The sequence below is a fragment of the Pygocentrus nattereri genome, chromosome 6, assembly GCF_015220715.1.
Source record: "Pygocentrus nattereri isolate fPygNat1 chromosome 6, fPygNat1.pri, whole genome shotgun sequence".
In the NCBI taxonomy this organism is placed as follows: domain Eukaryota; kingdom Metazoa; phylum Chordata; class Actinopteri; order Characiformes; family Serrasalmidae; genus Pygocentrus; species Pygocentrus nattereri.
In genome coordinates, this window is record NC_051216.1 from 32,764,321 (window position 1) to 32,886,216 (window position 121,896).

The 121,896-nt window shown below is 39.9% G+C and overlaps 2 protein-coding genes across 5 annotated transcripts; one reads left to right on the forward strand and one right to left on the reverse strand.

The window, feature by feature from the left end:
• Positions 1–44,414: 44,414 nt before the first annotated feature.
• Positions 44,415–112,059, forward strand: klf12b (Kruppel-like factor 12b). 4 transcript variants are annotated; one of them, XM_017695188.2, is made up of 6 exons: positions 44,415–44,740; positions 66,928–67,010; positions 78,980–79,481; positions 89,010–89,145; positions 102,460–102,617; positions 106,092–112,059. In XM_017695188.2, the coding sequence occupies exons 2-6, from the start codon at positions 66,945–66,947 to the stop codon at positions 106,271–106,273; spliced, it is 1,044 nt and encodes a 347-aa protein (XP_017550677.1). In that variant the 5' UTR covers positions 44,415–44,740; positions 66,928–66,944; the 3' UTR covers positions 106,274–112,059. The 4 variants fall into 4 exon arrangements, with proteins under 4 accessions (XP_017550677.1, XP_037395213.1, XP_017550676.1 ...); XM_037539316.1 differs by having other exon boundaries at positions 44,415–44,558; XM_017695187.2 differs by lacking the exon at positions 44,415–44,740 and adding an exon at positions 49,187–49,377 and having other exon boundaries at positions 106,092–112,058.
• Positions 112,060–115,466: 3,407 nt separating this feature from the next.
• Positions 115,467–121,464, reverse strand: klf5b (Kruppel-like factor 5b). The gene is made up of 4 exons (XM_017695151.2): positions 121,157–121,464; positions 118,653–119,436; positions 117,273–117,332; positions 115,467–116,936 (listed from the first exon to the last, which is right to left on the reverse strand). The coding sequence occupies exons 1-4, from the start codon at positions 121,184–121,186 to the stop codon at positions 116,758–116,760; spliced, it is 1,053 nt and encodes a 350-aa protein (XP_017550640.1). The 5' UTR covers positions 121,187–121,464; the 3' UTR covers positions 115,467–116,757.
• Positions 121,465–121,896: the final 432 nt, after the last annotated feature.

Here is a 121,896-nt window from a genome sequence, read left to right on the forward strand (position 1 = left end):
ACTACTACAAAGAACTCCAGGACAGATTAGTACTTCTTTTTTTGTTGTTACTGACAACAAAGAACAATCTATGTGGGAATTAAAGTAAGTTTTAAACTGTAATTAACAGCTCTGTAATGACTGAGATCTGACTGTTCTTTTGCAACTTTTTTTGACATCCATCTCATGAACCTCCCAAAATGATCTCCACCCCAGACCTACCTGAATTTGCGCCAGCATCTGGATCACAAATGCCACTCCAGTTTATCCTAAATGCATTCAATGATGCTCCATCCCTCTAGAAAACACAGTTCCACTGCTCCTCAACCCAGACATGGGAGACTTTATGTCTGCCTTGTCAATACTTGGAATTGTGCATGCTGATAAATACAGCTGTTTATAAATACAGCTATCTATAGTACACTTATGTTGGTAACAGGTGCACCTCAAAGTAGCTGAATTCACTAATTAGAAGGAGTGCTTTTGGAAATACAGTGTATTATGCTCTTAGGTAAATAATTGGATGCCAATAATTGGATTTTATCTGTTGTAATTATCCATTGTAATTTCAATATTGGACCTATAATAATGATTCATTTCTCCCATTTATCAGCTAGCAATATACCATGTACCCCTCTGCAGTCACCTGATGTCTATGTCCTCATGTTATGTTTAGTTGTTGAAGTTTTGTCTTGTGTTAATCCTTTGCCAAGGCACCAAATTTCAAGACAAATGAATGTAGCCCCTGCTCCCCACAGGGACAAAAGAACAGCTTGTTTTGCTGAGTTAGTAGGTGGGTTTGACATGCTTGTGCGAGAGGGAATAGTTTATCGGCTCGCAGACGTGCACGAGCGCTCGAGCCACTCCAGGGTCTTGTTATCCTCCCCCTCTGCCCGCGCTCACTTTTTTGGGTTTTTAATGAACACTTGGGCAGTCGCCGGGGCTCCAATCACACGCGCTGCTCTGCCACTTTCTATGAGAGGAGCATGATGGGGGTGCTGAAACGCTCGGCCACTGAATAATTGATGCCTCGACAATTGCAGAGTCAATTTATCCAGTGGCATACTTTGGGTTTAATTGTGTGCATGATCAGTAGCAGCAGGGCCTGCCCGCTGAATCACAGCCTCCATACTGGGGTTTAACTTTTGAGTTGATGGCTGCTCTCTCTCTCTCTCTCTCTCTCTCTCAGGCATGACATCCATCCTTTTTAGAAACCCTGCTGCAGTTTTTTCTCCCTCAACATCTCTTTCTGTATGTGTCACAGCTTAAATGTTATTATAACCCCCATTTTGCGGACACCAAGTTCTTGGTTACTCTACCAGTCTTGGTTACTCTACCAGTAACCAGTCTTGGTTACTCTAGTTTCCATTTTTATTGCTCTGATGTCCAGAGCATCAATATGCAATGTAAGTCTGCTATAAGATATAATTAAATACATATAGGTCATATATACTGACCAGCCACTTCATTAGGTACATCTCCTGGTTTCCACACCCACTGACGCTGTGGTGTTAGTGTACATTGCGGTAATAATCTAATGCTAATAGAAGTCTAATGTGACAGCTGCTCATTGTCCACTCTGTTTGTACACTACTAAACTACTAGACATGCCTACATTGTTGGCCCACCTTGTTGATGTAAAGTCAGTGACAGTAGGTCATCTGTTGCTGCACATTTTGTGTCCCACACAAGAGAGCTGCCCACAGGACGCTGTTGGCTAGACATTTTTGGTTGGTGAATTTTTCTGAGTCTCTAGCAATGATACTGAGGTGTTTCAAAAACTCCAGCAGCACTGCTGTGTCAGATCCACAGATGGACTACAGTCTGTAATTGTAGAACTACAAAGTGCACTTATATGATAAGTGGAGCTGATAAAATGGACAGTAAGTGCAGATCCAGGAAAGTGTACTAATGAAGTAGCTGGTTATATATATATATATATATATATATATATATATATATATATATATATATATATATATATATATATATATATATGTATATATATATATATATATATATATATATATATATATATATATATATAAAAACCAGCCACTTCATTAGTATATATACACTGAACAAAAATATAAACACAACATGTTTATATTTATAAACATGTTTTGTTTTTGCTCTCATTTTTCATGAGCTGAACTCAAAGATCTAAGACTTTTTCTATGTACACAAAAGACCTTTTTTCTCAAATATTGTTCACAAATGTGTCTAAATCTGTATTAGTGAGCACTTCTCCTTTGCCAAGATAATCTATCCACCTCACAGGTGTGGCATATCAAGATACTGATTAGACAGCATAAACCAACTGGGTCAGAAAACCAGTCAGTATCTGGTGTGACCACCATTTGCCTCACACAGTGCAACACATCTCCTTTGCATAGAGTTGATCAGGTTGTTGATTGTGGCCTGTGGAATGTTGGTCCACTCCTTTTCAATGGCTGTGCATAGTTGCTGGATATTGGCAGGAACTATAACACACTGTCGTATACGCCGATCCAGAGCATCCTAAATATGCTTAGTGGGTGACATGTCCAGCAAGTATGCTGGCCATGCAAGAACTGGGATGTTTTCAGCTTTCAGGAATTGGGTACAGATACTTGCAACATGGGGCTGTGCATTATCATGCTGCAACATGAGGTGATGGTCGTGGATGAATGGCACAACAATGGGCCTCAGGATCTCGTCACAGTATCTCTGTGCATTCAAAATGCCATCAATAAAATGTACCTGTGTTCATTGTCCATGTAATATGCCTGCCCATACCATAACCCCACTACCACCATGGGCCACTTGATTCACAAAGTTGACATCAGCAAACCACTCACCCACATGACGCCATACACGCAGTCTGACATCTGCCTTGTACAGTGAAAACCAGGATTCATCCGTGAAGAGAACACCTCTCCAATGTGCCAGATGCCATAGAATGTGAGCATTTGCTCATTCAAGTCGGTTGCAACGATGAACTGCAGTCAGGTGGAGACCCCGATGAGGACGATGAGCATGCAGATGAGCTTCCCTGAGATGGTTTCTGATAGTTTGTGTAGAAATTCTTTAGTTATGCAAACCGATTGTTGCAGCAGCTGTCTCGGATGATCTTGGAGGTGAAGATGCTGGATGTGGAGGTCCTGGGCTGGTGTGGTTATACGCGGTCTGCAGTTGTGAGGCCGGTTGGATGTAGTGTCAAATTCTCTGAAACACCTTTGGAGACAACTTATGGTAGAGAAATGAACATTCAATTCACGGGCAAGAGCTCTGGTGGACATTCCTGCAGTCAACATGCCCTCCCTCAAAACTTGCGACATCTGTGGCATTGTGCTGTTTGGTAAAACTGCACATTTTAGAGTGGCCTTTTATTGTGGCCAGCCTAAGGCACACCTGTGCAATAATCAAGCTGTCTAATCAGCATCTTGATATGCCATACCTGTGAGGTGGATAGATTATCTCGGCGAAGGAGAAGTGCTCACTAATACAGATTTAGACACATTTGTGAACAATATTTGAGAGAAAAAGGCCTTTTATGTACATAGAAAAAGTCTTAGATCTTTGAGTTCAGCTCATGGAAAATGGGAGCAAAAACAAAATATATATATCCATCCATCCATCCATCTTCTAAGCCGCTTCTCCGTCAGGGTCGCGGGGGGTGCTGGAGCCTATCCCATCAGACTTCGGGCGGAAGGCAGGATACACCCTGGACAGGTCGCCAGTCCATCGCAGGGCAGACAGACAGACACAGACAGTCACTCACACACTCACACCTAGGGGCAATTTAGCATGTCCAATTGGCCTGACTGCATGTCTGTGGACTGTGGGAGGAAACCAGAGAACCTGGAGGAAACCCACGCAGACACAGGGAGAACATGCAAACTCCACACAGAGAGGACCCTGGTCACCCGGCCGGGGAATCAAACCCAAACTAAAAATGACAGAGCAGAAGGCCTTCAGTGTTCCTCACTGTAGTGTTTTTTAAATATTCAGTAACTACTATGGATTATTCACTAACTACTCTGAAACTAACATGTAAGTTAGGTAGTTATGAGAATGAGGAAATGCCTGGGCCCACACTGCAAAAGGAAAAATATATCAATGAATTCATCTGGCTTTAGATAAGCTGATAAAAAGCCTTTTACAAAAACAATTGCCCAAATGCCGAATGTCCCTTCATGGCTGCAGCATTTTGCTGTATTATGATGGGTTATAATGAATCATTTTCAGATCTGATTACAGCCTTGGTGGAATAATAATGGCATCCACTATGTCCCCTAATGCAATGATTTGTGAGCTGTAAACATCTGTCCGATGGCCCAGGGGTATTGTGCATGTATGAAACACGCAGTGAGGGGTGGACAGGAATGGGCCTGAAGCCAGAACAATTGCTATGAGCTCATGGGTGTTGCTCTTATGTGGTGTGCCAATAAACATGAGGCAACAGTAAGATAGATCCCTGCCCATTCATTTATCCACCGCAGTGGACCGTATTGTAAACCTTTTCAGTGTTATGCAAATCTCATGGACAAGTGAGAGTACTGTGTTTTAACTGGTGAATGTATGTTTAAGTAATATTAATGCAGCCTAAATTAGCCTTTTAATAACCAAAAGTCAATTCAAAATGAAGACTTGGACATTAAAAATACAATGTGACCATGATAGAACAAACTCTTCTGTTTAGTAAATGTACTTATCTCTTATACTATGTACACATACTATGTAGTGTTTATATATAGGTATTATCAGCAAAAAGAATTATTTCTTCTCATATTGGTCATCTATGAATACCCTATTCAGATCAATACATGTAGACTGAGCTCTTGCTACTGCTCATTTGCAGAAGGAAATATCATTTCCAGGGAATCTATATATTCTTCACAGCATTGTAATCAATATCCAACCAGGCTGCACTGAACACAAACAGACCATTTTTTTTCTAAAGCTGTACTCATAATTCATGCCAGTATCCATTAAGATTTGACAAATTGGCACACATATAGCAGATAAACCTTTCCAGATACTTTACCAAAATCTCACTTACAGTCCAGAAATGTATTTTCTGAACCATGGCTTTTCCCCCTCCATTAGTGTCCATGGTGGTTCTGCAGAGCAGGGGGAGGAGGACCTCTTTGAAAATAGCGCACACTCCACTAGCTTTGGTGTTGTCATTACGAGGATGCATGCACTGTCCATTGGTATGTGCAACTGAGCATGGACTGCAGCAGGAAGCTACGCAATGAATTGATTGTTCCAGGAAATCATATTTTGAGACCAAGATGTGATTTAAAGGAACAGTCATCAAATAAATAAATAAATACATAATTACATTTTCTAAAATAAAAAGCATGCCTTTACAGGAACATCCAGTGCAAAATATACAATCCGTGGGCTTCCATGGGGCACAGAACAGATCCAGTTTGTGTTCAATAATGTTCTTGTGCAACCACAACCTAAATACACACACATCTTCTAAACCGCTTATACTCCTGGGTCACAGGGGCAGCTGGACCCTACCCCAGCAGTCATTGGATGGAAGGCATAATACATTAAAATAAAAATAAAAAACTAATAAAAAATAGCCTCAGTTATTTGTTTCTCTGCCTGAAAGGAAGGAGGTTGAAAGCAATGATGCAAACATATCACTGTTCACAATAGTTAAACCTGTTTGGAGCAATAAAATAGTCCCAGGTGTGTTTTAGAAGATTGCATGCATTTTTGATCTGCACACTATGCACCTCAGCATCTGCTGACCCCGCTCTCTCATTTTACATGGTCTACCACTTCACAGCTGAGTTTCAGTTGTTCCCAATCGCTTCCACTTTGTTATAATAAACTGACAGTTGTCTGTGGAATATTTAGTAGTGAGGAAATTTCATGACTGGACTTGTTGCACAGGTGGCATCCTATCATGGTACTAAGCTAGAAATCACTGAGCCCCTGAGAGCGACCCATTCTTTCACAAATGTTTGTAGAAGCAGTCTGCATGCCTAGGTGCTTGATTTTATACACCTGTGGCCATGGAAGTGATTGGAACACCTGAATTCAATGATGTGGATGGGTGAGTGTATACTTTTAATTACTTTTAATTAATATAGTGTATACAACAATCCACATGCGTAAGGAAGGGGAAAGGCCAAGGAAAAGAAACAAGATTTTCCAAAACTAAAGACTTGGTAGACCACCAAAACTGTCCCCGTCAGATAAATGGTACCAGCTTTTATCTTTGAGAGAGAGAAAAGCTCCACTTTTTCTTCAGAACTGAAAAAATCCATAGGTGTTTCTGTCCTTCCTTCCACTGTGAGAAGAAACCTGGGTCTGAAAGGATGTGTAGCTGTCAAGGAGCGATTACTGAGAAAAGGAAATAGACACAAAAGAATAAAGTTTGCTGCTAGTGTTTTCAGAACAATGGACTGTCCACTCCGTACCCAGATCCCCAATATCATAAAATGTGTTTGGATTGCGAGAAGAAGAAAAAGCAACCACCCTCTAAGGCAAAACTTTGGAAGCTGGGAAAAAATTTCAACAGATTTCTATAAAAAACTCAAAGCAAGACTCCTGATAAGAATGGCACCTATAATAAAAGTAAAGTGTGGACATACCTAATACTGAAACCTTTAAAAGAATATTTAGCTATTGAGGCTTTGGAACAATTTTCTGTTCAATATATGTTTGCTGCCATTTTTCTGTTAGTAAAAGATGAATAACTTGTACTTTTTGACTGCAAATTGAATAAAGGAATGATGAGAGTTCTCTTCTGCACAGTATTATATTTCTTCAGCAATAAAGAATTTGAAAGCAAATTGCCAGACATGAGCGAATAATGAGCAGACATATACAATATAACAAGGAACATATCTATCTGTCTGCAGGATCAGTGTTTCAGAACGAAATGTTTTTATGCAGACACTTTGGCAGATAGAGGCCAATGCTTGAGCAAGAGACAAACATTAGTGGGTAACACTTTACATTAAGGGTACATGACCTGTCAGTAATTAAGACACTTACTAATGAATAACTAATCAGAAAATAATGAGACATTTATCAGAACAAATGAATAAGTCATATATTAACAACCACAAGACTAAATTATTAACACATGAACTAATGAATGAAGATGAAAGTAATAAAGGCTTTATTCAGCACCTGAATTTATTGGGGATTCATGTGTTAATTAAGCATACAAAAATAGCGTTAGTACATGTTGGCAAACTGCTAGAAGTTCTGTTAGTTTCATTCTATTCATGCACTTTATGATTACCTACGTCGTACTGCAATGTCATACTGTTACAACATAAACTGTTGTATGTTTAATAAACTGTAAAGTTTATTAAGTATGTAGTTTATTAAATTAGATTTGATTTATTTAAAACTGTGAATTATCTTAATATATGCCACAGTTATTCTGAAAAATACCACCTTCAGACAAATGAAAATGTGTTTCTCATTATACATCTGTTATTTTTTTTTTTAATTGCTATATCTAAATATTTTATTAATGCAAACATGTAACACTTCAGCTGTTTCCACAGCTGGAAATTACAGCTATTTTTCTTCGTAAATGGTAGTAATTGAGATAAATGCTATATGTCGATTGGCCATTGAGTGAATATCTCTCCTAAACCGTTTAAGAGAAGAGAATGAAAATAATTGAAATAATTAAAAAATTATTTATCTAAAATTTAATACTTCTCTTTTTGCATTTTTGCAATATTTTGCTTTTTTTTACTTAAAAAGTACTCACCTAAAGGTGAGTTAAGCATTACTGTATTATATACATAATTGACATGCAGATATAATCTTTACATATTTGGTATTGTTTTCTGAATGCTGTAAGTGCTAGTATGTACAAAACAGATTTGCAGATGCTATTATTTCTAAACCCATTGTAAAGTATCTTAAATATTTGTGGTGCTTACTTATTTGCAGTAAACCTTTTTGGTTTTAAGAGTGGTAAGGTGTTTGTGTTTCTCACGAGCATCGTGTGATTGTAGTAGCAATATGTGGCGTGTATTCTGTCTGGTTAAAATCACATGTTGATTTTATGCTGCTTGGTTAATTTACTATTCCTCCTTTGACAGGGAGGAATTGTTTTGAAGGGTCACAGACTCGATCTTCAACTTGTGTGAGTTATTTGTAGGCACCGCTCACTGCAATATAAACATGTGTGTGAGTTTAATTAGCTCGCAGTTCTGTCCGCTTTACAGATGTTTATGGAACAGAACCAGTATGTATTGGTTCCTCTTCATTTTCCGTGTAACGTTACTACAGTGACATATTCACCTGCTCTAGTTCTCTCTAGTGCACACAATTAAGGATTCCTATGACCCCTGCACTTTCCCTATCAATAATTAACTAATTTCTGGGTTCAGTGGTAACTGTATGATAAACCATTCCCTCATGAGGCTCTGTGTATCAACATAAGAGTTGGAATGTCATATTATTACCACGAAAAATGAATTCAAATGGGCAACTGTCACAAATGAGTACTAGTTGCAAAACTGTGTACGTGTAAGCATTTAATTTTATTAAACAGTCACTCAGTGGGTTGAAACAGACGAGGTAACATAAGAAATCAAAAAACAATAAACTCAAGACCTGACACACAGAAACAGTCAAAAACGAGGGCTGCTTACACAGCATGATGAAGAAGAAGAAGGACAAGATAATGAGAGGATGAAGCTACAGAAAAGACACAGTTGACTTTGATAGGCATAATATTCCAGAGCACTGTGTCTCAGGGGGATCTTGTGACAGCAAACATTAATTAACACATGAATTTCTTATAAATTCAGATGCTGAATAAAGCCTTTATTACCTTCATCTTCATTCATTAATACACGTGTTAGTAATTTAGTCTTGTGGTCATTAATGTATGACATTAACTTGTTCCTGATTAAAGACTCATTACTTTATGATTAGTTATTCAAAAGTAAATGCCTTAAATCATGTACCCTTAATGTAAAGTGTTACCCATTAGTGTATATTACAGTGGAGAATGTCCTACTTCAAAAAGTTCTTGTTTCTAGAGCTCCTTATGTAAAGTCTAATAAGAAAACAAATCTAGTTACAGCTAAAAGCCATTTGATGTGTATGAGCAATTAAACAAATGGCGAGAGTTAACCAAAGTTGGGAGTAGTAACTGACTGATTTAGTTTGCTTTACCCGAGCAACAAATAGGAAAACTAGCTGTAATTAATAAGTACATGCATGCAGTTTTAATTTCAGCATGATGACTGCCAAGGAGCCTTTATGATCCATTTTCCGCATCGTCTTATCCATTCTGAATGCGTTCCATGAGAGAGGGTGCTGTGAGGAGAAAACCGCCTTGCCAAAATATGATTCATTGAAAGCTAGCCTACATCGCATTCAGCTGCTATCTATCCTGCTTAACAATGCGAGGCCTGCCGTGGAAGTGAGTCTGAATGTGAAGTGTTGCTATTTCTCCTCAGGCGGTGGACTGTGGCAGATGCCATGCACCTTCGCCCACTCTCCTCCCACACTAGAGCAGCAGTACACTCAGGGCAGATTCAATGCACAAGCTGCACGCTGACAGATAAAGCAAATCACATTGACACACAGGGGGAGCAGAGACTAGCTTCTCTTAGCAACTTAGCCATGAACATTAGCGCGCTAGGTTAAATAAACCTGCTCTGTTCGCCGGGCATGGCAACCAGTCACAATTTTATACCCATATTAATCATGGATTCTAGGCTTTTTTTTCTCCCTCCTTTTGCCATGTACATGGTTTCATAGCTATTTTACATTGGTGTAGACGTTTGCTGAGCTGAGAGCCATTTATAGAAAGATGCTATGGAGGGATATTGAAACATGAAGTTCAGCATTGGGCTTTGTGTGGCATCCTGTAGCTATACACTGCCTCATTACACATCTGTGTCCCACTGCTTACTACTGTTCCACACTGTTCTGCTTGAACTGTTTATTTCAGTGCAAGGAAAGGGACTTATTAACTTACATAGGATGAGAGAATGGGTGTATGCTTGCTTTGCTTCACCAACGCCCAGCGTAAGTCAAATGCCATTAACATTCCACAGCAGTATCTCTTACAGTCTGTTTACCTCAAGACAGTCCAGGAGCTTTTGTCTTGTCTGAATCACTGACCAAGTATTCCATCACAGCACTCTATTATCTAGATTAGTAACCATGTACTGAACAAGGGCGTGCCCTGCACTCGCAAACCCCTAGCCTCATGTTCCAGCTGATATAATATTTCCTGGACTCATATATCCGATGCTGTAAAATCAGCCCTCCTTCTTGAGGGAAGTTTGCCATTTTCTAAAGATTACAAATGACAAATTTTCAAAAATAAAAAGAGTAAACTTTTTCTGGGTAACCTATTTCACCTTACATCACCATTATCTCAAAACTATCATAAAACAATGTCTCGTATAGGCATTGTATGTCATTTATAAACTTTCTATGAGGTGGCTTTTAGGGCAGTGGTCACCAACCCTCCACCTGGACCCTGGAGAACTGCAGGACTTTTTTCCAAAAAACATCTAACATGATTGCCACCCTTACCTTACACTGATCCAACCAATCGAGGACTTCAATAGAAGTTTATTAGCTGGAGTAGGCGTGGCACATCGTGGTCACAACTAGGCTCTACAGGAAGGTAGAGTCACATTCGTCACATTTGGAAATTGGTAACTATAAACAAAGGCTTTAAATCTTTTTTATCATGTCGATCTCATGAATCCAGCATACCTCTAAAAGAACAACTCAAAATTGATAATCTTTAATAGAGTTAAAGCAGGCACAGTATAAACGGCCAAACGGCATTGTGATGGACGGAGAGGGAGGGCCCAGTGTGGAGACAGCTGTGTACCCCGCTGGTGAGGTGGTCCATCAGTTGATCTGTTATTCAGCTACTGCAATGCCTATAAGTATAACAACAGTTTATTGGTCATTTTATAAAAGTCCTTATTTCGTTGAGTGTTAGTAGCAAATACTGGCTAGCTAGTTAGCTTTTTGTCTTAAACTGACATACTCCAGTGACATCCACTTGTTTTAAGGCTGGATATCTTATCTGTTATCCCAACTCTCCACTGCCCAGAAGTTCCCCCTTAAATACATATATTGAAAAATGTAATATGTAATGTTGATACCTTGCTAACTGCTGCGGTCTGAGCTGGGCTTGCCCAAACGTTCTCTTGATATTCATTCCTGGTATTACTGTAACGATGTCCATGATTACTTCAGGGAAGTATGTCTGCTCACAAGCTGCCTGTGTAACTAATTTGCAAAACAGCATATGCACTTTCTCAGTAGATTCAAATGTTTTTCAATCCACTTCATCTGTGACATTTATTTAAGCAATGTGGACAAAAATGAGGATGATTTCAGCCAATGGAACAGCATCTATGATGCTAGGAGGACCAGCTTGGCACACCGGAGCCCACCCAGAGAGAGCGAGGTCAGTTATGCTCATTTGAAATGGCCACAGATGATTGTGGGATCGCCGGGATTGAACTTGTGATCACCCAGGACTACAGGAGATTGTTTGAGGCAAAGACTCTGATTGGTCGCATAGAGGTAGAGATGGCACAGAGTACAATCTAATTGAAATCTGCTGTCACCAGAAGTCCTTGCAGGACTCTGGTACCAAGACTACTCCTATCTTAATACCCTCTCTGTCTCTCTCTCTCTCTTTTGCTCTTTCTCTGTCTCCCTTTCACTCACTCTCTCTGGTAAATGAACTTGAGTGGTAGGCAGGCCAGGGGCTCAATGTAGGCAGGTGGCCAGGGCAACCTGAGTCTCTAAACATCAGAGGTGGACAGGTAAACTCTTCTCTAATGGTGTAGCCAGCACTGTACTGCAGCAGAACATTAGACAGAGAGACACTCTGCATTATTAACCAGAGAGAGATGAGGAGAGAGAGAGAGAAAGAGAGAGAGAGAGAGAAAGAGAGAGAGAGAGAGAGAGAGAGAGAGAGAGTAAGCCGGCCTCGTTTCTGGCTGTAATGCGACACTGCATCCAGCAGACATGCACAGCAGAGCCAAACACACCCGCAGACTTTTCCTTCTCCTTTGTTTTCTAATTCAGTCCGTGACAAAAAAAAAGGAGAGCAACAATCATGGCCATTCCGTCCTGCCAAAACCACGGGGGGATCAATGCGAAACATCTGGGGCTTGGAGTGGACAGGGCAGCTTTTGTTTGCACAAAGTGAATTTCGTGAAACGTAGCCCCGGCAGATCTCCCAGCTATGGTGTGGGTTACCAGGGACAAAAGGGAAAGGTGTTTGCTTTGCTGAGGGGCAAAGGCTGGCCTGGAGCTGCTGAAGTAGAGCAGACTGATAGAGGATGGCCTTGGTAATCAGTGACAGAGCAAATCATCTCCAAACCTGGTCTGTTCCCTCCATAGAGACACAAGATTGTTATTGTGTAGGTTCTCAGGATTCAGAGTTTTAAGAACCTGAGAACAATTAGAGTAGCAGTAATGTCAATGTAAACAGGGGTGGGGCTTAGCATAGGGCCATCATGGGACAAAAAGGGTGACAAATATAAATGTAAATATCACAGGGAAATGCAGATTAAGCAAAATCTACTTTAGGACATCTTTGTTAAAATGATGTGTTGATCATTAATGACCCTATCCCATGTAATCATCACTGAACATTCATTAAAATAAAAATAAAAAAAATACAATAAAGTATTGTAACTTGTCTGTCTGCTGTGAAAATAAGAGACCAATCATGAACTTTTATGGCCAATTTCAATTTCTTTGCCAAATTGCGCAATGGCCGATATTTTTGACAGATTTTTGTGAGCTTTTTAAAAACCCGAAGCTCACATGGTGTGGCCTAAATGAACACAAGAATCACTCTGGCACATTTTCAGTACTTTCTGCTTGCTATAAATAACATTATTTGCATTTTAATGTGCCGTAACTGGCATTTTAAGTCTTAAACAAAACTCAGTTGCCTATTCAAATAACACAGGTCTAGTTAAGTATGACATTGAATGCAAGTTATACATTGAATCTGGCTAGTTATAACAATTATTCATGCCCAAATATGCAATAGTGTTTTGGTACATTATAGTAACAGCATTCAAATACAGCAAATGCAAGCACTTTGCCTTTAAAAGAGTGTAATGAGGAGTAATGCAGGGTAAATATTGTCCCAGGTTGCTCTCCATCTCTTGTCACTTCACCTGCTTGCCTGCAGCTTTGTAGCTCCATGATCTCCCGTCAATCTGTTTTGGCCGTCGGCACATTGTGGTCCCAAGATGCATCAGTGCCACTCTGTTAGAGGGCCCCTCTGTGAGGGTGCAGCTGACAGTATTTACAGCAGAGGACATCAAGTACTCCGCTTCAAGGACAATGGAAAGGTTTGAGGGTCTTTTAGCTTGCATTAAGCCACCCTAATGCATGTACCAGTACCCTACTAGCCATACTAGCATTAGCATGCAAATGGATACGCTAATTTCTCCCAAAAAAAATGCATAACTTACCATTTAGCATTTTTAGCGAAGAGGACTTTAATTGGAAAGTTTTGGATTTGCCTACTGGACCTATCTTCTGCCTGGATCCATTAGTTCAAACTTTTGAACACTGGACATTCGCATTTAGGTTAGGTCTCTTAGCGTGTGCTCTCGAGAGGGATTTCTAATGGGGATGAATCATGGCAACAGAGGTGACTGTGTTTTTCAGTGGTTGAAGCCAGACATAGCGAACCATGTTAAACACAAGTATGTGACTCATTCACCCTGCTGAACTAGCCCACTCCTGCTGTTCTAGCTTACAAATATGCTAGTCCACCAAAAACAGTCCGACAACAGTCTCTCGACCTCAGTGGAGTTGTTGCTGTCATGAGTCTGCAGCCATGCGTTTACTGTACAGTGCAAGTCTTCGGTGAACTGCTGAGGGAGGACATTAGGCTCAGGGAGAGTGGGTTGCATATGGAGGACCAAAGCAATGGGGTAATGAGCCCTTTGACTGGCTCTGCACCACTGTTGTGAGGAGACTAATTGGGAGAGACCTGCTAATTTGAGCACTCTGCTGGATAAATGTAGTGCAACCGACTACGAAGGGTAAATCGATGTACTACCTCGCCACAACCCTCTCGAGCTCTAACAAGACTTATATCGACTGCAACAGCTCTAGCTGAAATATTTGCAAGCACTCTTAAAGAAATGGTTCCTAAAAGTTCTTAATGGGGTTGCAGGGTTGTGGGTACAGATGGATTAATGGAAAAAAGCTTTTGGCCCTGTGAAAGGTTCTTTATGGAAACACCAATCTGTCACTGTGAGATGTTATGCACAACCACAACCAGGTTGCATGTTCAATGATCCTTTCCACTGCAAAGAATGTAAACCATGCGTGTGCCTCACTCAGGTGTTTTGGTACTATTTGAAAATGGCATTATGTAGGGCGTTGTTTAAATCTCATGTATTATATCTAGATTTCAAATGTAGTTATTCTATTTGGCTGGAGGAAGTCCAACGGAAAAACACTATTGCTGCAGGCAGTACTAAATTAAAGGAATTTGTGAATGTTTAACAATGTTTTGTTATATGTTATGATGTTTTATACAACAGTCAGTCCCAATGACACAGTCAGTTTGAAGCATGTTACATGTTACTTGTGCTGTTATTTGTGGTAACAGCTTGTTATTTTCCCAATTTGAACATTTATTATTATCAGCCGTGGCCATAGAACAAATAAACATACTGGAATAAGCCAGAAATAAACCAAATACAATTTAGCAAACAAGATGAGGGGTCGACTGTTTTACAGTCTGGCTAGAACAAAACAACATTCAGGTTAATCTGGCAAATCCTGAAATTAGAGCTGTTAGAAATGTTAAAGCTCATTTGATACAATGTTCAGGGGGCTTCTTTGCATTATATTGTTTGACAAATGAAGCATGGTGTTTGATGATCTATAGTGCAAGCTTTTGGCTCATGTCTGTGACCAAATGGTAGTCATGCAGGCCTTTCACAAACAAGCTCAAATGTGAATTAAATTTCATTTGATTTACTGTATATTACAATCACTCTTGTGATTGTGACACAGTGTAATCATGTTTCAGAGAAATGCAAATGTAGTGTCAAGAGCTTTTTCAAAGGCTGCCAAAAACATTATTGTTACTGTCTTTGCAGAGAATTGAATCCCAGTCACCAGTGCAACACCACAACAGTGTTATACTACTTAATCTACTACTGCTACTACTTTAGCTATAAACACCTCTTATTGCCGACTGTTATTAAAAATAACCATGTTATGGAATGTGACACTTTTTATAAGACATTATAGGCATTTCACTGACAGCAAGTGGTTACTGAGGATAACCTCAGGTGGTCAGTACTGTACCAGAGGGTGCACCCTAGACACCCTATATCTTGTAGAACCCAATTCCTGCACAAGGCTGAGACTCACTTTGCTGAAACTGATCTTGAAGAAGGGCGAGGCAATATAAAATACAATTATTATATACACCAAACAAGAGGGCACTTGTACCATCAGAGGGAGAAAGGGCAGGGCTCAAGCCCTCCAGGGTCTATCTGTGCACATAGCTGGTATGTTTGTGATAGCACACTCCCTCATATAACACTCCACACATAACACACTAACACACTGTTGCTTAAATGTATGAATCAGCGAGCTTTACTTGTCATGGTTGACCGGAGATCTTAGTCTACCTAAGCTTATCAAGACTAGATAGATACGGACTCATGGAGTTTTTGCAACATCCTGCAGGAGTTACTGCAGTGCTGTACATGTGACGGCAGCTTAATGACACCAACACAAACATGCGTGACAAAATATGGCTCTGACTGGGGGAATGATGCAATACTGCTAATGTCAAACATTTTGTGCATGTAAATGGGAATTTAAATGGACAAGATTTGTATACATCCCAAAACTGCCTTGGTTTGATTCAGCTTCTTAGAGTCAGTATAAGTTTAGCTGGGCTATTTATGCATGTTAGGCAGTATGTTTTTGCCAGTACAAACACCATATAACATTAGAATAAAAGCAAATTAACAGAAGATTTTTTTTGCTTTAAAAAAGTTATTCAGATCTTATTATATTATACATTCACTGGCCACTTTATTAGTTATACCTTGCTAGTAAAAGGTTGGACCCCCTTTTGCCTTCAGAACTGCCATAATTCTTTGTGGCATACTTTCAACAAGGTGTTGGAAACATTCCTCAGAGATTTTGGTCCGTATTGACATGACAGCATCACGCAGTTGTTGCAGATTTGTCAGCTGCACATCTATGATGTGAATCTCCCGTTCCACCACATCCCAAAGGTGCTCTACTGGATTGAGAGCTGGTGATCGTGGAGACCATTGGAGTACAGTGAACTCATTGTCATGTTCAAGAGACCAGTTTGAGATTATATGAGCTTTGTGACATGGTGCATTATCCTGCTGGAAGCAGCCATCAGAAGATGAGTACACTGTGGTCATAAAGGTTTGGACAAGGTCAGCAACAATACTCAGGTAGGCTGCAGCATTTAAACGATGCCCAATTGCTACTAAGGGGCCCAAACTGTGCCAAGAAAATATCCCCCACACCATTACACCACCACCACCAGCCTGAACCATTGATACAATGCAGGATGGATCCCTGTTTTAATGTTGCTTATGCCAAATTCTGATCCTACCATCTGAATGTCACAGATGAAATCGAGACTCTTCAGACCAGGCAACATTTTTCCAATCTTCTATTGTCCAATTTCGGTGAGCCCATGTGAATTGTACTCTCAGTTTCCTGTTCTTAGCTGACAAGAGTGGCACCAGGTGTGGTCTTCTGCTGCCGTAGCCCATCTTCTTCAAGGTTCAACGTGTTGTGCATTCAGAGATGATATTCTGCATTCCTTGGTTATAACAAGTGGTTATTTGAGTTCCTGTTGACCTTCTATCATCTCGAACCAGTCTGCCCATTCTTCTCTGACCTCTCAAATCTACAAGATATTTTCGTCCACACAACTGCCGCTCACTGGATATTTTCTCTTTTTTCTCTATAAACCCTAGAGATGGTTTTGTGTGAAAATCCCAGTAGATCAGCAGTTTCTGAAATACTCAGACCAGACCCGTCTGGCACCAACAACCATGCCATGTTCAAAATCACTTAAATCACCTTTCTTCTCCATTCTGATGCTCAGTTTGTACTTCAGCAAGTTGTCTTGACAACCTCTACATGCCTAAATGCATTGAGTTGCAGCCATGTGATTGGCTGATTAGCTATTTGTGTTAATAACCAATTGAGCAGGTGTACCTAATAAAGTAGCTGGTGAGTGTATACAGTTAGAAGCAAACACTTTTGGTTCCTAATTTCAAGCTGCATTCCAGTCACTACATGGGTTTGTTCAATTCCATCAGTAGCATCTAATTTAATTTCATTAAGGACTGATTAGCAAAAGTAGATTTTGGGTAGTAACTGTAAATATTGGCTCTCCTTGAGCTGAACTCTATAAATGGACAAGTGAATACATTTTTTTTTTTACAAATAAATGCTTTCTGCCCTGATAAATAGCTGCACAGTACTATATGTTACTAAGCTTTGATAAGGAGACACAACATAATTCCCTCAGGGTATATAGAACAGTCAGTTAGAGCCATTCTTTACAGAAAAGGAAATGTGGTACCAAAAAATAACTGCCTCTGTAGAACAAACTGAACAACCCTCATTTAGGTTATATTTGAGGCTTTTTCTGTTAGGAATGTGGAGTACACTGAAGAGTTAATGAAGGTAAAGAACGCAGAGGGTACAGTGGTGATTGTTAAAAAACCCCCAGAGAACAATTTGTTTGCGAGATTAGATACCTGACAATTAAAGAAGTTGAAAAAATCAGGGGATGAGAGGAATTCTTTCCCCAGTTATTAAAGCCTATTACTGGGTGGTATTGTGCCCCACTGGGCTAACGGTGTGTTTTGTGGGACAGCTGGATGGCACTGCACTGAGAGGAAACTGAACTCATCCTCCCCCAACTGGGAGCCCATGGGTGGCGGAGCATAGAAGCATAGAGTCAGAGGAAAGGGTCTTAATAAGACTTATCCCTCCCTAGAGAAGACAATTTCTCTCTCTCTCTCTCTCTCTCTCTCTCTCTCTAACTGAAACCCATATTCAATAATTTCTTTAAAATGAGTAGTTGAATAGTTTTATATTGAATAGTAGACATGTATTTTGCTGCTTTAGTCAGAACTCCAGTGGAGAGACTAACATTGATAACAAACACTAGAACTTAATCAACCCACACAAACCTCATCCAGGTCTTCATTAAGGTTGTGCAGATGTGTAGATGAGCACAGCATGACTCACTGTGAACTTTAAAAATGAACAAAGCTGCGGGCAGACACTTTTGACAGCAACCTGTGTTCACAAACCACCTCCGGTGTAGGAGTGCTGATCTAGAATTGGTGTTTGTGACAAATATCATCATAAATACAGATCATCCAAGATCAGATCAGCATTGTGAATACTGTCTCTGCCGTTGTCTGTAATTGCTATCTATAAAAAACAGCAGTGAGGTTCTATAAATTTTTATAGTTCACAGTAAGTAATACTGCGCTGTAAATGACTTTATCAAGTCTGTGTGACCTTAATGAAGACCTGGATGCAGTTTGAATGGGCTGAGACACGTTTTGGGGATGTAAAATTATGAACCTTAAAAATCAGTAGCGTGATCCTTGCAGAACAATGACTAAAATGTAACTGAGTAAAAAGGAGATTCCTTTGCTCATTAAATTACGCTTGGGTAGATGTCTCAAAATACATTTACATTTACAGCATTTAGCAGACGCTCTTATCCAGAGCGACTTACAAGAAGTGCTTTGTCAATCTAGAGAAAGTATCTTTGCTAGTTACCAATAGCTTAGAGAAAAAGACAGACCTGAGCTCAGATACTGCTAGAAACAAATGTCACTGCAGACACCAAGAGAAAAAGAACCAGAGTTGAACGCAGAACTCTGTGCCATTCAATGCAATACAATAACAATAAGATACAATACAATGAATAAAATAAGTGCAGCTTATAGTTCAATGCTCATTCAAGTGCTGTGTAAAAAGATGAGTCTTCAGTCTGCGTTTGAAGACAGCAAGAGACTCTGCTGTTCGGACAGCCAGTGGGAGTTCATTCCACCACCTGGGTGCCAGTACAGAGAACATTCTCGACGCTCGTCTTCCGTGCACCTTGAAGGATGGCGGGTCAAGCCGAGCGGTACTTGAAGCTCGAAGGTCTCGTGGTACAGTTCGAGATTTTACCATTGCCATCAAGTAGGTAGGGGCTGGTCCATTTTTGGTACCCATCCATCAAAATTTTATTTCAGTATATGTTACTACCTATATATATGGTGGCTGAGAAGATCCAACAAACGAGGAGGAGCTGCAAACAAAGAAAACACTGTCATCAAAATGATGACACAGAAAACACATACAACTTCAGAAATACTGCAAAACCAGTCACAACACAAAGGAAATGTGCCCAGAGGACACTCACAGGGGGCTGAGCCATTCAAGCTTTTAAATTCCATGAAGCATAAACATTCACTGTTAAAAGTTAGTTAACTTTCATTTGAGCAGATACATAACTACCATCGCTGTATCATGATGGGAATTATCCATCCATCCATCCATTTTCTAAGCCGCTTCTCCGTCATGGTTGCGGGGGGGTGCTGGAGCCTATCCCAGCAGTCTTCGGGCGGAAGGCAGGATATACCCTGGACAGGTCGCCAGTCCATCACAGGGCAGACAGACAGATACAGACAGTCACTCACACACTCACACCTAGGGACAATTTAGCATGTCCAATTGGCCTGACTGCATGTCTTTGCACTGTAGGAGGAAACCGGACAACCCAGAGGAAACCCACGCAGACACGGGGAGAACATGCAAACTCCACACAGATAGGACCCTGGTCGCCCGGCCGGGGAATCAAACCCGGATGATGGGAATTAGCTGTGCTGTAATGTTCAAATAGCAATACCAGCTATTACTGATAACTACTGGAATACACCCCCTTACACATCAGACCATGAATTAACTGGAATGTGAGTCTACATGCTCTTATTAACTTCTGCCAGCAACTTTCCATCAAAGACATTTCACCCCCTTTCAGAGTCTTCAGAAAACACTTCCATTGTGTTGTGACTCACTTCTGTTGTGTTGTGACTCACTTCTGTTGTGCTGTGACTGGCTTTGCAGTGTTTATGAAGTGTGTTTTCTGTATTTGCAGTGAAATATAGTTCAGGTGTAACCATGTCAATGAAAGTCTTTTCTGAGTTTGCAACACGTTTTAATTGTACTGTGCATGGGGTCTTGTTGGCCACCATACAAGTCAGCTGCAAACAACAATTTAAAGTAACTGCGGTGAGGAGGAACAAAGCCTCTGTCAGTTATTGAGGGGTAACTGGTTTTGATCACTGGGCAAGCAGAGTGTGAGAAGGGATCTCTCTCTCTCCTTCGCTCTCTCTCACTTTCTCTCTCCCTCTTTGCCATCTGTCTCTCAGGCCATGCTCCGCCTGGGGTGTCCCCCTGGGACATGTGCTGTGGATAAGTTATTCAATTAGAGGTGCATTATTGGGCCAGCTACCTCGGCATGCTGAGCTGATGATGTTGTGATTGCCCTGCTCTGCATTCCGCTACGTCCCCAGACCACAGCACAGCCTGACTGCGTCTCTGTGTGTGTGTTGGTGGGTGTGTGAGAAAGAGAGGAGGAAGGAGGGTAAGGGAGTAGGGGAATGAGCAAGAGATAGAGTGAAGGGGGAGTGGAAATGGGGGTCTATCAGAAATGCTCGACTGGTTTCAAATGAAGCTCCTAAGCACCTCAGGCCTTCCCACATTAGCCCTCTCTGAGTAACGCCAGAGGCAGCAGCAGCAGCCCACCACCTCTTTATCAGCACCACGCCTGCAACGCTCCACCATTATTGTATCTGTCATTTGCTTGTTTCTCCTTTACAGGTGTGCCTCCATTGTTTTAATAATGAAGTCATATGCATAACCTTCTTTCTAATGATAACCACGGTTAATTACATTTCTGAGGAAGATGCAAAGCATCACAGCATCTCTGAATGCATTGATACACTATCACGTGTTGTGATACCCATGTTGTGATACACGTTCAGGCTAAAGTCAAGTTGAAATCAAAATTGACTTCTTAGACTTTTTTGTTTTGTTGTCTCTGGTCATATTAGTTACAACTTATCATGTTGTATCATTAAGAAGACAAAAAAGTCATAGTTAATCTGCCATGAACAAAATATAATGATTTCTGCTCACCACTGAAGCATCTTCTGAGTTTTGAGTACATCACTGTGCACCAGTGGGAGGGGATTGATAATATAAACTGACACTATTATGATGATGTGTCATGATTTCCTATTTATAGTCAATTTAATGTATCAAAAACTGATAAGCAAGAGACGGTGAAAGATTGCCAAAAAGACAGAGGAATTTTCTCCTGAATTTATGTTGAATATCACACTGATGAGAAAATGCATGCTCATAAAAAAGGTACTGGGCCAGTACTCCTGTTACTCGGGTGGTACGCCCAAGGTTACATCTTCAGTACCCTTAGTTAGGGAACAGGTAAGGTATTAAAAAAGGTATTAAAAAAACCCATTAAAACCATTGTTGTATTTTTAAGGGTGCATTTATATTACCAAGCCATTGTCCAACCAGCAGGCCCAAAGTTTTATTACACGCTTCTTTAACCTAAGAAAAACGCCATTAGTTTGCATTGAAGTCCCTGTTCTTTATGAATAATAAGCTTAGAAAGATGAGGGGCTAATTTAAAAAATATAGTGGCATGGTACCTTTTTCTGGCAACATGGGTCTACAATGATATGTAGCTGTCAAGAAGCCATAACTGAGAAGAGGAAATAGACAAAAAAAAAAGAAAATGAAAAGCAAACAAAGAAACTGCTGGTGTTCTCAGAATAATGGACTATCCAGACCTCAACACAATTGAATGTTTTTGGGATTACTTGGATCGTGAGAAGCAGAAAATGCAAACAATTTCTAAGACTTAGGTGTGGAAAAATATCCCTGCAGATTTCTTCTAAAGCAAGTATCCAAAAAAATGGAAGCTGTAATAAAGGTAAAGGGTAGAAACACTAAATACTGAAAAAATGATTTTATATTTAATTGTTGAGGCTTCTTTGCATTTTCTGTTAAATGTTTTCTGCTTTTTTCCTGATGCTGACAAATATAGCTTGTACTTAATGGCCTTTTAGCTAGAAGTTAAATAAATGAAGGGTGGTCTCTGACTTCTCTGACTTTTGCACAGTACTCTGGATAGATACAAAAGAACAGATGATATTGCACCAGGTAAGCTCTATGAATGCTGGTTCTTTTTCACTTTAGATACATGATATGTGTAATTGCACTCTGATACTGTCATGTGTATCAGGATGCAATTGTGTATGAGTGCCATGGCCATTTATGTCACAGTGCACCCCCTGACTGATGTTCCACTCACCTCAGATGGCTGACAGTGTCACTGTGTGTATGTGTGTTTGTGCGTGAGTAGGAGTTGCAGAGGACCGTGTACTCCTCCTGCCAGGCAGGACTGGCTCAAACACCCATAGCCAGCCCCCAGATGCCCAGAGCGGCAAGGGCTGGGTGCCTCATCTGCTGTGCAGAGAATACAAATAGGTCAGTGTTGTAGAGGAGGGGCGGCCCTGGTCAGAAAGCCCTGCCAGATGAATTCCTCCATCAGACTTGATGGTGAGGGCCATCTGCTGCAAATGTGGGGGAAGTCAAGCACGAGGCTTTGCTGAGCCTCTTCCAAACCCTCCACACACATACAGAAATGCACCTGAAAATGTCACAGCCACATCTCGCACTCGCCACTCAAACTAGCCAAACTCCCCTTCACCTTTCACATTTACTGATGCACTGTATGTCACAGAAGCATGTAGACCCTCCTTCTAATTATTGAATTCGGCTACTTTAAGGTGTACCTATTTTTGACAGACTGGGATGCTCTGAAGTAGTCACACTTGAGCCTAAGGTTACCATGCCCAATGCCAAGCATCAGCTAAAGGGGTATAAAGCCCCAGCATTGGGCTGTGGACCAGTGGAACTGCATTCTTAAAAGTGATGGAGCTCCAGCCAATACCTTTGGAATGAGTTGGAGTGGTTTGTGATCCAGAACTAATCATCAATTTACACTCTTCAAACAATGTAAGACAGTTTGTGGGTTACTTGAATCTAAGCTTTAAATCATGTCACTCTTTCTTCTTAAATAGACCCTTCACTATGCCCTGCTGCCCTTTGTTACTGTTGCTGCATCTAACAAGCCTCTAAAGTCAACATGTCAATAAGTGAGACAACATAGTTTTTTAAGGCAATGATAAATAATGAAATTCTCAGAGATTTTAGGTGCAATTTATCTGAGAAGGAGTGGACAAAAAGGTCTCCTGCACTGTTCATTTTGTGTACATTTTTTGTTCATCAAGGTACAAACAGTGGCTTTAAGGTCCAATTGTGCACCTAAAATAAGTTTTTTTTCCAAGGAGAAAATTACATAATTGTACCTTTCCATAACGTAGTTTTAAAACAGAACAACAAAATAAAAAGCTTGGAGACAAGATGGGGTGGGTGGAGTCAATAAAATTTAGAAAATATATTTTCAGTGGATGGTACAATTATGTTCCCTGTCTAAAGGTACCAAGATGTACCCTTGAGGGGGCCACTCCAGGGACAAGATGGCTACTGCCCCATTGACATTTTCATACCTTTTTTTGAGAGTATGTGTACATTTAAAGCCTACATATACTGTATGGGACACCATGATCTCCTGGAAGAAAGTCACAGGAATCAATGACACTGCAACAGAATATTTTAAGATTCTGAAGAAGATTAGTTAAAGTAAACCAAATTATGCCAACAAATCCAGAAAACAGCTCAATGGCTGGTAGATATCACACTCCAGTAAAAATGTGCTTAAGATCCTTCAACACAGACTACAAGCTTAAATTGATGTACAAGCAGGATTCAGGAAAAGCAGATAGACAAGAGATATCAGATATATGCAGATGTTCACTGGATCATTGAAAAAGCCAAGGAGATCAAGAAGGAGGTCAACACATTTCACTTACTACAGCAAGGCCTTCAACTGTGTTGACCATATTATAAGGAAGGTTAAGAGCAGAGTGACAAGATGGGACTTCAGCTCAATATGAAGAAGACTACGGTTATGATGAGTACTAACTTTGCTATTGATGGAGAAGATGTGGAAATGGTGGACAGCTTTTGCCTATTCTTTATCTATTAGTAATAACAAAGGATCCAGTATTTAAGAAATACGACACACATTGGCTTAAAAAAGATCTTCAAATGCAATTATTTGTATTTATAAACAAAAAACAGAACCCCCAGGCTATGGTCTTCTCTGTGGTTCTTGATAGATGGAAAGCTCAACAATAAACAAGGGAGACAATAAACAAGGGAAAAATGTTTATGCTTTTGAACTTTGGTGTTTGCGAAGCCTATTGAAAGTTCCTCAAACCTCTCTCTCAAAGCCCAGATAACCAAACTAAACCTCTCTTATGTTGGACATATTCTGAAAAGAACCAGTTCACAGGAAGAGACCATTATATTTGCAACAGCTGAATGTAAAAGAGGAAGAGGGTGACCAGGAACAAGATGGATACGGTCAGAGGAATCATTAACCAGCCATTCAGATGCCTAAAGGCCCAGACAGAAGACAGAATATTCTGTAGGAAACACTATCCATATGGTTGCCAGGAGTTGGAATTTTATTATTATTTTTATTATTATTATTATTATTATTATTATTATTATTATTATTATTATTATTATTAATAATAATAATAATAATAATAATAATAATAATAGAGAGCATTGGTAGGCTTGCCACTTACTTTTAAAGGCCACATTAACTGTAGCACTTGTTCTAAGGTGAAGGTTTGTGAAGGTTTTTCCATCATAAAAGGCTTGTTATTTGAAGATATTTTGTTGATACTTTGTTTAACTTTCCTGTCACTCTGAAGATTTTGCACTTCCCTTTTCCAAAAAAAATAGTTATATATTGTACTTGGTATTTACTGCAGATAGTTTACATACTAACCTGCTGAAAAAAAAACTATATGAACTTCAGTAAAACTGAAAATCAGACAGGTTAAGTTTTATTCATGTCCGAATCAAGTTGTGATTTTCTTAAGTGTGTATTGAATTGCGAGTGAGCTACACACATCTGCCAAGATCAAGCCAGATCAACATGTGACTCATGTGTGACTCGAGTCACTATCTCTGTGAAACAATCAGTGTTCTCCATTTCGTTTTACCCTTTTTTACTTACTCATCCATGATACTGAATACTAACAAACTTCATTAACTAAGAGTTGCTAGTTATCTAACTTAGCCATGTACCCTGAAACAGATCTATGCATTGCTCCTGCAAGCATCCTACATGGCAGAGGGAGCCTTTACTCACAGTTGGTTGGCTAGAAAACATGATGTATATCATGATGCATATCAAGCAAGATGATGTATATCAAGCAATGTAGACAGAGAGCTTGTAGCCAGTTACCTGCAGCCAGGAAAACCTGCATCTCCAAATTTTAGGTCACCCAACATAACCCAGTATAGTCAGTGCAGTCTCTCAGTCACTAGTTTGCCATTATATTGGGCATGGAAAAGAAGATGAGGAGAAGAAGACCAAAGTGTGTTGCACGCTTTGCATTTTCCAGGCCACCTGTGACCACATCTGTGGTGCTTCCAGCTGGACTCTTAGATTACAGAAATGACCACCGTATTAGGTGCACTATATGCAGACTTCTGGGCAAATCCTGATAATAATACAGAGGACATGGAGTTATGCGGCTGCTACATATTCACCAAAATGCAGAGTGTTTTTAATGTACAGGTTATCTTTATGACGCGGGGACCTTATCTGTCTATTTCCATTTACATTTTTATGTGAATAATCAATGAATGAGTAATTTTGATTCAAATAATAAATCAGCATGCATTTTAAACCTAGAACTAGGTGAGCTAAAAGCTGGCAAAGTGCATATAAAGCACTCCTGCGCTGATATGCAGCATGGCTCTTAGTAGAGGACAGCACTCTTCTAAGTTTATATTTTAGGGAAATATCACTCCTTTATCAGGCTGCTAAAGAGAAAAGATTCTACTCAAGCAGTAAAAGTCCTCATTTATGCCTAAATGTTAAAATCAATTACTTAGGCCTAAATTCTGTATATTTTTTCAACTGTTTCATCTTAAACAATATTCAGTTTAAGTGAAGTGCCTGTGTACTGTGGAAAAGTCATTGTTAATTTTAAACAGAATTTTGGAAAACAATAGGCCTCATTCACTAATATCTTCCTGAGTATTTTATAAAATTTGTTCTTGAGAATGGTCCTAAGAAAAAGTCTGTCTCAGATTCATAATATGTAAGAATGAATCCCAAATTAGAGAACAGTGGTGAAAGCCAAAGTCTTTGTAAAAACTGGAAAAGTCCGTTTTAAGTATAAATTTCTTCTTAGGAATGGTTGGTGAATGAGGTCCTTTGCTCTGAAACACATCACTAATAAATTCTTGATTAACTCTGGAGTCAAGAGACTGGAAGCTCATAGAAAACTTTACACTATGCCTGTTGTTGCCTTCTGGATACCTATTGATTTTGAAGTGTGCTCAATCTTACACATGTAAGTAAAAGTTTGCTTTAGCATCTTACTTTTTCAGGAAGATTATAATGGTTATTCTAGAGGCAGCAGTATGTTCAGTAAAAATAGGTCCTGTGAATTGAATATTCATGAGTGGTATATTGGTTGTTAATAGTGATCGTTATTTCAGCCTTTGCAAAACTGAAATTCCTTTAGTTGGTGCTTTGATGATGATGGTGGAAAGTGCTGTCTTACACATCAGAGCAGAATCTCCTATAAGTGTTTAATTTAGTTGATATCTGGTGGTTATGAAGGCCATAACACATGATTTATATCATTTTCATACTAATCAAACCATTCAGTGACCCCTGATGCCCTATGTATAGGGGCAGTGTCATCCTAGAAGAGATCACCTCCATCAGTACTAAAATGTGTCATCATAGGATAGAGGTGAACTTTGTATTGATTCGCAGTGTAGGCTATCATGACAAGTGCACCCAAATCATGCCAGCAAAATGACCCCGCACAGCATAACTGATATACTGGGATGCTACACATTCAAAACTGTATTTTCTTGGTGTACACCACATTTACACTCATCCACTTGTGGAGAATGTGCTGAAGATGTGTGTGACTCATCTGATCATATCACTTTTTTCCATATCTCACTAGAACCGTGTCTATGGTTTTTACACTACTGAACGCTCAAATGTGCCTTTTTTATAATTATGCAATCCTACCATAATATCCATCTCTATGTAGTTGTGGTTGGTCTGTTCTCTTTGAAACAATTTAATATTGTCCTGCATTGACATTCTCAGTCACCTGAGAAATATAAGTCATATTAATGATTTTGAAGTGAAAAAGACATAATTAAAACCTCTGCAGTTACTTTAAGTTCTATTGAAAATAGAAAGAAATAGCAATTGTTACAAATCTCACAATGTAATAAGCTCATTAGGCATTAATTGACTGGTCAGAACTGGTTAAGCAGCCCAGGAATTGTCATTAGGAATTGTTAGCTGATGACAGTTCCAGATGGTAATAAATTATTTGACTCTTCAAACCTTGTGCTAACACTCAACAACCTTGTGCTCCTCTAAGCAGCTGGCAGAGGATCTGAAAACACCTACAAACATAGTACAATAATAAAAACATATCAAATAAATGTCCAAAGTGTCCAAATAAGAAATTATACTTATGGGGAACTGTGCAAGTCAAGGCAAGACAAGAAGACAAGAAACCACTCAGACAGAACTGCTTGTATGCTGACCAGAAAGGCAAAGTGAAGCAAAGGACCTTCAGGCTTAGCTGACACACGAGTAGTGCTGCTTTCTTTTTACTGTGCAGCGTTGCTTACATAAAGACAAGTAACCTTGTCACAAAAGTCAATGTGTAAAGTATGCAAAAGAACATCTAGAGAAGCCAAAGACATTTTGGAAACAAGGGCTGCGACTGATGAAGTGAAAATGAAACTCTTTGGCTACAGTCACCAAAGATATATTTGGAGAAAATAGGAGCAGCATCTGATGAAAGGAACACCTTGCCAACTGTGTAGCAGCCAGTGGCACGGGAAAGACTGCATTTCAAAGCAAATCAAATCAAATTTATTTGTATAGGGCTTTTTACAACGGATGTTGTCACAAAGCAGCTTTACAAAGCAACTTACAGAATTTCGAATCTTAATAGAGTTTAAATCTTTTCATTTAAGAAATTATTAAAATATGTAATCAGCTATGGATACTTAGAACACTGTCACTTGTTTTTCCTTGGCGATGAAACAGAGGCTTTGCTTAAAGCAGCATTATAAATTTGTTCTAAGAAAAAAGGTGAGTTAGTTTTATTTAAAAATTAAAGTGGTATAGCAAGTTAGTCTTTATCTTTTAGGGTGCTTTAAATGATAACATCAGGTTTTAGCACCTGTGATAAGTGTCTGATGCTGTCACGGTTGGCTCCTCCCACTACTCAATGTGCTCCTTTGTTTTGATCTTCCATGTGTTTGTTTTGGTTTTCAAGTCCTGCCCCTTGTTTGGTTACTCTGCCCCTGATTGTTTTCACCTGTCCCTCGTCTTCCCGGTGTGTATTTAAGCCCTGTGTTTGCCCTTTGTTTTCGCTGGTCTTTGTATTGGTCTATGTTTGCTTTGTTTGAATCCCTGTTGTTGGTTGTTTCTGGTTTATGTCATGTCTGCCCCACAATCTCTCTGTATTGGCTCATTGACCCTGGACCGTTATGACCCTGATTTTGGATTTGCCCTGCTACCTCGCTCCGCATTACAGATGCCTATACTACTATAGAAGTGTGCAGGAGCAGTATCATAAAACCTTATCAGTGCATAAGTGAAGTTGGAAGCTGGTCATTTTCATTTTGATTCTACATGACACTTATGAGTCGTTTCTTATACAGTGGACCCATTAATAAGTTAAGATAATTTTCTAGAGAGTCTATCTGGCCTAATCACTCATCGCTTTTGTACCAAAGAGTCAGCTCATTAATAACCAAGAACAGAACTATGCAGTTTGTCTCAGCATGATTAGTTTAACTTATCACAAAAATAACATTTTTGTAGAAGTTCATGAGCTTGAGCTAGCAAGGAATTCAGTTTTTCCTCTTTTGGACTTCCTTTGAAAATTCCTAAGATGAATAAAAACTTTGTTTAAGCTGAATGTAAAAATAGACATTGTTGAGTAATGATGTAATGTAATCTAATATTTCTAATATTTTGCTAAGAGCTCTCCTCAGTGCTGGCCATAGGGCTCCTTTGTAAGCAGTGATGATTTACTTTGGCAGTGAATCAAAGTCCGCTACTAATTAAGGCTCACTTACTTTCTGTAGATCGACATAAAATAAGTAGCTTGAAATGACTTGCCCTGGTCAGTCCCATCAAGCCTGAGCAGTCCTCGCATTCCTGTGTTTTAGGACGCTATCAGCTTCCATGTCTTCCACCAGTGCTGGGTTAAAAACACATAAGGCTGATGAAAATACAGGAAATAGATGGAGTCAGTTTCTAGGTTTTTGCGGCTTATGGAACTCTCAAGGCTGCCAGTTATGTAAATGTGCGAGAGCTGGATTACTGTTTTTGGCACGTACTGTATGCCAGAAATCCCAAAACTCTTGATGGAAATCGGAATGTGGGCGACTCCCTGTAAGCACCTAATATTGCTATTGAATATTCAATAGCTCATATCCAATAAGTTGCAATAATCATGCAAGCCATGTAGCAAACAGCACTCGTATTCAGAGGTTCCAGGTTTATGTTAATTGATGTAACTCACTGGCAAAACCTTTAAAACGAGTACTCCAATATGCTACATTCAGTATTAATAATTACCTCTGTGTCTTGTCGGATTTAAACGGATGTTAATCATTTCTTCACAGTGCACTTTCAGCTTGCATTTTTGATTACGGTGAACTCAAAAGAATGCCTTTCAATTTCTCTTTCAGATGCGCGTTTGGGGAAAAAAGAAAAGAAAAAAGAGAGAATCTTATAACAGTTGCGAGCTGTCTGTGTTTAATACGGTCATTTCTACTTCTTCTATCTCGCAGTTGCTTTGCAACACATCCGTCTCCATGATTATTTCAACTGGTGCCAGCAAATGACTGTGACCCCTTTAATTTAGCCTGTGATGAGGGCCCCTCCAATTCTCCACAGTCCCTTTTAAAGCAGAAAAAAAAGTAGCAAGTGAAAGCAATGTTGTTGCCATGGCTACCTGCTGGCAGCCTCCTCAGTGTACCGAAAGCCCCCACAATGAACAGCACTGGCTGTTCCCAACCTCCAGCCTGGGTGGGAGGGGTGGAGCTGCTTGGAAACAAGGAGAGGTCTCTCTTCCACCGAACCAAGGCTGCTGGCTGGGGAAAGAGCAACAAAAGGCACAGCATAAATACAATGTTGTCTCCTGTGGCCGGGTGCTGGGCGCGCTCTGTATGACCTGACCGCTGCCAGGGACTGTCATGTGTTTGTACGTTTGCTCGACAGGTCGATAACAGGGTTGGCTACTAATTCGTAGGCAAACGCCAACAGATCTGAAATAAAGTGGGGTTTGGTAGGTGAACATATTTGTCCACCATCTCACTCTAGTCCACGGCTGAACATGTGAGAAGAAGAAAAGCAAGGCTTGGAGACCATTATGTGCTTTGCCGTTTAATTTGAAATTGGAATTGTCATTCATATCTGATGAATTATTAAGAAGTAAAATGACCATGTTACTGGCACACTTGCAATAATGAGGGATTCATCTGGTTGAATCTGGTGCTGCATAAAGGGGGAGAAATTTTTAGTGGATATTTACATCAAGTCATTCCATGAGATCAAAGTCAAATGGACATGCTAATTTGACAATAACTTTTTTTGTCCTGAATAGGTTCAATTCTATATTGCTCTTAAAATCAACATATTCATTTTCTATGCTGAATAACACTAAGAAATCCATCCTCATCATACTGAAGTTGTGATGAAGGGTAAAGTATTGGGGGGAATATTTCATGCAAAATTGGCTGCTGCGCTCCCATTATCAAGGTTAGACGTCCTAATGTCAGTATCTTAATAGCAAATGACATTACCTTTCTGTGAAGACTGCAATTTTGCAAAACAGACCCTGCCAAGAGTGCAAAAAGAACAAATTATCAATGTTGAAAAAAACACACATTTTCTCAGCTTTTGAACTTCACTCTTCTAAAGGCTCAGTTGACACTCACTCCTCATCATGGCACTTACTATGACAGTACATTTATGGCCTTTGGGGGGATCTTACCCAGGTGAGGTGATCACACCCCAGTCTTAAGCATGTGTTTTTTGACAGGTTGGAAAGCAAAAGATACAGAAAAAGTATTACATTTTTCTTCAAATTAATGTTTATTTGTTTAAAATTTCATATGGAATTTTCTACACAATATAAAGGGCAACTGCTGTGTTCAAATGATGTATAAAGATACAAATCTACAAAAATGGAGATACATTATTTTTTGAATGACAGTAACAATATTTTCTCCCCGTACATTGCAGCAGGTGTTTTGGAGTCAAATAACACTGTTTTCATAGAATGAAATCGATATAGATCAATGGATCTTATAACAGCCTCAAACTAGCAACTACACAGGAGATTGAAACACATTCTTAAAGTTTAATGCTTGTTAAGGTACTGATATTTTTGGATCATTTCTATTGGTCCATTAGTCATTAAATGTTCACAGAATGTAAATATTTTGTGTCTGGCCTTATGTAATGAGGTAAAAAAATACACATAGAGAAGAAAAAAAAGGAAAAAATGGAGTTACAAGATTTTCCTGTTGTAACATTTTTATATTATATTATTACTATACCATATTACCAATATATCAGATGGTAGTTTAATAGGTATCTATATATATTGGCCATTTTCTCAGGTACCCTTACTATACAGTATAGCAGCAGTTTATAGACTTACAATTACTGCAGTCCTTTTCCACTGATGGACAGAGTAGATGGGGGCTGATAAAGGGGCCTAAAAATTGCACTGGAATGCATACCTAAATATAAGAGTCAAGAGTCCTGCAGAGAGTGTTACGTAGGTATGAAAGACCACTTAATAGTGGTAAGTATGACATATACAAGGTGACAAAAGTGAAAGCTCCCAATAGTCCAAGAGTGTTTCTTGTCAGCTGTCAGCAGATTCTAATAATCAATATCAAGAGCTTGGCCAATCACTCGACCTTGCCACTGAAAAGCAAAATGTAGGACCTTAACGCAGGATTACTTATTGCTCCTTTATGCTTCAGAGTTGAATTAGCTTTATTCACACTGACCCAGCTGTTCTCAGATGACTCATGGGTTTGAGGGGGGTTAGATGTCAGTGCTGACTGCAGTGAGTGTGGCCCTCAAAGGGAAGATGATCCAGGTAATGGATCTGCACTCAGAACACGTAATACCTGTACTGCTCCACATTGCTCTCTCCGTTACTTTCACAACCACCCGTTTACACGCTGGGTAACAAGTACAGTCTGTTAACCCCTTAAACTGCAGGCTTACTTTTCAGTAAACTATTATGAATTCATATGTAAGCTATGTACAGTATTTATGAACTAAAGTACAGGCCTGCTAATGCATCCTTAGTTTATCCTTTTTTCATTTTGTTCCCTAATGCTACATCTATGACCAAGTGGGAACTGGGAACTTACCTACTTCCAATTGGAAAAAATCCATTTTAATTATTCGCAAACTTGTGATTCCCACTTGGAAATTTCTTAAGAGTTCCCACTTCTCCCATCCTAATTCATGATTAGCAACATGAAGGGACACATACAACAATAAGAAATAGAGAGTTTCTAACAGGCTTTTAAGTTTCTGTGTATGTATGTTATCGCAACATACAGAGGGATACTTGGAAAATTGCATAGTTAAGCTGTTTTGTGCAGGAATTTTGATCAAATCACACTCTTTCATGTCTTTATTGTCACTTTGTTAATGATGAATTACCATAGCTTTTTAAAATTAACGATGGACTTAACTAAACGGGTCTTTAATTCACATACACTTTTGAAGCTTTTTACATGCACACGTCGGCCAAACAAGTGCGCCGTAATTTTACTTTGTATGATGCAGGTTTAGAATTCACATAGAGCTGCCACTGTTTTCCATTTGTAACATTTAATGGAAATGATTTTTCCTCTCACAAAGTTGGTGTCATACATTTAAAACAAAATAGGACTGGTTGATACAAACATATTGGTGGTTGTTTAATCTGATAAGGTAGACCTTTATCCCAGCTCCTAAATTACTAACCAATGAGAGACCTCGAATGTCTGCATCGAGAAACTATGGAGAAAAACAATCTGGATTGGAAATTTTTCTGGGGGGTCTGAAGAATTTCAAATGTTTTATTTGAAATAAAAATTTAACAATGAAATAGGAGTGTTACTCCAGTACTTGCAGAGTTTAAATTCAATTCAAGTATGATGATTATATTTAAATAATAATAACATAATGTTAAATTTAAGTACTTACTAAAGTACTTATGTACTTATTAAAATAATTAAGTACTTATTATCTATATATCTATCTAACTATCTATCTAGCTTTCTATCTATCTAATAATTATATTATAAGAGCACTTGTTTGCCAAATGCTTCTGAGCTTTATGAGTGAATGCTTTTGCTTCTAAATTCAAATCTCTCCCTTCTTTTCTTCTTCCATCTGTGTTTTTCTGAGTGTGTCTCTGAGTGTGTTTCGTGGGGCTTCTCTGTATGCACTTGTCTGTGTGTGTGTGGATGCAGTCCTCCGCAGTGTGTGTTTCAGAGCCCCCGCAGCTGCAGATGCGGTCGCTATTGGACACAGAGGTGGTGGTGGTGTGTATGTGTGTGTGTGTGTGGAAGAGTCGGCTGACCCCTTGCTGCCCCCTCCTCTGCCCCGCGGTAACACACTGACCTTGGCCCCAGCATAGAGAAGTACCGCCTGCAGCCCCAGCAGCCTGAGCCCTCCCTGTGCGGCAGGTGGACACACACACACACACTTATTCATGCATGTACGCACAAGCACGCACACGCAAGTTTGTATTCCTGTCTTTTGTGGGTATTTACATTGTCATCTGTATAACTGTAGTTAAACGCTACTGTGCTTCATCATTGTGGGTATTTACATTGTCATCTGTATAACTGTAGTTAAACGCTACTGTGCTTCATCATTGTGGGTATTTACATTGTCATCTGTATAACTGTAGTTAAACGCTACTGTGCTTCATCATTGTGGGTATTTACATTGTCATCTGTATAACTGTAGTTAAACGCTACTGTGCTTCATCATTGTGGGTATTTACATTGTCATCTGTATAACTGTAGTTAAACGCTACTGTGCTGCATCAAACTCAACTGGAACCAACTGTAAGCCTCAGGAACCGAAGGGAAGTCTTTACACTTCTTTCAGGGTTTTTGAGTAAAATATTTTATTATTATTAAGCATGAAGTGACTAAGGGTTGTCACTGTTATCATGTTAATGAAATGATAATAACACATTAATAACATGCAATAACATACTGATGAAAAAAATTATTAAAACCACTCATTTTAAAATGCTGTTCTGATATTTTCCTAGTTTCACCCTTTGAGTCATCTGTAGCTGTGCAGGCTGAAGCCTAGCTGTTCACATGCTGTATTTTGCTATGATAGAATTCATGATTATCCTCTTGTTCAAATACAGTTTTAAATGCCTTCTACAATAATACCTTCAGCACCTTTAGCAGATTACACTGTACAGTACTAATTAGTGACCAATGGACAAATCAACAAGAAGCTAACAAACAAAAGCAACAGCAAAGTTAAAAGTTACGTGCCCCCAAAAGCCTCTACTGCAACAAGAACCCACAAACTACATAAACAAAAACAATAGTAAGAGGCTACAATCATGGTAGTAATCACTGGTGGTAAATATTATATATGGACCATTCTACGGAATTAGTTCAAAATACAGCCCCCCTTAAAAAAAATTAAATAACTTTACATCTTAAATATTTACAAGGACTATGTTATGATTTATTTAAACCAAATGCACACAGCAATAAGCTAAATATATACAAAAACATAATTTATAGGGTTCTTTCTTTTGGGTGATGACTGTCTCAAACCCTAAACCCTAAATTTCAACTTGTAAAAATAACACTTACATTTTCTTCAAGTTTTCATGATTTAAAGATCTGTTGGCATTCGTTTTAAAAGTTAAAATGGTCTCAAGGCCACATGGTCAGCAATCAGATCCCATTGTTTTAAAGCAAGTCTGAAAGTCTGAAAAAGAGTGTCTAACATGTTAACCATGTTAGTTAATATCTCAAATGTGGTTTCAACTTTGATTTGGAACCAGTTTGGGAGAATGATCCATATACATTTATTGGTTGGAACAGCCACTGTTGCCTGCACTGAATGGCAGTGATGAAAACTGTAAATTGCATTCCTCTTACGGAAATCATGTGACTTTCTTGTTCATATTCATGATCATCCTGCTTTCAAATGATAAAAGCTTTCAAAACATTATTAAGTTACTGAAAGCTTATTTTGTCCACTTTATATATATATATATATATATATATATCCTGCCTTCCACCTGATGACTGCTGGGATAGGCTCCAGCAACCCCCCTACCCCCGCCGTGACCCTGAGGGAGAAGCGGCTTAGAAAATGGATGGATGGATGGATGGATATATAGCTGTAATAACGTGTTTTTTTTACAGTAAAAGCATATTTCTTTAGAACCAAATTTGGACAAATAATAGTAAACTGATCAAATAATAATAAACTGATCATGATTAACTACACAAATTAATTTGGTCAGGTGTATTATTTCACTGCCTTAGAAAAAAACATTGTTTTCCTTACTGGGCCAAATGTTCTCACCATATTGCACAATTTTATGTTTTCCATCACTATAATGGCCTTTGGTCTCCACAAAGAGCTAAATGCATGGCCACACATAGACACACGCGCACACATGCATACTGCCTGCTGGAGAGATTGCCCCCCTTAAGCAAGCACAGGTCATGTGTCTCTGGACTGAAGCACATGCAGTGGAACGGTGGACTTGCTGGCAAGAGAAGAGCAGCTGATTCTGTTAGGCTTTAGCACAGGGTCACTTTCCTAAACTGTTCAGCAGTGAAATACATGAAGAACTCATTTGCATTTAAATGTATTTAAGCTGTTACATGAGTTGTTTTTGTATTTTTCTGAGCTGGTCTAAAGTCACAGTGGTGATGGATGTAGAAACACATACTGATGCTCCAGTTAGGACTGGTGCAGTGAGCAGAGCAGAACAAAGACTACTCCAGTGTACATGGTTTCTATGTAAAATGCTCATTTAGAAACGTATGGCCTTTTTTCTCCTTTCCGCAGTACAGCACAGCACAGTATGGTACAGTTACAGATCTGAACCCAGATCTATTCGCACCCTGTTCGAGTACCTTAGTCTGTTACCCATCACACAGCAGAAATGTGAAAGTAGGCGGAGCTCTCTGTAGGTATGTGTGATCACAAGATTTCTCTGTTAATCTGCCCTTAACAGAAAACATGAAAAACAGCAATGAAGGAGCTTCAAAGGGCTCTTTTAATTTGCATTTGGTTTTATGTGAGAGTCACAGACAAGCATTCTTGCTTGGTAGTTTTTTTTTTTAATAATGGCTCCAGGGACATCGCATGACAATTCTGTGATGATTGCATTTGACCAAGCAATGATCTGCACTATGTCTAGCCCCACCCATACGTATCTGTACTGTACATCACTGCCTGGTGGAAGAACATCATTAGAGCTCGGAAGCCTTTTTTTTTTTTATATATAGCAAAACACAAGTTATCCATTTGTAATCCACTTGCAATTAATGACACACACACACACACACACACACACACACACACACACACACACACACACACACACATATATATGTATATGTAAACCACTTATCTCTCTGGGTCACATGTTCTGGAGGAGCCTATCCCAGCGGCCATTGAGATGAAGGCAAGATGAGCTGCCTGCACAATGATTGATAATTGAGATGAACTGCTGATGCATAATGTATGTATTTATCTAATAATAAAAGGTGGTGTCAAAAGGACCATACCATACATTTGTCTTTCATATTGTTCTCTCTGTTGAGGTCCACTTATAAATTTGTGTGGTTTTATATACCAACAATGGTCATAATTCATTTTTACGTGACCATTTTCTAACCTCTCTTTATCCTTTTAAATTAAACAGTGTCTTTAAAGCTGAAATTAGTTAAGTGAGTTCTGTTCTGTATTGTGCCTCACTCAAAAAGCACCCAGAGCTGAAACACTGCTTAGAACTTCCATGTAAATGGGTGGGGCTAAACTGTTGCAGGCTGAATAGATGGATATATGAAAATAAGTTGGTTTTTGTGACATCACAGATACAATGAATTCAAAACTGGCTGTTTATCCAGTTCCATATATAAAATGGATGTGCTGGATAGCAGAATGCACATGTTTTAAATTTAAGAGTATTTACACATTACTTTAAATGTCTTTACATTAAAAAAGAGAGTTTTCCAGTCTAACAGGTAAAGAAAGAAAATGTATGAAAGTGATATTTTCAATTGATTTTGGGAAAAAAACCTTTATTATTCCAGGTTATAATTCTAAAAAACAGCCACCATTGGCCATATTTAGCACATTTAGCACATCTGATACATTGCATGCTTCTGCAAGAGAAATTCTGAGTACTGTACATCATGAGTCCTGGTGGAATTGGACCTTCATTTGGATTGGGTAGAAGTGCTGCTACAGGGAATTGGAAAAATCTGCGCAACACACATGCCAGACTGTCCCTAAGCAGAGGGGTCTCAGTGGACATCTTACAGATGAAGTGATGGGACAACATGCAAAAACAGCCAGTGACAAGTGACCTGTCTCACCCAATTGCAACTGCTCATCTTTCATTTTCCCAGCTCTAGTCAAAACAGCATGATGTCATTCGCACTCACAATACTCCTTATTGTTTTAACGACCACACCTCAGATTTTTCTTGAAAAAAAAAAAAAAAATTTACAACAAAGAGGCGACTTCAGAAGAGCTCTGATGTTTTACCACTTAAAATATGACTGTGTTTGAAATGTAATCTTGCTTTACACGTAATCCTTTGACTTTTTCCCCAGACAAACACTGAGGTCAATTTAGTTGGACATAATTTAGCCTGAAAATTTTTTTTCCTATGTCCAACAAGAAACCATAATGATTGTTCTGCGTAGCTCTGACAAATAGATTTTTCAGTGTGAAACGTGACACACCTTTTTAAATGTAAGGCTTACATGACAATGGAGTGCTCCACAATAATAATTCTACAGGGATTTGTTCTTCAGCCGAAGCAGCTGAGAAAATATCAGTAATGCAGCAGTGTCACAATTCTGAGCAATTTGGCATAGAAAACGGTGGGAAATTATGGATCTTTGTAAAATGCTTTTGCAGCATTGTGAGAGCAGAGTGCAGGAAGGCAGCGGGAAGTGGCTCAGCAGGAGATGAAATTATGGCACTGTGACCAGGACCCTCGAGCTGGGAGGGGGTGGGCAAATGCTAAAGGCTGGTACTCCTGCACTCTTCTGTACTGCTCAGTAATTTTCTTATTGACTGTGGTCTCTGTCTCCTAGATCGCTTTTGTCTTTTCTATTTGTGTTCTGAAACAAAGTCGGGCCAAAGAACATTAATCTTTTGGGCAGATGAGTAACCACTTTATTTTTCTGCTTTGCTTTGGCATGATTGCTGTCACAGCCATACATCTATTAAAATGTGAAATAATAGTGCAGAATCAATCAGTGCCAATACATTGTGTGTAATTAAATAAGCCCAACAATTAAAATGTTCATCCCTTCTCTCAGAAGATCCACATTTTAATTCATCACTCTCATAACTATACTTTATATATTGCATCATTTAGATAAGCAAAAAGATTGATAACTGAATCATAAGCCTAGAGTTTAAAGAGCTAATTGGTTAACTGGTAGTAAAATGGATTGTAGATCATATGCAGTCAAAATCATTGTTCAATACATGTAATTAATTTTTTCTGGAGATACTTCAGAGGATATTAGATATAAGACCATCCACTTGTTAAGAAAGTAATAGGAGAAAATGTATCTTTTAAGACTGAACTAGAGGTGTTTTCTGCTTTGTTCCTGACACTGAAAAATGAACAACTTGTACTTAAAGGGAATTCCAAGATTTTCATAATTCAGTTTTTGAAAAAGTGGTTTAATGTGAAACCAAGAGGTGTGATGTTAAATGGTTCTTTGTTCAGAAATGGTACATTTTTTACAGTGGTGGTGATAGGAACCAGGTGTCACCTGGTCTGCAACATAAATACAGTCATTATATTCAACTTCCAAAACCACCACTGAACCTATACAAGTCATTTGAGTTTTATATGAAATGCTGATGACTTGGCAAAATATTTTCTTATGGACTTTTTTGCCTCATAACATCCTGTATGCACCTGTCTGCCATGAATGTGTAAAAATGTTTTTACGCCAAAAGTGTGATGCAAAACTATCATAAAACAATGTCTCAGACATCACTGTATTCATAACCATGTCATGTCCACTTTCTCTGAGGAATAATTAAACTCTTCAGAAGTCTGGTTCCTATCACCACCACTGTGAAGCCATTTCACATCAAAAATAAACTCTAAATGAATTTGTTTACATCTTAACCATTTAATTACTGCAGTAATGTCCTGATGTGACAACACTACGTTTCGGCTTCCCTGCCATATAAATGGTGTGTAAAAAAAGACAGCACCCATCCTACACGGAACTCACATATAAAAATATAGTGTACTAAACAAAATAGTTTGAAAGTATGATGAAAGGAGTTTATTGACGATTATGAATGTGTAGTTTGGTCTGATGCACTAACTTGCTGTTTAAGTGATATTCACAATGATGTAAACCATGTAGTACTCCTATGAGTGTCACTGTAAACCGTATGAATAATAACCTAGAAAAACGATAGTGGCCTAGAGGATCACAGATTTTGAATCACATCACGGCTGCTATTCACGTTGTTTTCATATTTTAGTTTATATTATTGTAAATTCATTTATTTTAGCTGTGCATGCCATTGCTTTTGGAACAAAACCTCTTATCTCTATTTTTGTTGCTTCATTTTTTATATGTATATACAACATAAAAACAGCTACCTGCAGCCCTTTATGCTGTATTCAAATTTCACAGATGTCACAAGAACCAAAATGGTGCAATAGAAATGTTTAAAAATTACTTGGAAAAAAATGTGTTGCATTAACTCCTATTCAAAGTTCTTCTCGTACCGTTATCACTAGGGCTGTCAAACATTTAAAATAATAGCATTCTTACATGCCTTATTTGCTCATGGCGTTTTCCATTTAAAAAGCAGGGCAATATTTTATAACTATATATGTGAAGAAAAATGTATTTATTAGTTTCAATAATTCACTGGTATTATTCATTTCATAACATTAATGCAGTTCACACAAACCTAACCTTACAAAACCATGTCGTTTCCAAAGAGTGAACACAATTTCAAATTTTCATCAAAGGCATTCAGTGAGAGCAACAATGGCTGCATCTTTTAAGTCCCCTGAAACTGATGCCTCTGCCTCTTATACCACTATATTACGTCTTGCTTTGGCTTTCCATTTTGTCATCGCTTTTTGATAGTTTGCTGTTAGTTGACCAATTGATGGTTCTCCTGTCCAAGTCCAACATAGCCTGCATACTCCAGTGTTTACATTACCAATATTGTCAATATTACCAGCACAATTGGTTACATCTGCCTAAATCTTAACACATTGTTGCCTCAGTGGGAAAGAAGATGTAAAAAACATTTTAAAGGCAAATGCTCTTTTATTAAACAAGCAGGAAGGGAAAACCCCTCCTAAGCGCTGCTGAAATGGCCAAGAGAGCAAGCAACACCATAACACCAGTCCATGGTGACCCACTGCAACTATTCTGCAGCCCAACGCAACAAAGCACCAAAAACACATCATGCTAACATTGACAACATATTCACACATTAAGTCTTTCCTTACCAGGAGCACAGCACCTCCAAGGAGCATCTGCACATGGCTTCTCTGCATGGTCACACCTCCTGTGCTCCCATGGACGCATGAGCCAATAGCAGTATGTTACACTACTTTGGTGATAAAGAATTTGACAGTATTGCAGTAGCTTGAAATGACGAATGTGAAGGCTACAATCACAAAGTTATGACAACAGCACGTGAGTAGCTGGGCTTCAGGGTGGATCTATGGATGGTTCAAAGGGTCAAGCAAGAGAAATGTATTAACAACATTAAAAAATTAGTACTGTTCATAATCTATTGTGTTAACACATCTGATTAACACTGTTAACTTTGACACTGTAGTTGAAATATTTTTACATGTTGTGTTACATAATGTTGGAGCTACATACTAAGGCCACTCAGACAGCTGTGGGTGCACAATAGAGGATAAATGAGCTGCACGTTAGAAATACAGGGCTGCAGGATAAAACCTCTACAAATACAGTATTACCTGTATCACCTGTATAATATCACCTGTATTTAGAAATACAGTGAGTGATGTACTTTTATAAAGTAGTATAAGCACAGAATAACACAGTATATATACAGTAAGTAATGCAGTATCCAGTAGTTACTGGAAGAACTACTGTCAGTAAATTACTGTAATTTATATATAAAAATATAGACACTATATTTTTAAGGTGAAATGTTGATATGAGATACAACTAATTATTAAATGTAGCCTATAATTGTAACACTACAAATGGCAAATTCTTTAGACTGTGTTGGCCTATATAAGCTTGTATAATCTTATCACCTCAAACCAACTGTTTCCAATTTGTGTGGTCACCGTGTTTGTCTGTGGACACTGGAGCCCACCTAATCGCTTTGGGTCCACTCTGCCACTTAGCCACAGCTGTAATCAGAGGTGGGTTGTTAGCTCAGAGCCCCCACCACCACTCTCTCTCTAGCTCTCTCTTTGCTGGGGAGGCAGGAAGAGGCCAGGTTTCTGGCAATGTCCCATACATGCTCCCATTCCTCCCATCCGGAGAGCCTGATTCCAGTTCAGCCCTTTACAAGACATGCCAGGACCCTTTGTGTGCCAGCCCAGGGGCAGGCTGGGCGAGCAGCCTCCTCAAGATGTCATTATTCCAGGGGAAATTGCTGCTCTCACTCGCGGCTGCAGCTGCCTGATACAGTGTCTCAGAGAGAGAAGTGTCGGGAACAATCAGCAAGAAAAGGGTCCTCAGAGTGAACTTGAAAAGCCATTTCGAAAGACATGAGCATATCAGTTTCTTCTTTATTTTGAGTAATAGGCCATTTTGTAATGAAACATCTTCATGGATGTACATGCAATTCATCCTCTTTTGTAGACAGGCTTTTTTCTCCTTTGTTTTCCATAAATTACAGCTCTTTCTTACACCTTGAAGTGGCCAATACTAAATTAGGCAAAAATAAATATATAACTAGAACAGCATTCCTGACATTTCAAAACCCAGTACTTCCATTCATGGATTTTCAATGATTCCGAAATTACTTTGAATTGCAACGTTAACTCACAATACATTTTAAGAATTTTTTTTTTTCTCCTGTAAAGTTTCCATTTTGGAAATACGTGGCTTGGTTAAGATAGCAACAATATCTTAAATGAGATAAACACTAATTGTTATACTTTATTATAACTACATCTTTAGAAATGAAAAGTGTTAGTCCTGAATCCTAGATGCTGCACAGAAAAAGTTTCAGCCTGAGCCCTGTTTTTTCTGAGAAAATAAAATGATGTGGAATGGTGGGCAATGAAAGTGACAGCATCTGACTGTACATTATCATGAATATTCAGAGGGGATCAGATGGGGAGAGAAACAGTAGGAGGAACAGTGGGTTATCAGTGATGCAAATTAGCTCAGAGTCCTATACATTAATTAAGATCCCCAGGGGAGCAAATGTGTGTTATGAATATCACGTTCCACAGTAAATTCTTCAAAAGACCATCCACTATACTGCTCTACATAGCCACAACTTGGCAGTGTAAATAAAATATGACATGTTTCTTGAGGCATTTTCTTGCTTCTGTTGAGAAGAATCAGGTTACCTGTGTATGATGGTGTAGGAGTTTAATGAGGGAAAGGCTAAATTCTGCAGAGCTGCGGCTTGGAAGGAACCCAGTTTGACACCTCTGGTCTAGGAGCAACAATAGGGTGGCTGTCAAACAGTAGGCCACACAAACTCACAGAGCAACGCTGTGCTTATACAAAGTCCTAAACTGCATCTAGAAAAAATGTTAGCAGAAGAACTGTTTGTTGGATAGATTAGGTTTTGATGGAGGTCACGGTGGCCAAGCAGCCACGTGCAAGTGCATCAGCCGTAGTGGCGTAAAGCCCAAAGCCAGTGGTCTCTGGAGCAGCAGAAATACATTCTCTAGAATGATCAATTACATTTCACCATCTGAAAGTCTAATGGATGAGTATGGGCTTGGTGGATGCCAGGAGAAAGTTACGTGCACAAATACTTAGTGCCACCTATTTTGGCTGAGGAGAAATAATGGTCTGGGGATGTTTTTCATGGTTTGGGGACCTTTACTGGTGTTAATTCTACAGTATACAATGACAGCTTTCAGCTTCAGGACAGCCAACTGCGAGCCAGGTCTTCCTAATCGACAGTGCCCGACCTCATTAATGCTGTTATGGCTGAATGGAAACAAATATCTGCAGCCATGCTCCAAAATCTAGTGGAAAGCCTTTCCAGAAAAGGAGGACCACCTCTAAAATTAATTAATGATCATGATTTTGAAATATGATGCTGGATGTGAAATTTGAGTGTAATAATAACATATTAATGTTTACTTTTTAATGATAATATAGTGCAGAAGTTGAAGAGAATTTGTGCAGCATTTAGAATTGAGGACTAAACTGCATTGATGTTTGTGATATATTTATCCAAACTGTAATGTATTGAGTTTTGATCTGTATTCTGTTTTTCTATGCTTCTATTTTGTATGTGAAAAAGGATAAAAGTCATCTGACTTTAATGAAAAATGTCAGAAAAAGAGTGATATTGTAAGCCTACAAAACAGAATAAAGGCTTCTCTTTACTGCTCCTATTTGAACATTCTCCCCATCAAACTTCTGCTTTTGTCATATTCTTTGACGTTACACACAGCAAGTTAAGCTTTCTTCCACTGTCAGTAGGAAGAAAGCCTCCCTCTCTCTCTCTCTCTCTCTCTCTCTCTCTCTCTCTCTCTCTCTCTCTCTCTGCCCTCCCCTTTAAGCGGGGAGGTACTCTACCATGCCTCGGCTGCCGTGGCTCACACAGAGGCGGGAGGGAGCGGAGCAGACATGTCGGAAACCTCCCACGAGGGGCCCCGTGTAATTCGATGCACGCTGTTAAAGCTTAGAGTATATTGTCTTCTCTTGCTTATGAAGCCTCCACCCACTGGCCCACCCTACATTTAGCGGATCATGTGACCGTGGTAAGTCATTTGCAAGTACAACAGTTCTCTGTGAGCCCCCATTCATTTCCTGAGAACTACCCAGAGCAGCTGAGAGGAGCCGAGAGGGGAGGGAGTCTCAGAGAGAGAGAGAGAGAGAGACAGACAGAGAGAGCGGACTGTATAAGGAAGACACTTTCTGCCGCTCTGCAGCTCCCGATCAGGTCTGTATCTGTCTTTTCACTCCTATTTTTTCTTATGTGTTCCTGTTCTGTTCTTTCCTTGTTTTGGTTGCTTTGTCAGTGTCACTGTGCATCTTGTTCAGCTGTCATTGTAGTGTCATGTCAGATGACAAATCAGATTACTTCTTCTTCACTATTGCCTTACGTTTTTGTATAAGCATTACATGCGACACTGTGCAAGGGGTATATTAGGAATAAAGTAAGAAATATCCTTTCATTTCCACTGTAGTTATATTTAAAGCGTTTGTTTGGAAGAGTATAACTGAGCAGCATCTCGGCAGTTCTGGCAGAGTTGTTTTTTTCTCTCCTATCGCTCACATTGTAGGTAAATGTTTGGACTTTTTTTTTGCTGTCACACTGATGCAGAGTGTTGGAGAGAACTTGCAGATCTTGTGTTGAGACAGACAGTGCTTTTCTGGGTTAAATATTGACACACTGTCAGAAAGGTGCGCGTGAGTGTGTGTGTGTATGATGAAGAAGGAGGAGGATGCTTACGAGTAGCCAGCGCTCTTTCTCTACACTGGCTTAGAAAAGTTTGATCGTTGTCATGAATTTGTGTTTATGCATATGCAGGTTTATGAGGGTGAAGAAAGGGCATGATGGGCTTGCTCGCTTGGTAACCGTGGTGACCAATGGGTTAAGGATTGGAAGGCTCGGGTGGCGGTGGAAGGACACCAGGGGGGTGGGAGGTGTATGTGTGTGGGGTGGAGGCTGACGGGGCGGGTGTTGCATGGGTGGCGTCTTGGATGTCATCTGCTCCTCTGGCACTTGTAGAGGAACAGTCATTGGTATTGATGGCTGGCTGTCAGCGGCCCGGTGCAGTGTGGCTGTGGGCTGGCCCGTGGCTGTTCTTTTCAATTACAGCAAACCTGGCCAGAGCTGACAGCAAAGGCATTTGTACTCAGGGAGCAGTGTGGGGGTATGGTATAGGGTAGCAGTTTGTGTGTGTGTGTGTTCTGACCTGTGGGACTTTACCCTGTGTTAATGCTTGCCTGTAACTATGAGGCAAGCTGGGCTTCAGCTGCCCCCCTGCTGCTAAAGGCTATTGAGTCTGAGAGATTAGGTCCTATTTAACTTGCACTCTCTCTATTTATGAAGCCCACACTCCAAGAAACTGAATAGTCTGAATGCGTGTGCCTGTCATGGCCAACGTGAACTGTACAAGTTATGATATTACATTGAAGAAACTCTTATTTTTCAACGTATCTGCCATATCTGTAGTCTTTGAAAGCCAGAGGTAATCGTAGGATTTCTGAACCAATCCAATGCCTCATGAAGGTGGAGCTCAAAGTAAGGGGCGATGGTGCGCTTGTCAACATTGTCTGACAGACAACAAGCGTGTCATTATCACATGGATGTAACACAAGTTATCACAGATAAAAAGCCCCCCCTCCAAAAGAAACCCCGAGCAAATAGGCATGCAGACGTGTTGTTATCAACTGATTTGGGGGTCAGGTTTTTAGGAGGGGCATACCTGTACATTTCGCCACAATTCAGCACCCAATATTTAACTAGATAGCCTTGTGATATTACTTATTATAATTATGTTCTCAGTCAATGTTTTTTCTGTTAAGAAATAGACTTTTTGTGGTAATCAACTGTATGCTACATATGTACCTGGCAGAGATTATGTTGAAAATGCTGGAGTATTCCTTTAATTCCATTTTAATACAGTAATAGCTAATCCATTTGAGATATTCCATATATGTAGAAAGCTAAACATGTTTCACAGATCACTTCTGACCTATACCAATCAACCATTCATTTGATTCGTTTCATTGTTTGGATTGCCCTTGCCCACTATGTGGCTTTTATCTGGAATATACTGGAGGATTTTGTCCCTTGGTTGAAGGTTGCGATCAGCCAGGTAAAGGGCTCAATAATAGCACCCAATCATCATAGGAAAGTCTGCTTATCTTCTTATCACCAAGGTTAGCCCCAGTTTACTCAGCTGTGCTGCAGGATTCCATTAAAAGTCCAGTGTGGGCTCCAGTGGAGGAGTGAATGAGGGAACGCTCAAGGTTAGCACACCTCTGTGTTGCCTGGAGGACCATACACATGGGCTAAGGGAGGGGGTGAATTATTGATGGGCGCTGTCGGCTGCAGGACACCTCGCTGGAGGGATCAGCTGGCAGAATCCCTGAAAAGCTCCATGCATCGTCCTAGCAAGCAGGCTCTAGGGCCAGGATATAGGCAGCGAGAGAGCCCTGGACCGGGCCCATCTGTGTCCAGCCGGGCCTTGAGGTTTTGGGAAGGCCCAAACATCTCCTGACCTATCAGTTAAGCTCGGAAACCGACCTTAACGACAAATACCAAAGGGTGCAGCAGCACACTGAAGGAAAGTGATGAATCTGGGGTTGTCATGCCGACTGTACAGCTGAGGAAATAAAGCCATTCAGACCAGCCCCCTTTAGAGAATGGAAGGTTCAGAAATGTATTTTCAATTGACATGCTAAACTGAGTGACTGGTGTGGTGCACAGAGAGGCTAAGGAGAAAAAAAAGGGTCAGAGAAAAACATGAATACATTGCATCATGTCATGCTATATCCTTTCATAATAAAGTTCATTTCATGGTAGTTATCTGGCATAGGTTACAGCATATGAGAAGCTGAGAATGTTTTACTCACTAACAACATTGACTCAATTGACTCAGTCATGCTTGGCACACATACAGCAACTGACGAAATGATGTCACCTTTTTACTCTATGAAAAGCCCAGACCTCGTTTTGAAGCAAAACACAGAAGTAACCAAATGTAATACTAATAAAATAGTAATTATAATACTAGTAAAAATAATATTCTTATTAAATAAGATGAGTATGTTGGTAAAGCAATGTTTCATTAATATTAATGATATTAATTAATTATTAATTACCACAACATGATAGGTAGGAGCACTTTTTTGTAAGAGATTTTTTAAGGGCTCATATCCAACACCCAAAGGTCGATGTGTTTGCACTTATATGGTTTTATAAACTAATAACAAATTTATTTTTACACTACAACCTCTCTATCACTTAAAATCAATCAGGCTTTTTTGTTACTGTGTTTTTAAGACTGACATATGTAAATGAGCTCTGTTTTAATTGGCTGCCCTGTATTGCCTCATTCATGAAGCAGTTCAGACTGAAAAACTCTTAACTTCACTGTGAATGGGTGAAGCTAAACTGCTGTATACTTGATATAGAGTGAATGCTGTGTTTTAAAACTTTCCCTTTCATTAGAAAATGAGAAAAACATCAGTTGTCCATGATAAAATAAAACTGTTATTTAGCTATTAGCTTTACAGCTAGCATGCTGGCCATGTAAAAGTGTAAAATGATGGTAACTAGCTACATAACCCAATGACCAACTTACCTACAACATTCAAAACTGTATAAAGCAGCAAAACAGTCCCATGTGAGTTATGAGATTATCTGGCATGTTCAGTTCTTTATTGTTTTTTACCAAAAGACGAAAATCAATACTGTGTTGCTGCGTTAGCAGCATTTTAGTTTCTTACAGCAGTTTTGTTGTCTAGGGCAGTTTTTGAGCAAAAACTTTAACTAAAGTATTAAATTAGGATAATTTTTTTTTTTTTTTGCCTGTCTTGTCTGGCAGATTTGCAATCAGAATTATGGTCAGACTGCTTTACTGTGCCAAACAAATTTACTTTTCCAAAATGAGCACTATAGATTATAGGCTCATCTTGTCAGTGTTTCTTTCTTTCTTTATTTATTTTTTAATTATTTAATTTCATTTTGTTTATACATTTGATATTTTAATGAAATGTGTTAACATCATGCCAGACTTGACAGGCCAGGGGAATCTGTAAAGAAGGGAGAGGAGGGATAAGGGGGGTGGAGGGGGGGGACACAGCGCAAATGCCACGGCGATGGTTCACCAACTGCTGCTCCTGAGAAAAGAGAAGAAAGTGTACCTGAGACGTACAGCACCTGGAAATACTGCACAAATGACTGTGATGTATGTGTATGTGGGTGAGGGTGTGGGTATGTGTGTTTGTGAGTGCAGTACAGTATAAATTTGTCACAAGAAAATTAGGATAATTTGAACTGAAGAAATGAATTCAGCACTATGGTGAGTTCAAAATAGTTATTCTGCCAAGAAAGTCCCACCTCCAAGCTAGCGGGAGAGCAGAGCAGAGCTGCATCTCGATGGCCTTCAGCATGTTTGTGCTGCCGCGGTCCTCCGCACGCTGGGCAGAGGAGGAGAGGGCGAAGGGCAGTAATGAGGAGGAAGGAGGCCAGTGTGGAGGAACCGCAGTCCTGTTCTCTCCAGCTCCTCCTCATTTCGACATTTCGCTAAGTTGACAAAAATGTTCTTGTGCGCGTCCTCTGGTGTATTCAACCCTTGACCTGTGTGTCCAGCGCTGGCTTGTTTACTGAACGCGGTGCAGAGGGAAGAGGGACCGGCTAAACTCTGACACAGTCAGCAAGACGCGGAGGGGCTGCGCTGCTCACTACAAATAATTTACCGGTTATAGACCGTTCGGCGGCGAGGGCGGCTAGAAATCCACACGGAATAAGGATCAGCCGGAGCCTAATGAACACAGTCAGTAGTTCGAAATAGACGATGATGAGTTGCCCGGAGATGAAGCCCAGCATGAATCTCTCTGACAGTAAGAGGAATCGCAGTCTGCGCTGCTTTAGAAACGCAGCCTGTCTGCCACTTTCAGCTCGTCGTCATGGCAACGCGGCCAGCGCAACGCTACTAGCTGTCCGTTTAACCTGAGAGAACTTTCTGGAAGTTTACAGACCGAGCTGTGCTAACCAAACCTAGCTCACTGGCTAATGTTATGACGGGTTTGGGTCAAACTGGAACCCCAGCCGTGCGGTCCAGTTTCGAGGAAAAGGAGGGAGAAAAACTTCAGGAGGCTTCTTTCGTAGCTGTTATGCTGCGTGTGAACCCTGTTAACAGCTGTAGGTCAAGCGTTTTGGGGAGAAATTAAGCAAACAACATGTGCTATCAATTTGGAGCTAGCAGCGTTGCGCGGTGAGGGGCCCCAAGTCACGTTAAAGGGGAACGCCACCGATTTTTCAAAATTTCTGCATAATTAAATGGTTAAGATGTAAACAAACTCTTTCAGAGTGGCCTGAAACCACTGGGGGTTTTGGATAGTAAATAGAAAGGATATATTTGTGTTGTAGACATGGCAGTCTCTGGTTCCTATCACACAGAAAAGAAAACATGAGCCAATAAGGTTCTCAAAGAGACATTTCAATCAAACTAGCTCACGTGAATTTGTTTTACATTAATGTTTAGCTTTAATTCATGACCTTGTTTAACAACACAGCTTCTCTCACTTTAACGTGCCTCAAGTCTGGCACTTATTGTAAGACAGCATATTAGGTGAAAATAAGACAAGCTAGGTTATATTGAAAGCGGAGGCCAGCACATGTGAAGCACGAATGTAAACACAGCTGCTAATAGATTATATTAAGTGGGCTATGAGTACCGGACTGGGTCTAATTTCAGTTTAAAAATACTCTCACAAGGACTTCCTGTGTTACTTAACGTATCAGTGGACTAAACCTTGTTCTTTTCGCGTTTTTTTCTCGTTTCAGTAGCTGTTTGGCCAAATACCTCGTGAGGGTAGTATAAATATGAGTGTTTGCGTGTGGAAGCAGTGTAAGGATGTAAGGAGGTTGAAGTCACGTTTATGTTCTCTAGAGAGTGTTATTGTATTGTACGCTGCATTGCTCAATCAGTTTGTGCATTGCTCAATCGGTTTGTGTGGGTGGGTTTGTGAGAGGATGTGTACTGGGCATGCACAAGTATGTGTGCTGGAAAAAATCTGGATAAATACACATTTGTGTTTACCTGCATTTCAGAGGAGATAAGATGGTGCGTGTGCTCTTTAGAGGCAGTTTTTAACATACACTCTTAATAATGCTGCGTGTGGAAGCAGATGTCTGTACATAGTGTATGTATGCTCATGCTCACAGTAGGAGGTCGCAGGCCGTGGATACAGTAAGTGAATGAGAGGTTGTTTGCATGTGCATGTGTCTGTGGTTTGCGTGTGAGCGTGTTTGTACTTAATTGTGTGTTCTTGTGTGTCTGAGCACACAGACCTGGGTGTGTTTGTAAGCAGGGCCAGCTCAAGGGCTGACAGTAGACGGCAAGAAGGCAAGAATTTACGTTGGACCACAGGGTGAACCTGACCAAGTCATCTTAGTATTTGTTTACTATCATTGGTTACATATATCTTTTGATGTTTTTACATAGTGTGCAGCAAAGAATGTGAGGACCCAAAAAATTGATAGTGTATATTTGATAACTCATATTTAAATTACTTGTGCCTAAAACACACAGATAAACCGCGAAACCAGACAGTCATTTCTTATTGTAACTACATGCAATAATCAAATACTTAACTTCTTGTTTTTTTATAACACCAAGCACCTAATTGACCTGGCCCATTACTCACTCACACACGTTAATCAGACTGAAGTTTCTACACAAGGGGGAGCTCTTAGGTTAGGGTCAAGTAGGTTTTGTGTGGATCATTGAAAGAGAGAAAACTCATGAACTTACGTTTGCAGTTATGAATCGTAATACTGCAACGTACAAAATAAAAGGTATGTTGCTTGAATACATTAGTGAGACACAGTGTGCCCTATAAAATAGTGTATTTCTTTTTGAAATATACAAAGTGGTAAAGTGGTCTATATATCATTTTGTAGCTCCTCATAAATATTCCCACTCGGTATTCCCTTTTTGTCAATGCAGAGCAATTCTGCAGAGGCCTCTGTGAATGTGGAAGCCCTAGTCCAGGGGTATTCAACTAAAACTTGCAGTGGTTCAGTTCCTTCAAATTTCTAGCTCGTGAAGGCCCAGATAAATGAACCAGCATAAGTGAAAATCGACCAAAGTTTACCTTTAAATACTCAACAATTAAAAATAAGTCCAGCTAACTAAAAAAAAAAACATATAAAATATATTTTGATCAACTCCTCTATTTTGAATATACTTTATAATCTAATGAGCATTTTTCAAAATCTTTATAACATCTTGACACAGTTCTGAACTTGAAACAGAGCCATGTTGTTACTTCATAACTCAGAACAGAAATAATAAGTTAAATTATAAACCTGCAACATTTGATACGTTTATTTATGCCTTGACTTGATATATCACCCTGTAGTCTCTGTCCCAGTGAGCTACTTCTGGCTAAGTCATTTACAAATGCATATTGGATAAACTGGATTGGATAAACTGCACCCCTTTGTGCTATAGAAGTTGCACTGTTCATGTTCATGTACGTCACTGAAATAGCACCTTTTGTACATACAAACACTGATTGGCTTTGCTACCGACTTTTTTTTTTTAAGTGGTAGTTGACAACCTAGGCAATTGCCTGTTCCCCTATTGCTGGTGGTCCTGTTTTTATGTGTGTGTGTGTGTGTGTGTGTGTGTGTACTTATTTCTGTGCTTTTGTGTGTTTGAGTACACATATGTGTGTGTGTATGTGTTTGTTTGGGGGAGGGAGACCCTCTCTGAGGCAGCAAGAGAGGCTATAATGAGACTGAGGCAGGGTGCTTAAAGAATCACTATTAGGGCTTAAGGATGCAGTCACCCCCAAGAGATAGAGGAGTATGTTATTGTACTGATGATAATGCACCTCCCCTTATCCACACTGACCCTTCACTCTCCTCCCAGCTATGGCACACACTCTCCAACACCATATATGGAAACCTTTACTGATGTACAGAAAAATGCTGCATTCATTTTCACAGCTCTTAATAGAACTTGCCACCTATGACTCTTTCCTGTATGAATAGTCACAGAGGTTTAGGCAGAAGGTGCCAGTTACGGCTCTCTCTTTCCTTACATTGAAGGTTATGGCGAAGAGGTCGGCCCCAGTAAAAACAACATCACATATGTATTAGAGAGTTTGTTAAATAAACACAAATAAATATGTATAAGGTGTAAGCAGCATAGTTCATTCAGAGCTCATTGACCTATAATGTGGGCACTGTTTAGATATCACAATTTTCTAAGACCTTTTCAACTCAATCCATTTAAAGCTGCTTTTTTGTGTTCATGAGACAATCGTACAAGAGTGTACAGTACATGTAATACCTGTTGAGGCTTGTTTTCTTTAGTTTTCTGTTTTAACTATTTTTGTGCTGTTTCATAAGTAATTACTTAAAAACATCTTGCGATTGCACAGCTTGAGCATGTAACATTATTTTTGTTTGCAACATCTGTGCTTTGGGCTATGTTTTCTTTGGATGGAAGCAGTACCTTTCTAACAAAAAAGAGTCCCCTGCAGTCTACAGCTGGTCCTGGCATACAGATGGCTTCTAAAAGTTAGCTTTGGCCACCTTTAAATGGATTTAGTTGAAAGCCTGAGACAGCTGTGATATCCAAACAGTGCCTCTAGAGCTGGCGTAGCTTTAAGAACCAGCACTTTCTTCTCAGTTGTCAATCACAGAATGGACCATTGAGGTTGGATAACTAATAGGATGTGCACTAGGAACAGAGATAATTGCGCTCAGTGCAGCTGATCTATGATCGTTTTGTTCGTGTACAATATAAATCTTAGTAAATGTGATGCTTATAATGGTCAGAGGGTATCAGCAAGACTCCTCGGAGGCGATGTTTTACAGTCGCGCCTGTGTGACATTCCTGACAGCGAAGCCTGTCAAATCTGTAGGCTTATGTCAGTGATGTGACTAATTATACAAGGCTGAGTTCATTAAAGAGGGATTAATGACATGTGAATGAATGTGACATTAAGAACCTGCTTCGTTAATCACAGCGACCTGTCACGAGCCCCCCCCCCCCACCAAAAACTCTGTTATATATGAATATGGGTTTAAATGAAGCTTGTCATTGCAGTGCAAAGTAGACTCCACTCTGGAGGGTCACTGTCGTGGCATAGAACAGCACTCCGTTGAGAGAGAGAGAGACAGAGAGAGAGAGAGAGAGAGAGGGGGAGTGGTAGGGTTGCCCTGGCAGTTCATTAGAGTTCTGCTCTGCATTACAGATCAGGCCGGCTGGACTTCGCGCTCACTGTGGGCTTGAGGTCAGTAAATAAGGAGCAGGGGGAGCATGTCAACAGCTACATATTCTTTATTGATTTGGCCTGGATCTTCCCTTTCACTGGCAATTTCACCTATTGTGGTTTTTCCATAGTAATCAGTCCTGTATGGTACATTGTATAGGAGTAAATAGAGGTATAACGATATGTAGAGTTGGCACTGATCCAATAACATTCAGTAGTATATTGTATACAGTAGTATATTGGCTCAATATAAAAACATGCTGCACTGAATATCATAGGGAAAAAAAGGCATGAATATGATCTGATCCAGTTATCTGTCCTGACATACAGTATCACACACTCACCTTCAGTGTAGTAGAGTGTTTGAGCAAGTCTACTTTTAGATGCTCATCTTAAGTTCTTTCAATTAAAAATATCAAGTTTTAAAGCTTAGTAGTGTGTGAGGAAAGTTATTTTATCGTTATCGGCCAACACTTGTTTTAATTTTGGTATCTATATCAGACAGTGGCATTGTCCCATCTCTAAATATACGTGATCGTTAATATAATAAATTGCCACATAGTTTGGTTTTTAAAACACTAAACAACTGCATATGCACTACATGGCCAAAGGTTTTTGAACTTCACATCAATACATAACTGCCTCCACTCTTATGTTCAGTCAGCTGGTGTTGTTGCTAGTCATTTCCACAATAACAGTGACTACAGTTGACTAGGGCAGCTCAAACAGGGCAGTAATTTAATGAATAGACAGGTGGCATCCTAACAAAGCCATGCTGACAGAACCAGCTTTTCAGTATGACCCTCTCTAATGCCAGTGTTTGTCTATGGAGATTGTATGGCTGTATGCTTGATTTTATGCAGCTGTTAGCAAAGGGTGTTGCTGAAATATTCGAACACTGATTTGAAGGAGTGTCCACAAAAATAACAAAATTAGCCCCATTATACAGAGCCTGCAAACTACAACAAGCAGTGTACAGTAACTGCATATCCTGCATAGCAACAAGTACCTTTTGTTAGCTCCCTTATTTTATAAATTATTTGTGGCAATAGTTTGATAAAAAAACAAAAAAAAAAGATTCATAAGTTTTAATGGCCTTTTTTATATTCAAAAACTGTGGCTAGTACTTTTGCTGATGCATTTTCTTCATTGCAGTGTCAGAAAACCTAAAAAGCGTGGTATATATTGTGTTCTGGGAAATGTCTTCAGGTATTTTGATGTTATATTGCCATATTGCCCACCCTTACATGTGAGTGCAGTTGAGGTTTTTGTGTCAGATCTATTTTGGAGCACTGGCCACTGACACCCCTGCACTTTAACAGGGGGGGGGGGGGGGGGGTACTGGCCATGGTGGGGGTCCTCCTTTGCTGCTGCTGGCTGTGTTCCACTATTTTAAGGTTATTGGTTGTATATATAGAATCAAGCCTCACTGAGTGGGTGCGCTGTGTGTTACATGTACTGTGTGGGGGACATTTGTAGTCAGACCGCTTACATGGATTAAGCATTGTAAGTAGTAGGTTTTATGGTTTGTAAGTGTTGTTTGCGTGTGCATGTAGGATGTGATGCAGAGTGATTTTGCAGATATACAGGAGAGTGCAGACAGAGGTCAGACTGCTGTGGCACTGCCAGATTTAGCAGAGGAACCAAGGCTCAGGAAGCTAGACATGTTTATGAGAAATGGATGAACCATGTAAGAAACACCCACATGTACTTTTGCTTTGACTGTGAACATGAACACTGAGCTAAAAAAGAAGTTCCTCTACACCAGCAGACTTTTTGGCCAAATAATGGTGGTGTGTTAGTTTCATGCAGAAGACATGGAATTCAAATGAATCTAACCTGTTAAAATTGATGGGCCCGTACTTCACTTCCTTAATCTTGTATTCACTTAACTGGCATATTGATGGAATCGTACTGCAGAAAATTTAATTTAGCTGTGAGGCTAACATTGCAAACAAATGTTAGAAGTCACTAGTCATCAAAATCCTCTCAGTAAATAGTGAATACATCTGCAAAATGTCACTTAACCTGCTCAAACTACATTCAGGTTTTAGTAAGGCCACGCACATTTGGTTGGTGTGTCACAGCACAACATACTGTGAACTATAAAATACCTAAAGCTTCAGCATGTAGCCAAATATTCCCAACAGCCATGGCCCAATAATTTCTAGTAGTAACTAAATAATTAGACATTAGATTAACAACTAAATAATATTCCTAAGTTTTAGGGGTTCATTGAAAAGTAAATGCTCAGTTAATTAGTTGTCCACACCTCCAAACCTTGGCTGTATTCTGTGTTGTCATTGCTGCATGTATTTGCATACAGTACTGTGCAAAAGTCTTGGGGATCTAAGCTAATTATTTTAAACTATTTATCTTGGCAATTAAGTATGTTTTTGTTTGTAAAAACACCATACTACATCCATTCATCATTTGAATAGATGCAAAAAACATAAAAACAGTAAAAGGTAGCAAGAAATTCTTACTTTCAGAAAAATAGTTATTTTAAAGAACAAAGTACACACACACACACACACACACACACACACACACACACATATATATATATATATATATATATATATATATATATACTGCTCAAAAATATTAAGGGAACACTTAAACAACACAATATAACTCCAAGTAAGTCAAACCTCTGTGAAATCAAACTGTACACTTACGAAGCAACACTGACTGACAATCAGTTTCACATGCTGTTGTGCAAATGGAATAGACACAGGTGGAAATTATTGGCAATTAGTAAGACACACTCAATAAAGGAGTGGTTCTGCAGGTGAGGACCACAGACCACTTCTCAGTACGATGCTTTCTGGCTGATGTTTTGGTCACGTTTGAATGTTGGTGGTGCTTTCACACTTGTGGTAGCATGAGACGGACTCTACAACCCACATAAATGGCTCAGGTAGTGCAGCTCATCCAGGAAGGCACATCAATGCGAGCTGTGGCAAGAAGGTTTGCTGTGTCTGTCAGCGTAGTGTCCAGAGGTTGGAGGTGCTACCAGGAGACAGGCCAGTACACCAGGAGACGTGGAGGAGGCTGTAGGAGGGCAACAACCCAGCAGCAGGACCGCTACCTCCGCCTTTGTGCAAGGAGGAACAGGAGGAACACTGCCAGAGCCCTGCAAAATGACCTCCAGCAGGCCACAAATGTGCATGTGTCTGCACAAACGGTTAGAAACCGACTCCATGAGGATGGTATGAGGGCCCGACGTCCACAGATGGGGGTTGTGCTCACAGCCCAACACCGTGCAGGACGCTTGGCATTTGCCAGAGAACACCAGGATTGGCAAATTCGCCACTGGCGCCCTGTGCTCTTCACAGATGAAAGCAGGTTCACACTGAGCACATGTGACAGACGTGACAGAGTCTGGAGACGCCGTGGAGAGCGATCTGCTGCCTGCAACATCCTTCAGCATGACCGGTTTGGCAGTGGGTTAGTAATGGTGTGAGGTGGCATTTCTTTGGAGGGCCGCACAGCCCTCCATGTGCTCGTCAGAGGTAGCCTGACTGCCATTAGGTACCGAGATGAGATCCTCAGACCCCTTGTGAGACCATATGCTGGTGCGGTTGGCCCTGGGTTCCTCCTAATGCAGGACAATGGTAGACCTCATGTGGCTGGAGTGTGTCAGCAGTTCCTGCAAGAAGAAGGCATTGAAGCTATGGACTGGCCCGCCCGTTCCCAAAACCTTTATCCGATTGAGCACATCTGGGACATCATATCTCACTCCATCCACCAACGCCACGTTGTGCCAGACTATCCAGGAGTTGGCGGATGCTTTAGTCCAGGTCTGGGAGGAGATCCCTCAGGAGACCATCCGCCACCTCATCAGGAGCATGCCCAGGCGTTGTAGGGAGGTCATACAGGCACGTGGAGGCCACACACAACACTGAGCCTCATTTTGACTTGTTTTAAGGACATTACATCAAAGTTGGATCAGCCTGTAGTGTGTTTTTCCACTTTAATTTTGTGTGTGACTCCAAATCCAGGCCTCCATTAGTTAATACATTTGATTTCCATTGATGATTTTTGTGTGATTTTGTTGTCAGCACTTTCAATTTTGTACAGAACAAAGTATTCAATAAGAATTTCATTCATTCAGATCTAGGATGTGTTATTTGAGTGTTCCCTTTATTTTTTTGAGCAGTGTATATAAAATCTTCTGAGCCGCTTATCCTTCTGGGTTGTGGGGGGAGCTGGAATCTATCCCAGCAGTCATTGGGTGGAAGGTAGGATACAGGTCACCAGTCCATTGCAGGGACCACAAGCACTCCTGATTTAATTTAATGCAGTTAATAATCTAGATACTGGATGTAAACTATGAAATAATACTAGGCTTCCACGAGGAGAGATTTGGAAATATGTAAAATCACTACCTATTAATGTTGTTTGTATTTTCTCATATATTAGTTTGTTTTCTGAATACATAAACACTTACAGCTCAGAGAAATAACTTTTAATTATCATTTTATCAAGTGCCTAAAACTTCTCCTTAGTTCTTTATGCTTTGTCTGTCACCTAAACCCAAATTTTGGTGGCTTGTGTGTGTTGTGTGGACTCTGTTCTCTGTCCTCTTCCTTACACAACCCTGACCTTTCTACCTTTCTGGGTTTACTAATGTATAAAACTTGCCAAATTCTTTACCTTGTAACATTATGTAATCTGTTGAAGGCTTGGCAATAATATATGGAACTACTGTGGAAAATGCCTGTTACATAAAATTTACCAGCTTATTAGCTGGTTAAACGCCTTAGCGATTAGTATTATTATGCTTGTTAATGTCCCAGGATGATTGCAGTTATGTCTAAACATAATCAGTGTGCACTTTCATGGGAATTTTAACCTTCGCGAAGCTCACATTGGCATCTTGATGAGTTAGCCAGTACCTTTCCCTAGAACAGGAGTGATTAACAACTACACTTTGCTAGGACCCAACCTCAGTCCAGGCTGTAAGTCTGTATCCAGCAGGCCAGGCCATCTCAACCCTACAGGATTACTGACACAGGATCTCCCCATGCAGAAATAGCCCAAGCCCAAGGGCAGTCTACTGGACTTCAGGCACTTCCGTCGACCCTGTGGAGAATCAGCCTAATGTTTACTCCAGTATCAGCATTCTATTAATGGGCTCCCGCTTCCTATCAGGTGTTTGGGGCCTACCAGGGGATGCTGGGAAAAATGATGGGCCACAGGGCCTTTTATAAGCTGCCATATTGGTGTCTCTGTTTTTTTGCTTTTGGATAAAGGGACCTGCTGGGGGGATATGAGCTTTAAAGCTTTGTTCACGTTGTTCACTTTCTGTGTTAACTGTGGAGGGTAAAAATAGCTTGCACATTTGTAGACTAAACTGAAATGAATCTCACCAGCTTCCAGCATAATCCTGAGAGATTGCTACTTTTGTGTTTTTACAGTTCATCTGGTCATGTCGGCCCCTGATTCCCTAGTTCATCTCTCAGTGGGGGCAAATTTGTCATAGTTACTGGAATAATGGAAGCAACAAGATGAGTATACAATTGCTTGTAAGGCTGTGTAAATGAAAGACACTGTTTTGTGACTGATGATTTTAGCCAGTAGAGAATGACTTAGGGGGTCCCTGAGGTAAAGCCCTGAGGTAAAGCCCAGCGATCAGAATACACACACACACACATACAAACGGAACTCTCAGTGGTACTGAGGCAGCATATCCCTCTTGAGTCCAATTCAAAAATGTCCCAAAAGCATCCAAAGTCTTAGGGCTGACTCGCCTGCCAAGGAAAATGCGCCTTATGAAATGGAAAGTCTGAAGTCATTCACGGTGTGCCAGAAAAGATTAACAGACGAAAAAGTGTTCACCAGAGTACATGGAGGGCTGGGGTTAGGCTTTGCAATGTCAGTGGACAGAGCATGTGTGGAAAATGAATTACACAAGGGCCACGGAAGTTCATTTTCAATTTAGTTTCAGTAAGAGTAGAAGCTAATACTGCTGCTAAGCTTTTACACAGTCACTCCACTCTCACTCCTCTAGTGATATGATCTTTTGGCATGTGCCATTTGAATGGACAGTGCTGAAGTGATCTCTGAAAGAGGGAAGTGGAAAGCTTGCTGCCATTGATGTGGGCGGTGCTGGCAGCAGTGAAAAACTCTTTAAAAATTAACAAACAGTTTTAGTGTGCAGATTGCCATGCAGAGAACTGACTATTCCCTTTTCTTCTTTAAAAGTGTGACAAGTTCCTGTACAAAGGGCAAGGCCGAAGTAGAAGGAACTATGGCTCCTTTTGGTTCTCTGCTGGGGTTGTTGTTGGGCTGACTCATCATACTGGGGGTGTTCGGAGGGGCTCAGAAGAGGGAAGTGGGTTTTTGAGCTGAGCTTTCTCTCAGACACAGTGCAGGCCAGAGGAAGCCCTCTCCTCCTGTTCCATGTGAACTCTTGCCTGTGCATATGATTTTTGGCTTTAATGCTGACAAGATCGCTATCTGAAAAATCCCCAGGAAGCTTCAAGAGGCCCATTGCAATAATTCCACAGACAAGACAAGGACTAAAGGCTCCAAACCCCTCAATGATGAATAATATGGACACTTATAAATCTCGAAGAACAATTCTTTCTTCTGCTTTCAGTGGAGCGCTAGTAGCTTATTGCTGTTGTCTTGCATGTGATGTTGTTGTTATGTTGTTATGTAAAATGCTTCTTTTTGCTCTGACTGAGGCTGTGTGGCTCTGCTGGCACATTTCAGCTCTGTGCAAGTCTTGCTCTTGGCTGGATTCCATTGCTCCTCCCCATAAACACACACTGTCTCTCTCTCTCTCTCTCACACACACACACACACACACACACACACACACACACCCCTTTACACTCTTCTGTATTTCCCCCTCGGCCTGTGGCAGCAGGACCAGCCTCTGTGCCACAGATGCCCACAGTTGCTCAGGGCGCTCAACATGGGAACAAAGCTTTGGCGGAATGGAGGAAGCCCGTCTGTTAGGGCTCTGCTCCGCCACTGCAAAACTCCAACTCGCAGATAAGAAAACGCCTCCATTTTTTTCAGGATGCATATATCATCCTCCTGTTCCATTCTGTCTACTTCCTGTGTTCCCAATCCTTTTTTTCCCTCATTTTTTGTGAACCTGCAGGTAAAACCAGCTCTGACTAATGTACATGCGATTGCTAGAAGACCACTCTCCCACCCCATATCCAAATCCAGGAGAATGGGCAGACACGGCTTGATGTGTTTCACTGATTCCAAATTGACACTCTACAAATAGGCAGTTTACTCCCTAGACTGTGCACCCATTCTCACGTCATTCATATCAGCGCCATGCAGGGGTTTAGGAGGCGGGACCCGATTAAGCCTTGCAAGAATGTGAAAAAAAGAAGGCAAAAAAAAGTTGCACAATGCAGTGTGTGCCAAGCTGCGGAGGGCTGAATGCTCAGTGCTCTTTAAATCTTTGTGTGGCGGGGTCAGCGTGGGGTCTTAAAGATCTGGCTTTTCTGTCCATGCCTGTCACCTCGTATTGATCTGCTCGTCAGTCGCTGAGACCCAGTACCCCCCTCATTGGTGGCAGTTGCCTCCATTAGCACCCATATGCATGGCAGCACTAGAGCTGTGAGTGGTCCAGAGAAATGTCAGCTAAGTGATGTAGCTGAGTCTGAGTCAAGATCAAGACCTGGACAAATCGAGGAAGAGTTGAAACCAAGACTTTGTAGCTGAGTCTGAGTCAAGACCAAGACCAGATTAAGATTTTTATATAAGAATATTATTAGAAAATATAATTAATAAATGTTGAAGGTGAGATATAACAGATATGGTAAGGCACACAATATTTAACTTCATTCTTCTCAATGTTAACTTGGATTTATCAAAATAATATGTTAATTGATTGGACATTGAATGAGGACAGAAGATATCTGTTTTTCCCCTGTTACCCAGTCTGAGTGCATGTTTCATTTTAGAGTTCTAGAGAAAATATTTTTGAATGTGTTGAGATTCAATAATTCAGTTCGGCAGGTGAGGAGATCTTTCTCTTGGCTGATCTCAAGAACAAATTCTTGACCCTCTTTACCTCCAGACAGAAACAAATCCGAGACCATTCATTTGCAGTCTTGAGGCCGGACTTGAGTACTACAACATTAGTGCCAGCCGACTCCCTTTTCCCTCCCTTGACTCTCTCTTCCTCCCCCTTGGCCAGACTCAAATCCCAGGCGAGCCCCCTCTGAGCCACCCCGTTTCCAGTTGAATTGCCCTCATTCTTCTCAGGAACCTCCAGGGGGCCGGCTCCAGCAGTGCATGGCAATGAGACGCCTGAACACTCGCCTCCGCTCCCTCTCGACTCACGCTCACACCTGGGATCACCATTTCATTCCACAGCCCCGGTGAAATGGAAAGGTGATCTTAATCTCCACTCCCTGCCTAACGCACACACATACACATGCACAGGCTGACCCAGTGTGTAGGTTTTCTAGAGTATGCCAGAATACAAAGAGTCTCCTTAGGGCTACAATTGAAAAACCTTCTTTCCATTTTTTATTATAGTCTCTCTCAAACTGGTCTTAATAACTGTTATTTTAGTTGCTCTCTGTGGCCAAATCTGAATGATGACAGCTGGTCAGTGCAAATGGCAGACACTGACTGTGGGTGGCAAAAAAATAAAATAATTATAGCATCAAACATGATTTATGCTTAATTCATTACTGCTTGTTCTCTGTATTAATTATGTGTAGATTTTGCATGTTTTTCTAAGTGCATTATCCATTTTTGCACATAATACCTTTGTCTAAAGTTGTCTAAAACTTGAACTTTTGACACATTAATAGGGATGCCACGTTTATGTCTGAACATTGCTTTTTTATATCTATAATTTTGGGAGTTATATGTTGGCTGATGGTGATGCTGTATTGTTCTCCATCCATGTCTCTTGAAAAAGTATTAAACAGTTGAAGCTCAGTTATGTGCTCCACTCAGTTATGTTAATAATGTGTTTAAACACAGTTGTTTGTGAAGCAGCTGAAAGCCTGCTCACCTTATTGATTTCTCATTGCCAATGTCTTGTGGGACCAGTGTGAGGTTAGCTAGAGGTTGCTTCATTCATCTGATGTCCTCTCTGATCATCATCATTATAGTGGCATATTGTGTGAAAGGATGATAGAGCTAGGTTTTGATTTCAGATGCACAAAATGGCGGTCGGGCAGGCAGTAAGGTCTCTGGTCATCAGTGTAGCCCATGTGTCGATCCAGAGGGACAGGAATCCCTTGAGCTCCAACTTGGGTTACCATGGCAACATTATCTTGGTCCACCACTACCTTAAGCCATTGCACATCCTGATCACAATATGTGTCCAATACTGCCAGATTACCTGGGGAGTGTGCTCTGTGGGTATCAGGAGACTAAGACTGGATTTCAGAGCAAATCACATTTTTTTCCTCCACAAGACCCTTTAATTAACTTATCAGGGCTTTGCACAGTTCCTGCTAGATTTAGCCAGAGTAGAACACTGTTAGTTCTGCTGGTTTAGCCAGGTTTGTTTGGCATAGCATCTGCAGGTGACCAACTGACCCCAACTGCCTGTTTTTTTTTTCTTTAGTACATAATTCCATAGTGCAAAGCTGGCAACATGAATAGCCTTTTGGCAGGACCCATTAATTGACTACCATATGAAGTTGTGCTAACTGCTTTAGTAGATCTGGCTCCAAGTCAGGGCCAACCTGGTTCCTGGAGACACATTCTTCCAACTCTACTTTAAAATGTCATCTCTAATGTTTGCATACTTTTTGTCTCATTGACTAGAAGCATCAGATATTCTTAGAATAAGGTTAAAAATAAATTCTTTAGCAATTTGGTTGGTTAAGAATGAAGCAACAACTGGCTTAATTGACGGATGAGCTGGTCTGGTACATGAGGGTTAAATTTCTAGCTTTAACCACACAACCATGAAAAGGTCCAGCCTACTGAGCCAGGTTGTTGGAGCATGTTCACAGTGGCCTATGCCAGGAGTGAAGCGTAATGGAGATGTTTAGAGCATATCTGCTTTGCTTGCATTCCTTCTGCTGCTGCTAAAATAATAAAACAGCGGGTTACCTCAGGACACCTCTCACTGAGGCAAAGTTGCATTGTTGCAATGGGCCCCACCACAAGGGTCCTGCTTCTAAATGATACAGCTGCCCACCTAGTGGGAAGCACACTCTACATGCTGTTGTGACTGTGTAACAGATGCTGTTGAGGTTTGCTCATGTCAAAGGAAGCACAGATACAGTTGCCAATTAGATTGTATTATACTGTTTTCTCACTTGCTACAAGACATAACCCACAGCATGCTGTTTGGGTTAGATTTTGGCCCTACCCTACAGCAAGCATATCTTAAATCATTAAAGCCACACATATTAGAACATCACCCAATATTTCAGGATCTCTTACAGTGCTAATTTGAGTCAAGCTTACTCCACGCAAAGATAAATTGTCCTGAAAAATCTGAAATATTAATACAGTATATGCATTTTACGGTGTCTCCTCCTGATGTGGATGTGCTTTCTGTGCCGTTATACGTCTTCAAACATGGCAAAATTGAGCAGACAGAGAGGAAGAGACGGCCACAGCGGGACCGCTAAAGCATTTCATCTTCCCGTTGCGGCCATGCACTGAGAATGATATTAGCCCATAATCAGATTCTACCAGTTCATTAAACTTGTCTCAGCGCTCATCCCTGGTTATGGCGGCCACGTTTTTTCATGTGAGAGCCTAGTACAGTAGGGCTGGGTCCAGAGGGGAGTGCTAAGAAGAAGCTTTTGCAGCCTTTGTTGCAACATAATACCGCCTAAAGGCAGTTCTCATAGAGAAGCGGTTTCTATAAGAAAGCCTTGCCTTGTGTGGATATCTAGAGAGAAAGAAATGTCATGGGCTTCCTCTACCCTCTGGTAGCAAAGCAAGGTTTGACTTGTGTATGTATGTGCGTTGCCTCTGTGCTTCCTTATAGCCACGCAGCAGGTCACCTGGGTGATGCAGAGCTTTTTGTCTTATCTACGAGCAGAGGAAATGGTTCAGGGTGCATTATGCAAGGCGTACTGCTGGAATGCTAACGTGTGTGTGAATCGCTGCCAAGTTCTGGTGCATTTTGAGGTTAAACATATATCACAGTTCATGGAAATTACAGAGCATTTTATCATGTGTGTATTGTTTTCATTTTACCAGTGGTGCATCTTTTCATGTACTATCCAGATTTCTCTATAAGCCCTGAAAATCACAGGCTTATAGCACACTAAGACTTATTATTCACAGACTTAACTGGCTGAGCTACTCTTAGATTATAGAAGCCTGTAATAAAACTTTGGGCCCACAGGTGGGCCCTGACCATTTAAGGAGTTTTATTTATCTCACAGTTTGTGTAAGTTCATAAGTAAATAAAGTAAAGCTCTTTGCATTTGGTTTAGGCTAATTTGTCAGCTAGCACCATTTGATCAGAGATTGCAAGTGGTTAACAAGGAACAAAGTGAAATCTGGCAGCGAAGAAAGTTTTTCACAAAACATTTAAACCAAAGTGATGGGGACTTGGACTTGAGTCACATTCGAGTCATATGTTGAATGACTCATAACTTAACTCACACATAAGACTTATGAAGTTTCACCCAAAGAAAAAAAGGAATAAAATGAAGAATGCCAACCTTAAATGCTGTAAATGAATGAAACATTTCATTTCTAACCTGTGTGTGACTGCTTGTGCCATGCAGTGCCGTTCTAGCTTTTAGCAGTGTCAGGCTTCAAATGAGTCTTTCATTAAAGAAAAACCTTCAGTCTGATGGACAGAATGAATACACTAAATGTAATGCTTGACCAAAAGAGGGAAATCAATTGGAAATGGTTGGCTAGCATGTAACTTGTATAGCAGCATGCTATCTCATGCACTAGCTAATTTGATTAGATGTCAGCTCTTCTGTCGGAAGTTTAAGTAAATTACAGCTCACATTCTTTTAACACTTCACACAACTTCAACTAGAATAGCTACTATGCTAGCTAGCTAGTACACTTGTATACACACTGTCAACCATGTCTAGTTGTTTTGCATTTTTCCTTTCTTGCATTTTGTAAAATGCAGTGCCTGCAGCTTATAACTAAACTAAATTTAATTAAAATCAAATTCTCTATTAAAGACTTGATTCGGACTTAAAACCCAGAGACTTAAGACTTGTACAAAGTGACTTGTAAATGTCTATTGGTAGGTGAAAATCAAGTGATCTCATAGATAACTGGTTAACTTTTTCATTTGGTTCCAGTTAAACATTTTCAGACCACACCATACGTCTTATTGTTGCTCGCACAGGCTCAAGAAGAAGGCCCAGCTATATGTTTAGGTCTCAAATGAAAAAATCATTATACTGATGAAGATATGATGATAATAGTAGATCATTCACTTAAAACCTCATAAGACACTCCCTTCAAGTGTTTTAGAGTTCTTCTTGAATACTCTTTCAGCACGCTTGCAATCATCAGATTCATCCCCTTGGGGAATGGGGATTGAAGCACAATGGGCGTTAATAAATGTCCTTCTGTACATTGCATGCAATTCCACCAGTGAGATCCAAATTCCCAGCATGTACATAGTGTAGCTTTTAATAGCCCTTATAGCACTGCGTTCTATAGCAGAAGAACGTTTTATTATTTGTGCCATTTTATTTTATTCCAACAGTAGAGAGGCTGCTGGAGCATGAGCAATAAAATACAGCCAGAAAGAACCTAAATTAAAAATATACATAAAACTGTAAAACTAGATCACAATTAACTGGTTAACTCTGATTTCAATGTGTTTTTTTCAACATTTCTTAAAAAATGCTGTATATTTTCTGTTTTAATTCTCTATATGATTTCTAATTTCTATAAATCATTTCTAATAGCACTGTACTATCTTGTTTACATGAGCCTGCAGTGCTAGCACAGATGTTTTTGTTTACTCTAGACTGTAAAGCTGAAGTGTTTATTAATTACATTCCGTCGTGACATCACCAGCTGCTTCATTGTAGTCTGTGCTATTGTTGAGTGAGAACAGCAGTGCGGAAAAGGTGAGAAGATCACACACGGACGCTTAGTCATGGTGAACGCGGCCTACGCAGACGATCCCCTCTCACCTTTCTCCCGTCTTACTTCTCTCTCTCTCTCTTTCTCTCTCTCGCTCTGTCCCCACAGACTCCATCAATAACAGGATGTTAATGCTTGACGGAATGCCTGCAGTCCGAGTCAAAGCAGAGCCGCTGGAATCTGAAAGAGGGGTAAGAGAGAAACACTTGTTGTTATCATATTAAAACCTTTTCTTTTTAGTGCCATTTGAAAACTTCAGCACATGAACATGTCATGACAGTATAAATTGTCCAAAGTTACTTGGAATAAAATCTTGTTACATTAGTGTACAATAAAGTTAAGATTGTTGTTTCTCTTGTGATGTTACCACTTTGGAGATGTGAAGTTTTGTTATCATGTAGATGAGTTTTTTGGTTATTGCTGTTTTCCACCTCTGCAACCTACCTCCACACCTCACTCTTCCTCTCCTTCCATCCTGAACACCCCTTAAACCCCTTAACCTCCAACATTGCTTTCCACGCTGTGATACCCTTAATTACTCCCAGGCATTGAGAGAGGGGGTGAGGGGTGTGTGTCTGTGTGTGTGTGTGTGGGGGGGGGCTGTCCCTGATGGAGCGCAGGGCTTGGGGAGAGAGACACAGCTGGAGCAGGAATGCTCCCAGGGCTTCCAGTCAGGGCCACTGTAGCCAGGCCCACCATTTTGGCAAGACACAAGCACAGATGCACAGAGATACTCCTGCTGGAATCTAGCTCTCTGTCTGTTTTTCTCTCTATTTCTTAGTTTCATCAAGGATCCACACCACGATCACTATTTCCTCCTTCCTCCATAACAAAGATCATGTGATCACAGTGTCATTTCTTTTCTTGGTCTCGTCACACTTTATATTTTCATAGTCTTCTATTGCTTTTCTACAAATGCTTAAATTGTTAAATTCTCTGATGAAACTTGTACATTGTCAGTAGTGATAGGCTTAGGTCAAGGTTGGCCTGTAGACAGTCACTTTTAACCAAGTTACTATGGTAACAGTCTCCAGTGATAGTTAAAACTTGTTTACCGCCTGTTTAAAAAATACGTTGTTCACTTATTTGTTGGAGGATGTGATATCCTATTTTAATACCACATTTATTTTACCTAGCATAGATAAGGTTGTTTTAGAAACATGGTTGTGCTGGTTAAATGTTCTTGCTCTAGCAGACAGACATCCCAGTTCAAAAAGCCTCGTACTATATCTTACGGTGTACATTTGAGGACATCCTCATACCACAGCATCAGGTTTCAGGAAAAATGACAGTGTCCTGGGAAAACATGGTCAAATCAGGTACAAAATCATGGCTTGGCTATCGTTCATCAGGAGGAACAGGCTTTCTCAAACAGGCTCAGGCAAAATGGCTTTAGAAAAGAAGGCATCAGGCTAAGACCGCAAAAAACTCTGATGGAAAGGTTTGTGTGATATTTGCTATTTTGTTCTTTCTTTTTAGAATGATTACAGTTTTGTGGCCAAATCAAAGAAAATACAACCACAACTTTCAATGAACTGAGCTTATGTTCTTTGCTTTGACAATCCTTGCTCCTTTATCTGCCCATGAAAAAGGAGCAAGGATTGCCCCCCCCCCCCACCCCCCCCCACCCCCGCCCCCGGCCTGTGTTCCCGGCACAGACCTAGCTTAGGTTTAGGATTAGGACAAGAATTAGGGCTAGGGTCAGATTCTGAGCTGTGGATAAGGTTTGACTACACCATCAGTCAGATGGCAAGCAACTTTTCAGAGGTACTCAAACATCTAAAACACTCGTTAGAACATCAGCGTGAATGGGCGCAGCTAAATTGTTGTATAAGTGGACCTACAGTGAGGAAAATAAGTATTTGAACACCCTGCGACTTTGCAAGTTCTCCCACTTAGAAGTCATGGAGAGGTCTGAAATTTTCATGTTAGGTGCAGGTCCACTGTGAGAGACATAATCTAAAAAAAATCCGGAAATCACAATGTATGATTTTTTAATAATTTATTTGTGTGTTACTGCTGCAAATAAATATGTGAACACCTGTCAATCAGCAAAAATTCTGGCCCTGTTAGTCTGCCTCTGAAAAGTCCACCTCCACTCCACTTATTATTCTAAATTAGAAGCACCTGTTTGAGGTCGTTAACTGCATAAAGACACCTGTCCACCCCACACAATCAGTAAGACTCCAACTACTAACATGGCCAGAGCTGTCCAAAGACATCAGAGACAAAATTGTAGACCTCCACAAGGTTGGAAAGGGCTACGGGGCAATTGCCAAGCACCTTGGTGAAAAAAGATCAACTGTTAGAGCAATTATTAGAAAATGGAAGAAGCTAAACATGTCAATCTCCCTCGGACTGGGGCTCCATGCAAGATCTCACCTCGTGGTGTATCAATGATCCTAAGAAAGGTGAGGAATCAGCCCAGAACTACACAGGAGGAGCTGGTCAATGACCTGAAGAGAGCTGGCACCACTGTTTCCAAGGTTACTGTGGGTAATACACTAAGACGTCATAGTTTAAAGTCAGACATGGCACGGAAGGTTCCCCTGCTTAAATCAGCACACGTCCAGGCCCGTCTTAAGTTTGCCCATGACCATTTGGATGATCCAGAGGAGTCATGGGAGAAAGTTCTGTGGTCAGATGAGACCAAAATAGAACTTTTTGTTCTTAATTCCACTCGCCATGTTTGGAGGACGAAGAATGATGAGTGGCCTAGCCAGTCTCCAGACCTAAACCCTATAGAAAATCTTTGGAGGGAGCTCAAACTCCATGTTTCTCAGCGACAGCCCAGAAACCTGGCTGATCTGGAGAAGATCTGTGTGGAGGAATGGGCCAAAATCCCTGCTGCAGTGTGTGCAAACCTGGTGAAAAACTACAGGAAATATTTGACCTCTGTAATTGCAAACAAAGGCTACTGTACCAAATATTAACATTGATTTGATTTTCACAAGTGTTCAAATACTTATTTGCAGCAGTAACACACAAATAAATTATTAAAAAATCATACATTGTAATTTCTGGATTTTTTTTTTTAGATTATGTCTCTCACAGTGGACATGCAAGATGAAAATCTCAGACCCCTCCATGATTTCTAAGTGGGAGAACTTGCAAAGTCGCAGGGTGTTCAAATACTTATTTTCTTCACTGTATGTAAAGGCGATGTCAAAAAAAAAAATCTACCTAATCAACCTAAGCAATGGAAACTTCATTTCAGTGTCATTTTATTTAATAAAATAGTAAACTTCTAACCAGCAAGATGTTCCCCTCATTGGAGTTCATAGATAAAAGTGATGCAAGTATCAGGATGAAAAAATAATAGATTTATCTAGAACCCATATATGAGAGGCTTATTAAACAATAAAAACACAGTATGCGTTTGCTGTACTGTATGTTTTTTGCTCCTTTCACTCACACATGGACTTTGACGCTCAAAATAGTTCAAATACTGGGCTTCCTTCTCTAACATCAGACTTCCTTTTCTTCATTGCCTTTTACTCATACAGATCTCTGATCTCTTCAACATAGATCAGTGTAGCTGTTAGGCAGTGGGCTGAAAGAGGCAATGCTATAGTTGCACTTATCAAACACCTTTAGAATGAAACTCAGCTAGACAGTTCAACGTGCAGTTGTCACTGGATAACAGCATTTAAAACTGGACTCTCTAGCTGGAAACCAGACCCCTTAGTAGACACAATCACAGAAGTACATCTTTATATGTAAATTTTTCTCTAGGTTTAACAAAGTAAATAAATCTGCTTGACGTACTAAACTAGCTAGCTAGCTATTGCTAATAAGCTAGGCTTTATAAACCATAGGAGTGGTACAGGTAGATAACAAGTCGGCAGTGTTTTACGTAATCACAGGTAGTCTGCTTAGTTTACCTCACTTTTATACATCTATAACAGTCTTGAACATGTGGAGCTGGCTCAGTTTGCCACAGTAAAGGAACATGAAAGGTGCTAATTATTTTGAGACTACATTTCCCAGGGGCCTTGTGTGTGCAGGGAATGTGAAGACATGGCCGGAAAATATGAATTTAAACGAAGATCCTCCCTGTTTAAGCTGTAGTTGATTAGCAGTTGAATTGAAGCAATAAAAGTGACACCCCTACCACTCCAACCGTTGTGCCCACTTATGATATTTAATTTGCATAAATGAACAGTATAGTTTGCATGCTATAAAAAGGTCTTTTACTGGCCAAGTGAACAAGTAACAGTTGTCCCTAATATTTCTCAACAAGGACACTCATATGAAAAGCATTCATAACTCCTCCATGTTTCCTTGAGTAGTAACTTATGCTGATAAAATAATATGACGCAATCATCTAGCAGACAGAGAGGAAGTAGTTTAATTCACATGCAGACAATGGGCTCGACTTTGTTGCTAGCGGGGCATACTGTATTAGCATCAACACACAATTTTTCCCTTCATCTTGTTTGATACATGTTTTTATCCATGTGAGCAGTTATGCTGTGAAATGTGCTTCCTACGAAACCTCAGATGCTTATAATATGGCCTTCATTTATGTGGCTTCTTGCCAAGGCCCGGCTGGAAATGGTTAGCCCCAGCAAAAGCCTTCACCCGAACAGGTTAGCGAAAACAAACTCCAGCTCAGCCACCATCCCCAAATAAAGCGAAAGGCACTGGAACAGAGAGCGAAGTTGGTAGAGCTGAGGAGGCGTGAAAGTGAAAGAAGGGCGGGCAGCTGAGGTTTAGAAACATGCCGCTTTCTGCTGAGATGACATTCAAACAAGGGCAGGAAATGCGACATGTATGTTGTTTTGGCACTCCCACATACTCTTTGATTCAGACTGTTGTTAGTTTTGGCTGAATTTGAAAGTAGGTCATATGAGGTTTTCTAGGATGAGATTTCCTACATAATCACTTTATTCACTTTAGCTATGCATTGCTTCTGTGCTTTCACTGTGGTTTTATTGCATGGGGGCATGTAATCATGATCTTTAATCGCAGGGATGTATTGCAATCTAATGCTGTGTGAAATTGTCTATGATGGTATACTGATGGTATACTAAAAAAAAACAAACAATATTTATTTTTAGTTTTAAATAACTTTAGTGTATATAATTTGCTGGACGCTTCAGATGCTTTTAAGTAAATGTGACTCAAAATCTGCCATTAAGAATTGTCCCTGCCAAAACACATATGTGAAAAGTAAACTTTTTGTTTAAATAAAAAATATTTTGATTTTATATGTGTACAGCTGTTCAGAGCTGTGCTTCCTAGTCTAGTTTGTACTGGCTAGAGGTTTTGCTCAAAGTTGTGCTCAAAATGAGCTAAAACTGTTACTACCGAAACAATCACTACCAAAACATTTGGTAAAGTTTTGGATGTGTTATTGTTTTAAATGTTACAAAATGTAATGTTGAATTATTATTATTATTTTAATAAAATAAACATAATAAAGGTATAGGGGTCTCTTACAGCAAGCAGATTTTCGTCTGAAGTCCAATCAGTTAAAAGTCTGTGTAACGAGGAGCAAGGAGGCATATGCTAAGATAAGTGACTTTAATTGAGGGCAAATCCAGGGTCAAGGTCATGACAGTCCAGGTTCATAAAGCCAATACGGATCGAATTAAGGACAGACATGTCAAAATACACTCACGAAACACAAACCCAAATACTTCCAACAGAACATACAAACATACAATCAAACATATCAAACAAAGACCAGCAAACACAAGGGGCAGACACAGGGCTTAAATATGAACAAGGATAATGAGGGACAAGTGGAAAACAGGTGGGAACAATCAGGGTCGGAGTCACTAAACAAGGGGGGTGGACTAAAAACCAAAACAAAGAAAACACGTGGACTAGACCAAAACAACATGAACACAGGAACAGGAAGGGGCCAATCGTGACAGTCTGAAATGTTTTTTTCAGCTCTAACCTTGAGCCAATTCGGAAGAATGATCCATGCATGGAAAATTTAGGGATGTTAACTTTTGTTTTAATTGAAAGCTGGACAGCATTTAATGTACTGATTTGACCATTGAGCAAGTACACTTAATTGAAACTGCACTGTAGCTGAATGAGCCAGAGCGGAAGATAATCTTAGCCTCTTCTCTGGAGACTTCAAAAGCCTCAGGTTAAACTGCCTGAGGAGAATCAACACCACACTCCTCAGCGGATGAAGGAAATACCAAAGAGTACATCAGATGTAATTCAGTTGTACTAAAAGAAGAGTTCAGTATAACAGTGTGCACCAGGCTTCTCCATCTTTAGAAAAGTTTTACCTAATCAAGCTGCACTTGTCAAACAAGACTGGGTCTCATTCACCAGCCTTTCTTAAGAACAAACTTTTAAACCCACTAAAGCAGTTTTTACAAAGATTCTGATATTTTCAAGTGTTTTCTTATTTGGGATTTGTTCTTAGGTAAGAACAGAATCTACACACGCACAAAGGTATGAACAATTCTGTTGTTTAAAAACATCATAAATCTGACACAGACTTTCTCAAAAACAAATTTAAGAAAAAAACTTGTGAATGAGGCCCAGTGTCTTTGACCAGAGAGGTTGCCTCTGTGCAATAAATAAGAGAATCATTTTTGGCCTAGTTGAGGTCCCTCTCTTTTTCTCTCTCTATCTCTGGGAAGTTACAAACAAGTCTTTCAATTAGGCAGTGAGGTTGTGATGCAGATTTGAAAGTAGGGCCTGGTTCTTTTCCCTTAACAAAATGCTCATTAGCTGGTTGCTAATTGCAAATAGATTGTGGCTTTTTGGCTTGGATATTAGCCTCTGTGTGTCACTGCACAGTGTAACGATTGCCTACATGTATTGTACTACTGCGCATGCGCGAGGGAGTTGTAGCCCCTCCGTGCAAGATGGTGAGCTGCTGTAGCACAGCCGCCGGTCTGCTGTAACTATCTTCTGAGTTATCTGGACAGTGATGGTGAGATAAGTGGGTGACATACCATTAAATACGTCTTCTACCCCGCATGGAGTGTATCCCTGTCTGTGTGCCTCCAAAGAAGCCAGGAATCCTTGCCATCTCTTCTACCACTTGAAACGTTTTCAAAAGAAAAGAACAGGCAATATCAATGTGGATTAAGCTTGATTTAAAGTTAAGTGAAAGTCCAAGATGTGTTGAGAGAGTATCAAAATACAGTTTCTCCAATAATAGGCAATAATACAATAAATACCAGTTGGCAGAACATCTGCGGAGTGAAGAATCACGCTTCTCTATCTGGCAGTCTGATGGACGAGTCTTGGTTTGGCAAATGTGAGGAGAACATTACCTGCCTGACTGCATTGTGCCAACAAGTTTGGTGGAGGAGGAATAATGCTATGGGGCGGGTTTTCAAGGGTTGGCCTAGGCCCCTTAGTTCCAGTAAAGGAAATCTCAATGTTTCAGCATTACTAGACTTCTTAGACAGTCATATGCTTCCAACTTTGTTTGAACGCTTTGGGAAATACACTTTTCTGTTCCTGCATGACTGTGCTCCAGTGCACAAAGCAAAGGCATGGTTGGATGAGTTTGGTGTTGAAGAACTTAACTGGATCACACAGAGCCCTGGCCTCAACCCCATCAAACACCTTTGGGATGAACAAGCGAGTCAGGCTCTCTCGTCCAACGTCAATGTCTGATCTAACAATTGCTCTTCTGGATGAATGGGTAAAAATTCCCACAGACACACTCCAAAATCTTGTAGAAAGCTTCCCAGAAGAGTGGAAGCTGTTATTATATGAGTGCGGAAGGTAAAGTGCAACAGATGGCTGAGGTAGCAGTCATGCAACATATTACAACATACTGCAACTACTCTTATCAAGTGAGAGGTCTAATCATGTTTCAGAGGAAACCTCACATAGTTTTAAGAGTTTTTCTCAAAGTGGCTAATTTATTTAAGTTTGACATATTATATAAATATTATTAGCATTTTAAAAAGTAAAGTTCACTCTCCATGTATAGAAACAAAACTGCAAAAAGATTAATTCATGTGATTAATTAATTGTTTAATTAGTACATTACATTGCATTTCTACAATGTCACAAAAACCAACACATTTACACATATCCCCCTATTCAGCCAACAGCAGTTTAGCTCCACCCACTTATGTTGAAGTTATAAGTAGCATTTTTGCCTGGACTGCGGACAGAGATTCTTTGCATAAATCAGTATTAAAAGCACATTAACCAAATAGCCTGTTTAATTGTAGGGCATGTAAAAATGAATTATGGGTATTCTTGGTGTGTAAAACCATACAAATATTGTAAGTGGACCTCAGGGAAAATGATCCCACCAAACAAAAATTGAAAAAAAGTGAATTAAAGATAATACTAATTTGCTTGTTTACTCTTAATTATTTTGTCTTAAACAAGTTGATGCTCCAAAGTTATGCTACTTCACCAGCTAGCATCAAGCCTGAATGTTTAAATTAGCCTGCCTATTTAAGATTTTAGATATGCGTTATGATAAATTCAAGTATCTGTGTAGTTAAATGGAAGCTAATTGATGAGATTTGGTGTTGACAAATTGAATGTTTTTGTGAGTCTTGGGTGTGAATTGTGTCAGTATCAATATGAGAAGTGTAGTATGGATTTTACGGGCCCAAGTGTGATTTTGTCCCTGCTCCAGTAGTGGTGCCTCTTGCTGCCATTTGTTTTGTCGTCGTTCAAAGTAACCACGTTATACAACGTGATGCATTCTTAAAGAGATTATCATTGTTTTATTGGCAGGATTGCCAGCACTGTGGTGACATTCATCTATGAGAGGGCGCTCAAGAACGATGAAGCTTGGGGTACCAAACCCCCCCCCCCCCCCCAAAAGCTCTATTCCCAGGTGTTAAGCTAGGCCTCACTGAAACGAATCTCGAAAAAATTGTCATATACAACATATTTGGTACACATGCCAACCAAGAGGGCACTTGTACAGTCAACAGGACAGGAGGTCAACCAGCTTCTGGAGTCTGTCTGTGCATGTGCCTGCCTTAAAGAACAACAAAACAAATAAAAATTAAATAAATATATATTTACATGCTGTCATATTAAAACTATATTATTATTTTACACGATTAAAAAACAGCTGTCTTTTAGATTGTGTGAACATTTCAGGATGAGTTCAATCCAAAATCAAATTAAATATTTCTTAAAATCTCTTACATTAAAGTTTTCTGTAGGGTTTTGTGAGGTTTTGTCAGGGCAGCTAAGCTTTGAGTATCAGAGTATTCAGACCTCTGTCCTTTGTCACCATATTCAAGTGTGAAAAATGGTTTTGAAATCTATACAAAAGCATGCACACTGCCTACATGTGAAAGATAGGCCTGGTGAAAAATTCAGTTTGGCCTCTGTTGTACTGAAAAGGCCTAAACTGCTACTGAGGGATTGTTAGAGGTATTGTCTAACTCATCAGTGTGAAGAGGTGGTCTTTGTTCTGAGAATAGTGCAGGCTTTTCCCCCTTTCTAATCAACTAAGTATTGTAATCCTGACCTAGAGGTCAAAGGTCTTGACCTGTGACAATGCCCCCAACTCCTAACTGAATAACCTGTGTGTTTGTAAATCACGTCACAGGCGTTAGATGCCCCAGCAGTAGTCTTTTGGCCTCAGAAGCAGTTTCATTGTGCTGCATGCTGCTGATTCACAGGCCTGTTAGATTTTCTATAGGCCTGAAATCGCTCCATAATGCAAAAACAATGCAACAGCGAGATCCTCCTCCAGCATGTTGTTCCTAGCTGCAGTGGCAATTTGAGAACTTTTCCCCCGTGCATTTAATGAGCTAGTCTGTCATGATTATCTGACAGTCTAAGGGTGATCATCTCCTGCATTGCTCCACTGCGCTTTGGTCAGAGGCTGCAGAGACCTGCACTGCACAGCATTCAAGAGTTTACTGTTGACCGACTGGTTTGCCCTCCACATTGTTGTCCTTTGTGGTTCAAATTTCCAGCCCTTTTAAGATTTCTTAGAGCAGATCATTGGGAACTACTTCAGAAATGCTGAGGGTTTTGTAAACAAGGTTAAGTATTTTTTGTCTTGTGTGAGGTGGTCAACAAATATCCCACACAAATACGTGTTTTGAACATTTGCATGAAGATAACATCTAGTGATAGCCAGGCTGCCTGAGCAAGTGTTTTTGGTTTTGGAGTGAAGATGGTGGCAGTTATTGGGAGTGTGCGTGAGTGTCTGAGAGAAAGTTTAAGCTTGGGGGAGCTGGGGGGACGTGCTGACTGAGCCACCAGCGCACAGCTCCTCTGAGGCACGTGACAGTGCCAGAGCAGGTCAGGAAATTGGGCCCATATGATGTTTTTGCAGCAGCGGAGAGCAGATTTAGTGGAGATATGAGTGGAGCCATGAGGGATGAGTCGCAGTGAGAATGAGGAGAAGCAGGACAGACATAAAACTGCTGCCCAATGCCACCCTTGCCAGCTCTGTGATATTATAACTATGGCTGGCCCAAATAATTGGAATACTTGTGTATTCATTCATTATGTTGATTTTCGTTTCAGTGATTCAAATGACAATTACTTAACGATGGAAATGATATCCAGGTAATCTTACCTGGCTAAAGGCTGAACATAACCACACCCCCCACACACACTCTCACAGTGTCATCCCTTTTCTTTGAAATATAACAGTTAAATACGCATTTGTTTGCTGTTGAGCAACATTCAGATGAAGAACCTGAAGACATTTCTTAAGACTATATGGTTAAGACTATACTGTGCACAGCGGAAGTCGTATGTCTTCCAGCTTCTAACCCTATTGCTGTTGCTGGCATAAGCATTGAAAGCAATGGTTTGGGGGTGTATTAGTGCCCATGGCATGGATAACTTGCACATTTGTGAAGGCACATTAACACTTGTCATACAGACAAGATGCATTAAAGTATGTAGCTTAGCAGAGACATCAGAGAAGTGGGGGCGCTGACAGGACTTCTTAGATTTCAGGATTGTTTACCTGCAACTGCTAAAAATAGTTTAAAAAAAAAAAACTAAACGTGAATATAATTTGAGCCTAGTAACGCCCTATGAGTGCTTATTTTAGGATGTAGTTTTTGTTTTATTTCATATATTTCATATAATACTTACCTATTTTCAAAATCTGCAGTGCCATGCACTGTTTAAGGTAATGCATGTTCATTACTGCAGACCAAATTGCTTTCATTGCATTGTTGGATGCTTTGGGGGGTGTATTGCCAAAACACCAGGAGCTTTAGATTGAGTTAGAGGTAAAGATTATGCAGAGTTGCAGATTTTGTTTGGAACACCAAAGCATCCTCAGGTTGTTTTTAACTAAAGGTAACACTCTCCCATGTTTTGAATAAATTTGTTGTCTTTTCAGCCATTATATATCCTGCTCTGTGTATGTTCAAGTATTGAATCTCAGCATGCAGCTTGACTGTGGCTGTGATGCAGTTGGTTACTGTGCAACATATCAACAATGTGATAGTGCACAACACATTTTAATTAAGTACTTTTAGAATAAGAATAAGCTAATAAATCAGGGCATACAGCAGCAGTGTGGCATGTCAGTTCTATTTGTATATTGAATGTCTCACCTCATTATGGTACGTTATGACATGCTCTGTTTGATGTACGTTATACTGTAAAAATTGGTACATTAACGTGCATCATGTCGCAGTGTATTATGCATACATGCCTAAAATTTTTACATCCCCATTGAAAAACACATTTGCAGGTGTCTTGAATTTTATTTTTATAAATGGTGTCATACGGTGTCAGAGATCACATCCTGTTACAAGCATAACAGGATTATAAGGATTAACAGGATATGTATATTCTGTTAGAAGCAAGTATTTCTGAGCTAAATTAATAATTGCTTTAGACATGCGTTTTGTGTGATGCTACACATTGGGGTATAAGCTTTCGGTCATGTAACCTACTTCTTAGTGTAGATACCAAGGTGCCACTTTTCTTTAAACACTACAACCAATGCCTGGTATTGCATCGGTACCATCTCTACTGGTTAGCTTAATTTGCTTTGTAGCTCCAGTGCAAAAAGCCAGCATCAATCATGTTTCGACTGAATGCATTCATTGGCTTTAAAGTACAATTTGTAAGAGTTTTATTATTATATTTGTTATGGAACAAGCACTGTCACTTGTTTTGAAGCATATTGGGTTACTATCTATGAGAAGATTTTAGTTAGTGACATCTCTAATCTGTATATCTCTGTTTGCCACAGTCCCCTAGAGTACACAGTTACCCTGATATGGAGGCCGTGCCCCTCTTCCTGAGCAAAGTGAAGGCAGAGCCACCAGAAGACCTCCTCTCTTCTGAGCAGTTCCAAACCCAGACTGAGCCTGTAGATCTGTCAATCAACAAGGCTCGGCCATCACCCCCTTCTGCTACCGGCTCTCCCATCACCTCGGCCTTCTCTCCTTCATCCTCCTCTTCATCGTCCTCATCCTCGCCCTCTGTCATCGCCTCCGTCTCTTCGGGCATGCCGTCGGTGTTGACACCAGGGCCTCTGGTAGGCTCTCCCCCAGGAGTCCGAGGCCAGCCATTTTTGCATATCATCCACCCGGTGCCGCCCTCAAGCCCCAGCAAACTGGCCAGCCAGGTGCATCGCATCCCGGTGGTGGTGCAGTCACTGCCGCTCATGTACACTACAGCAGTGCGCTCGCCCTCAAACCACCTCAACTCCACCATCATGTTACCGCTTGTGGACGAGGCCAAGGGCAAAGGTGAGGGACCACTCAGCACTTTATGAGTTGTTTTATGGCTGATTGGATTCTGATTTCAAGGGCACATACCTTAATTTTTGTCCTGCATTTTATTGTTTTCACTGAGATCAAATTTTTAGGTCATGATAAATTTCTGCATGAACATTTTCCAACCTGTCTTCATCTCTCAGAATTAAACAGGCTGCCATTGTTATGGTGTTTTTAAGACTGATGTATGCAAATGAACTCTTTTCTGATTGGCTGCCCTGTCTGGGCTGAAACACTCTTTAGAACATCCACGTCAATGGATGGAGCTAAGCTGCTTGTAGACTGTGGATACATGGAAATATGTTGGTTTTTGCGACATCACAGAAACAATGAATTTAAAACCGTTTTTGTAGCTGTGCTTGCATATGTGAATTGTATGGTGTGGGTCATAAACAGACTACATAAAAACGACATAATTTTCCATTTAATAGGCCCTTGTTGTTTACATGGCAGCTTAGACTACTTAAACTTACTTACTGATGAATTAATAGACTCATTTAGTCTGTTATGCATTTTTCAGTTCCCATTCCTGTGCCACTTTCATTAACCAAATCTGTTCCAAGGAATTTCTTCTTTTATGGTGGAGCAAAACAATATAGCTTTATTGCCCCCAGTGCTTCCTTTAGGTTATTGCACTCTGTTGCAAATGACTGTGTATCATATGATTATAGAGTGCCTTTTTTAGAGTAAATGACACATCAGTAATAAAAATCCATTTTTCATAAGTAACGTTGTTGACTTTGTCGATAAAGCACTGCAGCCCTACAGCCAATAATAGTAGTAAGCTTCAAACAACAAAAAAACATAGAAAGTAGGATATGTAAAGACGGCTGGGGTAGAATTAGAGGTATTAGACACCAGACGAGGCATCGGTGTCCCTATCCCTTTCCACCATACAACTGCTGATCTTTTAATCATGCACAGATATGGGCTTGATTGTCCTCAGCTGCCTGTGCAGGTCCTGATGTTTTAAAGTAGGTTCTTTCTGTCTGGCCCTGGCTGCTCCCTGACTGGGTCTTTGTGCATCAAAGTGCACACTTGAGGTTAAACATGAAAAAAAAAGGCTTGCGAGAAAACGTCAACATGCTCTAACTCAAGTAAAGACCCTCTCCTGCACTTTCTGGGAGCTACGTGTGTCTCCAGGCACTAATGCATTTCTGGTGAGCGGAGATGAGATTTGAGAGATGAAAGTGACTTTCCGTAAGCGTGAGATTTTCCCCAGCGCTATCGCCTCCAGTGCAGGTAACGGAGACCCGCTGTCGGCCCTGTGCCACCCAGCCTAATCAAAAGCACACATCTCAGGCTTCCCACAGAGCTCCTCAGGTCCAGGACCTCACGAGGCTGCTCTCTGGGGCTGCTGTTTGGAGCCGGTTTCCTGCAGGGTGAGGCTTTCTTTCACTGCTCTGGCCCAAAAACCACCAGGCGCTGAGTGTTATCAAACGGAGTCCAGCCTAAGACAGACACTGGGGAGCTGTTTGTTACTAAACCGCTTGTTTATCTGGGACTAGTGTTGGTCCCAAAGGGCTGGGCATGGCTGTGCACAGTGTAAGACGAGAGCTTTTTTAAATATTGGGCGTTTAACGGCAGGAGATGGGAGGAAGGAGAGGAAAAACAAAGTTTGCGTAATCGGGTGGGGCGGATATTGAAGATGGGTGGCAGTGTAAGCACTCAGGCACATAGCAACATGAGCTCCACCCAGGGAGATTCACTGAAGCGCAGGGGAAACGAGGTCAGGCCTGGGTGGACCCTGCAGAATGGCAGGCCATGGTATGGCTGTGTGATAGCAAGGTTAAACCGATGCTTCAGCCAATAATCAAGTTGACAGAAAGTTTCTCTCAGTTGGCCAGCCAAGACGTGTTTGGTGTATTCAGCTTGCTTTTTAGTCTATTATTCAAGCTACAATTCTGATGTTGCTAACATCTAACCTGTGCCCCTGCAGTGAGCTAAGCTAAGCTAAACTGCTTATTTCGAATGAATTGTTTTTGTGATGTCACAAAAATGGGTGCATTTTTTTAACATAGCCTCCTGACGAATCTACATCAAACATCAGTGGTGCGTATGGATTGCTCATTTTAATGCTCACAGCTCTGAGGTGAAGCCTCAAACTCCTTCACAAATACATACACACCCACCCACACCCACACACACACACACACACACACACCTTCTTCAGAACTTCAGCTTTGAGTCAGTGAACATTTTTAGCAGCTGTCTGTGTCTTTGAAAACTGATAACTGTATGGCCGTTACTTCACCATGGACCCATTTTATTCTGTGTCTTTGTCTTCTTTGAACAAGTGTTTTTATTAAACACAGAAGAGAGTAAAAATTCTCCACAGGTTCCTACATGAACACCTTTGACCTGAATTTTCCACCTTTGCTTATTAGTTATGCAAAAATGCTGCTGTCCAATTTTTTTGGCTATCATAAATATTTGCTCTGAGAGTAAGCATGCAACTTTGGCTTTTGGCAGCTCAATTGGATTGTGAACTGTAAGAGTATCTCATTACTTTCATTTCAAATATCGACTTACACTCGCACCTACACAGAGTCATGGACTCAAACAAATGTTCACATGTAGATGTCTGTGTCCAGGGCGCTGACGGTCAGAAGCTGAATGGACAGTGTACACACACTCACACGCCCACACACATGCACACATGCACATGCACGCACACACAGGTTGGCCACCCTTTTAAAGGGAAGTGTGTGCCCTTCTCTACAGCTCTGTCTCTGGCGGGGTTACCATGGAAACAAGCTTTGGCTGGAAACAACAGCAGAAAGAAATCCTGGGGTTTGCTTAGCTACCTCTCATGAACTCCTCTTTTGTCGCCGCCTTTATATGGACATTTTCCGAAATTTCCTGGCCCACAGTGTAGGTAAAATGCGCAGCTTACTACAAAGCAGTTCAGAGCATTGTTCAGTATCGTGCCTGAGAAAGCTGTATTTTCTTGTACTTATTATTATGCGCGATATTCTGCTAGCATAGTTCATGCAAATTCATGAATCAAACAGCCAATATTGCACACAGTGTTTAAATACTGTGAGTGCATATTTACATAATGTACAGACTGGTTTTCTGAGGGAACGCGCAATCTAATAGGAGCTATTTTTCTTTGCCACTGTATGTGAGTGACTGAGCTGTGATGTGGGATGTGCTGGTGTGTGTTAGCAGGCCACTGTGTTGAGCTGTGTCTAGCTAGAGTAGAGGAGACTCGGTGAGAGGGGACGTGCTCCGGGCTCTTGTAATGCGTCCAATGAATCTTTCATTGGAGGAGTTCTCAGAAGTTCTGCTGAGCATTTGTGGCACTCTGAAATTAGACGTTCCAGCCAAGGCTGTTCTCTCCAAGTTACTTGGATACAGTGAACCCACTCCCTCCAATGCTGTCAATGAGAAGAGACACACTGCCTCATAAAATCACCAGCAACTGACTGAGGACAGGGTTCATAGAGAATGATAGAGAACTAGTGACTACATGTATGTGGTAATGGGAATGGAATTGGTTGGCACAGTTTTCACTCTCGTACATACATTAGGATAACCCAGCTGGCAGCAAATTGAAGATGAACATTTCTGCTTCCAATGTCAGAAAAAATTCCTGGAATTAGTGCCTTCACAGCCACATTAAATTAAGCACTTGTTATGTGGATGGTTGGCAACGTAAAAAAACTGTGGTTTCAAAGATGAAAGAAACAAACACAGCTTATTATTTAAACCAGACCACATATTAAACGTTGATTGGCAAGCAGTTACCATTTTTGTATTAATGAAACAGTTAAAAACTTTCATGTTATTGTCTTGTTTTGAAGGACAATAATCAGGAAAATTTAACTCTCCACTTTGTTAATGTAAAAACTTTTTATTTCTTTTATTTGCCTGTAATAAAACAACACAATTCGTTGTGTGTCTGTATTCTAGCTAGTGAATTATACATAGTTTTGTTCAAATAAAATAACAATGAAAATAAAAGTTAAATGTTTGCAAATAAATTTTAAACTTTAAAACATGATAGTACTGTAAAAAGAGTGTATATAGGACCATTCCTATTGATTTATTTCTCTAATTTCACACAATGTAAAAGACAGATGGAGTTTTGGAGTTTTCAAATTCTATCAAAAAAATGAAAAACAAGAAAAGTGGACAAGCAAGGTTTTGTCTGACCATGGCCATATGGGTCACTTACATGACATATATTAAATTATTCAATTATTCGGTTTTTTTGCCTTCAAAAGTCTAAAAATATCAGGTGGTGCAACCATCCAGCCATATATATTTATTAAGTAAACTATCAAAAAAGGTAATGTAGTTTTTAAATTTAAATTTAAAATTCTAAATAAAATAGTTTGGCATGATTTTATGTTTGGAAACTTTAAAAGAGGAGCCAAGGTATTGAATTATAAAGAAGGCTCAAATGGTCAGTAGCCCTTTCACAAATTTTAGAAAAATGTGATGTAGCAATTTCTAAGTATTATAGGTGTCTAAGGTGTCTAAGTCATGTCCTTTTTAATAGGATTTGTCATTGACCCATTTATACAGAATCTCACAAAAGTGAGTACACCCCTCACATTTCTGCAAATATTGTATTATATCTTTTCATGGGACAACACTATAGAAATTAAACTTGGATATAACTTAAAGTAGTCAGTGTACAGCTTGTATAGCAGAATAGATTTACTGTCCTCTGAAAATAACTCAACACACAACCATTAATGTCCAAAGAGCTGGCAACACAAGTGAGTACACCTCACAGTGAACATGTCCAAATTGTGCCCAGTTGTGTCGTTGTCCTTCCCTGGTGTCATGTGACTTGTTAGAGTTGCAAGGTTCCAGGTGTGAATGGGGAGCAGGGCTAATTAAATTTGATGTTTTGGGTACACTTCGCTCATACTGGTCACTGGATATTCAACATGGCACCTCATAGCAAAGAACTCTCTGAGGATGTGAGAAATAGAATTGTTGCTCTCCAAGATGGCCTAGGCTAAAAGAAGACGGCTAACACCCTGATACTGAGCTATAGCACAGTGGCCAAGGTCATAAAGTTGTTTTCCAGGACAAGTTCCACTCCAAACAGGCCTCGACAGGGTCGACCAAAGAAGTTGAGTCCACGTGTTCACCGTCATATCCAGAAGTTGGCTTAAAAAAATAGACACATAAGTGCTGCCAGCATTGCTGCAGAGGTTGAAGAAGTGGGAGGTCAGCCTGCCAGTGCTCAGACCATACGCTACACAATGCATTAACTCAGTCTGCATGGCCGTCATCTCAGAAGGAAGCCTCTTCTGAAGCTGACACACAAGAAAGCCTGCAAACAATTTGCTGAAGACAAGCAGTCCAAGAACATGGATTACTGGAACCATGTCCTGTGGTCTGATGAGACCAGGTTAAACTTGTTTGGCTCAGGTGGTGTCCAGCATGTGTGGTTGCGCCCTGGTGAGGAGTACCAAAACAATTGTCTCGTGCCTATAGTCAAGCATGGTGGTGGTAGCATCATGATCTGGAGCTGCATGAGTGCTGCCGGCACTAGGGAGCTGCGGTTCATTGAGGGAAACATGAATTCCAACATGTACTGTGACATTCTGAAGCAGAGCAGGATGCCCTCCCTTTGGAAACTGCGATTTCCAACACAATAACGACCCCAAAGACGCCTCCAAGATGACAACTGCCTTGTTGAAGGTAAAGGTGAAGGACTGGCCAAGTATGTTTCCAGACCTAAACCCAATTGAGCACCTGTGGGGCATTCTCAAGCAGAAGGTGGAGGAGCGCAAGGTGTCTAACATCCACCAACTCTGTGATGTCATTATGGAGGAGTGGAAGAGGATTCCAGTAACCTGTGCAGCTCTGGTGAATTCCATGCCCAAGAGGGTTAAGGCAGTGCTAGATAATAATGGTGACACAAAATATTGACACTTTGAGCGCAATTTGGACATGTTCACTGTGAGGTGTACTCACTTGTGTTGCCAGCTATTTAGATATTAGTGGCTGTGTGTTATTTTCAGAGGACAATAAATCTATACTGCTATACAAAAAAAGATACAGAATTGTATACTTACTTTTGTGGGATACTGTATATATGTATATCATACATATACTGATATATATATATATATATATATATATATATATATATATATATATATATATATATATATCAGAACACGATATTTACTTCATGTTAGCTAGCTAAATTTACTAGCAAAATACTGCTTATTGCCATGAGATCAATCATTTTGTCTTAAATTTTTATAAGAATTCTCCCTGTTGACCTAAAACTGTGCCACCATGAACACATGAAACAACTAGCACATTTCCAGTGCCTTCTGTTTGCCAAGGTCAGTGTGCAAATACCATTATTTGTCCTTTAATTCAACTGGGCCAAACTATTTAAATTCATTAATAAAAAACTGTTGCGTATTTAACTAAAATGAGATAAATAAAGTACTACATTGAAATAAAGTGGGAGTTGCCTATTTGGCACACTGACTCATATGTAATGATGTAAGGACATTTTGGTATAGTTGTAGCAGCAGAATTTGAGTACAGCGCAAGCACACTTGTCATAATGTAGCAGCATAAATCAGCCAAAATCAGCCGACTCAGATCGTAGCTAATATCATTTCAATTTCAAATGATTTCCAAAATATGTACAATAAGCATGTTTCTAAAAAGTCATGGTTTAAGTAAATGCTGCTGTACTGAAAAGCATGCACCACAACAGCACACGATTACATACTGCTGGTAATGTTTTTATATATAAGTGGTTGTGTTATTAAATGAGGATCCATAAAAAGTTCATCAATGCAATACCTGTGGTAGAATGATATTGGGATGTTTTGTGTGCTTTTGATAGTACTGTAACATACCTAGTAGTTACCGTTATATTAATCACTGTAATTATGCAGAGTTATACTTTATTGATCCAGTTGTGGGATTTGAACCCACAACCTTCCAGTTGTTGCTCTTTCCAGAGGAAAATTTTATTGCTCAAAATTTACTCTGTGATGGCTTAGGATTGTGATTCTCATAAAATTCCTTAGGATAAATAGAATTAGACAAAAAGAAAGAACGGAGGAAGATGATAGTTCAGTTACAGATGAAGATGAGCATTATTATCTTGGCAGATCTGAACAGAATGTGTTACTTTATTGAGATCTCTATTAAGAGTCAAGAGGAGACACAAGTGAGGTCACTGGGCTCTTTCGTTTAGGAAAAACTTCAGAGCAACAGAAGACTTCTGTTTTTCCATCTGATCTTGCTTTTGTCTAGAAGAGACAGAGATATTAGGAAAATCTTTTTTGATGTTTTTCCTGTGGGTTACCTTCGAAGGTACTGGCCACCCTTCAATAATAAGTCTTGAGATTAATAACTGAATAATATGCCTGCAGTTCACGAGGTTGATTCCATTTACTAACGTCTTCAAACTGACTCAGTAAATGAGAATGAGTGTCCTGTTGACCTCTGACCTCAGTTTTGGCTTGTGTTTGTGTCCGGATTTTCTCAGCATGACTGGGGGGGCGCCGCCCTGCAGATAAACGGGAGTGGGTGGAACGCTGGCAGGACTGGACCATGTCTTTCTGCTTGGACTGGGTGGAGGAGACTGTGATATTGTGTTAATGGGCTGCACTGGTGACGTGCAGGGACGACACACTGATAGAGAGACAGCAGTGCCAGCACTGGCCTCAGAACAGGCACAGCGTGCTCATTGAGAGGGAGTTGAGAGTTGCTGCTGCCTACAGCTGATCCTCCAGCAGCCTGCGCACGCTAGCATGGCTGAGCACAGAGGACGCTACTGTTAGTCTCAGGGGACACTGATAGTAATCCTGATACTGGTGCATGACTGACTATGCAAGAGGGTGACACGAGACAAGAATATACAAACCTAGGTGTGGACATGATTTTACACACAGAAGTGAAAACATGCATACAAATTTGCTGCTTGAGTTTGATGTACTATTTCAACACAGGTAAAGTTTCACTCTGTAGTCCATATAGCCCATATACGCTAAAACAGCTGATTCTGAATTTGATGTTTTTCTGATGTCATGCAAACCAAGCATTGAACCTACAACAGCTTAGCCCTGCCCATTAATATTGGAGTGTTGCAACCTGGGCTGCTTTGTGAATGAGATACAATACAGGGCAGCCAATGACAATAGAGCATATTTACATATATCAGTCTTAAAGGCACAGTAACAAAAACAGCCTGATTAAATTGAACCTCTTATGCTCGTGGGTATATATTTGTTTTTTCCATCTGAATTCTCATGACCCAATCATACAGCAAATTATTCAGTAACTGCATGAAATAAATGCAGATTTTATTTCCTTTTTTTTGTAAAAGCTCCCCTCAGATGAACAGAAAATATGTTTTATAACCACACATATTGCTATATGCTTACAATTTACTGCTGAAAGCCAAAACTCTTAGACGCTCTTTATATTATTTATAAAAATATTTTTTACAGAATATGTCATTGAAGAGACACCATCTGTTTATAGTTTATAGCCTAGATTTGTGGAAAAATGGGTCGACTTTCAGTAGACAAAAAAATGATGAGTTCAGCTTCTTCTATTATAAGGGTTTAAAATGACATCGCCCATCTATTTGACTGGAAAGAAGACAGTTACGGCTCCCATAAACACCCACCTTTTGAATGTAACTTACGAAATATGAAAGTTTTGAAGAATATGATGAAGTGCATTTTGCAACCACAGGTGGTTCCAAGGAATTAAGGAGACTACAGGATAAAGATGCATTGGCAATTACTTTAAATATAAGCTAATGAAAAGAGACTTTGGGGATTTTGGAGCCTGTCTGTTCTTTAAGAAATTTTCACAGAGTGTTAATCCTTTTACAAGCCACTGCCAGCTAGCCCAGAGTTTTACACACTTCTATAACCTAAAAATAGATCCATTAGTTTGCATTGAAGTCCCTGTAGCTACTGAATAATAAGAGTTTGTATGAAATAAACCTGGAATGTTAAGGGATAAAAATGGACGAAAATTGAGAATTGAAATTGTTTGTGTGTTTTTTTCAGATGTCAGTGACATGTTACATCTTAGCTCACAGCAGCCAGCGCAAAACTATAACAGCCTACCTCCCAACCCTCACGATTACTCCCTCCAGCACTGGGGCTGTGACTCATTTGCCCTCTAGTCTTTACCTTTTGACCACTGCTTGAATCAGAAGACCCAAACACTCTTAAAAATAAAGTTTCTGTTGGGTACTTGGCCTGGACATATAGAAAAAAAAATGTATATAGGGGCACAGAGAGAACCTTTACATATGAGAACCTTTATATGTGAAAGTTTTTTAAACTTCATAAAGGGTTATTCTCACTCACTTCTGGTGTACTGTAGTGTCTTTAGGAAAAAAATGCTTTCAGAGAAAACGTCCTTTGAGAGTGCAGTGTGACTGTAAGTGTTCATACTGTGCTGTAAGTTTATAGAGGGTAATACATGGCTGTTTAACTAACTTACTCTTTGTCTTGCTCCCCCCAATGGCAGCGCAAACAGACCCCAACGGCTTGTCGCCAAGACAAATCAAAAGTGACAGTGATGATGACGACCTGCCAAATGTAACCTTGGACAGTGTTAATGAAACAGGATCCACCGCGCTGTCTATAGCACGAGCAGTGCAGGAGTGAGTACGACTGCTAAACACACGCCCACACACACACACACACACACACACACACACACATATATCCTCACCCATACTTTAAAACCAATCTGTCCTCTCTGACTAATGTTGAGTCTGCTAAAACAACAAAAAAAAGTAAAAAAAAAGTGAGTGGGAGTGAACACATATTGTAGCAGAGTAGCCATTATGCGTCCTCCTGAGGATGATGCATACCATACTTGAACTGTATTCTATTTTTGCCTCCATTCTATTCGGCTTTGCCTACACATCGTGAGCAGTCCTTTAAACACTTTACTGTAACCCATTTTTTTCTTTTTATAATTTACCGTAACTTCAGTACACTTCCAAAAAAAAAAAGAAAGGTTCCAGACTTGGTTCTTGAAAAAGCTTGTAATTGTTATAGAACCTTTAAAAAGACCTCTAGAACTTTTAAGGTTCTTTCATTTTTAAATTTCATTTACAAAAATGTTGCTTTAAAGAACTAGCCATTGACTAAGAGAGCCAAATGCGGTTATTTTATGCCAAATAAAATTATGCCAAATAAATTATTTTATGGCATTGCCCCAAAAGAAGCCCCTTTTATTTTCAAGAGTGTAGTGCAACACACATTATAAGAGATCCAAACTGAAGGTTCCATTATTCTTCAGTTATTATTTTATTATTGTGAACAATTTATCTAATCAAAGATAATTGTTGAATTGTTTTCTAATTATTTGTTATATAACACTATGTTGAGGTGGTTATTCATGCAGAGGGGCAGTGGTGTACTTAAGTAGTTTTTTCGTGTATCTGTACTTTACTTAAGTATTTCCATTTTGAGTGACTTTTTACTTTCACTCCACTACAGTTCAAAGTCAAATATCTTACTTTTTACTCCACTACATTTTGAGAAATCTGTCATTCCTTTTGGTTTTTGTGTGTATATAAACATAACATGTCAAAACAAAAGAAGTGCAAAGCAAGAACACCAATCAGGGCACAACGGTCACTTTGTTCTGAGCTTGTTTTGACCTGTTGGTCATACCGACCCAGTGCAAACTTACGGTTTAACGGCAGTGCAGCAAAAATTTGGGAGCACATACATCTATCTAAATGATGGAACTAACCTAATCTGTAAATAGACCACAATATAGAAATATGTATGCCTATGCAGTCGTGACTGGCATGTTTCTTTCTTTCTGAATTTATACAAACACTTTCATTTTATAGTAAATTAGTTTTGGTTAGTTTATGTTTATGAACAGAGACCTACAGGTCAGTATAGTAAAGGAAAACTTCTTTGTGATCCTGAGTTTAAAGCAAGTTTTTATTCAACTTGTAACTAATTAAAAAAGTAATCTTAAACTGAAACTTTGCTTGTTTGTAAAAAGTGATTTCAGAGCCACTCAGTTCTCCCTAATGGAAACTGTTTGCCTTCAGTGTTTTGTGCTTATGATCATTTTAATAGACGTCAGTATCACTAATTAATGACGTTCTATTAAAAGACTGGTTTACCAAGAGAGACACTGGAGGATTTTCACCTAAAATGAGTTCACAACGCGGGTCTTGTTATAAAAATGATAACAGGACATCAGAGCCATAATTAATCTTTTAGTACTTTTACTTTCAATACTTAAGTACATTTGAAGCTAAATACTTTTGTACTTTTACTCAAGTTGAGGCCTAGAGTAAGGACTTCTACTTTTACTGGAGTAATATTTTACCTTGAGTATCTGTACTTTAACTCAAGTACATGATTTGTGTACTTTGTCCACCTCTGCAGAGGGGAACCATTTAGGAACACGCTAAAAAATAAAGTTTTCTAAATTATTCTTGGCTTAGTTTTAGGAAAAATGTTAAACTGGTAGAAGCTCCTGTGGAAGGTCTTTAAACCTAAAGAGAGTTCTTGACACATGCATGCATCTCATTCCAAAAATGATTCTGGTAGGACCAGCACCCAAAGGGTTCTTTAAGGAATCAAAAGCGAATCTTTTAGGGTCCAAAGAACCCTTTTATTTTTAAAAGCGTAGTGCAAGGCACTTCACAAAGGAACCAAGTGCCATCATGAAGTTGTTTTTTTTTTCTAATGTATACTAGTATTAAATACTAGTTATTTAATTTTCCTTTTATTGTTGTTCCTCTTGTTCATATTTCATTGCTTTTCCCTACAGTATGTCAAAGTTCTTCATGCTGCATAGGGAAACCATTCAGGAACACTCTTAAACAGCCTTTGCATAATGCAGAGGTTCTTTAAACTTAAAGAAGGTTCTTGCACATCTCATTCACAAAATTGGTTCTTTAAAGAATCGTCAGTTTAAAGGTGTTTAGGAAATCAAGAATACTATCTGTAAAATGTGTTAAACTGGTAGAATCTTTACAAGTTTCTTAAAAAATAACATTTCTAAAGGGAACTAAAAGTAGTTCCAAAAAGCTCTCTTTATTTTTAAGAGCGTAGATGATGGACTTCTTGCAAAATACTGCAAAACCCTGCATGACCAAGTTCTCCAATGTTGGCAGTACTAGTTGTCATGTGACTGAGATGAGTGAAGGCATCTCTCCTTATTAGAGACATTGCCCTGGTCCCATGCAGCCCGGGGGGCTTCCGTGAGAGCCCTGGCCCCATCTCCTCTCGTAAACTCTGTGGCGTTTCCTTGGCCAGGCCTGTGCCGGCCGCTTGTTATTTAGGCAAACTGCTTGGAAAGTATTCCAGGATTCTGCTGTGTGTCAGAGTCCTCTGGAACAACACAGAGTAAATGTTTCCCTTTGCTGGGAGTGTGCTGCAGACAGACGAAGGACTTTGGCCCTGCTGGAACGCCATAGCCAAGGTTTAACCAGGACTTTAAAAAACCATGCTGTTGCATAGAGGTGCTTTTTTGGTGTTTACAAATGTGATGAAGGGTGGGGAGAGAAAGAAAGAAAGAGAGAGAGTGTACAGCTGTGTTCACTCTAGCTCATGAAATGAGATTACATTATGCCTAGTCAGGCTACAAGAATAACGCTGATATCATAGCGTACCTATTGGGCCAGAACAAATAAACAGTTATCCTGTAAAATAAGAGTTATAAATATTTTCAAATGTTTGGCTTAAGGCAGCAACTCTATTCTGACAAGACACCCAACTACAACATACAACTAAGTATTCTTCTGCATCCTTTTTTTTGAGTCTTTTACGATATTACCCCAACACTAAGAGCTGAAGTGGAGATTTTTGCTAATATGTGCGGGTGTGCCAGTCAGCAGTCAACTGTTTGGTGGGTGAGTGTGGGTGATGGGCTTGGTTGGCACTGCCCAGCCCACCAAGATGAAAATAACTCAGACCTGTCAGTGCTCAGTCTCTGCAAACTCTCTGTACTGCAGTGGTTTCCAATACCAGTCCTGATAGCCCCCAGACTTTACATTGTTGCATTTGCTCCACTCTAATGCTCAGGAAGGGCTTGTTAATGACCTAATTTTTTTGGATCAAGTATGTTAGGGAAGTAACAGGTATGATTTACTGCACAAGTAGGTTTGTTACTGCCTCACTGTAATACTGACATTGTGGACATTGTTCCACTGCTTCCAGTTTGCAGCTATATTTTCTGTAAAGGACCCATAATCCACATTTTCTTGTGTTTGATTTTTGTTCCCATGGTCTCATTTTGACATTTTTGTGGTTTTATGTACCAGACATTGTCATAATATTTTTTTTTACATGACCGTTTCCTAAATGCTTTTTAGCTCTAAAATAAAACAGGCTGTTTTTGTTACAGTGCTTCTACTGCACTGACTTTGCATGGTGAAACATTCATGTAACTAGTTGCAAGTTGTGAGTTGCCTGCATTATAATTTTAGTGCCTTTGTTTGATACACTGATATATGTCTCACTATAAGATAATTTGTAATATATATACATTAATATTATATATATAATATATAGTATATAGTATATATACATTAATAATATATAGTATATATACATTAATATTTTTAATGTTTTTTCTAAATGTCATTGCCATTCTATTTCTGTCAAAATATCTGTTTCTTATCTATCAAACTAGGGTTCTTTACTATATATTAAAATTTTTATCTGTTGTTTGTATGTTAACCCATTGAAAATGAATATTTCAGCAGCCATTATGGTTATTGGTTATGACCATAATATATAAAAATTGCATCAAAAACAGTGTCTCTGTCACCTCTTCTGTAACAGTTGTCATCCTTTGAATCCCAAATTAATCTCAGATCTGTAAAATCGGAGGGCATCAAGAGACAAGAAAATGAATCTAGCTTCACAGATCATGAACAACGAGCTAACAAAGAGGAACAAACGATGTCACAGACAGCCACTTAAATAGCTGTTAGCTTGCTAGTTAAACCAGCTAGTTACAGAAACATTAGCTTCAACAAACTCACGTTTGTTGTCGTGGCTCAGGAAGCTGACAAAATGAAAAGCTCCCAACCTTGAGTCATTCAGGGTGGGCACCTTTTCTCCATCTCCTGTTTTATTTTCTTGCCTGATTCAGTGAAATCTATTTAAAAGTATGTAGTTTGAAGTTCTCATGTTGTGCATTACTGACATTTTGATTGGCTGTTTCATGAAATTTGTGTCATGAAGTCATGATGATGCTTGAAACTGTTACGGCTGAGTTTCAGTGCACTGAAACCAGCCTATGATCATGTATGTAAATTCTACCTCTCTATTCTAATTGCCTGCTTTGTGCCTAATTTTTAACTTTAGTGTGAATGGGCGGGGCTAAGTTGCTGTTGACTGAAAAGCTGGATATATGTAAATGTGTTTTCGTTTTTGTGACATCACAAAAATGTACATATATGAGCTCTGTTTAGACCCTCGCTTGAGATATCGGTCTTTAATAAACGTAATGCGTGGCCATAACTCTCTTAGGTGTGGGAACAGGCCTCTAATGCATGACTATGACTTAGAAAGGTAGAACGAATCTCTCCAGTTGAGCTCATTTGAAATTTGAACAATATTTCCGTACCATGTTATACGCTTCGATTAAAAAAAATTGGGGGAAATTTGTTGTCAATTTGCACATACTTCATTGTACATGTATTTACATTTAGATTTACTCTTTAACATTTATAAGTCTAGATTGAGATGTAGTATAGATTGAATTGTAGAGCCTGCACTTTGAATAGAATTTTTCTGCTTGTTTTCAAGAGCTACAAGTGAGAAATAATAATGGTCAAATCAAATCATGCTGTCGTTCTCAGTGGTAATAGTGGTGAATTCTAATGTTTAATTTTATTTATTCATAACATCAAACTCAGAGCAGATAACTAACTTTTGTCAGTCTTTTATAATGATGATGATAAAAACTTGCTTTATTCATGAAAACACTAAAATGTGCAGAACAGGACCACTGAGAGCTCCTCTATCACACTGCAGTCTTTAACCAGACTGGGAGGGAACTATTTTGCCTATTACAAATAATCTAACTCTCCACTTCCAAATGTCTCTTGACTGGAACTGCCCTACAAAACAGCATCTGGCAGCACTGGCAGGGAAGCAGCAGACGCTATCAGTCTTAAATGTCACACTTTATGAGATGTGAGTCATTGGAGGAGCGGTGTACGGTGTGTGTGTGTGGGAGAGAGGGAGAGGTGATGATGGCACTATCAGAGAGTGTGCACCTGATCAGCACTGTGGGGGAAACTTACATGTGCCTGAAGCTCTATCTGAAGCACTCTCCTACTCCCGCATGGACAAATCTCCTCCAGTGATGTGTGTGTGTTTGTGTACAAAACCCCATCTCAGTGGTTTCCTCCATATTCATGAATGCTGGGGGAAGATGCAGTGCTATTGTTAGAGTGGCCCTGGCAGATTCTGCCCCATCCCTTGAGTATTCGGGCGTTCGGGTAAACAGGTGGGGGAGCACACATGCGCACACATACACACACAATACAGTCCTGGAGTACCTGACACACATTCAGACCCCCTCTCCCCTTCTTTACTGGTCTATACTGATGCTCTCTCTCTCTGTCATGTGGGGCTGGATTCAAATGCATTTCTTTAGGAAATGATCGTGTATGAAGAATTCTCAGATTTCACTGCGAGAAGATTCAGTGTCTACATTGATTTGATTATGATTCTTTAGGATTCAGTGCACCAGGAGTTCTCAGAATTCATTATGATATGATTCTTTAGGAAATGTTTCTGTGCAACATGAATTCTACAGTTTCACTGCAATTTGATTGAGTCTGCACAATAATTAGGCTGCAATTCTTTACTGGGAGGCATCCAGTGGGCATCCAGATCAGATGCCCGAACCACCTCAGCTGGCTCCTCTCAATCTGGAAGAGTGGCGGCTCTACTCTGAGCTCGTCCCGGATGACAGAGCTCCTTACTCTATCAAAGAGTGTAGCCTGCCACCCTGTGAAGAAAGCTCATTTCCGCCACTCATATTTGCGATCTCGTTCTTTCGGTCATTACCCACAGCTCATGACCATAGGTGAGGGTCGATAAACAGATGCCTTATGGCTTATGGCTCAGCTCCCTCTTCACCACTACAGTCTGGTACAGTGACCTGCTGCTGCCTGTCCCAGCCTGCGGCCGATCTCACGATCCCTCTTCCCATCACTTGTGAACAAGATACTTAAACTCCTCCACCTGGGGCAGGTCCTTTCCCCTTACCTGGAGTGGGCATGCCATCCTATTCTGGGCAAAATTGATTTGATTCAGTTTGCACAATTAGTTTACAATTCTGTAGGAAATGATTCAGTGCGTCATGAATCCTCAGATTTAACCACGATTTGAATCACTTTGCACAATGATTCGATAACAGTTCTTTAGGTAATGATTTAGTGCATCATGAATTCTCAGAATTCATTATGATTTGATTCAGTTTGCACAATGATTCGATTACAGTTCTTTAGGAAATGATTCAGTGCTTCATGAATGGTCAGAATTCCTTGTGATTTGATTCACTTTGCATAATCATTGAGTTGCGATTCCTTCGGAAATTATTCAGTGCATCATGAGTTCTTTGATGTCACCATGATTTGATTAAGTTTGCCAATGATTCCATTTGATTATAATTTTAGCAAACAGTTCAAATCATCATGAAATGTCACCATTTGATTCACCCTGACCGCCCTCTCTCGCCTCCTATTCTTTTCCACTGCCTTCTCTCCCTCTCTCTCCCTCTCTCTCTCTCTCTCTCTCTCTCGTAAATCTGTTGCTGTAAGGTGTTGTACTCTTTGTGTCACTTGTTTAGGCCATTGTGTCGGGGTACTGTCTGAGTGCCTCCAGCCTCCAGCAGAAAGACAGTTTCACAGGTGACTCAGAGGGGACGGCTGAAACAAAGGAACAAAGGCACAATGCAGTCCTGTATGAAACAGATCATTAGCACCATTTCCACAAACAGAGGAATTCATACACATGCACAAAGCCGGGATGTCAGGGTTATGCAGGGTTCAAGGCAGCCGTGTGGGGCTTTAGCAGGCTGAGAGTGTGTGAGTGTGTGTGTTCTGCGCTGGGCTGATTAGGCTTTCCCGTCTGCCATGCAGCACTACCCGCTAATGTCATCAGTTCTCTGTGCTTTATGGATCAGGTGAGGAGGGTGTGTGTGAGTCGGGCTGATGCAGTCTTTTTTATATGATTCTCATGCAGTCCCCTCTGAGTGAAGTTGGAGTGTAAACATCCTGTGAGCGTTCGCTGCTGAAAATCTTTCCACTGTAAATCCTCACTGTCACTTCCCTGACTCCCCTCAGTGCTCCCTGTGCTTTTAGGAGCCCTGCTCCAACTCCCCCTTCTCTGTCTTCCGTCTGCATTCTTCTCTTATCCCCCCACTGATGTTCATTCTTCATTCTTACCAGAGCAGTAGCTTCCAGCTCTGGTCCTGAAGCACTCTTCCTCTGTACATTTCAGAGCTTTACCTGCTCTAAAACACTTGATGACACCTGAACTAATTTGAACCTCTAAAGGATTTGGTCTAAACTTCAGTTACTCATGTAACTACACAACGTGCATATTAGTCTCATTGTAATTACTGAATGATTGAGAGTAGATGCTGGAAAATTCAACACCCGAGTAATCAGTCTTAGTTGGTGAAACTTTACATGTTGAAGCAGAATGTCTATTTATCTTAACACTTACACAAAGCTGGCACAAACAGGCTTTCCAATAGCTGTAATGTTAACCTCTTTTGCTCGTGGGAATATTTTGGTTTTTCCATCTGAATTTACGTGACCAAACCTTAAGGCAAATTATTCAGTAACTGCATGAAATAAATGTAAATTTTTATTTTATTTATTTTTTGCATTTTGCTCCCCTCAAAATGAACAGAAAATGTGTTTTATGATCACACATTTTGCTATATGCTTACAATTTACTGCTGAAAGCCAAACATCTTTGATGCTCTTTGTATTTTTTTATAGAAATAATTTTTACAGAGTATATCACTGAAGAGACGCAGTCAATTTATAGTTTATAGCCCAGATTTGTGGGACATTGGGTTGACTTTCAGTAGACAAAAAAATGATGAGTTCAGCTTCTTTTATCATAAAGTTTAAAAATTACATTACCCATCTTTCATATCCATAAGTGAATATGAAAGTTATTGTAACGGTGAGGAGTGATGAGGCGGACACACGCACTGAGATAAGCGACTTTTATTACGGGCATCCAGGCTCATGGTCAAAACGGTCCAGGTTCATATAGCCGATATGAAGAGCAGGAGGGACAGACATGACAAAAGTGAACACAGAACTCCAAACAGCATAAACATAGAACAACCAGCACAATCAAACAGTACATACAAACAGTACAAACAAAGACCAGCACTAGACTAAGGAAAATACAAGAGGGCTAACAAGGGTTCACAAGACACAGGTGGAAAACAGGTCGGAACAATCAGGGGCAGAGTCAGAAAACAAGGGGGCTGGACTAGGAAGGAATGCAAACAAAGAAGCACATGGACATGTAAACAGAAAAGCATATTGAGGAGTGGAAGGAGCCAATCGTGACAGTTATGAAGAATATGATGAAGTGTGTTTTTGAACCACCAGTGGAGTTTAAAAGGTTAACTTTAGCTGTCTGTTTAACTAGTTAATTTCCCTACCTGGTTACTAGCAAATAAACTTGTTCCAAAAGAATAATTTGCTGTCACTTTAAATGAGAGGTAGAGGTTAGCTGGGAGTCCAAGACAGCACATAGATCTCCTTCTTTATGGGTGTGTAGGATGGCCCCCACTTGATGCCAGCACGATACTAGCCAATGCAGATGTCTGTTAGCTGATGTAACAGAATTGGCCATTAGCGTTCTCCTCCAAGCGCATAGAGCTGTCCAGTGGCATTGTGCTGGTTACTGGGAGTAACTGAACTTGACCAAATTGGGGTGGGGTTTCACTTTAAAAAAAGTGCTAGGAAATGTGGAGTTTTTCAGATTACATTGTTTCATGTGGTCATAATTTTTACATAACTTCCATGCTTTATATTATACAACCCAAGTAAAATAAGATTGTGGGAATGTAAGTTTCAAGCAACTAAAAATGAGTGAAAGTTTGCCATGTAAATCTAGTCTAAGATTAATCTGAATAAGCTTGGGGTTACTTTTCATTGTTAGTCTGATCAAGCAAACCAATAATGAGCTCTTGGTGATCCAAGTTCTATTCTGAATGAGTAGCATGTTTGCTATCTAATCACAGTGCGTCTACCAATAAAGGCAGCATCGTGCTTCATTTATACAGTGATGAAAAAAACAGGAGTTCACAGAAAACTCAGATTCCACATGCTGACACATTTCGCTATGTCCAATGTGGACATGCATCCAACTACTCTGGCGGCACACTTAATTGAGTTAAAGGGGACAAAGACAATGTCTCTGAGTGTTTAGCTGGCAGTATGTTGGGTTAAGACAGGGTTAACAAGCCCTACCTGAGCTTGATGTATTAGAGCATAGAAAACACTAAAAAATGAAGGGCTACTCCAGTACAAATTTTAAGAAACCCTGTCTGAGAATTTGCACTACTCTCTCTCTCTCTCTCTCTCTCTCTCTCTCTCTCTCTCTCTCTCTCACTCTCACTCTCTCTTTTACACACAAAAACTTTTTTCTCACTTAAAATCAGCTGTTGCCTCATTCTTCCCCCTGTCTCTTCATTCTCTTTACTTTTTCTCTTCTCTCTTTGCTGTATGTGATTTGGTTCTGGGCAGAAGTACAGGGGAGTTGGAGTTCAGCTTCATTTTTGACACATTGGCTCATTTCCGCTAGGCCTCCACCTGGCACTGGGCCAACACCAACAGGTGATCCCTGGAGCAGAGGAGAAACAGGAAGTGGGCTGCATGTGGTGGAGACAGTCCACTGGAGGCATCGTCTGGCCCCACCTACTTGGACAATCACCAGGCGGGGGGAGAACTGATCTTACTACTATAGGGGGGGAGGGGGGGCGGGGGGCATTCTGTAGCTGTTGTAGCTAAGGTTTGCAGGATGAAAAGACATTAAATTACACATTGATACACATGTATAACACTTTTTATACACACTCAATACAATGCCAGGATATATATATCTTTTAATGCTACCTATATTTATTGCAATATAGTGTTTTTTCCACACCTACCTTGTATCTACACTCTATGTCCATTTTATCAGCTCCACCTACTATATAGGGGGACTTTGTAGTTCTACAATTACAGACTGTGGTTTGTTTTTGTTCTTTTTGTTTTTTTTTTTTTGTTTTGTTTTTTGGTCCCTACTGGACCATCACAGAGCAGGTATCATTGGTGGTGGATCATTTTGACCATTGAAATGAGTTTGACTTGGCACAGTTTGTGTTGGTCATCCTCTAGTCCTTCATCAGTGGGCACAGGACGCTGTTGGCTGGATATTTTGGTTTGGTGGACTTTTCTCAGTCCAGCAGTAACACTGAGGTCATGAACAAACGAACAAACGGCCACCACATCAGTGTCACAGCAGAGCTGAGAATGATCTACCACCCAAATAACATCCTCTCTGTGGTGATCCTGACTATTGAAGAATGGGGTAAAGGTGGTTAACAAACTATGCAGAAAAACAGATGGACTACAGTCTGTATATATAAGCCTAATCCTAACATTAACCTCAGTAACCAAAACTCTATTGTATTTGACATTTCTGTTTAAAGCATGACCAGTCAGGACCAGTTTGTCAGATTTTTTCTTTTCTTTAGATAATCATGATGTTTCTATTCTAAATGTGGACAAAAACAAATGCACACACATAATACACACAGACACAAACATACTGCTTGGAGAGAGTATATCCTCTTCACTTTTAGCATACAGTGATGTGGCTTTGCTGTCTGCTCCAGTCATGTTAAGCTCATTGGCTGATACACATGATAAAACCTCTCACTGAAAGCCAAGCAACTCTGTCACCACTTATCACCCCAACTCAAAACAGTCCTGTGCTCAGATGTATCGATATTTCATTATCCTACAGCCACTACAGACACAAACACACAGAAACATTAATGCTGTCCAGTTTTCATCCATTAGAGATGTGATGCCATCAGATATTGATCTAGTGTGAAAAGACTGGCCAGAGCCTATTCATTATGGGAAAACACAGTGGTGAACTATCATTAGGGGACAGCAAGCAAAACACTCAAAAGCAAGACACTCTGTGCTGACAATTGGTGGTTGCTTCAGAAAGAGAAATGAGCTGTCTTGCCTTCTTAACCAAATAGCTCAGTTGAAATATATCAGGGATAGAGTGCCATCTAGTGTTTCATGAAGCTTAGATCTAAATCTGTCTCTTCCCTATAGCTGTTGGACTTAACTGGTTTTTGTGGTTATGTACAGATGTGTTATGTGGTATAAGAGGCAGAGCAGTCAGTTGGCACTAATATAAAGAAGAAGAAAACTTGATGGAATCAGCAATGCAAAAACAGAACATGATTGCTGATACAGTAATATGTTGAGAGAATAAAGAGTTGTTTCTGTTTCTGATTAAACTGCATCTCTAGAAGTCCCTACTTGGATGTTGCATGCTGGTAATATTTGACTTCATGAAATGAAGGCCATGATCCTTGCGTTTTAGAGGCAGTATGCTTGGCTTTTGCCAATGATGTGTTTTTTATATACAGTTTTGCACTTGATTCTAATATGTAGTTAATTACTACAAAGTTCTTTATCTTTTGTCTGGCTAATAGGTAACTTAAAGCACTAGTTTAGCAAAGATTTACATAGTTGATTTATCATCCAAAATGTTTGGTTCTTCAGTTTAAGGTGGTTTGATTCTTCATTATTGAAGCTACAAGGTTAACGTACAGTACTGAGACACCACATTTCATTTATTTAATTTCCACTCAAAATTCCACTCAAAAAGTCTGAGAAGACAATGAGAAGATCACTTGCATAAGGAAATGGAAAATGAGTTTCTAAAACTGGAGTTCAGATAGTAATTACAATATTTAAAGGAAATGGGACTCCTAATAACTGTGCAAGACCTGACAGACCATCAAAACTGTACTTACTCTTATATCTGTGAGAATACAACTCAGCACTATGAGTCTGAAAAGATCAAGGAGCTGTTGTTGAGAAAAAGAAATAGATGCAAAAAGAACATCTGCAAACCAAACAAAGAAGCTGCTGATGTTCTCAGAATAATATACTGACCACCCCAGAGTCCAGACCTCAACATCACTGAACGTGTTTGAGATTACTTTGATCATAAGCAGCAAAAAATGCAACTCCTAAGACAGAACTTGGACGTCTAGAACAATTTCAGTGCAGATTTCCTGAAAAACTGAAAGCAGGTCTCCTGAAAAAATGGAAGCTGTAATAAAGGGTGGACACAGTTATACATAGTTAAACTAAGTTATACATATATATCAAGTTGTCAAGTAAACTTAAAGACTTGCTTATATCGTTTCTGAGACTGTGTCACATTAGATTTTCTAGAAAATGGGCAAATCTACACTGCATAGCTAAACGCATAAGTAGCAGACCACTTGAAGCCTGAATGCTGTCTCTACTTTTATTTAACTTTATTTTATTTTATATAAACCTCTTGTCCTCTGCTATTTTACTCATGTTGCTAATGTTTTGTAAACGACTACTTATAAATAAACCAAAAAAACTTCAGAGAGGCTCATTATGTGGAATCTCCAGCACCAAATGTATTCAAAGAGAGCGTTACATTTGCTGGAGAGCAAACTTATTAACTGTAACTTTAATCAATGTGCCACTTGGAGACAGTAGTGAGTTCAGGCATCAGCAGAAAGGAACCCCCTACTGAGACCATCGCAAGCTGATTAGAGTAGGTCAGGTTTCAGCTGACTCACTGTCTGGCTCTTCTGTAGTGTGGTTCATTTGCTTTCTGCTGACTCATGCTCCTCGCCTCTCTTCATTCAGTTCCATGTCACCATTCAGTATTGAGAGCATGCGGCGCCCACGGCGGTCCGAGTCACCGGACTCCAAGAAGAGGCGCATTCACAGATGTGACTTCGAGGGCTGCAATAAGGTTTACACCAAGAGCTCCCACCTGAAAGCACATCGGAGGACACACACAGGTTAGACACACACACTGATGCATGCATAAAGTCATTATTATACTCTGTTTTTGTCTCAAGGCGAAAAGGTATTAACTGCAGTTTTAACTCACTGACTGGTTGATTTCAGTTTTGATTATAATTCATTTCCAGGAAATACTGAAGCTACCAATTTGTTCCTTTGTTCAGTAGCTTTGTAGTTTCTGTTATAGATACTGTTTTTACAGACCTATTATAGGATAGTCCGAGAACTTTAACAGTCTAAAACAGGACCTGGAGACTCAAGGTCCAGGACAGGTTGATGATTTTCTACATTTCCCCAATATAGCCTGCATATTAGTTTCTGTTTCCCCTCTGAAATCAACACTGAATAATTAATTACTGAATAATTAATAGTTGCTAATAAGGTTCCACCAATGTGAACATTTTGTCACCTCAGTCAACTCAGTCAAAACTTGTTGTCCAAGGAATATGAGTGAATTATCTGCTGTTGTCACCATATTTTCATCAATGTAATGTTGATTTTGACATCCAGCCAGGTCCTCTTTGAGCGTCTACATTAAAACGCACATTCGTACATTTTAAATGATTATTTCAGGCTTTGCAGAGCGACTTGCAGCAGTTATGCCAGTTCTTTACATTTTAACAGAAAATCTTGTATAGTGCAGCTTCTGTAGCAACAGTGATTTACTGACTAATAATTGGTCAAATATGACTGTCAGTTCTCGACTGTCAAACTTCTTAAACACAAATAAACAGCAGAAAGTCACACGCCAGTTTAAGCCTGATTGAGTCAAATGGGATTTTAAGCTCAATCGCTGTGTCTTTGGGAGCTGCAGTTTAAAGTAAATCTGTGGTTTAAACTGAACCCAGTGGCTGTCTCATTTAAAAATCGCTCATCTGCCACTAGATGTCGCTCTATCTTAGGTTTAACTGAGGTTTATCTCCAATCTGTTAAAGACTGCTACAGGTAAGATTTCTGTAATTCAAGCCCATCTTAAGTTAACATTGTTTACTATGCTATAGCTACACCTATACACCTTTCACCATGATGTTTTCTGGACTATAACACCTTTAAATCTCAGGCTTATTACGGACTAAGGCTTATTATTCAGTAACTACTGAGACCTCAGTGCAAACTGGTTGAGCTATTCTTATTATTCGTATATAAGCATGAAATAAAACTTTGGGCCTGGACGTGGCCATTTAGAGGATTTAATTAAAGTTTTAATAAAATGCTCTTTTGCTTAATTAAACACACTGAGGTACAAGATTCAGGCTATCCCAACGAGTCAAAAGTGGAGGATTTACATTTACAGCAGGCATCTTAGGTGGAAGAGAATCTGGAGAGGTGGAGGTTTGCACTGGAGAGGAGAGGAATGAAGATCAGTAGAGATAAGACGGAATACATGTGTGTGAATGAGAGGGAGGCAGGTGGAAAGGTGAAGATGCAAGGAGTAGAGGTCGTAAAGGTGGATGACTTCAAATATCTTGGGTCAACCATCCAGAGCAATGGACAGTGTAGAAAAGAGGTGAAGAAGAGGGTGCAGGCAGGATGGAGTGGGTGGAGACGGGTGTCAGGGCTGATGTGTGACAGAAGGATAGCAGCAAGAGTGAAAGGGAAGGTTTACAAGACAGTAGTGCGTCCTGCTATGATGTATGGTTTGGAGACTGTGGCTCTGTCTAAAAGACAGGAGGCTGAGCTGGAGGTGGCGGAGATGAAGATGCTGAGATTTTCGTTGGGAGTGACAAGGATGGACAAGATTAGAAATGAGCAGATCAGAGGGACAGTGAAGGTGGAGCAGTTTGGAGATAAAGCCAGAGAGGCCAGGTTGAGATGGTTTGGACATGTGTTGAGGAGGAATAGTGCATATATTGGGCAAAGAATGTTGGAGATGGAGCTGCTGGGTAGAAGGAGAAAAGGTAGACCTCAGAGAAGGTTTATGGATGTAGTGAAGGTGGACATGGAGATGGTTGGTGTAAAAGTAGAGGAGGCAATGGATAGGGCAAGATGGAGGCAGATGATCCGCTGTGGCGACCCCTAGAGGGAGCAGCCGAAAGAAGAAGAAGATCTTATTCTTCATTTTTCATTTAACAATTCAATCTTTGTATTTCAAACATACACAGGGCAAATTTCAGCTTTTTTGTGTGAAATTACAGCTTGTATTGAAATGAAAATACATTAGCTGACAAATTTGAAATAATTCATATAGCAAAATGTGTCCTTTGTATACAATGTTTTAGTTGGGCTGATCATGACATAATTTGACAGTACACCAGGTTTACTGGACGTTCAGTGGTGGATCAAGTAGATTTGTTCTTGTTTTGACAGAGAAATCAGGTTTCATTTAAATGAGACTAAACTGCTGCTCAGCTAATGATAGTAATAGCACCACAGTCTTAAACAAAAATATTGTGGGTGGTAAGTGGATCTTTGGAATTAGTTGGCTTCTGTTAAGTAGCTTTTGTTTTATTTTTTTTCCATCAGTTACCATGTTATAAAATGTCTTCCTTATTCTAAAGGTTAGGTTTGGATTCAGCAGCATTGCCAGTTTTTTAGCCATTTTACCTTTCTTTTCTTTTCAACTCAACCTTAGTCTACCAGCGAAAAACAAGCCTTTATGCAACCATAATATGCTCCCACAATGCGTCTGAATTTAACATCCGATTTACTAAGACTGCACTTTATCATGCTCTTAGCCCCACTCATTAACTGAGGTGCAGGGTTAAAAGGCACAGCTGAATGATGGGGGCATCAACAAGCTCAAGACAAAAAAAGTTCAGTGATGAAGAGATTTAATAAATAATGTTCTTTTCCACCAAAATATTCTACAGAGGTTTTATTGTACTCTGACTAAGAGAATAGAGTTTGTGAAACGAGTAGAGTTCAGACTGCACCTGTATATTGTGGACGTGTCTTGCCAGATTTTGCACTGCATTTTCTCTTGTACTTACATCTGGTCCTGAGAGTTTAAACAGTGTCATTCTGATGGTAAATATTTTATCAGCGCAGTATCTTATCACTATGGCTGCTGCCAGTGTCAATGGAAGTCTCTCAACGAAAATCTACACCAGTGCAAAACTTGCAAATCTACACCAGCATTTAAAAGGGGGGTGAAAAGTTGTTGCAAAATCGCCTTCTGCATGTTGCTCAATCTTTAGTAAATCTAGCAGAATATGTAATCAGAGTCAATGAGTAAGTGAGTGAGTGAGTAAGTAAGTCATTCATTCATTCATTCATTCATTTATTCATTCATTCCATCAATTCATTACAAGCCAAGTCTGTGATATATGTGCATCTGAAAAGCCTGAGTGTTAACAAACTTCCTGAACGTGGTATCTAATGGATGAGTGTTGATAAATCAGGAGTCTTTGAGCAGTGAAATCACCAAATTGTGCTGGACTGTGGTCCTCCAGGACCAGTATTCCTGGTCAAGAGTCTTTAATCCTTTGGCCTTTTGCTAATTTATAGTGTTTTCTCGTTTTCTTCTGCAGGTGAGAAGCCATACAAATGCACGTGGGATGGCTGTACATGGAAGTTTGCTCGCTCAGACGAGTTGACACGGCATTATCGGAAGCACACGGGGGTCAAGCCCTTCAAGTGTGCGGACTGCGACCGCAGCTTCTCACGCTCTGACCACCTGGCCCTGCACCGCCGCAGACACATGCTGGTGTGAGCCTGGTCCACCTCACACACACATTCTCTCTCCCAAACACACGCGCATGCACGTCAGGCCGGGGGGAGCTGGGTTCTCCCCCTGCACTCGTTCAGCTGGGCTGGACATGGTCATGGGCATACCGGACCCCAGGGACGAGACAGAAGAAAGACGGAAAAGGTATGAAGGATACATGATGGACAGAAAAGTGTCCATAGTATTCCCCAAAGGTGGAACAGGTCGGTCTTACAGGCTTGAGGTCATATTCAGGATGTCTTGAACATGGACATACAGAGATGTTCAGCACCTGCTTGCTGGTTTTTAAGTGAGAGTTCTTCTGTCTGCAGTTTGTTTTTCACATTTTTTCATTCAGCATCATTTTTTTGTTTGTTTTTTTTTTTTTAAACGGCTGCTTCTTTTCATCATCAACAATGTGAAGAACTTCAGAATGGAGTGGCTGAATTCATGCCTTCCTTTTCTGACCCAGGCTAGACCTGGGCTAGAGGGTGGAGCAGGTGCAGCCAAGTTCCTTCAGGAACAACGTTGTTGCAAACAGTGATCTCCTGCTGATGCTTCTGAAAGCCATGGCACCTGTGCAGGGTTGAGGGGTCATTTCCATGTCAGCAGAGGAGGAACCCCGGGCAAGAAGGCCGGAGATTTTTTTCAATTTATCATAGGTCAGCAAACCAGCTAATGAGATTACTCACACAGCAGGCGACACATCAGCAGACTTATTCCCTGTTGTTGTATTTTGGTTCCCCCCTGATGTTGGTTTTACACCAAAAAAACTGATTTTTGAAGCACAGGCGCTGAAGTGTACGGAGTTTGTGTGGCTTTATGAACTCTTGGGCAGGCCTTACGACTCCGTTTGGTAACACTTCAGGTTTTCAGCCTTGTCAATTCGTATTGGTGCATTCTGTTCTGTGATAAGCGAGTTAAGTGCAATTGTACACGATTCATAGAATTTTCAGTATAAGATTATTTTGCTTTTCTTTTTCTTTTTTCTTTTTTTTTTAGAACAATGTACCCTTTCTGTATATTCTTGCTTTGAAACAGCTTTGAATAGGATGGGCCCCTGAAATCAACAGTACAGCAGTATGTTCAGCAGTATTACTCATTCAGTCACCCCAACAAATGGTCTAAAGAGGAAGTGAAATGTCAGATGCATCACTGACCTCTCCCATGTTTGACTGGCGGGTTCAATGCTCCAATGTTCTTTGCCCATCTTATTTTTTTTTCTTGTTGTCTCCGATAAAAATCGGGGTATAAAAAGGCAGACCAGTTCTGCTAATGTGGGCCTTCAATAGTGTGGTCTTTTTTTTTTTTTTTTTACTTGAACAGACAATACATGCCAGGAGAGCAATACACTCACTCAAGAGCAACTGGGGAGTCTGCTCTGACATCAGAGGGCTTTCAAAACATGGACAAATCTTTGGCTTTCTACCAGTGCCACTTGGTTTTCTATACTGCAGAATCTTCTATATTTGTAACAGATTTGTAGCTCTGACATGTTGGACATTCTCAACCCCCAATAGGACTGGATTGCATTTGATAGACTAGATTTTCTTTTTAAAAGTGTAATTCGATATATAGCACAGCAGAGTCTGCCCTTATACTCTACTGAATCATGTGCAATCATGTACAATATTGCTGTATGGAATTTAATTCAGAGTTTTGTTAGTATTAAAAAGGGTCTTCTCACCATATTGTTATGTATTTGAATGCATTAAATGGAAAAATTCCAAAAAATTCTGCATAAATCAATTGCTGAGATGTAAAAAAGTCATTCAGAGTAGTTTGAGGTGAAATTAATCTCTCTGAATCACTTTGTTTACGTCTTAGGATTCAATTATGCAGAACCCTACAGAGGGATTTCTGAATTTTCAGAAACACCTTTTTATTTTGGAATTTCCCTTTAAATGATGCATGTCCGTATACTGAAAATGACCTTTTATTAGAACTGAACAGCAATCCAGATTGCAGATGGAATCAGAATTCAGCCTCATTCTCGTAAAACAAAAGCAGCCACTAGAGGGCAGTCATTTCAAGGAAGTCCCTTAAAGAACAATATAGGCTATATAAATGATTCAAAATAAAGATCTAATTTTAGAGATTTATATGATCTTATTTGTCAGAGAGATGAACAGTGAGGTGATGAAGTAATGAGTCGCATATTTTGAGCTGCCAGAATTTGCGCTTGCCTTAACCATTGAAGATAAACACTAAGTGAATATCAAAGGCAATATAACAAATATATCAATTCTTTTGGTGTAATGATCCCAAATACAGGCCATTCTTAAAGGGGAATTCCGCCAATTTTTCAAAATTTCTGTGCAATTTGTTTGTTAAGATGTAAACAGAGTCATTCAGTGTGGTTTCCTGTAAAATAGGTCATTGTAGAAAAATATCGACTCAGACTTCTTTACAGTGGAGGTGATAGGAAATACATCAATATCCTATAATATCATGTAATATCAAAACAACTATTAAACCTACATATCTTATGAGTTTTTGTATGTAATGTTGATAATAGTTAAATAGTTATAACATTTTTTTAATTGGGAATATTTTTAAGGAATATTTTTCCTTAGAACATTCTGTATGTATCTCTTCATGAATACATATTAGGGCAAAAGTTTATCTCAAAACTAACATAAAACAGTATTTAAGGTATTAGACAACAGATTTCTACCTATTTTGTGTAATAACTTTCTGCAAAGGAGTTGTTTACGAGGCATTATTTAGATGTGTGGTTTCTATCACCAGCGCTGTGAACAATTCGGTTATTCACACCAAACCACTCTGAATGACTTTGTTTACATCTTACCAGCTGAAAACGGAGGTAGAATAGCCCTTTAATTTATTGGTCTATCATCCATTGTACAGTTGGATTGTTGTCAGAGAGTAGACTCTGTGTGAACGGCTCATGCTTAGGTTTCTACTTCAGTTTTGTAGCTTTTTGTTCCTCCAGCAATGCACTTTCAGATGGCCAGTACAAGCCTCAGTGATACATTTTCATACAATCAGATTCACACATGAGCAGGTACACACACTTTTTTCATGCGCACTGCTGTTGGAATCTCCACATCTATCTTATCTCAAAGAAAAAGAAGTTCAGTTTTGTGAAAATGCTGTAAGAGGAATGTGTCCATTAGGTAATGAACATGACCAACCACGTCTCTTGCTCTTTGTGTTCTGAAGTATTATGATCTGTTATGTTTTTATTTGTCGTTACGTATCTGTTTGTGTACACATGCGTGTTTCCTGTGGTATATGGGGTCGAGCGTATCATCAGCACCTTGTTTTTATGAAGTATGAATATGAAATGGATTACTTTCAGTTAGACATGACATTAATCACCAGTGTATCTTATCATCTTAAACTGTACTTTCTCGAGGAATTTCTGCAATGTGGGGCACTTCATCTGCATATGACTATTTTCTGTACAAAGAAGTCTTTTTTGAAATGTTGTAATATATGTGAAAGTGAAAGTTATTACTCAGTTTTACAGGCTGTAAATACCTATTGAGGATAGGTCCTTTTTATTTGTTTTGTAATACAAGGGATTACCTTTATACATATGCAGATTTTTTTGCAGAGACCTTCATGTACCTATTGTTAATGTAGAGTACAATGGGGCTGTATGAGCGAGTGTTTAAGGTCATGTCATCTTAAATGCTCCAATCCTTTATGATTGATGTGATGTGATTAAACAATCTAACGAAATGCACAGTCATGGTCCACACACAGTGTTCAGGAGCGGCCACCTCCGCCAAGGCCGTTCGCGTTCAGCCATTTCTACTGCTCGATTATGCCTTTTTGTAACAGTGGTATTTTGCTAAATGTGATCAAAAAGGAAAACAACCTTGTTCAATGAATGTTCCTCTCCAAACAGTATTTGAGAGCCATCAGCATTGTTCCCTTTTTCTTTCTTTTTTTCTAATTTTAGTTTGGTTTCAAATGTTCTCAAAGGAAAGAGTTATAATTGAATTTGGCATCATTTTAGCTCTTGTACAGAACATATGTCTGCTTGAGCTAATACAGTCTGAGTCTATAATCAGTTTATGGGTTTGGTTTATAAAGAAAATTCTTTAGCATCGTCCACAGTTAAAGGAGAATTTCAGTGTTTTTTTTTCAAGATTTCTGTGTAATTTTAGTGGTTGAGATGTAAACAAGGTCATTCAGAGTGGTTTGATGTGAAATGCTCCAGAAACTAGAAACTTACTAGTAGAAACTTACTGAATTAGATTTTCTATACAATAGTGTTGATAGGAACCAGGAGTTGCAAATAAAGCCATTTTATTTGCTACATAAAATGACCAGTGAACCTCCGTGTCTGTCGAGTTTTTATATGTAATGTTGTTGGTAAAAAAGTTTTTTGTAGGGACGATTTTGCCACACAACTCCCTGCATGTACCTCTCCACCATGAATGTATTTTTAAAAAATGTGTTTTAGGCTAAAAACCATCATAAAACAATGTCCCCCATTATCAGTACAGCTTTTTTTAGAGGCTTTAAAGACTTTGGACACCTGGTTCTTATCACCACCACTGTGAGCAATTCTGACTCTTAATTTTATCTAAGAATTTTGCATCAAACCTCTCTAACTGACCCTACGTCTTAACAACTTAACTATGCAGAAAGATTTGCCGGAGTTCACCTGTTACATACTAGTTAACAAGAGTATCAGTAAACAATAACGTTTTCAAAGGAGTATTAGCGACGTCCCAGTCTGGCATTCTTGCATTTTTTGTGGCATAATTTTGTAACGGCAAACAGGGTCAAAGTTATGCAATAATGAAGAGTGCCTACTTTATGAATTGCTTACAAAAAGTGCACAGAAAGGCAACAAAATGGTGCCGTGAACACAAAAGGGCATCTGATACCAATAAACTTGTACTAGACACCCAAATGCAGCGTACGATGTAGAGTACAGTACAAAGCCTATTTGTAATGCACTGAGCCTTATGGATTGTTCGAAGATGACATCTTTAGCTAAAGCTGTGAACACCCACCCATTTATCACATTGTTGAGCAATGCTGTATATGTCTTCTGAGGAAGCTACACAGATTTGGATGGATATACTATTACTACAACTAAAGGACACAGTTTCTCCATTATTAGCGATTCCTTTTTACCTCTTTGCTATAATACCGATGAATTTCACGACTTTCAACAGTTTCAGGCCTCCCTTGTGGCTGGGTGTAGAATAATTTGGTGCCTGTCGTCCTCACAAGTTTCTTCTGTGAGTACAAAGAGTTTGGGTACAGCACGAACCTTTGGTAATTCCTATGTGAAAAGCTTGATTCTTACTTGTATTCAATTTAGTCTGTACAATATTGCTTCTGTTTCAGTATCAACTCTTTTTTATTTCTCTGCAATCTAAATATTTACTTAAATGCCTTGGTTTTCCAGTTTTTTTTTTCTCCCTGATATTCCGTGATTATTGTTCTTGTATTTATGTATAGTGTGTGTGTGTGTATTGTAAATATATTCAGAGCTTTTCATTTTAATGCAAAGTTGTGACATTTTGCCCCGCTACGCTTCAAAGGGAGTCCCTTCACACTGAATCCTATCAGAGGAAGTCTTGTTTCAGTCGTTTCACAGGTTGAAAGAACAAGTGTTTCTTCTTTTGTTTGAGTTCTGCAGAAGGTGTCTAAATATTCTGTGCTTTTGCTTTTCTCTGTAGTTTCTTTTTTTTCCCTAAAGATTGAGCTGTGAATTAAAAATTTGAGTTTTAACATTATACTTGTATGATAATCTAATCGGAGGCATGAAAGTTAATAAAGTTGCATTTTGTATGGAGTATGACTCTCTAATTTAGAAGAGACCGATGCTTTAGTTTCTTTTCTTTCTTTTGCTTCGCTATGCTGACTAGTTTTGAGGTCACGTGAAAAGTTAAGAAGGGGGGAAAAAAGCTCCTGTCTGAGGAGACTGATGAGCGCTCTTGCTTTAGAAAAGACCTTCCTTGCGAAACTTAATGTCACTTTCACAAGAGGCAGGGCGTGGCTGTGTGACAACAATACTGTAAGACTACACCTGCCTCGAGCAAATGCACTGCACTGCATTTGAAATCCTTGAGACAACAATTCATGAATGTGCCTTTTTGTGTAACAGCTGAGCTTTCTCTCTATGCGCTCTCTCACTGAGAGACAATCTTTATACGCACATTCAAATACACACAGCACAAAGCTAGGCTCTGGATTTGACCATTGTTCTGTTCAATGGGAGAAGATAAATCAAAGGCTATAAAGAGGCTGTCTTTGTGATAACAGTCGTGAGCAGAGATTACAAAGGTAAAGCCAGGGCAAAACCGGCCAGTTCATATGCACAGATAAGACCTAAATTGAGGTGGATTACTTTCAATCCTTGATAAACAAGACATTTTTCAGTGGTGGGGCAACAAGAACATTTCTGCTGAGGAGCCTTAGTTGCAAGTTACAAAGACTGCTTTCTTTCTATTCACTAGGCCTCAAACTAACAACTCCGTTGATGATGAGCAGTTTTAAAGTGAGTAGTATTAAAGTGGACTTCCAACCATTTCTACATAATGCAACTGCTGAGATGTAAACAAAGTCATGCAGGGCAGTTTGATGTGAAATGGTTTATTGTAGAGAAGTTTAACAACTCACATTTCTTTATCTCAGCTAAAGATAATCCAGATAAGATCATCCTTTATCTGTCCCACAACAGGAAAATTCACAATAATATAGATGGTGCTGATCCATGCTGGCCCAGCATGCTTATACTGTGTCACTCTGCTAGCCATAGAAGTCATTACAAAACTAGCTGTAATGTTGATTGTTGATGATGGTTACATAGTGGTTCAAAAAAGTTTTAATTGGGGGCTATTTTGCCTTAGAACATTTTGCACGTGACTCTCCACCAAGAATGGACTTTAAAAAAACGTTAGGCCAAAGGTTTATCTCAAAACTATCATAAAACTGTGTCTCAGGCATCAGCGTTTTCATTGTGATTATCATTTTATATAAGACCTTTCTCAGAGGCATCAAAATCATCAGATGTCTGGTTCCTGTCACCACCACTGTGATCAATCCTGATTCGGATAGTTTCTCTTTATTCTGGAAAGATTTTCTCTAAATGACTTTGTTGATGTCTTAATTATTTCATTTTGCAAAAATGATGAGGTTCACTTTTAACAATGCTGAAAACAAAGGTACCCAAAGGGTTTTTTGGAGCAATACGATACATTTTGGTCCCCTAAACAAACTTCCGATAGAAAGTAGCATTTTAGTAAATGAGATATGTGAGTGTGAAGAACCTGCTTGGAGTTTCATGAAGCTCCACACAATGTCAAGGTTTAATACTAGTTAAAGCTATCTCCTAGAACCATACCTCTAAGCCAGGAACCATTTAAGAGCCAATATTTTTGAGAGCGTACTGAGCTGCCACCTCTCACTGGCCTGCAGATCTTCTCACTGAGGTGTAATGTGACTGCAGATCTTTTCCTTTAAGACTGACTCATCACATTTACCCATCTGCTTCTCCCAGATTAATTAAAACAAACGAAACATCATTATAGCTCACCAACTGTGACAAACGTAGCGGAGAAACACCCTTTTTTAATGCGAAGCCTATTTTCTGACACATTCTTCACTGGCACGCACAACATGTACCAGCATTGATGAGAGACAATATAGAGAGCAAGTGACTTTACATGCCAGGACTATTCATTTTGGTGCATGCTGTTCTGTATCTCCTGTTAGAGGATTTAAAGTCTTGCAGCAGCACATAAAGCAACACCCAATTACTCATCTAAAAAATATACCTACATTTTTCAAGACCAGTAGCGCCAGATGTACCAGTTTCATTCAATTGCACTATAACTGTGCCACACCTATCAGCATTCAGCTAACCTCCCTGGCTGGGCTTGGACTTGCCAGCTTGTCTTGTAAAACAAGGGAGGAACTGCCGATCCTGTGATCTATACAGTGCTCTGCTCTGCTGGGGCCGAAAAAAAAAAAAAACCTCAAACCCAAATGGTAATTTTACAGAAGGCAAAGATGTTCTTAACTTTTAATGCAAGTTCACGTGAAAACGTTTTATGCCAAGTCACTTTGGGGGATTTACATTGGTCCATTCATGATGAAATATTTATACTTTACAGTCTTTTGCATGATTTTTTTGTTTGTTTGTTTCTGGACAGTGACTATATGCACAAATAGTAAAGATATTAGTCACAAATTCAGACACGCATACTAATAGTACTACTAATACTTTTAGCCTCCTATTTAATTCTTTCTATAATTAAAATCAACATCATGCAGAATTATGCAGTGGCAAAAAAAAAACAGATTTTAGATTTAAAAAGGTTGAAGAGTAGTCATTTAAAATCATACAAAGCAATGACAGATCAGATTAAAAAAGATAAAAAGTTGGATTTGAATTAAAAGCTAAATGAACCTTTTTTTGTAATATTAACAAAGTTTGACTCACTAATAACTCCATCATCAGAATTCTTTCTCTTGTAGATAAATTCACGCAGGCATGACCTGCACTAATTGCAATTTTTTGGGAAACCACTTTTCAAATATTTAAAGTATAAGCCTGAATATCAAAATGATGGACAACAAACATTCAATTCACACGCCTGAACTTCTGATTGGTAGCGACAACATTGTTAAATAAATGAAAGCATTTTGTCATAATTTTGTATAGTTTGCTTGATATACATGTATTTAATAGTTTAAAACATTATTTTAGCTTATTATAAGTAATAATTAGAAACTTGTGCTCCACAAAGTGTGTAGCCCTTTAAGAGAAATTTATTTACAGTAGAATTAACATGCTCTCCTTTTGAGCACCCTGTCAAGAGTCTTGATTATGTCCCATTTGTAACGTGACCCGCTTTAGTACCTCTTGCTTTAGCAGTGTGCATGTTTCTATACCACTGTGGCACATACACTGGGACCTAACATACTTTTAACACAGTTATTACTGCTAATATAAAATAATGCGTGCATTAACTTTTTTATGTCACATTACAGAAATAAGCAAAAGTCTGAACATGCCTTGTTGATTGACAATAAGTTACACCTCCACTATAGAGAACAAGCTTAAATATATATATATATATATATTTTGCACATTTTAACATGCAGAGCTTCTACATTAAAATGTGCAGATATGTGTTCTCTGTAGAGAATGTGTATTAACATTGACTTTCTTTTAATTAAAAAAACAATTTCACCAGGGCCGCCCAAAGTTTTGCATATAACTATGTATATACCTTTTCTCTCTGAGGAAGAAAGCCAAAAAAACACTTGATTACTGCAGTGGAAAGTAAAGTTTATGAGACCACACATACAGTACACACAAAACACTCTGTAAGCCTTACAGTTACAAACTGAAGCATCATCTGCTTATCTAAAGGCAATCATGTAGTTCTTCACTAATCTGAAAGATAAGATTTCTTTTAATAATTAAAACCATCGTTCCCAGAGCTCTACACACATCTTCCATGTGCATAGAGAAGTCTTTTATAGAGTAGAAAAACACCCAATCTCAAAAAAATAAATAATACAGAGTAAAACAATTACAATATGTACACTTAAAGCTTTAACATTCCAAATAAATGTTCAGAACCATCCATAAAAATCATAAAATCAGCATTTATGGTTGTTCTATGATGAAATGCAGCATTAGAAACTTTCCATTTGAAGTGTCCAGGAGTGTTCATTTCTGAATTGTGCTTTGATTAAAAAACAAAACAAAACACATGAATACCTCCCTCCACAGGAACACCGATCCAATGGATTACTTCTTTCTTTGGTATCTGAGACTTCAATGCTTGAATTAAACTCTTTTTAATCAAGTGGTTCTTTTGAAAAGGGCTGTTTTTGTCTTTATGAATTAGCATCTGGGCTTCAGCAGGCCTTGGAACTTGGACCACTGGGATGAGATTTCCTCCTTAGATTAACTGAACTTTAACAAGGACAGTTGTGAAATTAATGTAGAAGAAGTTTAGAACTGGAGCTACAAGGCTAATGTTACTAACAAACACAAAGAATTCAATAGTCACCCAAATCTTTTTCCTAAAAAACTAATATCTGGGATTAGCATAAGATCATGTTTTTTTCACAAAACTCTTTAATTTCATGACCATCCTTGTTAAATCTAAATGAATCCAAGGCTGAAATGCCAACTTTTTTTTAGCTACATCGTAAGGTGCAATGGACTGGACGGTACATTTGCATTTGTAGTAGCTTCTATGTTCAATAAAAATGGAAAAGGCACTGAAAGTACTTTCGTCATGAACACGATAAAATAAAAAAAAAAGCGCTGATGGCAAATCTCTCAGCTAAGTTGGCATCATTTAGCTGTTGTTGTGTCCCACAGGGGCTACAGGCCTAGTGCCAACACAGTTCACTCCCGTACACCTCATGAGCTGCCGGAACCAAAGTGTAACCAACACACCGACGCCTACCAACACAAACAAGCAGGCAGCTTGGAGCATTGACTAGCCAAGGCAGTGCTTGTAGATTTAAGTCTGGTGTCTCTTCATGTGCAGGGCCAGGTGGTCAGATCGGGAGAAGCTCCTGCTGCACACGGCACACTGGAATGGCTTAGCCCCCGTATGCTTCCTGAAGTGGCGCGTCAGCTCATCGGAACGGGCGAAGCGCCAATCGCAACCCTCCCAGGAGCATTTGTACGGCTTCTCGCCTGAAATAAAACACGACCTGATAAAGTTACAGTGGACGGGGGACACCATCTCTCCAACACAGAATATCAACACAAGAAAACTATGGCAGTAATGGACACATCAAAGAATGAGGTTTTGCAGTGATGGGGGCCTTATCAGTCTGTCTTGTCACTCTCAGTTTTAAATTACTTTTTGCAGTCATCTGGAAGAAAACATAACACTTTCAGAGAGCAATTAGAATGCGAGTGCATGCCTGCGACATACTTCTGCCTGGCAACATAACAAGTACACTCCAAAATAAGAGAACAGCCAGTCAGAAGAGGCCTTTTATAATGTTCTTGATCAAAAAGTCTTACCTGTGTGAGTCCGTAAATGGGCCTTCAGATGAGAGGACTTGGTGTAGACTTTCTTACACCCTGATGCAAAAGAATGCAATAAATGTCAATGAGCAGATGTTGTTCCATAACTTTAATTACCTAGCACTGGCTAGCTCTGACTTATTCACCAAGCTCAAACCTGAATGATCATATCTTATAGAGAGGCTGAAGCTCTGATACTAATTATAATAGCCCCTTTCTCTTTCTGCTGAAGGACTGTTAGTCACTCTGAGACACTGATGATGCACAGATGTTCTGTCAGTTCACGATATAACACCTGTTGCTTTCACACCTTGTGTGTAACCTTGTAATTATCATCACAAACCCATGTTAGCGTGATCACAGCAAATATATGAAACATGACTGACTTACTGAATAATAAGCCTTAAGGACTTTTCATGCTACTGTTTGCAAACAAAATCACATTCTTTTCAATGCAACTGAATGCTGTAATGAGCAATTTTGCATCATGGACTTCCAGGATTAATACATTTCACATGCAAAACTTGGCATCAGGCTCAACTTGGACACAAGATTTTGTGTTTTTGACCAGTAGTACTACTGCTTTGGCTATGTTGATATCTGAAGGACTTCATTGCACAGAACCTCAAAAATAGAGGAAATGTTCATTTAATTAGGGTCTAAGCACAAACCTTCTAAAATTTTGAAATGAAATAGTGCCAGTCTAGAAAATGTATTTTTATCTCTACTTTGTGATTTTCCTGTTTGTGGTAGGTGGGTTAGTTTGCCTGCTAACGGCTATGTTAGCTCTTTAGTTAACCAAGCCAGTTATGTATATACTTTTGCTACAGTTCAGTGTGCAGCACTATACTCTTGTGAGTATATTCTGATATGTGAGTACTATCTGATATAATTAATTTGTGTTTTTAACGTTTATAATTAGTGAGTTAGCATCAAAAAGGAGGATTTTTTTTTTCATTGCCAACCTTCTGGACCAGCCTTGGTCACACCCATTTTGCAAGGGCGATGCAAACTGCTTTAATCTTTTGAATTTTAGATTCAGTTCAGTTAGTATATACTTTGACTATAAGTGCTATGAATTATTAGGTAATTCTATGAAACTAATGCTTATTTATGGACTTTTGTGTATACAGGTTCTAATATTTGCCATGGGGGGGCAGAAATTGTGTTTATTTCTTTTTATTTAAAACAACAAGAAAATAAGTCATTTGGCCAGGAGTGCCCAAAACGTTTGCATACTACTCTATAAAAGCATTGAAAGCTAAAGAGCTTGCAGCCTAAAGCCACATATCCAGTTCTAATGCTTAGTTTGAGAGCACCTGAAAGTGAAAACACTTTTCTCCACAGATGATTATCTGACAGCTCTTTACGGCTCACCTGGGACATCACAATGATGTATCCTCCTCTTGTCAAGATCAGGATTGTTCCTACGGTTATACCTGACATGCATTGCTTGTGTTTGTACTGCCATGGCTGCTGCCCCAGGGCCTAAGGCTGGCCCTGCCAGTTTAGATGCCATGCTGGCAGCGTAGGAGGGTGGTGGTGACAGGTTGTGTATGAGTTCTTTCCTCCTGTCTGGGCTCCCTGGCTCTGAGTTTGGAGGGGATGGAGGAAGGTAGGCTGCTTTCTGCTGCTGCTGCTGACCAAAGTGGCCAGAGGAGGGAGGCCCATTACTGCCCATATCACACATGGGCCTTCCTGTAATCTGAGTGGCTTGTGAGTGAATGTTGCTGTATGACGACATTGATGAGCAAACGCTGTTGTGAGGCTCAATGAAAGAGTGAGCAGCAGACACTGCAGGCTCCAGGTCTGAATTCAATAGCTGAAATAAAGGAACATCCTGAAAGTCAATTGGAGGCGTCTCCTGTTTGATGAAAGTGCTGTTGCCGGCTCCGTTTGCTGTACTGAAGAACTGTGAGTACTCTGGGGCTGGCGTATGGTGACAGCTTGGATAGTTGAGAGATTGCATGGGTTCGGACTTCATTTGTGGAGCAGTGGGCCTCACGGGCCGGCAGAGTCCAGTCCGGAGATAAGTGACATCAGGAAGAAAGACATTCATGTTGATGCTGTAGGGAGAACCTTGTTCCATCGTCAGAAAGCTGTCCTGACTGAACTTATGCTCTGAGCCTGGCTGGAACTGAGGCGGCAGGTATTTATCCATCTGAGGAGAAGTGTAAATACATTTAACTGCTTGTGGCCATCACAAAAAAGTAAACACCAAATATCCTAAAGTACTTAAGCTCTACTGTGCCTAAATGCAAGCGGAATGCTCCTTCAGTGTGAATGGCGGGGGACTAAACTGTCACATTCTGAATAGGTGGACTTGTGTAAATGCATTAGTTTTTGTGACATCACCAAAAAGCTATTCATTCACATGAACAGTATTTTCCCTGCTTGGTTTCCATGTATGGACTGTATAAACTAAGAACTGAATGTTACTTTTTGAAACTTTTACAATGTTTACATACTCCATTAAACTCCTGAAACATTAAGCATATAAAAAAATAAAGTGAGGACAATCAGCTTTTTTCAAGAAATGTGCCCTTTAAGATGAAATCCTAAGGGTCCGTATGTTGGTTCACATTTCAATGCTGCACCCCCATAACCTGCCCACTACATTTAATCATAGTTACTGAACAATACATTGTCGCTGTCACACGAAATCAAAATAGTTTGCCTTTTTCTTTTTCATGTTTTACATGAAGAATGCATTTTTTAACATCTTACATAACAGTTTTGTTAAGATTGTTCTTCATTTTTCTGAGTTTTTTTGACAGCAGAAATGCAGTAGTCACTGAATAATAAACAATAAATAAATAAACATCTTAAAGGAGTAGTTCAATGAAAAATCTAAAGTCACACACTTTCCCCCTCACCCAACTGAAGTCAAGCACAACTAAATCTTCCGGGTGAAACAGATTTCTAATAAATCAGCCTCATAGTTCCAGTACAGAGCTACAGAAGCAATCCTGAGACACCAAACATGTTACGACTGATGGGTTGTGTTTGGGCTGAGAGGAAAACTGGGTGATCTTATTTTTCCACTGAACAGTTTATTTGAACCATATTAATAAGCACACAGAGGGTGACATTAGCAATTACACAGCTGACACATCAGGCTGACAACATCTTCAGCCGTCATAGGCCCCCCGTGTCACAGCAAAATATGCTCCAGTAAAAAGAGTAAAATGAGCAGCAGTTCTTTAAATTGTAGTATTTGTGGTGGTTGAACGCTCCGCGCATCTCTACACTGCAACGTGCGAGTGATGCAAATCACTGAAAGCTCGTTCACAGGAAAACAGAAACCACCAAAATCTACGTCTGAATTTAGCTCTTCCAGCTGCTCCGAATTTTCAGATTAAGGTCAGGACAAGTGCCGAGTTTCTCTCACACTCGCACTGTCCGGTCTGCTGTGAGGGACAGGAGCTCTTACCCGCTGAGATAACTACAGCTAACCTACATCTGTTTCACAAACCTCGCTTAAAACACACAATAACGTCTCCTCAGCAGCGCTGCGTAAACACCGGAGCTGTTTAGGCAGGCCACTCCGCAGAACCTAACGAAGCTGGAGTCCGCGTCTCATTCGCCAGCTTCTTGTTCGAATTTTGCCGTTCCACCTTAAATGGTGCAGCAGTTACATACTGAGTTACGCCTGAGACCATTTAAGGTGGCACGGCAAAATTCGAACAAGAAGCTGGCGAATAGGAAGCCAACTTCAGCCTCGTCAAAATGTAGCCTGTGTGCATTTCTTTTATTAGACAGCCAGATAGATGGACAGAGAGACAGATAGATAGACGGGACACCCGGAGAGAAAAAAATAGCACTTTCAGAATCGACATCCTAAAAGTGAAAAAAAAAATCCACACGACATTTTATCTTACCACAGTCTGGCTGTTTGTTGGGGCTGGCATTAAATCTAGTCCTCTCTCTCTGTGTGAGACAGTCCTGAAGGCTGTAACAGCGTCTCCTCCTCGCAGACCCTCGGCCACAGGGACACAGGGAGGGGTGGGCTTAGGCTGCACCTCTAAAGCTGGACCATAACCCACGCTTTTCTCCTCACCACAGCTGGCAAAGCCAGAAAACGCAGCTCTTCTGGCCGAAACCTCGAGCCGGAGTCAGGTTCAGCAGTGCTGAATGAGCGGGGCTAGGCTAGGCTAGCTGTCATGTCGCCTTTGACATGACAAATTACGCAACCGCCTCATTTCAACGCCTGGAGACGGGGCGGGGCCGAGAGCTGAGGATGATGATTCCTCTCATGTTTGGAGACCGCTCGAGTATTGTCTAATATCGCGTAAACACTGGATCCGAAAGTATCCAGACATCCCTTCTAATTACAAACATAGTGGAATCTGCATAGATAGAATGTGACTCCGCAGCAGCTACACGTGAGTCTAAGGACATCATGTTCAATGCCAAATGTTGGTTAGAGGGGCATAAATCCCCCAGTATTGGACGGTGGAGCAGTGGAACTGTGTTCTGTGTAGTGATGGAGCCCCATCTGATACCTTTGGGATAACCTGGAGTGCCATCGGTGCCTGACCCCATTAATGCTCTTGTGGCTGCCATAAAATCCTCACAATAATGTTCTAAGATCTAGCATAAAGCCTTTATTTTTCAGAAG

Coding starts and splice junctions, on each gene's coding strand:
- klf12b (XM_017695187.2), top strand. CDS start 49,332: ATGATGAGTTGCCCGGAGATGAAGCCCAGCATGAATCTCTCTGACA. Junction 49,378..66,927: donor CAGCATGAATCTCTCTGACA/GTAAGAGGAATC, acceptor CTGTCCCCACAG/ACTCCATCAATAACAGGATG. Junction 67,011..78,979: donor CGCTGGAATCTGAAAGAGGG/GTAAGAGAGAAA, acceptor TGTTTGCCACAG/TCCCCTAGAGTACACAGTTA.
- klf5b (XM_017695151.2), bottom strand. CDS start 121,186: ATGCCAGCCCCAACAAACAGCCAGACTGTG. Junction 119,437..121,156: donor CAACAAACAGCCAGACTGTG/GTAAGATAAAAT, acceptor ACTTCTCCTCAG/ATGGATAAATACCTGCCGCC. Junction 116,937..117,272: donor CCATTTACGGACTCACACAG/GTAAGACTTTTT, acceptor GTTTTATTTCAG/GCGAGAAGCCGTACAAATGC.